Raw genomic sequence first — 144,179 nt, forward strand, 5'->3', positions numbered from 1 at the left:
CTTTGAAGAGATCAACACAATTGACAAACCTCTGTCCAGTCTGACCAAGAAAAAGAGAGAAGATTCAAATTACTTGAATCAAAAACAAAAGAGAGAAAACAACACTAAGATATCACCTCACGCCCGTTAGAATGGCTATAATCACCAAGCCAAGAAACAACAAACACTGGAGAGGATGTGGAGAAACAGGAACCCTCGTACACAGCTGGTGGGAATGCAAACTGGTGCAGCCTCTATGGAGAACGGTATGGAGATTCCTCAAAGAATTAAAAATAGAGATGCCCTATGATCCAGCTATCCCACTACTGGGAATCTATCCAACGAATCTGAAATCAAAAATCCCAAGGGCCTTATGCACCCCTATGTTCATTGCAGCATTATTCACCATAGCAAGAAGTGGAAGCAACCTAAGTGTCCCTCGACTGATGACTGGATCAAGAAAATGTGGTGTATATATACAATGGAATACTACTCAGCCATAAAAAAAGACAAAATCGTCCCATTTGCAACAACATGGATGGGCCTGGAGGGTATTATGTTAAATGAAGGAAGCCAGAAAGAGAAAGACAAACACTGTATGATCTCATTCATATGTGGAATATAAACCAACACATGGACAGAGAAAACTGTATTGTGGTTACCAGGGGCAATGGGGGTGGGGGGTGGGCACAAGGGTTGAAGGGAGACATATATATGGTGATGGACAAACAAACATGTACAACCCAAAATTTCACAATGTTAAAAACTATTAAAACATCAATTAAAAAAAAGACAAAACTGAAGGAAAAAAAAAAAAAGACAGGACAAGATTACCAACCTTACAGAAACAAAAAGGATTATAAACAAATACTATGAATAATAGTACACAAATTAGATAACTTAAATGAAATACACAAATTACTAGAAAAACACAAACTACAAAAATGACTCAAGATAATCTGAATAAACCTATAATAAGTGAAGAGATTGAATCAGTAATCCACAAACTATGCACAAAGAAAAGCCCAGGCATAAATGGTTTCACCGCTGAAATCTACCAAACACTCAAGGAAGAATTAACACCAATTCTTACAAAAAAAAAAAAAAAAGAAGAGGAAGAAACACTTTCCACTACATTTTATGGGGCTAATATTACCCCGATACCAAAGTCAGACAAAGATGTCACAAGAAAGCAAAACTACAGGGGCCAGCCTGGTGGCGTAGAGATTAAGTTTGCACGCTCCACTGTGGCGGCCCAGGGTTCACAGGTTTGGATCCCGGGTATGGACTGATGGACCGCTTGTCAAGCCATGCTATGGCGGTGTCCCATATTAAAAAAAAATAAATAGAGGAAGATGGGCACGGATGTTACCCCAGGGCCAATCGTCCTCTGCAAGAAGAGGAAGATTGGCAACGGATGTTAGCTCAGGGCTAATCTTCCTCACCAAAAAAAAAAAGAAAACAAAACTACAGACTAATATCTCTTACCAACATGGATGTAAAAGTCCTCAACAAAATACTAGCTAACTGAATCTAGCAATATATAAAGAGAATTATACACCATGACCAAGTGGGATTTATCCTAGGGATGCAAAGTTGGTTTAACGTCCAAAAACAATTAATGTAATACATCATACAAATAGAATGAAAAACAAAAAATCACAAGACCAACTCAGCAGATGTAGGAAAAAGCATTTGACAAAATCCAACACGCTTTCATGATTTAAAAAAAACTCAATAAACTAGGAACAGAAGGGAAGTTCCTCAATATAAAGGGCATCTACAAAAAATCTCCAGTTAACATCATACTTAATGGTGACATACTGGATGGTTTCCCTTTAAGATTAGGAACAAGACAATGATTTCCACTCTTGCCATTTCTATTCTAAATTGTAGCCGAGGTTCTAACCAGGGCATTTAGGCAAGAAAAAGAAATAAAAGGCATCTATATCGGAAAGGAGGAGGTAAAACTATCTCTATTTGCATGAAGTGATCCTGTATATAGAAAATCCTAAGGAGTCTACCAAAAAACTATTAGAAGTAATAAATGAGTTCAGCAAGGTTGCAGGATACAAGATCAATATACAAAACCCAATTGAATTTCTATACATTTGCATTGAAAAACCCAAAAGTAAAATTAAGAAAACAATTCCATTCACAATAGTATCCAAAACCAGGAATAAATTAACCAAAGAAATGCAAAACTTATACTCTGAAGTTGATTCTAAATTCATACGGAATTCTAAGGCAACAAGCTACAGCTAACAAAACAATTCTGAAAAAGAAGAATAAATAGTGTAAGACTCATACTTCCCAATTGCAAAAGTTACTACAAAGCAACAGTTGTCAAGACAGTGTGGTACTGGTACAAGGACAAACATACAGATCAATGGAACAGAACTGAAAGACCAGAAATAAACCTATACACCTGTGGTCAACTGATTTTTCACAAGGGTGCCAATGGTGCTGTGACAATTGAATAGCTATATGCAAAAGAATGAAGTTAGACCCTAACCTTATCCCATAAGCAAAAGTTTACTCAAAATGGATCATACACTTCAATTGAAGAGCTAAAACTATAAAACACTTAGAAGAACACACAGGCATAAATCTTCATGACCTTGTATTTGGCAATGGACTCTTAGATCTGACACCAAAAGCAGAAACAACTAAATAAATGAATAAATAAGTTAAACGTCATCATCAAAATTAAGAACTTTTATGCTTCAAAAGACACTATCAAGAAAGTGGAAAGACAATCTAGAATGGGAAAAAATATCTGCAAATCATATATGTAATGAGGAACTTGTATTCGGAACATATATTAAAAAGCTCTTGGGGCCAGCCCGGTGGTGTAGCAGTTAAGTTCGCGCGCTCCACTTTGGCGGCCCAGGGTTCATAGGTTCTGATCCCAGGCACAGACCAACGTACTGCCTATCAAGTCATGCTGTGGCTGCGTCCATATAAAGTAGAGGAAGACGGGCACGGATGTGAGCCCAGGTCCAATCTTCCTCAGCAAGAAGAGAAGGATTGGCAACAGAAGTTAGCTCAGGGCTGATCTTCCCCACCTCCTCCCCCCAAAAAACTTCTTACAATTCAGTAATAAAAAGACAACCCAATATAAAATAGGCAAAGAATCTGAACAGATATTTCTCCAAAGAAGATATACAAATGGCCAATAAGCACATGAAAAGATGCTCAGTATCATTAGTCATAAGGGAAACGCAAATCAAAACCACAATAAGATACCACTTCATACCCACTAGAATGGCTAAAATTAAAAAAGTTAGATAACAAGTGTTAGTGAGAATGTGGAGAAACTGGAACCCTCAAACACTGCCATAGGAATGTAAAATGTTGCAGCCACTTTGGAAAATAGTCTGGCAGTTTCTCAAATAATTAAACATAGAGCTACCATGTAACCCAGCAATTCTACTCCTAGGTATATATCCAACAAATGGAAACATGTCCACACAGAAACTTGTACATGAATGTAACAGCATCACTCATAATAGTCAAAAGGTGGAAACAACCCAAATGTCCAAAGACACACAAACAGATAAACAAAATGTGGTATATCCACACAATGAAACATTATTTGGTCATAAAAAAGAATGAGATACTGACATATGCTACAACATAAATGTACCTTGAAAATATAATGCTAAGTGAAAGAAGCCAGCCAAAAAAAAACCCATATACTATATGATTCTATTCCTAGGAAAGTCAGAATAGGGAAATCTATAGAGACAAAAAAGTAGCTTAGTGGTTGCTTAGGGATGGGGTAAACAGGGTCAGGGGATAAAGGGATGGTAGCTGAAGGGTTCAGGCTTCTTTTTGAGGTGATGAAAATATTCTAAAATTTACTGTGGTGATGGTTACACACATCTGTGAATATATTTTAAAAAACCACTGAATTATAAACTTTAAATGGGTGAATTGTATGGTATGTGAATCATATCTCAATAAAGCTGCCTAAAAAATGTAGTAGCCAGCTCCAAAAAAAAACATCATAGTGAAGAAAGCAGAATGTAGGGTCAGAGAGCAACATCGCTTTTGTTCATCATTAATCCTTCCTGCCCTTAAAGCCATGCCTGCATGTTTGCAAAAAAAAAAAAAAAAAAAAAAAAAGGACTAAATGAAGTAGACGAGTGACAGGAAAAAAGCAGGGTAGGAAACCTGGATTTCACCACATGAAAAGAGCACAATTCTACACTATGCAATGTCACCAAAAATTAGACATAAAAATATCCTCACTTATACCTGGACATACAAACTACTAAAAACTCACTTACCAAATAAATTTCTGAAACATCAAATGAGTCTGTGTAAGGCTTTGTTTGAAGAACTTAACTTGTATTAATTGATTTAATCCACACAACCACCCTATGTGGTACATATATAGCTGATCTTCATTATTTACAAGTTCCATATTTGTGAATTCACCTACTCACTAAAAGTTTTTTGGAATCCCAAATCAGTATTTGCAGCATTCTCATGGTCATTCGCAAACATGAGCAGAGCAGTGAAAAATTTCAGTCTATCAACACACACGTTCCAGTTGAGGTCAAACAAGGTGACACTCTGCCTTACTTCAGCTCTCATACAGAAATGACCAGAGGATAGAGATGGTAGGGAGCAGTGTGGTGTAATGCAAGAAGCTCCAGTTCTTTCGAGTTTAGGAGAGTTTAAGTCATTTTCCCAAGATCAGAAAGCTAACGAATGGAGGACTGTATGAGCCAAGGACACAAAGTGAAGAAATTGATGGTTGAATGAATTAATAGTTAAAAGGCTAAAAAAAGAGATAAAACGAGATCATAAAAAATACTTACACCAAAAGAAGAAAAAATGGAGAAGGGAAACAAAAAACAGATGAGACAGAAAACAAACAGTAAGATGATAGATTTAAATCTAACCATATCAATAATCACATTCAACGTAAATGTTCTAAATGCCCCAATTACAAGGCAGAGATTGTGAAAACAGTGTGGCAGTTCCTCAAAAAGATAAACACGGAATTACCATATGATGTTGCAATTCCACTCATAGGTATATACCCAAAGAAATGAAAGCAGGAATCACACACAGGTATACACCCAAAGCACTGATGTGGCATACAGATGCTTGTCCACCAATGATCATAGCAGCATTATTCACAACAGTCAAAAGGTAAAAATAACCCAAGTGTCCAAACAAAATGTGATAAACACATACAATGGGATATTATTCAACCTTAAAGAGGAATGAAACTCTGATATATGCTAAACATGGATGAAACTAGAAAACATGCTAAGTGAAATAAGCCAGACACAAAATGCCAAATACTATATGACTCCACTCATCTTAGGTACCTAGAATAGGCAAATTCATAAGACAGAAGGTAGGGGAGAAGGGAGAACGGGGAATTATTGTGTAATGGGTATAGAGTTTCTGTTTAGGATGATGAAAAAGTTACAGAAATGAAGAGTCACAATGGTTTCACAATATTGTAAATGTACTTAATGTCACTGAATTCTAAACCTTATAATGGTTAAAATGGCAATTTTTATGTTACATATATTTTGCCACAATAAAAAAAAAAAGGGCAGAGATCATCAAACTATAAAAAAGCAAGACCCAAGTGTATGTTGCCTACAAAAACAAACACTTTAAATATAAAGACACAAACAGGCTAAAAGTAAAAGGATGGAAATAGACCATGCTAGCACTAGTCAAAAGATCTGGCTACATTAATATTGAACAAAGTAGACTTCAGAGCAAAGAATATTACCAGGGATAAAGAGGGCCACTTTATAACGATAAAGGAGTACATTCATCAAGAAGACATAACAATCCTAAGCATTTATGTACCTAATAAAAGAGCTTCAAAATGCAAGGAGCAAAAAACAATGGAACTAAAAGAAGAAACAAACAAATCCAAAAAATTATAATAGGAGATTTCCACACCCCTACCAATAATTGACAGAACAAGGAGACAGAAAATCAGTAAATGTTGTTCAAGTCTTTCATATCCTATCAACAAACGTGATAACATTTATAGAACACTCCACCCAATAACAGCAGCACATATATCTTTTTAAAGTCAAAATGAAACATTTACCAAGACCATATCCTGGGACATACAACAAATCAGATAAGCTTTTAAAAGATTCAAATTATGCAAAGCATGTTCTCTGACAGGGGAACTAAATTAGAAATCAATAACAGAAAAAAAGTCTGGAAAATCCCCCAAATATTTGAAAATTAAATAATACTCTTCTAAATAAGCAATGGGCCAAAGAAGAAGTCAAAGAGGATATCAGGAAATATTTGTTACTGAATGAAAATGAAAACACAACATGTCATTATTTGTGGCATAGAGTTGAAACAGTATCTAGAAGGCTGTTTATGGCACTCAACACCTTTATTAGAGAAAATGCAATGTACCAAAGCAATGACCTAAGTTCCCACCTTAAGAAATAAGGACAAGAAACGCAAGCTAAACACAAAGTGAGCATAAGAAACAAATAAGAGCAGAAGTTGATGAAAAAGAAAACAGAGAAACAACAGAGAAAAATCAATGAAACCAAAAGCTAGTTCTCTGAGATCAGTCTAACCAGACTATTAATGGAACAAAAGAGAAAAGACAAAATTAGTATCAGAAATAAGAGAGGTGACATCACCACATTTTCTATCAATAGTAAAAGGATAATAAGGAATACTATGAACAACTTTTGTCAACACATTTGACTACTCAGATGAAATGGACAAAACCTGTGAAAGTTAAAAATTACAACAGCTCATTCAAAAAGAAATAGATAATCTGAATAGCTCTATATCTACTAAAGAAATTGAATTTGTAGACAAAAACCTTCCCCCAAAACTTCAGGCCCAGAAAGCTTCACTGGTGAATTCTACCAAATATTTAAGCAAGAAATAACACCAATTCTAGACACACCCTTCCAGAAAACTGGGGAGGGTATATACCGCGCAGCTCAATCTGAGGCCAAGGTTACTCAAAAACTAAAACTAGACAAAGACATTTCAAGAACACTACAGACAAATATCCTTTTTGAACATAAATGTAAAAATGTAAATGAAGAAATCTTTAGCAAATTGAATCCAACAGTATATAAAAATAATATACCATGACCAAGTGGGATTTACCCAAGGAATGCAAGGCGAGTTTAACATTTCAAAATCAATGTAATTCATCATATTAAAAAACTTAAAACAGAAACCATGGGATGAATTAAAACTATAAAACATCTCTAAGAAAACACAAGAGAGAATCGTAGTGACCTTGGCTTTGGCAAAGATCGTTAAATACAATACAAAGAGCGGAAATATAAAAAAAAATATATAAAACAGACTTCATTAAAATTAAAAACTTCTGTTCTGTGCACTGGTAAGAAGTAAAAAGGTAAGCCAGAGTAGGAGAAAATACCTGCAAAAGATATATCAACACGTAAGAAACTCTACAATTCAATAAGACAAACTACCCAACTTAAAAATGAGCAAAAGATCTGAATAGACACCTTGCTCGAGAAGATATACAGCACGCAAATGAGCACCTGAAAAGATGGTCAACATCATCTGTCATCAGGCAAATGAAAATTAAAACGACAACGAGATAACACTAGACTAGAACGGCTAAAACTCAAAAAGACTAACCAGACTAAGTGCTGGAGAGGGAGTGGAGCAACTACAGCCTGCACACATGCTGGCGGCAATGTAAAATCGTACAACCACTTTGGAAAACAGCTTGGCAAGTTTTTAACTAATCACACACCTACCACACAATTCAACCATTTCACTCCTGAGTATTTTCTCTAAAGAAATGAAAGCACATGTCCACACAAAGACTTGTACACCAATGTTCACAGAAGTGTTTTGTTTAATAGCCCAAAACTGGAAACAATCCAAATGTTCCTCAATCAGGTGAAGGAACAAACAAAATGTGATACATGCACAACACAGACTACTACTCAAAAATAACAAGAAATGAACTATTGATATATGTAAGAACATGGGCGAATTTCAAAATAATTATTCTGAATGAAAGTAACTGAGCCAGGTAAAACAAAGAGTACATATTATATAATTTCATGTATATAAAATTGTAGAAAATGAAAACTTATCTACAGAGTCAGAAATCAGTGGTTGACTAACGACAGGCAGCACACAGTTGTAGGGAGGAATAACAAAGGGCCAGAAGGAATGTTTTAGAGGTGACGCTCATTATCTTGATTATGGTGACGGTTTCATGGATGTACATATCTCAAAATGTATTAAACTGTACACTTTAAATATGTGCAGTTTGTTGTAGGTCAATAATACCTCAATAAAGCTGCGAGAGGAGGGGGAGAACAGAGAGACGAAAGAAAAATAAATCAGCCTAGGAGGACCAGGATCCAGAGTTCAGAGAGGGCAGTGAAAAAGGAGGTCAAGAAACAATCAAGGAGCATTCCCTAGAACTGAATAACACAAGTCCTCAGCCTCAGAGTCAGCCAAGCACCGATCAAAATAAACTGAAATTTTAAAAGAATCTATACCTAAGTACACAATCATGAACACTTACACTACCGAGGATAAAGATCTTGAAAACATTCAGAAAGAAAAATAGATCAACTACAAAAGAACGAAAGCAGAACATAGAAATTAAGCGCATGGCCTTCCTGATTTTGACAATGGCTCTGCCATGTATTAGCCAAGTGACCCTGAGTACGTTACTTAACCCCTCTGTGCTTCAGTTTTCTCATCTGTAATAGTAATAATAGTAAGGAGTAGTAGTCATGTGGTTGTTATGACAATTTAATAAATTAATCTATAAAGTGCCTAGAACAGTGCCTGGTATGTGTTAAATACTACATAAGTATCAGTTAAATAAATAAATCACATTAACATTCAACTTCTCATCACAGGGCCGGCCCGGTGGTGCAACCAGTTAAGTGCTAGCACTCCGCTGCGGCGGCCCGGGGTTCGCCGGTTTGGACCCCGGGCGGGCACCGACGCACCGCTTGGCAAGCCATGCTGTGGCAGTGTCCCATATAAAGTGGAGGAAGATGGGCAACGATGTTAGCCCAGGGCCAGTCTTCCTTAGCAAAAAGGGGAGGATTGGCAGATGTTAGCTCAGGGCCGGTCTTCCTCACCAAAAAAAAAAAAAACTCATCAAAAATACTGGATGACATAAGTCAAAAGAACAGCACTTTCAAAGATTTGAGGGAAACTAACTTGCAAACTCGAACTTGATGCCTAGCTAATGACCACTCATGTGTACAAGGGTAGAACAGATTCAGAAAACTCACACCCTGCACGGCATTTCTTAAGAATTCAATTGAGAATAAAAACCAAGGAAGGATTTAGGCCAAGAAAGATGATCAGAAAATAGTACCCTCAACTGAAGAAAGGAATTTTTAAAAATCTCAGGAAGCAGCTTTCCAACAAGCCTAAAGAACCAGGTGTGACAGCAACAGAAATAAAGACCTCAAGAAGGAGTCTCCAAGAAGAAAGAGGACTTGATAGAATACCTAATAAAACAGCGAGTTTGGATGTGGAACCGTATAAAGAGGAAAACAGAAAGAGAACACCAAGAAAAAGACAAAAGTAGCACAAGAAAAGAAACAGTATCACAGCATAACTTGAATCTGGAAAGTGACAAGAATTTACAATACTATTTGATTTTTCAGCTTTTAAAACAATCCCATATATAGCCAAAGCCCTGACAATTTAATTTGGGATGCCAACAAGGCAAAAGGACAGCTGGCAAGCTTGGGGTGAAGAGTAAGAGCAGCAGAGGTAGAAAAGCTAATACCTAACCTTAGAAAGTGAGAAGTCAAGGGATACTTTAAATAGAAGACGTAATAAAAAAGACACATTACTCAAAGTTATAAAGCTTACCAAGAGAAGAAATAAAGACAGTGATTTACTATTAGGAATGGGGCAGGGGATGCCGCATAAGTGACGCAATCCTCTTCTATCATAGCTAGAATTCAATAGATAGATCCAAAACCAATAAATCAGGCATAATCATGATATCTAGAGACAGAACCAAAACAGTTAAAAATGGTTATCTCTACAGAGTAGAAATGGGATGAGATGCAAGTCAAGTTTGATGGAAGTTTTAAAAACAAAGGAAACCAGCATTCAGTTTAACACTTTCTCTTTGGGAAAAACACAAGGAATACTGAAACTGCCGTCAAAACCAGGCTTTCGGTTCCTCCTGGATAGGAGCTAAGTAAAAATCAAGATCTCACCAACCTCAGCAAAAGAATGCAGTTCACTGTGACTGATGGGCACTTCCTTCAAAAACGAAGGGGCGAGGGGCATGAAGCGCCGCTGAACCTTCCCAATCCAGAAATTCCAAGCACAAAATCGAACTCGGACGGGATCACGGAACGATAAAGAGAAAACTCAATAATGGCCAGAAGTCGACACATACATTAACAAACAACCAACCAAGTATTTAAGTGCATCCAGGAATTCTGAAAATTTCAACAAGCCTTCTGTCCAGCAGTCGGGGCACCTAGAGAAGGGGGCACTTATGAGACTTCTGTCTCGTCCTAGACGTTTCTAAGATGCTGCTTTCACCGTAGGATCTAAAACAGCAACAACAGTCCTTTCACACCAGGAGAAAACCTTTCGAGCACGGGCAGTAAACAACAGAAAGCTCGCCGCGGGGGGGTTACTTTACAAGGTTGTGAGAGGCTGGGATCAACACGTGCGCCTCGCTCCCCAGCTAACTCAGCGGGCCAGGCGTGTGCAGCCCAACACCTTCGAGCCTGTTCTGAAACCCGAAACGCGCTGCGCCGAGAGGAAACAAAGCCGTGGGCGGGGCCTTCCGGGCCGGAAAAAGCGGGCAGGGAGGAGCAGCCCTCCAGCGAGCACAGACCCCGCTCGGCCCTCGCCCCGCCGAGGCTGCTCTCCCAGGGCCCCGACAACGAGTGTCGGCGACCAACCGCGTGTCGGGCCGCGGCCGCCCGCGGGGCCCACAGAGCAGCGCGGGCCCCGGCGCGGCACCCCGGGGACAGGCGGCGGGTCCCGAGGGCCGCGGCCCAGACGCGCTGGGGCTCCGAGCTTGCCGCCACGCACCTCCTCACCTTCTCTTCCACGCAGTCGACAATGATGGACGGGGACTTGCGGCTGAGCCAGCGAGAGAAAGCCGGGCCTCCCATAGCAGCGGCGCGGCCCTCGACGAACGTAACCAGACAGACAGGCGGGAGCGGCAGCCGCGGCACCGGGACTTCCTCCCACGTGCGCGCCGTGGACGGGAAGTGATGTCACGGCGCCGCCGCCGCAGGGGAAGCCGAGAAGGAGCCTCGCGGCCGGGCTGGTTGTCGGATTCGGGGTTCTACGGCTGACCGGGTGGTGGGGGCTGCGGCTGGCCTCGCTTGCGGCGTTAGCTTTCAGTGGTGCCAGCCCTGAAGCCCGAGGTCGACCTCATGTGAGTCGCGGGGAATCCCGGGCTGCACCGGCGTCTTGCTTCCCCAGCCCTCGGCTTCCACTGGGGCGGGATCCCCGTGCTCCGCAGGCGCCCGGGGAGGTAGGTCTTCCTTGCCGGTTTGATCACCTCCTTTTTCTCACCCATCTCAATTCAGAGTAGAATCAAAGCATCTAAACACACTCATTATTTCTATGTCCTGGTTTCTCCCGGTTTTGTGCCACAGTACATACTTGGACTATGAAAAGGAATATTTTTAGGTATTTTACACGAATGATGGCTGGTTTGCGTAACTCCCTTTAGTTATAAAATGGGATCTAGCCGGCATTTAGCATCTAATTGAACCTTCCAGCTACATTTATGAGTATAAAATAATTGCTGATATCACTCTCCAGCATTTATTTGAGCGCTTACCACATACTAAAGCTTTGGCTAAGTGATTATCTCATTTAATTGTCACGTGAACCTTCTGAGAGTGTTACATATTATCATCTTCATGGAACAGATGAGAAAGCCAAGCTGTAAAGGGGTTAAGTTACTTGCTTATTCATACTGCTGTGTTTCAGTCCAAGTAAAGATCATTTAATGCTCTGTCCTTACACTAACAGGATGCTTTTATCCTTTATTTTCTGATGGCTTCAAATCCTTTTTTTAAGCATATACAAAGAGATCTGGAAGAAGAGAGATTTATGTCCATTTGTTCAAGCCTGGAAGTGTTTCTCCATGGAATCCCCTCTTGGCTTGACAAATCACGCTCAGTCCTAAAGGCTCACCTCAAGAGGCCTTTATGAAAGTATTTCTCCTTGCTACCTGGTGTGCAAATATTTACTGCCCCTTCCTCTGTGGTCTGATGCCACTTTAAACTTCTTTAAACTGTTTAAACTGCTGGTGTGGAAATTAAGAGAAATGGTTAGCCCATGTTTCACTTAAGGACAGCCAGAACTATTCCGGAGTATTATGTCTATTGTGAAGTCCCTCATTTCTTCTGGAAACAGGCCCTCCTCGTCAAGTATTTGGTTCCCCTAGGAGGTGCTGTGTTCTTGTAAGACCACACACAAGGTAGGTGATTGAACAGCTGGGCAAATTGGGCCATTGAGAGTCCTTGCCCAGCATTTTTGAACTGAGAACCACAGGAAGGTGGTAAGGCAGTCCCTCCCAGATAGCTGAAAGCTGAAAGAGAATGGGACTTGCTGCCAGTCCGCAATGAGAGAAGCAGATTTAAGTCCCTGGTTCCAGTGGTTTTTGAGTACAGCTAAATCCCTCTTCCTGCAGTTTGGTTGGTAAACCTATTCTTTAATTCTATGAGCCAGTAAATTCTCCTTTTGTCCCACGCTAGTTTGGGACAAAACAATGGAGGCCAGAAGGCAGTGGGATAGCACATATAAAGTGCTGAAGGAAAAAACTGTTAACTAAGAATTCTATATTCAGGAAAGGTACTGTTCAAAAATGAAGAAAAAATAAAGACTTTGCCAGATAAACAAAAATTGAGAGAATTCATTGCTAGTAGACCTGATTTACAAGAAATACTAAAGAAAGTTCTTCAGGCTGAAAACAAGTGACCCCAGTAAAGGTAATTATACATATTTTTTATCCTTTCTATTCTTAACTGATTTAAAAACCAATTGTATAAAATAATACCACACAACGTATCATGGCTTAAAACGCACAATTTAATATAAGTGTAATATATTTCCTAGTAACAGCCCAAAAGGAGGTGGATGGAAGCAAAGTTGCAATGAGCTAAGGAAATGACTGCAGATGGTAAAATGATAATTATAACAATGCAATGTTGAGTTTGTAATATTAACAGATATAATACATATAACAACAATACCAAAAAAAAAAGGGAAAATGGGAATCAAGCTGCATAGCAGTAAAGGTTCTACATATTACCCAAATTCAGCTAGTACAAATCTAAAGCTGATGAGACGTGTATAGTAAACCCTAGAGCAATTACGTAAAAAAATTCCAAAAAAAAACTAAAAAAAAGATCACTAATGAAATTAAAATGCTACATTAGAAAATACATATAGAAAACAAAAACTAAAATGGCCGATGTAAATCCAACTATATCAGTAACATTAAATGTGAATAGATTGAACAATCAAAAGGGAAAGATTGTTAGATTGGATTTAAAAAAAACATGATCCAACTATATGTTGTCTACAGGAGACACACGAGAGTCACAGAGACAAAAACACTGAAAGTAAATAGATGGGGACAAATATCATGCAAACAGCAACCACAAGAAAGCTGGATTGGCTGGACTAACATCAGACAAAATAGACTTTAAAACAAGAATACTAGAGACAGTGACATTTTATAATGATGAAATGGTCAATAGTTCAAGACGTAACAATTAAAAACATATATGCATCTATTAATGGAGCATTGAAATACATGAAACTTTTAATAGAAATGAAAACAGACAATTCAACAATAGTTGGAGACTTCAATACCCCACTTTCAATAATGTATAGAACAATTAGACAGAAGATCAACAAGGAAATAGACGACTTGAACAACACTACAAACCAACCAGATCTAACAGACTTCTACAGAGCACTCCATCCAACAACAGAATATACATTCTCAAGTACATAGGGAACATTCTCCAGAACAGATCAAATGTTGGGCTATAGAACAAACCCCAATAAATTTAAAAGCAGAAAAATAATACAAAGTATGTTCTCCAACCATAATAAAATAAAATTAGAAATCAATAGTAGGAATAAATCTGGCAAATTCATAAATATGTGGGAATTAAACAACACATTCATGAATAACCAATGAGTCGAAGAAGAAATCTAAAGGGAAATCAGAAAACGCTGGTTCTTTGAAGAGATCAACACAATTGACAAACCTCTGTCCAGTCTGACCAAGAAAAAGAGAGAAGATTCAAATTACTTGAATCAAAAACAAAAGAGAGAAAACAACACTAAGATATCACCTCACGCCCGTTAGAATGGCTATAATCACCAAGCCAAGAAACAACAAACACTGGAGAGGATGTGGAGAAACAGGAACCCTCGTACACAGCTGGTGGGAATGCAAACTGGTGCAGCCTCTATGGAGAACGGTATGGAGATTCCTCAAAGAATTAAAAATAGAGATGCCCTATGATCCAGCTATCCCACTACTGGGAATCTATCCAACGAATCTGAAATCAAAAATCCCAAGGGCCTTATGCACCCCTATGTTCATTGCAGCATTATTCACCATAGCAAGAAGTGGAAGCAACCTAAGTGTCCCTCGACTGATGACTGGATCAAGAAAATGTGGTGTATATATACAATGGAATACTACTCAGCCATAAAAAAAGACAAAATCGTCCCATTTGCAACAACATGGATGGGCCTGGAGGGTATTATGTTAAATGAAGGAAGCCAGAAAGAGAAAGACAAACACTGTATGATCTCATTCATATGTGGAATATAAACCAACACATGGACAGAGAAAACTGTATTGTGGTTACCAGGGGCAATGGGGGTGGGGGGTGGGCACAAGGGTTGAAGGGAGACATATATATGGTGATGGACAAACAAACATGTACAACCCAAAATTTCACAATGTTAAAAACTATTAAAACATCAATTAAAAAAAAGACAAAACTGAAGGAAAAAAAAAAAAAGACAGGACAAGATTACCAACCTTACAGAAACAAAAAGGATTATAAACAAATACTATGAATAATAGTACACAAATTAGATAACTTAAATACACAAATTACTAGAAAAACACAAACTACAAAAATGACTCAAGATAATCTGAATAAACCTATAATAAGTGAAGAGATTGAATCAGTAATCCACAAACTATGCACAAAGAAAAGCCCAGGCATAAATGGTTTCACCGCTGAAATCTACCAAACACTCAAGGAAGAATTAACACCAATTCTTACAAAAAAAAAAAAAAAGAAGAGGAAGAAACACTTTCCACTACATTTTATGGGGCTAATATTACCCCGATACCAAAGTCAGACAAAGATGTCACAAGAAAGCAAAACTACAGGGGCCAGCCTGGTGGCGTAGAGATTAAGTTTGCACGCTCCACTGTGGCGGCCCAGGGTTCACAGGTTTGGATCCCGGGTATGGACTGATGGACCGCTTGTCAAGCCATGCTATGGCGGTGTCCCATATTAAAAAAAAATAAATAGAGGAAGATGGGCACGGATGTTACCCCAGGGCCAATCGTCCTCTGCAAGAAGAGGAAGATTGGCAACGGATGTTAGCTCAGGGCTAATCTTCCTCACCAAAAAAAAAAAGAAAACAAAACTACAGACTAATATCTCTTACCAACATGGATGTAAAAGTCCTCAACAAAATACTAGCTAACTGAATCTAGCAATATATAAAGAGAATTATACACCATGACCAAGTGGGATTTATCCTAGGGATGCAAAGTTGGTTTAACGTCCAAAAACAATTAATGTAATACATCATACAAATAGAATGAAAAACAAAAAATCACAAGACCAACTCAGCAGATGTAGGAAAAAGCATTTGACAAAATCCAACACGCTTTCATGATTTAAAAAAAACTCAATAAACTAGGAACAGAAGGGAAGTTCCTCAATATAAAGGGCATCTACAAAAAATCTCCAGTTAACATCATACTTAATGGTGACATACTGGATGGTTTCCCTTTAAGATTAGGAACAAGACAAAGATTTCCACTCTTGCCATTTCTATTCTAAATTGTAGCCGAGGTTCTAACCAGGGCATTTAGGCAAGAAAAAGAAATAAAAGGCATCTATATCGGAAAGGAGGAGGTAAAACTATCTATATTTGCATGAAGTGATCCTGTATATAGAAAATCCTAAGGAGTCTACCAAAAAACTATTAGAAGTAATAAATGAGTTCAGCAAGGTTGCAGGATACAAGATCAATATACAAAACCCAATTGAATTTCTATACATTTGCATTGAAAAACCCAAAAGTAAAATTAAGAAAACAATTCCATTCACAATAGTATCCAAAACCAGGAATAAATTAACCAAAGAAATGCAAAACTTATACTCTGAAGTTGATTCTAAATTCATACGGAATTCTAAGGCAACAAGCTACAGCTAACAAAACAATTCTGAAAAAGAAGAATAAATAGTGTAAGACTCATACTTCCCAATTGCAAAAGTTACTACAAAGCAACAGTTGTCAAGACAGTGTGGTACTGGTACAAGGACAAACATACAGATCAATGGAACAGAACTGAAAGACCAGAAATAAACCTATACACCTATGGTCAACTGATTTTTCACAAGAGTGCCCATGGTGCTGTGACAATTGAATAGCTATATGCAAAAGAATGAAGTTAGACCCTAACCTTATCCCATAAGCAAAAGTTTACTCAAAATGGATCATACACTTCAATTGAAGAGCTAAAACTATAAAACACTTAGAAGAACACACAGGCATAAATCTTCATGACCTTGTATTTGGCAATGGACTCTTAGATCTGACACCAAAAGCAGAAGCACCTAAATAAATGAATAAATAAGTTAAACTTCATCATCAAAATTAAGGAACATGAGAAATGTAAAGTTCCTGCTTTAAAATTTCATCAGGGGCAAGCAACTAATTCAAATGGAATGCAGTCATCTAAAGGACATCTTTTTAATGAGAAATGCTATTACTAAAGGAGACTTGGGCTGTTTTAAATGATATTTAGCCCAAAGCAACAAGGGAGGTATTTCAGCAGGTGACTGCTTCCATTCCCATCTATAAATTCTTCCCCAGTGACTCAGTGCCCTTGCCTGATCAGTATTTTATGTTGATGACAAATCTCGCACACAACTCACTTATCATTGCTTGAAAAACTTACAAGAAGTGCTACTGTTTAACAAAACTGAAAAAATATATTTTGTCCTTTATGGAAAATAAGGAAGAAAGTATCAGGAAAGGAAAGAATAATTTAGCTCAAGTACTTGGTAAGAAATAGGAATACAAAAACAAATAACCAGAAATTGCTAGTATATGTATCAGCCATCTCAGAAAGAAGAAACAGGCCACTTTATTTCCTTTAAGGCCTGACATTTTTCTCTCTGCCCTTTTCCGACACCCTCCATTGTGTGGTCTCTAAGCAGCCCTACTGTGAGCAGCTGTAGACGCTAATTCGTGGTTCACTGAGGTGTCAATTGAGTCTTAAACCAAGGAAACAACAGCTGCAAAACAATACTTGACTCTGGTGCAAATATTTTCAAAGGTAGACTAAAGTTTCAACTGTTATTTTAGATAAACAAAACCCCAAACCATAACCTTCCATCAAGTCACAAAACAAAAGAACACGCGGCCGGAGTTTAATTCATTGCGTAGCGACATTTCTCATCGTGTTGCCGCTATTTAGACAGGCTTTCACGACTTTACCTTGACAAACGACTTCCTTCACTAGATGAAAAACTAGCTTCCGAAGCGATTTTGTTAGTTGTCTTTGTCCTGAATGTACCGCTGCCAATATTCAAACCTGTGAGAAGCACAAACATGGAGAGGGAGTGTCAGCCACCACGCAGCAACGAGTGAAGAAGAGGGCTCACAATAACTTTGGTGAAACAAATGTCAACAGGAGAAGATGCTGCTCAAGCCACAGAAGGCAGGGAGCTTCTGAGGCAAGGAACATGTTGATAGAACTCTGAAAGGAAGTGGAGCGTTTTCCGGTGATACTTAGAAGCCACAAAAAATAAAAAATAAAATCATTCGAAGAGCTCTATTCCAAATGACCACGATGCACATGTGAGCACATGGGTCTCTACTACAGCACCATGCACTGGATAATTCACCTTGTTATAACACATGGGCAGCAAGGGATCATCAAAATAATGGGTGCTGGGAACCAGGTCTCAGAAATAACTGACACCGCTGGATGACAGTTACCCACCCCACCCACCCTTAAGCCCTCTGCCAAATCCTCTGTTTTTCCATCTCCCAGGAGAGACTGAATCTCCATTGAAAACCATCAAGGCCACTCTTTAACCAGCCTGAAAAAGTTGATGGGGAAGATGCACAATCCACCTCTTTCCTGGAGCCAGGGGAACCAGACTGTTCCCATGATGCTATCAGCGTGCAGGGCAATCCTTGACCTCTGCCCCCTGGGTGACTTCAGCCTTGGATGTTTCTGCTTCAAGTCTGATTCTTAACTGGCAGTCACCTGAGATCACGGATAGAGAGTGCATGGGTGTCTCTGCAAAAGGCATTTGCTGAGTTTCTATCCTGTAACCTGCTTGCCTGCATGTAACCTCTGCAGCCAAGCCATTCTCTTAAGAATGTGTCCGTGCTCAGCCTGAAGAGGGTTTCCATGTGCTTACCAGCATAAGGCCTTTTCAGACATGGAAAGGAAGGCGCAAGGTGGCAGTGGCTTTCCTTAGTGACAGGTCCAGAGGCAGAGACCTAACACATCTGATGCAGAAAGTAACTGAAACATGCACTGCTTCTTCAATAGTCAGATTTGGGGTGGCTCCTGAGTTCAGGGTGCCCATCCTCACCACTACCTGTAACAGCAGTAGCGGGGTACACTAACCACGGGGTACATGGCTTCCGTTTCCCTCCACCCTGCCAGCCTGCCTCCTGCTTCTCTTTGGAGCTCAGAGAAGTCCCCAGGATCAGAGTGAGAGCGAGAGAGTGAGAGTGAGAGTGAAAAGTATTGTGTGACCACACGTAAACTAAACGCCAGAGGCCGTATCTGACCTCAGAGATGGCTGACACCACCAGAAGGACTTCTATGATCCCAACGCAGGAAAATGTGGAATCTTGCAAAGCACATAGTGTAAATTTGAGTGTGGAGTGAGGGAACTGAATCTAGGGGTGCTTGATTATACAACCTATAAAGTATCACTTATGAATAAATTAATAAACAAATACATTAATCATTAGTATATTAATAGTACCAACATTTTTTTGTGTGTGTGAGGAAGATGAGCCCTGAGCTAACATCCATGCTAATCCTCCTCTTTTTGCTGAGGAAAACCGGCTCTGAGCTAACATCTATTGCCAATCCTCCTTCTTTTTCTCCCCCAAAGCCCCAGTAGATAGTTGTATGTCATAGTTGCGCATCCTTCTAGTTACTGTATGTGGGATGCGGCCTCAGCATGGCTGCAGAAGCGGTGCGTCGGTGTGTGCCCGGGATGCGAACCGGGCCGCCAGTAGCGGAGCACACGCACTTAACCACTAAGCCATGAGGCCGGCCCCCAACATTTTTGATATACATCCAAGGGACTACAACTTATGTCAAATTTACTCATCCTTTGAACTTGTCCAATTAACTATCCATATAAAATAAACTTACCAAACATAGATGTGTGGAGTCACCTTCCAACCACGTGTGTCTGCTAACTGGCTGTAAGGCTCTGAGGGAGGTGCTACTCTCTTGTCGCCTCCTTTTGTGAAATGAGGGGGTTGGATAAATACTTTCTAAATCTCTCTGGATTCTAATTCTGTGACTCAAATGTGAAGAAAGTGGTGAAAAGCAAACGGTTAAGGGCTCACGAGTGCTACATCTTTCCAAAGTGATGAAGCCCTCCATCGGGGCAGAGGCCCTGCTTCATACCTCAGCCAACTACAATGTCTCACATTCGCGGAGTTCACATAACACCCAGCACCACCGCGGCCAGCAGTCGCTGAGGGCTGCTCTCTAACAGGCCCTGTGCTGGGCATTTCGCCTGCAGTGGCTCACTGAATCCTCAAAACAACCAAAATAACAGAATTTTGCAGCAACCAATTCTAACACTAATATTATCTAGGAAATAGCTCTCTGAAGACAGACAGCTAAGTCTAATGCACCATATGTCCCTCGAAAAAATGCCTGTCTGATATAGACATCTTTGAGACAATTGGGAAATCTGGATATGGCCTGGGAATTATGTGATGTTAAGAGATCACTGTTCATTCTGATGGGTGAAATTATGGAATGGTGGTTTATGTAAGGATAAGGAAGTGACTAAGGTGTACTTCCTTCTGTATGAATCCATTTATTTTCACAAAGGGAGCTGAAGTGACATACTAAAAAAAGGTGTAATAAAATAAAAACCAATGAAAATAATAAAAATGCAATAAAGTATAGGAAAACAAAGAAAATTACAATTAAAACAAAAATCCTAGATTGAAGGAACTACACTTAAGCTTAAAATTTAGCTTTACTGGGATTTACAGTCTTTTCATTTAAAAAGCCCAAAGTTTTCCAACATTCTGGTGAGGGAAAATAGCCCAGGATGATGTTCCCCATTGATGATTAAGAAACTGGAAGATGTGGGAAAAGAAAGAATTTGGGGTGTCTCCTGTGGTACTTAGTGACAAGTTACTATCATGACATGCCAGGTATAATCCAAGGGCCTGTAAGGACCATCGCCATGCCAGGGCTGGCACATATCCAGGAGAGAAGACTCTTCCAAATTCTTGTTTGTTAAGGACTGAAAAAGTACTGGCTGATTCTGATCCAGTGATAGCTTATTACAAAGCAAACTCCAGAAACTTTCAAAGAATGACCACCCTTCCCTGAGCACAGCACTAGCTGCTGCCTTGGGTCACCTAGACACTGGCTGTGAGTGCTGAATCTGCTCACTTACCTGACAGTTGTGATGCAGAAGCATCTGCCTTTTGGAACCTGTCTTCAGTTTGATTTGTATTATCCTGAAGGGTAGACCACTTCAGCAACTGGTAGGCTTTTGTTTCTACAGATTTAAAAAAAGGCACAGATAACTGGATATCCACATGCAAAAGAATGAAGTTGGACCCTTACCTTATACCATACACAAAATCAACTCAAAAAGGGTTAAAGACTTAAACATAAGACTGAAAACTATTAAATTCCCAGAAGAAAACATAGGAGAAAAGCTTCAGGACATTGGTTTTGGCAACGATTTCTTGGATATGACACCAAAAGCACAGTCAACAAAATTAAAAATAGACACACAGGACTATCTCAAACTTAACTTTTGCATGTCAAAGGAAACAATCAACAGAGTGAAAAGGCAACCTACACAATGGGAGAAAATAACTGAAATCATATATTTGAAAACGGGTTAATATCCAGAATATATAAGGAACTTCTACCACTCGACAACAATAACAAAAATCAAATAACCCGATTAAAAATGGGCAAAGTGCTTGAATAGACATTTCTCCATATACAAATGGTCAATAAGCACATGAAAAGATGCTCAAAATCACTAATCACCAGGGAAACGTAAATCAAAACCACAATGAGATATCACCTCACACCCATCAGGATGGCCACTATCAAAAGAACAGAAAATCAGCGTTGTGGAGGATGTGGACAAATCGGAACTCTTGTGCACTGCTGGTGGGTGTAGCTATTAGGGAAAACAGTATGGAGCTTCCTCAACAAATTAAAAATAGAATTACTATATGATCCAGCAATCCACTCTGGGTATATATCCAAAAGAACTAAAAACAGGATCTCAAAGAGTTATTGGCACACCCTTGGTTCATCACAGCATTTTCCACAATGGCCAAGAGGTGGAAGCAACCCAAATGTCCATCAGTAGTTGAATGGATAAAGAAAATGTGGCATGTACATACAATGGAATATTATGCAGCCTTTAAAAAGAAGGAAATCCTGTCACATACTACAGTGTAGATGAACCCTGAGGACCTTATACTAAGCGAAATAAGCCAGTCACAAGAGGCCAAGTACTGTATGATTCCACTCATATGAAGTAACAAAAGTGGTCAAAATCATAGAAACAGAAAGTGGAAAGGTGGTTATTAAGGGCTGGGAAGAAGGGGGAGGGAGTATTAGTGTTTAGTGGGTATAGTGTTTCAGTATTGCAAGATGAAAAAGTTCTAGAGATCTGTTGCACAACAATGTGAATATACTTAACACTACTGAGCTGCACACTTAAGAACAGTTAAGATGGTAAATTTAAAGTTATGTATTTTTTACCACAATTAAAATAAAAAGTAGAATTTGTCCATGACAATTCAGGTTTCTGCCTGTTGTCCCAGCATAATAATTAATAGAGTTGTCTTTTGTTAATCAAAAGTTTCCTAATTTAGACAATAAATTATATGGTGACGCTACTTAAGAGACATATGAGCCAAATGCAGTGCAATGGCACAGTTTGGCTACTCATCAAAAAACATCAACTGAAAAGATATCTGCTTGGCTCCTGACTGAACACTGATTGGATATATGATATTGCTAAATTGTTATTAACTGCTTTAGGTGTGAAAAAAATACACAGAAATACTGAATTTTCTACTACCTAGAAACAAGTTTCTTGAATTCCTCCTACGATGTTAACACTTTTCAAATGCATGCAAATTAGTTTTTTGAACTGTCCCTTTTTAGAAACTCTGAAAACAAACAAACGAAAAACAATTTAGTTGAACCCAGGTTTCAAGACTCGAAGTCAAGTTGTATGAATGTATTTGAGGTGGCCAAATTCTAGTCATTATTTTGAGTGGGTCTGTGGATAGGTTCAACTCACAGTAAAATGGTTTCTCTCCAGTCCAGGCCTTGCAGAAGCGGCTACAGGAATGAATCAGAAGACACATAACTGACTGCCTTGGTTGGGCAGCTGGTCCTCTGCAGCACGCGCTGCCCTGGCCCTCAGGCTTGCACATTCGAGTGTGGGGTCTCTGGGCTGAGTGAGGGGCGGGAAGGTCAGGAAGGGGAGGCGGCAGCAGGATGAGCTGGGGGACCCACCGCTGAGAAAATCTAACCAGGCTCATCGTAGGGACAGAGAAGAGCATCTGCAGGGAGCAAAGCCAGGTGCCCCAGAGGGGTCAGCAGCAGCCTGGGCACCCACAGGACACCCTTACCCTGCAGGACTGTTAACAGTGTCTGCTGTAAGTTAAAGTGGGGAAGACTGTTGGGAAAAACAATAAATAATGATCACGTAAAGAACCTGAGAGACACAACTTTCCCATTACCTCAAGGCTCAAGGATGCCTGGATGAAAGAGAGGCTGGAGAAATAGAGTTTTAGCACAGACATAACAAAACAGCATCCACGTCCACATCTCCAACATGGCCACAAACAAAAGGACTCCTGCTGTCAGCACCGGAGGCTGGCAATCACTGCTTTCCTGCTTTTGCTGGTTCAATTTAAGAACTTAACCATGAGCCCCTTATTACTGGATTAAAACTACCGTCACACTGACGAATACAAATGTAACTTATCTTGCCCTACTGAGAATCAATCAAGATAAAAATAAGTACTTAAAATGAGCATCATATTTTGAAATATTAAATGCTATATAGTTAAAATATGTACAGATCAGGGACTCAACTCTGAAAATAATAAATCCTAAGGCAACACTTTTTAACATTGCTGGATTGTGATATTAGTTGGGCAAACCTGAACTAGTATTTTGACAAATTTAATAAAGAAAACACCAGATGTCATGCATGCAGAAGGGGAAAGTACTGTTTTGCATAACTTGTGTATATGTGTTGGGTACTGGCCTAGGACAGAAAGTGTTTCTTGCTGTAGATTAGTCCCACTGTCCTAGGACAGCATCATAACACTCTCCTGTCAGTCCTACTACCTATATTACTTCAGATTTGTGGTAAGGTACTTTTGGGAGAGGAGAAGTATCAATAAAATCAAAGAATTCTAAAAAGGTAAGGAATCACTGTAAAAGAGGTAAAAATGTTCTGTTTTGTTTTTATTCTATAAAGATCAACCAAAAAGTTTTTCAGCTTTTAGGATACAAGTCCAGATCATAATGACCATATGCTATTTCTGCACTCAATTATACTGACTTGGTCAAGGAAAAGAGAGCAAAGATAAAAGTTAAAAAAAAAAAAGAATAGGAAAAGAAAAAAAGAGTAGCTTCTTGGTAAACAAAGGCTCCTGGCAGCTGGAAGCTGGAGTTAGGCTTTCCTCTCATCTATTGTTGTGAGGTAAATCATCTGACTCCAGTGAGCTGGCTCTCCTGCTCCTCAGAAAACACGTGCCTTTTATTTTTAGGAGAAGATTTTCGTGAAAAATATAAAGCTAGTAGTTGTGAGTTAATTTCACATTTGGGAGGATTAAGTATTCTGTCCAAATATAGGACAGTACGGATATTATCACTGGTCTGAGTCTAGCAAAGGAGGAATGTGAAGTGAATTCACATTAGCAGCAAGGGACCATTTTATTTTACCACTCTGGAAAAGAAAGGCCATTTCCATGTTCCACACACTTTCCATTCTGGTTTCCTTCTCTTCCTTCCTCTTATTCTTTTTTTTTAATTGAAGTATAATCAACATACAGCATTATATTAGTTTCAGGTATGCAACATAATGATCCAATATTTGTACATATTGTGAAATGATCACCACAGTTAGTTAACATCAGTCACCATACATAGTTACAAAGTTTCTTTTCTTGTGGGTGAGGAATTGTAGGATCTACCCTTCCCTTGCTTCTTGAAGGACTTGGACTCTGTAACTGGCCTTTCCCTTCAAGGCTGCCCTGAGTCTGCTTTCAACCGTACACAGTTTTGGAGGGATGTAGCTTGTCTCTCCAGTCTCGTTCTCCCAGAGCCCACCCCGCTTCCCAGCCATAGCTCCTTACTGGTATTTGATCTTTAAACCTTCTGTAGCCCTTCTCTAAGCGGAAAGTCAGTGAAGCTCACCCGGACAATTTTTATCTGGGACATAGCCGCCCTGACCTAAGTAATAGAGGGTTGGCAAAATCAAGCTGAGGACTGCTGGGCACATGGCCTGCTCCCATCCCCGATGCATGCTTCCTCGTGTGGTTTAAGGGCAAAGTGAAGTTTAAAAGGTGAAAGGATTAAGTGTATTCACTTGGAGGAAGAAACACTAACTGAGGCAGGACCAAGACACCAAACCAGCCAGAGGGGTTGGAGCAGGCGGCAGGTGCTGCTGTCTAACAGGAGGTCTGTGTCGGGCAGCAGATGCTCAGAGCTGTGGTCATTCTCCCATGGCATGTATCACACCCTCAGTCACCCCTGTTTTAGTCAGAAGAGCTGCACAAAACATTTGAAGGACTGGGAAACAACCCAAAAAGGAAAAACAAAATTAAGGTTTGGTTAAAAAATAACAATGAGAGGATAAAGGCTACATAGCCTGCGTAGAAACAAGGGAAGAGGGTTTAAGAACAGAAATTGCATAGATTGGACAGGGCAGGATTATAAATGCAGATGCTCTGGGGCCAAGCAGGTAGCACAGAGAAGTGAGTCTGGCCAGCTGGAGAGCACATGCCTGGCCAGGGGGGACAGCTGTTCTCCGGCTACAGCCAACTGCTGCCAGGTGGGAAAGTGGGCCTAGTCTTGCCAGACTCCTGCCTTTCTTAAAAAAAAAAAATGCAACACTGCACAGGCCAAACAGAACACATTGGAAACCTCGAAACTAGATGGTGGTGAGCAATTTTTTCTGTGTTCCCTAAAAGTGGCACAAGAACACTCGGAGAAAAACTTCAGCCAAGGGATATAAGCTAGATGTTAGCAAAAGCTTCCGTAGTTGACAGAGCTGAGAGACCCGGGAACACACTATCAAGGCAGGCTGCAAGAGCTGTGTGGAGGTTTTTAAGTAGCTGCTTGTATCAAATAGACCAGGCTTCAGACTCTTTGGAGGCAAGAGTCTACGTCTTGCTAGGGGCACTCGAACAATTCAGACCTCCTCCTGGAAAAGCCTAGAGGTCTTGGCCAGGACGCCAACTTCATAAGTCAAGTAGGCAAAGCTACGGGCATGAAGTTTCTGGTAACTCAGGCCCAGGCTCTCCTAGAAGGAAGAAGGATAGTGAAGAATCAAGCAGTTCAAAGCTGCACTGTATTGCCCTGCAGATTTATAGTTACGAAATGAATGAACGAACAAAAGAGCAAAAGTAACAAGTCTAGAGTTCAAATCAGCCTGCTATAGACAAGTGGGGGCTGAGTTCCTCCAGTTCCAAGGAGAAAAGACTTGAGTCTTCTCAACTGCAAGTAAACCCTAAGTCTGCAAATTCGAGGACTAGGTAGCCCCTTAAGGCTTTACTTTCCAGCCTGTGACTGAGAACTCCAGAGAAACGTTTCCGCTCATTAGTCATGTCAAACTCTCAGAAAATTATTGAGAAGTGCGTATAATTAGATAAAACAAATATTTCTAAAGAATACAATTATTGTCAATTAGAATGTTCTGGTACACACAGAAACAAATATATCTGCATGCTCAAGCTTTCAGTTCTGGATCTCTCAGTCAAGCATCTATTATACACTCAAATCTGTGTCAAGATTTAATTTAAAAAGTAGAAAATATTGCAATTTAAAACATAAAATAAAGGAGTCCGGGGGTTAAAATCCATCCTTGGCTATTAATTCCAGACTGATGACACAAAAAGATAAATATGTTTTTCCCTACTTTGTTACATAAGCCAGCCAAACCCAATCATCTATCTTCCTACAAAGTGGTGAAGAATCACTGAGATTGTTTTTTTTTTTTTTTTGGATATGCATTTCGTGTCTAGAAAATGGAAACAGCCAGAGAAGGAAAGCGAAAACATGCTGAATAAAGGGAGATAGGAGAGAGATGATGTTGAGGAGGGAAGAAAGAAAAAGCCTCAACTTCTTATCTTTTATTCTCTTTTATATGCAAATGTACACCTGCTAAAATATTTCTAAATCTAGAAAGAAAAAGAAAAAGAAAATATTTGATGAAAAAGTGCTTTTAACAACTCATTACAAGAACCAGAGAGAGGCAGGGTTCACCAGCCTCTAGGGGTGTCTCCAGGCAGAGAATCTGCCTCTGGCTTGCGCAGAAATCCCTAATGAAAGAAAGAAAAGTTGGGCCCGGAAAAGGAGTAACAAAGGGAGATGCAAACAATACCATCACTACAAATAGAAAAACAACCTTGAACCAACAAAGAACTGGGCATCTTTGAGTAAGGAAGGGGAATTACTATTCCTATAGGAAGTATGTAGAAATTTAAAAATTAAATTTGAAAAGTATTTTCTGTCCACTGAGTTTCCCAGTGCTGTTACTTTTCACATATTTCTACACCCATGCAAATTTTTTTCCACACTGTTACTAGATGTGTTGCTGATGCAGCAAACATTTTTGTAAAATAAAATAAAAATTGTGACATATATTTCTAAAATTAATTCTAAAGATAAATATTATCACTGAAAATCCAGAAGTCATTTGTCTAGTAATCTGCTCAAATGAAAACAAGAAAATATTAGGATATGGGTGCCTTCACAATTCTGAAAATACAGAAAACTCATCTATATTTAGGATTTTTTTCAAAGGCCATAAGTCAATGTGAACCTGAAATACATAGGTTGGATCCATGACGAGAATCACTTTTCATGTCCAGACTTTCTGCAATAAACTCCACTCCCCCAGTGTTGTGGGCCTGTAAATCTATTGCCAAGGTTTCTCTGTGCTCTCAGAGACTGCTGATGTACAGAGAAGAGAAACTCCTACTTCACATGAGTTGCCTGAAGCTGCTTCAGAAAATAAATATTTAGGGGCCAGCCCTATGGCATAGTGGTTAAGTTCGGCATGCTCCGCTTCGGCAGCCTGGGTTCGCAGGCTCGGATCCTGGGTACCAACCTATACAACTTGTCAGCCATGCTGTGGCGGCGACCCACATACAAAATAGAGGAAGACTGGCACAGATGTTAGCCTAGGGCTAGCCTTCCTCAAGCAAAAACAAGAGGAAGATTGGCAACAGATGTTAGCTCAGGGTGAATCTTCCTCAGTTAAAAAAAAAAATTTACATCACATTCTTAATTTCTACGGAGTAATTCAACAATTACACTTGAAAATAAATGTCAGGCTTGTAACTGAACTTTAACGAATGTTCCAAAACTGAACTGAACAGTTCCGCTGGTATTACTTCATATGTAAATTTATAACCATAGTGCCTGCCACTTAACATTGTTCAGCCATGGGAGGGGAATTTTTAACTCTCCAAGTCATGCAATCTTGAACTTTTCAAAGATTGAGTAATCTTGATCAGGAAGCTATATTTTATTGGCATAATTAAATATTTTTAAAAACAATATTTTTAGCAATTTGCATTCAATGATTTATATAATGAGAAGAATCAGAAATAAAGACAATAATATTATCATTAGCATTATAGTAGGGTCAGGAATAATCAATGTATAAGATGAACTAGATGTTAGAAATGTAAAATATGAAGAAATCTCTCTTCACCCCCTACAGTGGGTTGAATGATGTCTCCCCTAAAATTCATGTCCACCCAGAACCTCAGAATGTGACCTTATTTGGAAATAGGTTCTTTGCAGATGTAATTAGTTAAGGATCTCAAGATGAAATCATCCTAGATTTGTGGTGGGCCCTAAATCCAATGACAGGCATCCTGACAGGAAGAGTGGACACAGAGACAGAAAAGAAGGTGATGTGCTGATGGAGGCAGAGACTGAAGTCAAGCTGTCACAAACTGAGAGCCACCAGAAGCTGCAACAGGCAAGGAAGCCTTCTCCCCTAGAGCCTTCAGGAGCACGGCACTGCTGGCCTTTGGTTTAGACTTCTGGCATCCAGAACTGGGAGAGAATACATTTCTGTTGTTTTAAGTTTGTGGTACTTTGTTACAATAGCCCTAGGAAAATAATACACTTCGTGATCCTCGATTTTATTAAAGTATCTGAAGCCCAACCTCTTCTCTCCCCACTTGAGTCTCTTGCATAAAATGAAGGTGTTTCACAACATGACCTACAAAGGCTCTTTCAGCTTTGAGACCCCCTGCTCCATGGTTCTCAAACCTGGGGAGTCACCTGGGGGTGTTATAAAAGACTGATGCCTGAGCCCCACCCCTAGAGGTTCTGATGTAACTGGTCAAGGGTGTGGCTGGGGCATAGGTATCCACCCAGGATTCTACTGTCAACGACCAAGGAGAATTTCTCTAGGCATTTATGAATTAATTTCCTTGAATGCAGGAGCAACCAATCGAAAACACTCTTCAGAAAGGTGCCTTTCATTCTTTACTGACCATGTTAAACAAACACCACCACCCTGTAATGTCATGAGTGAAGACGCTTTGCTGTAGCAGCAAAGGGGAAGCCCCAGCAGCCTGACATCTACCACAGAGACAGGGCCACAGGGACTGCAATGGACAATCCAGCAGCATGAGATGGTTCCCCTGGTTTTGCACAAGTTGGGGCTCCCAGGCTTGGCAGGTAACACGTCTTTCCTGATCCTCGTGCATTTCTGGGACAGGACAGGTGAGACACGTTCTTAGTAAAGTCTCCTTAGTGGAGTGTTACGCCACTGTACTCTGGCGTCCAACGTTGTCACCACAGTCTTCTCTCCCAGGGTAAATCCAGTCACCAATGACAACCTGGCTATTGTATGTTCCCAGCCTTTTCCAATTTGATGTAAAACTCAAGCAATAACGTTTTGAGAAGCACTGCCCAGAACCCCAAGTGGCTGACCTCCCTCACAGCTTCTAAATGGACATACCTTAGTATGACATTGAATATTTCAGCTTGCCAAAGAATATCAGTGAGAAACGGCACTGTCAGGCAACCACTTTCAACACAGCTTGACCGAGAGAATAGGAGTCAAAAGAATGAGAGGCTGAATGGACATTCTTAGAGGCTTAATCCTCTTCAGATAAAAGCTGAGAGCCCTTTTCACACGGAGCTTAAGGAGATGAGTTTTGCCAGGATGGGCACGTGGGGTGGGGAAAGTATTGGTAGAGTGACTGAGTGAAAGAGACAGCGTTCTGGCCTGAATCAACAAGCATTTAAGGAAACTCCTTAATCTTTGGATTCCAACTCGTTTTTATTCATTCGTTTGACAAACTGAGTGCCCACTGTGTTGTGTGCCAGATACCGTGTCAGGTGACGGGTTTCTATGACATTTAGCATAACCTGTGTCACTTGCTAAAACTAAAACTCACTTCACTCTCAGAGGTAAATTCAGTATGAATACAAATAAAATTGCCAACGTGGGAAATTTCACTTGGGGGTATAAGTAGTTCAGATGAGATTTTCCCTCATAATCTAGATAAGCATGGCTTTAATCCTGGTCTAAGTGTTCCAGGGAAGCACTGACCTGAGTATTCTAGTCCTGCACGTGTACTCAGGCTCGCCCCGCTGTATAAAGGGCACACACACCTCCTGGCAAAATCCATACTCGGAAATCCTTGCAAGTGCCCACCTCTCTAGGCCTAACACGAGAGAAAGGAAAGGTATAGCTTCGCTCATCATCACTCGCAAAGCATCCTTGTGGAGCTCATCTTTTGTGATGATATACACTGATGTTTAATTAATCCAGACACCTTGATGCAGTCGCCTCTCTTGTAAAACGAAAGCAGCAGGCTGGTGGAACAGAAGGAGTTCAGGGATTAAATCTTGAAGTTTGAGTTCGATTCAAGATCCAACACACTAGCTATATGGCCTTGAGCAGGACTCAACCTTCCTAAGTTTCTGTTGGACTGACTGTAGAATGGGTCCCTAATGTTTACCCCACAGGAATGTTGTGAGGATCAGAGATGATGAAGACTTAGGAGGGGCAAGGACCCAGTCTTATTCCCAGGACTTAGCCAAAGTAAAGGTGTAATATACATGCAAATGATATACTATCTATTATAGGGAGAAAACCACACATTCATAGATATCAAAATTATTCTTTGATTTCTACCTTAATTCTTCACTGTGAACAACCAGACTAATGAAAGGGGTAGATTGTGTTAACAACAACAGATCATACAGGCTGTGGGAATATTTATTCTGGTTGTGTGTGTGGGTCTGTGTACGGGAGGGTTTCTATGTAAATCTTAGCACAGATTGCAGGAGCTCAACTTATGAAACCAACACTCTGCAAATGATTAACAAAGCAGATGCCTTCAGAGTGACAGCAAACTCTTTAAGGATGAGCCCCTCTGCCAAGGAGACCTATGTTTGGAAGTGATAAGCAAATAAGAAAGGGAAATAAAGAAATGAGAATATTGGCACATTTGACTTCTTTCATATGGAATGAGAATCACAGTCTCTTAGCATTAGAAGGAACGTCAGTTCCAGAAACAAGAATTCCTTCCACAGTGTCCCTCTAGAGAGTAGGTTCCCGCCATGGTTCAAGCACCCAGCACAGAATCTTATACCTGGAAGACACTCAGCTTGGTTTTGCCTCAAAGAAGAGCTAGAAAGTTCTTCCATTACTGAGCTGTGAATTCCTTCCCTGCACCACTCACACACAGAGCCCCCTGAGAGACTCTAAAATTACGCTTGATCAACGTTCTGTCTTGTACGTGGAGGCCTCGCAAATATTTAAAGATAGCTTTTGTACCCTTCTCAGGTTAAACTTCCCCAGGGCCCTCATCATTCAGAGCTTCCCCTCCATTCTGCCCAAACTCCTGGTGCCTGCCTGGGTTCACTTCGGTGTCTTTCTCTACTACATCTCCTCTGAGACGGCTGTAAAGCAAATAGTCACGCAGAAGGACCCACACTAAAGAAGAGCACTTCTGGACTGTCCAAACTCACTACTGGAACATGCTGGTCGTCAATTCGTCAATTCAGGAAGCAGCTTTAACAAGTAACTTTCAATCATAACATCAACTGGGTTTAGTTACACTAAAGTAGCCAAAGCTTCATTATAAAGCAATCTCATCCACAAGGGAGATTCCCACAAAAAGGACTCATGGGAAAACGTTGACGATAATTTTAGGGTATTAAGAATACTGGTGCCCTCATTAGACTCAAGGTTTTAAAAAACATTCTGTGTATATCTGTGTATATTTCCCAAAACATGTTCCACAGAATATTAATTCTGTTGGCTGTTCATAGGAAGGATTCCATTTTCAAATAGAAGATAATTATTTGAAACTTTAAGTTCACACCTTTAAATGGGTCATTTACTGAAAGTCTAAAAGTTTTCAACGTGCTCCCTGCACTGTGCATGTTGCAGAGGGAGAGCGCGATTATGCGGGATTTGGTCAGAGAATGTGTATTCCCTGAAGCATTTTCGGGGTGGAGCCTGCACAGAACACGCTTGGGGAAATGCTGCATCCGCCCATCCACACGGTGAGGCAGCACAGCAGGGGAGGACTGTCGCCTGGGAACCGTGTGCCCTGCAACGCCCTCACCTGTGAGCCTGTAAGAGTTATGGCACACAGGCACTCACAGGCAGAGATGCTGGGCCTTGACCAGTGAGAGCCCCAGGAGCCACTGCACCACGTTGTTGTGATTCTTCTCTAAGGGTTTCTCCACGGGACTAATTAGAAGTTCCAAAAATATCATGCAACTCTCCTCAAGATTCCTTTTTGATGGGGTAAATATCCTTCTGGATTCAAATCATCAATTGAGTTCTTAAGTGGAAATTTCTTGCAGAAACTAATTTAGCGGTACCACTGGGAAGCACTGTCTAGGAGGAATTATGGCAGCACAGGGCTTGGGCGAGTCTTGGTCCCAAGTGGCTACCGCAATTCAGGAGATGGTGTTCAGATGCCTTTCCAAGACTCGTCTCAGGATTATGCTTTCTGTGGCACTGTACCCCCAGCCCCCTGCTTCTTTTCCTCTTTGAGTTTGCTTTGTGAGATTCCTTTTAACTAGATGGCATTGGTTTGAAAAACTGGGGACTGTGGGGCCAGTGCAGAAGATCAATACTATTACTAACATTCACATGAATATTATTATTATAAATCGCAGCTTACATGTATTGAGTGTGTAGTACACGCCTGGCACTTGCACACACACGATCTCATGTAAACTTTAAGACCATCTTGCCAGGTGGTATGTCTGCTTTCCCAGTACAGAGGCTCAGGGAGGTGGAGAAATAGAGCAGGGAGTAAAATGCTGACACTGACGGCCGATGCCAAAGCCCAGGCTCAATTGCAACATCCCCTCAACCCTGAGAACAGCCTCTGGAATATTCCTTTTCTTTGGAATATTCTAGAAGGAATGCAGCCCATAAAACAGGAAAGTCTCAATAAAACTATTATAAAGGGGGAGGCAGAGTCTATCTTTTTTTTTTTTCTTTGTGAGGAAGCTCAGCCCTGAGCTAACATCCCATGCCAATCCTCCTCTTTTTTTTGCTGAGGAAGATTGGCCCTGAGCTAACATCCATGCCCATCTTCCTCTACTTTATATGGGATGCTGCCACAGCATGGCTTGACAAGCAGTGCGTCGGTACACTCCTGGTATCTGAGCCTGAGAACCCTGGGCTACCACAGTGGAGCGCGCGTACTTAACCACTTGCGCCACTGGGCTGGCCCCAGACTCTATCTTAAATCAAACTATATACCTGCTTTACTCTACCAAGGCCAAATCTCCAATAATTATGCCAAAGACACAAAGATTTAATAAAGAGATAATGGTCAAGAACTTAGAGATTAAACTATTACAATGTTATATGTCAATTATATCTCAATTTAAAAAGCTGGGGAAAAAAGAACTTAGAGAGCAAAGTAGTTTCAATCACAGACATGACAACAGCATTAAAGAGTCAAGGCACATGAGGCCCTCAAACATTAATTTCATGGGAAGTCCAGCGGGTGGGGAGCAAAGAAGAAAGAGAGTATGGTGGCGAGGACAGAATGGAAATGCTCAAAGTAAATGGCTTTGAAAGTTTATTTTTATATCTCCCAAGTTATTTTATATGTCTAAAACTTTGGCATGCAACAGGCACAAAGGATTTTTTTCTTTATTTCTTTTTTTTTTTTTTGGTGAGGAAGATTGGCCCTGAGCTAACATCTGTTGCCAATCTTCCTCTTTTTGTTTGAGGAAGATTGTCTCTGAGCTAACATCTTTCTCAATCTTCCTCTATTTTGTATGTAGGATGCCTCCATAGCATGGCTTGATGAGCAGGGTGTAGGTCCGCGCCCAGGATCTGAACCCATGAACCCCGGGCCGCCAAAGCAGAGCGTGCAAACTTAACCACTACGCCACCGGGCTGGCCCCACAAAGCATTTTTTTAAAACTGCCAACTATTAATTGACTGATGGTAGGTTGTTGGAATTAAAATTTCTTTAAAAATCTTAATGGTAAATAGCCCTTATTATTTCTAGGCACATCACACCTCTTTCTACAAGAAAAAAAGAAAGATTTGAAACTCCAGTACTTAACTATCTCTTCTCTTATAAAGAAAGTCTATGAGAAAATAACGTTTGCACTAATTTTGAGGACAGTCATCTGCTCACAGCAGGGAATGACTGGAAAGAATACTGAAAAGAGAAGCAAGAATGGGCAACGAGATCACTTCCTGGTTTCTCTCCAATAAGTCTTTATAATTTTAACTGAAATAAATTCAGAGGTCATTAGATACTTCTGCATTCAAAGATAAATGCAAGAGAAAAGTCTCCAAATGACTTCTTGATTATCTGCAATTTGGGATCATCTACACTTCTACTAACAAAAAAATAAAGAGGGAACGCTACCAGAGTTTTCTCAAAATGAAGAATAAAAATGCAATAAACATATCACTGGGAAAATGTTTAAAAGAAAAGAAAACCTCTGTATTTCGGAATGAAATATTATCTGATGCAGAATATATACAATAATTGCTCTATTATAAACTCTTTTTTCAAAACCAGAGTTCATCACAGAAACATGAGTTTAAAAAATTAATCATCAGGCTATGAATTGTATTGTCATAAAAGAAAGCTATTCTTTTCCGCTTATAAACAACAAAACGACCACATATGCAGATGCATGCCTCAGTACCGCAGTGCAGTGGTGTGGTTACTTGTATAAATATTTAAAGTCAGACCTTTGAATTTATAATGAAGTAGTGTACCACTTTACAAAATAAGATCCTAGTAAATTTAGACGTATGACAAATAGAACTCTGTTCAGAATACTCATTGCTGCTGTTGATATTCTAAAACTAAAAATGTAATGATATTCAGATTCCAGCTAAACAAGCGTAATACATGTGCAGAAATCTTAATAGGTCTTGATGAAACGTTACTGCTAAAATTTTTAAATTATCACATGGGCTTTGTAACTGAGGCACAAGCAAGCTTCTTGTCTGGCATTTTTTTTTTTTCCTGCTCTTATTTTAATGAGACACATTCAATTATCACAGGAAAGAAAAGAGTAAAATCAGAAACAGCTGTAGTTGGCCACACACTGACTGGTGTTCCCCACGGAGACTGACGTTGTCACACAGACGCAGGTGCTGAAAGGCTATGTGATGGGGTGCTCACACGTGTAACTGTGTAACATGATCATGAAGAATTCAATAGGCATGCTTATTTTCCACCTCAGTTTCTGCTAATGTAAGCGCACACATCATGCTCTTACAATTAATCGTCCCCTCCAGCACGTAGTAGTTGAATATACTTGCTCTTAGCAGAGTCCACACACCACTAACCTAGAATGTTCTGATTATAAAACAAGGTTGAATCCTGTGTTTGAAACTCTTAGGCAACCATAACTTTACCTGTGATTGGAATCTTTGCTGCCATGCTCTCTTCCTTGCTCTCGTCTCCGCAGCCACTTGAAACGTCTAAAAATCAAACACAAGATAATAAAAGTGTATTTCAAGGTTATATTTACGGAATAGGCCTTTGCTTTTTTTTTTTTCTTAACTGCCATTCCTTTTATTTTCACTGCTTCCCCACCTCCTTTCTTTGCTTAGTTTATTTCTTGTCTGAAATAGTACTGTTCCTAAAAAGAAACCTATTCTAAAACTAAGGTATCTCTATGTTGCTTTCATGCAAAATGATTTAGCCTGACATCTATCAAATTTGACTGGGGCTTAAAACAAGCGAGCCTCAAATCCTGTGCATGTGTATCAGCTTCTGAATATATCCTGAGCAACTCATAGCTCTCTTGGGAATACATTATAGCGGTTTATTGGCATGTCTTAACAATAACGTTAAAATAATCACAATTTTCGGGCCGGCCCCGTGGCTTAGCGGTTAAGTGCGCGCGCTCCGCTGCTGGCGGCCCGGGTTCGGATTCTGGGCGCGCACCGACGTACCGCTTCTCCGGCCATGCTGAGGCCGCGTCCCACATACAGCAACTAGAAGGATGTGCAGCTATGACAGACAACTATCTACTGGGGCTTTGGGGGGAAAAATAAATAAATAAAATCTTTAAAAAAAAATAATAATCACAATTTCTGGATACTAAAAATTGGTTATTAAGTTTTGGGGGGCATAAACTCTGATTCTTAATCATCTGTTTAAACTTATAAAAGGTTCTATTATAATTAAAAAGAATGTTTACCAATTATGAGTAAATTCTATTAAGTGATATCAAAAACTTCACAGTACTCTATGTGAAGTACTTGATGGACTCATTTTCATAGAATCATCTTCATCTTTGTGGGATGATAATAATTATCTACTGCCAAGTGCTTAGTCCTGTTAAGATTTCAATTTATAAAAACTTATTTTATTGGAAATTCAGCAGGACAGCAGATCTACAATTAGGTTTCCTATTCCTGTTAGACTGAATGAAAACATATATTTATTGGAAGGTGGTATAAAACAAATAACATATTATACATATTAAAATTAGAAGTGTTCTTGAGTCTGCTTTTTTATAGGTACACCTTGAGAAAGGGTGTTTGCGTTGACTCTGAATGCGTTTTTGCTGTGGACAGACCCTTTAACAACAGTTACCTTGTTCCCTTGTAAGAACACTGTTGAGCCATAGAGTGGGTTTCGCTTCCTTTATTCCACTACTGTCATTCAGAATAGATGGCAAGCTGCAAGATGATTCATTACTGTGAACGGCCGAACTATCGTCACACTCTTCTGTAGGGGCTTTTTTCAATAACGCTGCTGCCTACAGTGTTTAAAAGAAATAAAAATAAACTCTAGCCACATTCCCGTTGGTCTCAAAGACCCAGCCTTCAGACATAATTTTAGGTTAAGCTTTACTTTGGATTTAATTTGCTTCCTGACATTTAATTGAAATTAAAATGTCTTCAAGATAAAATAACATCTGATTATTTTGCAGCATAATTTAATTCTTTACAACAACTTACACTTGTAATAATACATTTTTTTGTGGCCTGAATCTTATGTCATGCTGAAGTGTTCTGCTTGTGAAGTACGTATGTGAAATGTGACCACTCTTGTGAACCTGGGCTGGTTTATCCAAGATCGACTCTCTCATTGCATGAATGCTGTTGGTTTGGATTGAGAAAGAGATGTGGAAAAATGTGACCTTGCAGTATCCCCATCCTTCCAGAAATGACCCCTGAACTTCCCTCAAATGAGAAGACTGTAGAAAAACTTGGTGGCTGAGAAGGAGACACTAAGCAAAAAGAGAATTGCCCTTATTTTAAAGCATAATTGTCAATCAAGGATAAACACACTCTGCACTTTGCTGCTAAGTCTGCTGGGGAGCTCAGGAAACTTACTAGCCACACTGCCTATCTGTTTTCAAAGGGCACCAAATTGTCTTACCCATATCGCCTCATGTGTCCTGGGCAGGGAGGTGGGCACAGATTTTATCACAGCCAACTTGAGAGGCAGAGAAAAAGTAAAAATTAACAGGACAGGTAAATACCCATGTCTCTTAATTTCTAGGTCAACACTCTTCCCCCAAGAAATAAAACTATACTGGTAACAAGAGTTAAACAACCAATGATGACATTGTCCCGCTGCCAGAGTGTGTTTCTCTCTCATTTCCTACTTGGAAGTGGTGATTTGCCCAGGCTGCTGGGAGAGGAAATCTCGGTGGTGGTGCTGACCTTTCCCTGGTCTCTGGCAACAGTAGTAAATACAAGGAAATGTCCAACTCAACCTGTAGAATGGACACGAGACTCTACAAGTTAATATGAAGAGCAAAACTGGACAAAGCCTCATAGGTCATCTTTAGTTTGAGAGCGAAGGGGTAACAACAGAATTCTCTAGTGAACAAGGGGGAAGATAATCATCTCTTCTCATGAAGATGCCCTGACAGGAAGAATCACAGAGGCAGAATATGGAAGATCTTGCCTTGTAAGTTTGGCTTTGAACATACAAGGCCACTGCCATCGGCCTTGATATCCCTGCAAGGCTCCTGCCCTCTGCCCTCCCCTGGACCAGCTGGCCACCTGGATCCACGGCCTATCCTAGGGGCCGGAGCAGCTGATTTTAGGGGATTTAAGGAATTCTAGTCTCCTCGGCCGAAGGACTTGGTGTCAAGTTAGCCTTATAGCCAGCACCTGTCTGTGGTCCAGTTCTAGTAACCAGGAGCTCTTCCTCTATTTACATAAAGTAGTCCCTGAATTTTACTCGAGTTGTGACAATTCTCTGTTGGGATGACCTGCACTGTATCCCTGTTTCTGCATACTGGGGTTCAGGTGTAGAGTCCTGCCCTCGAAGCTCAGGCCAGGGCTGGTTCCCATCACTGGCTGCCATAATGCCTCAATCCCAGCTGCCTACATGGACCACTGTACTGCACCTGCTTCCAGAATCTGTCCAGGAAGACAGGTGTGAAGAATAGTGTCACCTCCTTGACCTGCCATCTCTCAGCTGTCAGTGTGCAAGCTGGACCACTGTGGCCTGTCTCATTTCCAGACCTCCACCTCTCCTGCTCTAGTCTGTCTGCTTCCACAGAGAGATAAGCTCCTATTCTGTGTGCCCAATCATCCTGGATCTATGAAAAGCATTTTAGAATATGAACAAAAAGAACTGACCCAAATTCTGAAGTGAAAGTTATAATTTTCTTTTCCTAAAATAATTCAAACATTCTGAGAGAGCCTCAAATATGTATTTCTTCGTCGTATTACCTTATGCAATAGCTGTAACTAATAATTTCTTGGCATGACTTCGTAAGAGCCACTGTTTTAACACATATTTTAAGAATAAAATTGTTAAAGGACTTTCTACACTTTTTACTGTAGAATTTGCAGATAATGGAAACTGTTTTGGATTGTCAATGACTCAGATTACTTGTAACTGGGCCCTCAATGATGACACACAATTTATCTCACTGTTTTGTGCACCTCTTTCATATTAAGACCCTCTTTTGCTTTAGCTGGGTTCCAACTGGGTTTCAAAAGAACACAATAAAATGCTATAATAATCCTGCAAATGTCTTTCTAATAAGTCCTTGTATACTTGATAAGAATACCACCACTGCTACTAGTTCTACACTCTGCCCTCTTTTTTTTTTTTTTACCATGGTGAGGTAAATAAAGTAGTGGGCATACTGCAGGTTTTCACTTATTTCATATATTTTATCCCATTTATCTTCACTACTCAATACTCTTATCTCTAGGATTTCTCTTACTTTTTTGATAGAGATGTTTATAAAAGGACTCATCTTTTAAGATAATCCTAGAGATAATTTCTCAAAGATGAGTCTTTTATTTTATAAGGATTTTGATGGATGGTCAAATTACATGAGAATGGTTGGCTTCACTTTACTGGACCACAGAGCCAAGAAAGAGAGCAGCAGATCTGCCCAATGGGTCATTCATAAGGGAACCCACAATATAAATCCCTAATAAGCAGGTAATAATGATAAGCAGGGACAGAAACAAAAGTCAATCTCAGACAAGGAATGGTTAGAGGTTTCTAGTCAAAAACAACTTCTGCAGAGTCAGGAAAAACATCTGTAATACATTCTCAGGATGTACTGTTTGCAGATGCTTTAGCCAGGCATATTTCTAAGGAAGCCCCCAATTTGAAGGAGCTTGCAGTCTGAAACTGACAACACTAACCCATACCTACAAAGAAACAAAAGCCCAGAGAAGAGGGAACAAGCTGCTTTACACAGCTCATGCTGGGACTGAATGGGCTCTGCAAATTGGAGCTCTCTATCTGAAAAATGCCACCAGACAACACTTTTACCATGGGCCTCCTGATGGTGCTTATGAATACACTATGCTTGGGTCTCAACTTATCTGTTAGCTAATAAAGGCTCTCTTTGATTTCATACATTTGGAGCCCAGGAGGGAGACTGGGGACTGTCTCACTGTTCTCAGCAGTCTGGAGCCTAAGTCAATAGAACAAACTAGTTCCTCACTTTTCTGCCTTCCCAGGAGCCAGGAGAAAAGGCTTAGAAATTCAATGCCAAGGCACACACTATTTGTAGAATGACTGATGGTCATATTTGACATCTTAGAAAGGCAAATCGTCCTATGATTTACACTTAGCAGGACACTTAGAATTACTGGCTCAATTCTACCAGAATTTTTCTCAAAGGTCAGTTACGGTTCCTGCTAGGTCTAGAACCCCAAGAGTCATCTAGGCTGCCTCTTAATTTATATCCAGAAACTTAACTGTGATATTCAAATGCATAAATAGACAGATGAAGATAATAACGGAAAAGACTTTGTGTCCAAAATATCATTAAGAAAAATGAAAGGCAAAAATCAAACTGCTCAAAATATTGCAACAAATTGTACGAATTTATATAAAAACAATTCTTACAAGTCAACAAGAAAAACATTACTAACCTAATAGAAAAATGAGCAAAGGACACGAACTGGCAAATTATAAAAGAAGAACCACAAAGGGCTCACAAATAGGTAGGGGAAAAGTTTGACCTCAATGGTAAATATAAAGGTCAAATGAACAAAAAAATTGGATGTCATTTGCACTTCTCAATTTGGTGCTCAAAAAAAAAAAGGTTGATAGCACCCAGTTTCATAAAGAGCTCAGATTATATATATATATATTTTCCTCCATTCCTTGTGACTTTGATGACCCCTCCAGAGTGAGATCTGGCAGTGCAGAGCAAAAGGCTGAAAGACACGCATTCCCTTCGACCTAACAACTCTACATCTAGGAATTCATTCTAAGGAAATAGCATGGATATTTGTACAAACTGAATTGCTCAGATGTTCTTTGAAATTTTTTTACTACAGGAAAAATTAAAAACAACTTAAATGTTGAACAAGAGGCTGGTTAAAGGGACAGTGGAATAGCCACACAGGGGTCTCTGCACAGCTGTTGGAAATGATGTAGAAGAACATGTGATGGTATGAAAGGAAGTTCACTTGTGACAAGTGGGAAAAAAAGAAGCTATGGACACAAACAGTACAACCCATGTTTGCCAATATATTAAATATTAAAAACCATGCACCACAACGTCAACGGGCAATTTTATTTTCTCCTTTTTGTTTACCTTAATATTCCAAGTTTGGTTTTCTTTTTTTCCTGCTAGTTTTTTAAGAAAAACACATGCTAGCTCCAAAGGAATCTGATTTCTGCGATGGATGGTACAAATACAAACAGAAAGCGAATGTGAAAGCATTTAATAAAATTACATTTCCTTCTGTATGTAAATCAGTGCTGTTAATGCAGAGACAGAAAAGCAGGAGAATTAAAAACCACGGATGTAGACAGCAGATGACAATTTCCCCTAATACACAGATTTAACTGACTTTTTCCTCAAGAACCTTCCTCTTGCACACCAGAAGTAATTTTTCAATGTTTAAAGAGAAATGCAAGCATCATCACCTAAGGTATGTCTAAGTTATAGGAAGGGGATTTTATCTGTGCAGCAATTAAAAGAAAGGGGAAAGTATTCATATGAGCCAGCAAATGAGTATTCAAGAGAGAAGACCAAGAGAACAGTCGATCCTTAGGGAGAGATGAAGGTATTTCTGTGACTAGTCATGTGTCTTTCTGGTATGTGTGGTGGGGGCACTCTATGAGTGCCACCAGTAAGCCACTCTGCTTTCCCTGGAGAAGTTCTCCTCGGTGGAAACAGACATTACTTAGGAGAGAAGGAGTATTAAGGCACTTTGTGTTTTAATGAAGCACCCAACTCATTTTTTTTTCCACATAAAGTAATTATAAATTTTTCTGATTTAAAAGCCTGCAGCTCAATTATGTAATTGCCTAATAGGGTATGCGGATGCTGTGGATCTTATCTGGTCTCAAGGGGACATAATCTGAGTTTCAGCGGCTTTAATGATGTATTTACTCAAGAGACAGGACTGACTCTAGCTGACAGCAAGGGGACCCACAGGTAAACATCATTTACACGTGACTGTTTAATTAGCCATTTACCCAAGAGATCAAAGTAAATATTTCTGAGCTGCATTAGACTCTTAGCCAAGTAATTTTTAGTAGAACTTTCTTAAATTTTGAAAATCTCTTATTTTTAAGATTTTTATCTACAGAGAAATATGTAACTCATGCTATTTACTAAAGGTGTATATTGTTTCAATACAGGGAAACAACCAAAGATACTTGATTTTGCTAATAGTAAAAGCATGACATGTAAATCAAAGCAGTCCTAGAACTCACAAAAGCATTTTGTTCTAAAGTTCGCAAGGCTTGCCCTGCCCACGTCATTTTGGTAACATTGTTCTTTACGGCTGTGCATTTCTTCAGTCACAACCTAACCGTTTCAGAAACTGCCTGCTTACTTCGATTTTTAAGGACAGATTTTGTGATTAATTTATTGGTAATTTTTATGATTGTCACTAAGATGAGATCAGGATGATTTAAAAGGGAACAAAAAACCTACGAGGGGAGGCAGAATAGCACTTGATTCATAAGTTATTAATTGGGCAGCCCCTTCTCATTAATAATGGAGTTATTGGGCCGGCCCCGTGGCTTGGCGGTTGGGTGCGCGCGCTCCGCTGCTGGCGGCCCGGGTTCAGATCCCGGGCGCGCACCGACGCACGGCTTCTCCGGCCATGCTGAGGCCGCGTCCCACATACAGCAACTAGAAGGATGTGCAACTATGACACAACTATCTACTGGGGCTTTGGGGGAAAAAATAAATAAATAAAATTAAAAAAAAAAAACAAAAAACCAAGCAACACTGAGAGATCCTTTAAAAAAAAAATAATGGAGTTATTATTTGAAAAATTATGAGTGGATTGGTTGTCTGGAACTGGGAATATGTTTTCTAATATAAACAACACCTTTTTAAAAGAAGATGACTAGATAGGAAAGGGCAGTGGACCACTGCTTATTTCAGCCTTGACACGGCTGAGATGCGACCTACTCGAGTGAACAAGAATGGAATACAATGTTGTTACAAAATGGTACTAGAGAAAATGGACAACAAAACCGGAAAACAAATCCTTCTTAGGATCTACATTTATTGGGCCAGCCCAGTGGCAGAGTGGTTAAGTTCCCCTGCTCCGCTTCAGCGGCCCAGGGTTCACAAGTTGGGATCCCAGGCGTGGACATATGCATGGCAGGTGCATCAAGCCATCCTGTGGCAGGCATCCTACATATAAAGTAGAGGAAGATGGGCACGGATGTTAGCCCAGGGCCAATCTTCCTCAGTAAAAAGAGGAGGATTGGCAACAGATGTTAGCTCAGGGCTAATCTTCCTGACTTAAAAAAAAAAAGAAAGAAAAAAAAAAAAGATCTACATTTATCAATAGGTGTGGAACAGATCTAAAAAACACAGGTTCTGTTTTTCCTCAAGAACATGGTTCTTTCTCAAAGAACATTCACACAACTGGTATCATACCTCAAACAAAACAAAACTATAGGTTATTTATTGAGTCACAGGAAGTGCAGTGAAATGAAAATATGTGTGGGAAGGATAACACAAGATTACCTCTGAAAAGGGGCAGGGGCTTGAGGAGAAGCGCACAGGGGCTGTATCTCCGTAATAATTTATTTCAGGAGAAAGAAATTGGGGAGGAAGGAGGTTAGAGGAGGGAGAGGAGGAGAAGGAGAAAAGGAGGGGAGAAGAAGAGGAGAGAAAGAGCAGAAGAAGGGAGGGAAGGTGCGTGAAAGGGGGAGAGAGAAAAGCCAAGAGGGAGGGGGAAAAGGAGGAGGGGTAGGAAGATGAGGAGAAGGAAGAGGAGGAGCAGGTCTGAGATAAATAGGGTGCAATGGTAACAACACATGTGAGTCTGGGCTGGTAGGCATGGGATTCCTGGGTTCATTTTATCACTCTCTGTTTGTATGTTTGAAATGCTTAAAAAAGCACTTCTACTCTCTTTTAATCAAAGGGGCAAAGAAAGGGGGGCTTGAGAAGGACTGAAGGTGCTCTGAGAGGCTTGAGGGGTGATGGCCGAGGCTCTGGAGCGCACAGCGACACAGGTGTGTGACTTCAGTGCAGAGATGGCAAGCCGCGCCTCCGGGAGGGGCACATGCAGAATCCTCGAACTTTGCGCACGATAAAAATGAAAAGCATCAAAGCCAGAAAACCCTATATTACATATAAGGATGAGAAAACATACATGAAACTAGACACGTGCACAAGACATTAAATTCAGGAAAGGAAAGGCCACCTCTCTGAGCGTATGGCTTCTCCAGGGAATGACGAGGACCACGACGGGAACGCTCTAAATCTGGCTCCTGGGCTGGAGCCCCTCCTGCCTTCCTTGGGAGTCTGCTCCATGGGTTCCCTGGTCTCTTCAGCAGCTCACGCTCCCCTCTGCGCCAGCTCCTGAGTCAGGCCCCTCCTGCCTTCCTTGGGAGTCTGCTCCATGGGTTCCCTGGTCTCTTCAGCAGCTCACGCTCCCCTCTGCGCCAGCTCCTGAGTCAGGCCCCTCCTGCCTTCCTTGGGAGTCTGCTCCATGGGTTCCCTGGTCTCTTCAGCAGCTCACGCTCCCCTCTGCGCCAGCTCCTGAGTCAGGCCCCTCCTGCCTTCCTTGGGAGTCTGCTCCATGGGTTCCCTGGTCTCTTCAGCAGCTCACGCTCCCCTCTGCGCCAGCTCCTGAGTCAGGCCCCTCGCTGTCTTGTCTGGCCCACAGCAGGGCCCGCTCCTCCCCGTCTCAGTCCCACTCCAAGCAGACAGAACTCCCCAAGGCGCAGCAGAGACCTCATTACAGCCCCGCTCGCAAAGCTCTACCGGCTTTTCAGAATCTACTCAATAAACACCAACTCCTTAGCCTAGGCTGGACCCGGCACAGCAAGGCTCCACTCCCTCGGACCTTCTCGCCCCCAGCCCACACGTCAGCCACGGAAGACGGCTCTGTTTCCCGGGTCTGGATGGAGTGGAGAAAGAAAACCAGGACGCCACAAGAGGCTTCTAAGTTCCTTGGAAAATGCTGGGGTAGATATGCTTAATTAGGTTAGCTCCAAAACCTGAATCAACGTTATGTAAGGAGTTGAGATTCCTACATAAAACACTATGCAAAAGGCCTGAGAGCAGAAAGTTAAAACCAACCATAAAACCTCACTATTATTTAATCTTTTTTCAAATATGTTAACCATTGTTAAAAACATGACTATTTCCTTAAATGAATAATTTGTACATCTTGAAACTTATTAAAAAAAATAAAAATTACTAACCCCTGTCCTTTGGTCCACGTTTGTGACTGGAAAACTTCAGACTTCTTAGCTACCTCTTCTGTGATAGAATTATCACGTTCTTTCAAGGTGGCCATGTGCTGACCCAACTGTGCCCTCAACAAGCCTGAGGCTGACGCTTGTTCAGATCTGTAACACAGAAATAGGAGACACATTAGAAATTTGTAGTATTGGGTTACTTATGAGATTCCCATATTTTCAAAGGCCCCTTAATCAAGTTGGTAGAAGATAGTTCATCCAGAAAAGTCTAGAACCTAATATATTCTGGACTAAGGGAATTTCCAGAGTCTTGGTATTTCTTTTTTAATTTTATTTTGGTTATGATTTCATTGCTAGATGAGCATTCTCAACTTTGGCTGCATACTGGAACTACCTGGGGAGGTTTGCAAAATCCAGGTGCCTAATGCCACCCCTACAGAGTCTAGTAAAATTGGCCTGAGGTGTGGTCCAGCCATTGGGATTTTTTAAGGCTCACAGAGCGATTCTAATGCGCGGCCATGGTTTCAAATCACTGCACAGATAGTCACCCTCCTCTTAAGTGTAGTTAAGAGAAACAGATCACATTTCCATCTCAACAACAGTTGATTCCTGTTATATACTTACTATGAAATTTTTTAAAAATTAAGATATTATTAGGAAAGAGTTAAAGGGAAGCCTATATTGCTGCCTAGACTACGGTATTTAGATACTAAAAGGAACCAGGTTCCCTTAGGGAAATGCCCTGTTCTAGTTCTGGGGCAGGAAATGTACAAGACGAGCCTGGAAAACCTTGTCATACCAGAAAGTACGGAAGCTATCAAAGACCACTGAGTCATGTCAAAAGGCCTCAGAGGCCATCTTGAAAGGGTTCCTGCTGGCCAAGGACGGGACAATTTGAGCACCAAAAAGAACAATGAGTGCAATGGACTTAAACACAGCAAATATATAAAAATCTACAAGTTCATTTAAAAAATAAATAATAAAAAGTTTTAAAAATAATAAAAAATCTTTGGATTCAGCCTCAAAAAGGAAGGAAATCCTGTCACATTCTACAACATGGATGAATCTTAAGGACACTATGCTAAGTACAATAAGCCAGTCACAAAAAGACAAAGACTGCATGATTCCACTTACATAAGACACCTAGAGCAGTCACATTCACAGAAACAGAAAGCAGAATGGTGATGCTAGGTGCTGGGAGAGGGAGAAATGGAGAGCTATTTAATGGATATGAGTTTCAGTTTTGTAAGACGAAAAAGTTCTAGAGATCTGTTGCAGAACAATGTGAATGTACTTAACACTACTGAGCTGTACACTCAAAAATGGTTAAGATGGTAAATTTTATGTCATGTGTGTTTCACCAAAATTAAAAATATAAACAAATAAACAAACCTTTGGAGGCTGCTAGGGAAACAACTTGATATTCTGAAAATTGGTAAGTAAAGGGAGAGAATCAAGCATTTATCCTGCCTTTGTGGTCAAAAAATGCATTTCACAATTAACAAGTAGTTGATGGGAAAAGTTCTTCCAACTAATAAATGCAGAAGAAATTAACAAATTAGAAAAGTCACCATTTTGTAAGTCCAAATTAATGAATGCATCTAGGAAATGATCATAATTTTGTGGAAAATGCATAACAGTAAATTTTATACTGAAGCATCAGTCTATCAATGTTCAAACCCACAGACCAGTCTTCCTAACAACATGACAACCAGACATCACATGCGGCCTGAGGGGGGTGTAATAAGAAGTACAAGCACTGGGGCAGCCTGGTGGCGCAGTAGTTAAGTGCACGCACTCCGCTTTGGTGGCCTGGGGTTCGCAGGTTCGGATCCCGGGCGTGCACCAACGCACCGCTTGTCAAGCCATGCTGTGGCGGCATCCCGTATAAAGTAGAGGAAGATGGGCATGGATGTTAGCTCAAGGCCAATCTTCCTCAGCAAAAAAAAAAAAAGAGGAGGACTGGCATCGGATGTTAGCTCAGCGCTGATCTTCCTCACCAAAAAAAAAAAAAAAAAAACGAAGTACAAGCACCACCTATGACATTGTCTTGCCAAAATAACTGGGCTGGAGTATCATCATGTATCTGGATTGAACCAGCAGTTTACAGGTGATAGCATTTCGATCCTGATACAAACAAAGCAAATGTAAAATGACTTTTTTGAGATAATCAAGACAAACTCACAAGAAATAGGTATCAGATAAAGTAAAGAATCTTGGTAAATGGTAATGTATTACATCCTTATATGTTAGAGATATAAGTATTTGTGAGTATTTATAAGTAAAATATGTTGTCTCTTTTAAACTACTCAAAGAAAAAAGTGTGGATGAGGGAAAGATAAAACAAGACTAGCAAAATGTTGACAACTGGTGGATCTGGGTGAGGGGTACATGGGACTTCATTATGTTATTATAGCGGCTTTTGTGAATGTTTTAAAAATTTAAAAGTAAAAAGTTAAAAAACAGTATACTAATGTCTGCAACTTACTTGGAAATGCATAAAAATAAGAGATTGTGACTGATGGATGGATGGAAATATGAAGAGACACACATATGGGAGTGCAATCAAATGTCAATGGTAGAATCTGGGTGGTGGGTATATGGATGCTCATTACACAGTTCCTTTTACTTTTCTGTATGTTTGGAAATTTTCATAAGAAAATATTTGGAAAAAAAGTAAGTCTAGGTACAATTCAGAACCTTCTTTAATAAATCTTAATTGTTATAATCTTTGCCTGACCTAACTCTAGTTTTTCCCAAGAGTTGAATAAAGTGGGATGGGTCATCGGAATCCTTGAACTTATTTAAAAACTTCCCAGAATGATTCTAAGGTTTCTGGCTGGTTTGGTAGAAAGCCCCTTCAGCAACTTGCCTTTCTTGGTTCTGTCTAGACCTCACCAATGTCATAATGCACCCAATTCCTTTGTTCTGTTTCTATGTAAATGAAGCAACCTTTTTCTACATTTGGTTTCACAAGAGATTTCCCTACCGGGAAAATGCAATCACAGGCTACCAGCAAATTCTAGTCCATTCAGCCGTTTCATTTCTCATAATGAGTAAATCAATTGTGCTTCTGGTCTGAAAAGATGTTTACTTAGGTTGAGTTAAACCTGGAAACAAGTTGAAGTAGGGTGAATTAAGTTAGTTCAAGTAGTTGGGATGGACTGAATTATCAGAGACCGTCTCGCTGGTGACTGATACACGTGACTTCTGCAGAGGCAAAGCCAAGGCAAGAGGCTACTAATGTCCCCACCAACTGTAACCATCCTTTGGGCTCTGGTATGAAAGAACTAGCTAAGGTTTCCTATAATTATTATACATACCTCACAAAAGGACAAAACCCATTAATTGACTTGCATGGGGTCAAATAGCAAATGAGCTATGGAAGGAGGTACAGCATCTAGACTCTGTGACTTCTGAACAGTTAAGCCAACACTTACAGCACAAAACCAGGCTTTCATGCAGATTGATTTCAGGACAAATTGGGTGAGGAGTACAACAGCCATGGCTCTCCTTGCATGGAGTCTTGCCCATGTTTCTACATAAACACACCAAATCAGAAAATTTGCAAAGTGGTACAAAGGATTTTGTGTGTGTGTGTGAGGAAGACCAGCCCTGAGCTAACATCCAATGCCAATCCTCCTCTTTTTTGCTGAGGAAGACTGGCCCTCAGCTAACATCTGTGCCCATCTTCCTCTACTTTATATGGGACACCGCCACAGCATGGCCTGACAAGCGGTGCGCTGGTGTGCACCTGGGATCCGGGCCAGCGAACCCCGGGCTGCCACAGAGGAGCGCGAGCACTTAACCGCTTGTGCCACTGGGCCGGCCCAAGGTACAAAGGATTTAAAGGAGTTTTTTTTTTCTCTTTCGTCTACTTTACATTGGAAAATTTATAACATCAATGCCACAGAGAAAAAACAAAGTTCAATGTCAGCTAAATTATATACTCCTTTAATTAAAAAGATAATAAAAGAATAGATTTTAAACAGTCTATAATTAACTTCATACACTTGGAATGGCTTCCAATCAGAAAACTGCAATTTAAGTAAATGTACCAACATTTCCTAATTACAACTGATTTACAACAGATTGGTAACTTGACCAAAGTTTTAAATGCAGACAAAATAGTAAGTACCCTGAATTTTATTCTGAACATAATAGGCAGAATAAAATAAAGAGGTTTTTACATACTGTAATCCAAATAATATAAAGCTGACTCAATTTTTCAGCATGAGTTTGAGAGCACAATTGGGCAACTGTATCTGAAAGTAGCCACTAACAAGAGACAATTAATTAGTTGCACCTGGAAAAAAAATAAAATAATGAGTACTCTCAATATGGATTTCATATACGATAAAATTACTTAAGTAATCATTTTTATGTTAAAATATGTTTTCCAGAAGGCAATAATGAACAAATTTTTTATCAATTACCCCAAATGACATGAATTATATTTTAATAATTCACGATTGTCTAAAATAACAACTTGGTCTTCCACCTAATAACAGTAAACCTTTCATATGAAGGTCTTTGAACACTTAATCCCTGATATAACAAAAATCAATAATGATGATAGGAACGGTTTTGTTCTTTTTCCTTTTAAGATGCTTCACTTTGTGAGCAGGAATTCAGAAGTCTTCTCACTATCTTTTAGAGTACGCTGTGGGGCAGGTACCCCATTTTGCAGATGAGATTATAGTAAAGAGATAGACCTCGACAGCCATGGTTGGGTCAGGGGCACAAGCAGGGCTGCCGCCACACCAAACACAGTTCTCTTCAACAGGCTTTAAGGAGTTCATAACCCATTAGAGCCTTCCTACTCTGCCTGGCTTAGAATTCTAATGACATCAGTGTCATTAACAATTAAGGAACAAAAGTAGATCATTCTCTCCAAATCTGTGTTTCTGAAATAGTTTATCAAGTTGACCAGTTGACTGCTTTGGTCCAGGGGAGATCTCAAAGCAGATGGGAATATATCACTTAGGGGAGTGTCCAACAATAATTCCTGGGTGCTGAGGGGCACAGAGGGTGGCTAGAGCAAGAAGAGCAGCAAGGAGCCCGATGCCATGATTAAAACTTGTTAGAGGGGCTGGCCTGGTGACCTAGTGGTTGAGTTTGGCGTGCTCCACTTTGGCAGCCCTGCTTCACGGGTTCGGATCCCAGGTGTGAATCCACACCACTCACTCATCAGCCATGCTGTGGCAGTGACCCACATACAAGATAGAGGAGGATTAGCACAGATGTTAGCTCAGGGCTAAACTTCCTCAAGCAAAAAAAGAGGAAGACTGGCAACAGATGTTAGCTCATGGCTAATCTTCTTCAGCAAAAATAAATAAATAAATAAAACTCTTTAGAAAGAATCTGTATTTAAAGACCTGACTGCTTATCTCTCAAAGGTCATATAAACACTTGGCACTTTTTCCAAGGCTAGACAGTGAACCAGTGACAATCAGTGTGCATTAAACAGCACCCCCAGTCACAACACACAATGGGGCATAAAAGGGCAATCCTAATCGTAACAGAACATAACACTGACATTAGTAATCATTCCTGACTTCTTTATCTGGCTTAAAAAAATGATTGTGGTAAAGAAGCAGTCTTGCAGCCTCCAGATATTAATTTTAAAATTTGTGTTGGTCATAAAGAAGGATCATTTCTTAGGGAAAGCTGATTTATACATAACTGTAGACCAACAGTCATGCAAAATGCAACCTTTCATAATGGAAATCAATGCTCTATTATGCATGTTGAGAAACTATACAAATCTCTAGTCTAGTAGATGTAGATATTTTATCTCATCACCCACAATCACAGTTTGGCAGCGTAGGTTGAGAGAGTCACGCAATGAATCATTTAGTCTAACAAGTCAGTTTGCACAGAGAATTATAAATGCATATATGCTTTCTATGCCACATACCACAACTGTGGTTTATGCAAAATAGTATATCAACAGATACAAAAAGCAGTGAGAAAGAAACAGGGGCCTGGTTACAGAGCCTCACAACACATAATCACCAAATGACCTACAGAGTGCAGAAAGACTCCGCCCCAGACAGCTTCTTCCACCGCCTTGTAAAGGAGTATTTAAGACTGCTGTTTTTTATCTTGCATGATAAAACAACAGGAAAGAGGGGGAGCCGGCCCCGTGGGTTAGCAGTTAAGTGCGCGCGCTCCGCTACTGGCGGCCCAGGTTCGGATCCCGGCGCCCACTGACGTACCGCTTGAACGGCCATGCTGAGGCTGCGTACCACATACAGCAACTAGAAGGATGTGCAACTATGAAATACAACTATCTACTGGGGCTTTGGGGAAAAAAAGGAGGAGGATTGGCAATAGATGTTAGCTCAGAGCTGGTCTTCCTCAGCAAAAAGAGGAGGATTGGCATGAATGTTAGCTCAGGGCTGATCTTCCTCACAAAAAAAACAAAGAACAAAAAACAGGAAAAAGGATTTTCTTGCATTGCCCTTTACTGCTTCAGGTTGAAAAGTTACTGACCAGGAAGGTCATTTCCAGCATTTTCCACAGTTTGGAGATCACTAGTACAGATGCAGAAGGTAATGTATACACTTTCAGGACTTGTGAACCTCATCTTGTGCTCTGTTAAATGGAACATATGATTGGCCAAGTCTTCTTGTGCCAAGGTCCTTTTAGAAACCATCATCTTGACTTCTCACGCTTTCGTGGGATTTATGCTGAATTCTACTCTGAAGAAAATCATTAACATAAAACAGCCTATGTGGCACACTGAAGGTAGAGAAAATGATGTTAGATATAAGATAACCAGACCCAAAGCCCCTCTCACTCTCAGCGAAACAAGGTCCTTTCAGGTGGGCTTTCACAGACACTCATCTGCTGACCATGCTCGAGAAATAATTTGTTCTCTGCTAGTAAATAGTGGGGATATATTTTAATAAAAGGAAATATAGTCAGTCCCCAAAATAAAAATCAGAGTTAGGTCACTGGCAACAATTATGCAACATGAATTAGGCACCGACCAGGTACCAACACCGGACAAACCATTACACAAATTACACATATGTAATTCTATGACCTCAATAAGTCGCTCAGATGCCACAAAGCTTCTGGGGCCATGAAAAGAAACCCACACTACCTAAAAGGTGGGTAGAGGGTACAGAACAGATTTCTGATTGACTCAGGAAGGATGTACAAGAATCATGGTTCACATGGCCAACTACCCTGCAAATAATTAACCCCCTATCTCTCTCATCCTAGCTTTATGGCCTTTAAGGGATATCCTTGAAGTGGTGGCTCTCAAACCTGAGGGAGGGTAGTTCCCTTAAGGGCTCATTAAAACCCAGGTGGCTGGGTCTTACCCCCAGATTCCTGATTCAGTGAGGCCTGGGCGGGGAAAACGTGTTCCCAGGTCTTGTTGATGCTGCTGGTCCAGAGACCATACTTGCAGATTGGGGGCCTGTATCTTCTAGATTGGGGGCCTGTATCACCAGCATGACCTTGGAAATTGAGGAATCCATCTGGGGTTTGGACTTGCCAATGACATCCCTCTAGGGTGGTGGCTAGACTAGATTATATCCTGGGTTGTTCACGAAGGTATGCTAATATACCAGATGAAGGCTACCTGTGCTCCCTCCCCCCAAGTAAGCCCTTAAAACATTGTTATGAGTAGGGATTGAGTGGATATATCCAATTAACAATTAGAAACAAATACATTTACAAAGAAGTTAATGGTCAAGTCCATAAAACAGTTAAACTGACAACTACAAGTGTCTATCCCAGTGGTGACCGTGTGGACTAGTGTTTTGTTTTCATTTGGAAGCATCTGGGAACAAGAATGGCCATCCTTCCACAGCAGCAATTTCATCCCAATAATACCTGACTTGCTTTTCATGGCTGCCACCTCCAGGTAAGAGTCTCGGAGGCTGGTGAAGGACAGCTGTTCCACAGGCTTCAAGGTCTTCTTTCAGAATGTCACTGTGATTATAGAGCCTATAAAATAAAACAGGTGCTGCATGAGATGTTTATTTAAGCACAGATGGCCCAGCTTCTAGAATCTACGGAGGTTCTTCGTGGTTTATTGAAATATATCTGTAATATAATCTAGACACAAAAATGCAGCAACTAGACTATCTCTCGACAAAGATGTAAAATGGGGCATTTTGAAAACCTTGTTTGTGTGTATGTGGCAGTTTTAAATCCATCAGTGGAAGTAACTTTTAACCCTTTGAAGACTTTAATGACCTTCAAATCGACAGCTGTGCCATCTCATTCCACATTCCACCTGACTGATAGGAATGCTAGATAATCTTAACGGCAGAAAAGGCTAATTTTCTATTGTCAATCATAACAAAGTTAGATCTCCACAACTCATGTGAAATTTACTTAAATCGTCACTGCTAAGAAATCGAAAACTGCTGGCTGGATATTGGTTACGTCCTCTATTTCTGAACGCAGAAAAATGACTATTATTTCTCCATTCAGATCCCACTGCAATACAATTTTCTTTATTTTTAGTAAGAAGAGGAAGGGAGGGAAAGAGGGATTTAGCCTTCATTATCTATTTCCAGTCTACTGGGGGACTGGTCTAGTCTAACAATTTGGCCACTGTTTTAGGTTAGGTCTGTCACGGTATCATAGTAGCTTCCAAAGAGACTGGTTAGAAACTTCCTTTAAAAACATGTCCATTGGGGGGAAAGCATGATTCTAAAAAGCTATAGGAGAAGATATCAAAGACAAAACAGTATTTCTACTTTAAAGAAGCTGATGACATACGTAGTTGGGAATATTCAACATGTACTCCAAAAAGAAAATGAAGCAACTTGTAAAGCAATGTGTTAATTAGCAACGTCTTACTAACTTGTAGTTAGTACAACAGTGGGTTAAGTTACTGGATCCATTTGATGGCCATGTGCCTAATATCAAAAGGATGAAAGAGATGTGCTCTGTTTGTCTATTAGAGGGCGAGTGACAAGTGTAGGCTCAGGCACCCTGACTCTGAAGCAGGCTTTTATCCTGGGCAGGAAATATAAATGTCGTGTCATGTCCACCCCCCCCACCCCCCCCACCTCTCATTCAAGCCCTATTCTGGACCCTAGGCCACCCTATGGGCACTCCAGTTCCTTGCCGTGTCTCAAGCTCTTGTCTAAACTCTAAGCCTAAGATTCTTAGTCCCTCTGGGCTACATCCTGTGTTGGATCCTTCACCTCTGAGCTCTGCTGCCAAAAACCTTCCATTTTTTGATGGGGTTGTTTTGTTTTTTGTTGTTGAGTTGTATGAGTTCTTTATATATTTCGGAAATTAACCCTCTGTTGGATATATGATTTGCAAATATTTTCTCCTAGTTGGTGGGTTGTTTTTTCATTTTGTTCATGAATGGCCAACAGGCATATGACAAGATGTTCAACATCACTAATTATCAGGGAAATGCAAATCAAAACTACAATGCGATTTCACCTTACATCCATCAGAATGGCTATAATTAACAAGACAAGAAATAACAAATATTGGAGAGGATGTGGAGAAAAGGGAACCCTCATACATAACTGGTGCAAATGCAAACTGGTGCAGCCACTATGGAAAACAGTATGGAGATTTCTTATAAAATTAAAAATAGAAATACCATATGATCCAGATATCCCACTACTGAGTGTTCATCCAAAAACATGAAAGCAACAATTCAAAGAGATTTATGCATCCCTACGTTCATCACAGCAATATTCACAACAGCCAAGACATGGAAGCAACCCAAGTGCCCATCAACGGATGAATGGATAAAGAAGACATGGTATATAGATACAGTGGAATACTACTCAGCCATAAAAAAGACAAAATCATGCCATTTGTGACAAAATAGATGGACCTTGAGGGTATTACACCAGGCAAAATAAGCCAGACAGAGAAAGATAAACACCGTATGATTTCACTCATATGTGGAAGATAAACACGTGGATAAGGAGAACAGATTAGTGGTTACCAGAGAGGAAGGGAGTAGGCGGAAAGTGAAAGGAGTAAAGGGGCACATATGTATGGTCACAGATAAAAACTAGACTATTGGTGGTGAACACAAAGCAATCTATACAGAAACTGATATATGATATTGTATACCTGAAATTTATACAATGTTATATGCCAATATGACCTCAATAAAATAATTTAAAAAATAAATTAAAAAACAAACAAACAAAAAACCTTCCAGACTCCTGGCCTATATGACTTATAGTACCTATAATACTTCTTTTTCCTTTGGCAAAATCTGGGTCCTAATTCTTCCTGGAAGGCTTTATCTCGTCACCACTCAATTCACAAAATAACACCTGCCCTTAAGAAAAGGAAGACAGGCCCATCGGAGGTAAGCCAATTTCAGAGCAGTAAAGGAGAGCACATAATCACTGGGAAGGCAATCAGGAGTTGTGAGGCAGTAGAGAGACAGAGAGCTCCTTGGCATCACAAGGGCTTGACTATGGAGGAGGAACTTCAGCTGGGCAAGATTTAGACAGAAGGGGAGATGACCCTTTAAGCTAAGGGGCGGCACAGGCAAAGATGTGAGGAAATGCCAGGGTAGGAGGGGTGTCGGGACCAGCAAGGACACAAGTCTGGCCAGGTGGGGGTTGCTGTTTGTGGTGATAAGATAGTAATGGGAAATAAAATTCAATATGAAACTCGGGTGAGAAAATAGTAATAAATCTTGCGGATTTCTGAGCTATGGCTGGTTTCTTGAAAGCAGTGTTTTTGAGAGGGTTAGCCTGGCAGCCGTGCACAGATGCAGTTGGTGAGGGGACAGACACGAGACCCAGACCACAGCCAGGAGACTGAACTTGTGCTCTAGATGGCAGGGGAAGAGTGTGTAAGTGGCAGAGCAGTGGTGGGGGTGGCAGAGAGGGAGAACAGTCATTCACGGCTCAGCTGGGGGGAAGTCAACGCCCACAGCTGGTGGGGTGGGCTCGCGAAAAACTGGGGTGTGTGCCTCACTCAAAGGGCCAGTCACTCTCAGCTCCCGCAGCGGAATGTGTCTCAGTGACGTCGATCTTCCTAGTTTTCAAGAGAAGCTGGAAATTCACAATTGCTAGTTTTATTTTTACGTGACATCTCTCAAATTTAAAAATCTGGCAGCTAATTCAAAAGGAGGTTAAATACTATGCTGGACAAACAGAGCTGGTCTGCAGGCTTGGGGTCTCCAGCTTAGACTGCCTCTAGTCTCACCTCCCACCCCAGGTGGTAGACCCTGAGCAAGGACCAGGGCTTGATGTTTCTGCACCTCCTCTGAAATGCTGGTACAATGGCGGAAGTTAGCAGATGCTCACCAATGCTGGGGTACCACAGTGGGGTATAGGCAGGGTGTTCGGGTGGGAGCAGCCTCCCTCCAGGGAGGAGTATTTTATCTCCCCCATTCTTAGGAATGGTGATAAGAGAAAACAGTTTTAGTGGTTTTATTACTGTTTATAAATGCTCTACAGACAATGCACCCTTTGTTGCCAGTATGCCCACCCCCCACCCCACCACGGTATGCCAGTGCTAAATAATACCTGATTGTCCAGTCAGGACAGATGCCAGATAACCTTTGTTCTTTTCCAATCTGATCAATCCAAATATCAGGCTTACTTAGACTAGCTCTTCTCATACTTGTCTAGGAGCTTCTCTGACTACCTCATTCACAGGGATCTTTCTTATCCCTGAATTCCTTTAGCACAATACAGACAACATCCTACATTGTACTGTTCTCTAGTTATGTCATGTCTGTCTAGTCTTCTCAACAAGACCAAAAGCTTGTTGAGAACAACAATTGGACTTCTGAATTTTTATCTTACTTGAAGTTTCATGTCGCACTCAGCACAATACTGAAGACATACTTAACACCACGAGTTGAATGACAGGCCAAGATTTAAACCTAGATTAGAGAAATCCATGACACCTATTTTTACAGTATGTTTTTATATGGTTGCTGTTAGACCAGTCCAGGGCTTCCATGGCGTCCATGGCTTGGCAACGAGCGATCAATAAGACGGCCACAAGTACTGTCTGCACAGAGCTTATGGTCTACTCTCGATTAACTCAGAACCTTCTCTGGCTAAAAGACAAGTTGGTCTGTGCTTAGGGTTTCTAGTAGTTATTTCTCCACGTGATACCTGACTTTAGCTTACAAAATATTCATCAGTCCTTTGCTGAAAAAATCTCTATTAAAGAATTCAAACACTATGGAGCTAAAGATTAAAGACTATGTGTTATAAAAAACACTATCCTAGAATTCAAGACCTCAATTTCTTTCATGTCTTCTATTTGCATTCCCATCAAAATAATTCCAACTGGAGGGGCATCAGTCTGACCAGCCCATGCCCAGTCCTTCCTGGGGAATATGTAGACGGACCTGGCACTAACACACTGGGCCTTACCATCAGTTTGTCTCTGTGAACTCCAGCAAGTGGACAAACGTGATGGATGACAAGTAATCTCTAGAAGCACAAAAAGCACTTTAAAGAGGTATATTTTATTTTACCCAACAGTGCAGGCAGATAATAAATAAATATTTTTGGCCAAATTTAAAGTAATTGCTTTCTAGCTTCATTTTCATCTTTCAGTCACACAGAATTTAAGAGATAATTTAAAAGAAAACAACTCCACTCCAGGCTAATGGGAACACTCAAAGGAAGGTACAATTTTTTTTGGAAGCAAGGAAGAGAGAAAAAGTGCCATGCTTTTCCTTTCAGTACTGCAAACTGAGAATTACTTTTTGGCAAAAATGACCCTGTATGAGGGCTGTAGAAAATAAACTTTTCCTTAACCCCACCAGGTAACTTCCACACATTCCCGTGGGTGTTATATCAGAGTGGACATGTTTCAGTTGCAGCACTAAAGGCATGACTTTCAGGTTTTATTTTCTCTAGGGAACAACAGTCTCAAAATGGTGTGGTAATCACTGCCCATAACTAGTAATGAGTTTACTTCATAATTTACATAATATAATGTTACTTTTAAAAAGTTTTATAAAATACATTTACTGTATTTTTAATGAGACTGAAGAATAATAAAGCACCATAGTTGGTCACATCCAGAACAACGTTTTGGGGAAGGAAATTGTATTGCTAAATGAGCAACGACAAAAAGGCATCATCTGCAGAGGTGGTCTGTAGTTCTGAGTATGGGGTTTAGGAACAGCCCATATACAGAACGGTGGGCAAAGGGCAACACGACCGGCCTTTGCTTCCCATTCCAGTGCCTGCAGAACACTGGCCTGCACACTCAACTTCTTCCTTCTCATGGGTTTGACCCTACCCTCCTTCCAAAACATAAGAAGGTTTTGATCTTTAAACTAAGAACACATGGCCTGGATAGAAAAGATTACTCTTAAAACCATCACTTTGGGGCTGGCCCGGTGGCATAGTAGTTAAGTTGGAGCGCTCTGCTTCAGCAGCCCAGGGTTCTCAGGTTCTGATCCCGGGTACGGACCTACACACCGCTCATCAAGCCATGCTGTGGTGGCATCCCACATACAACATAGAGGAAGACTGGCACAGATGTTAGCTCAGGAACAATCTTCCTCACCAATAAATAAATAAATAAATAAATAAATAAATAAATAAAGTCTTAGTTGCATATTTTATCTCTATTAAAAAAATAAATAAATAAAACCATCACTTGATCATGTTCTGGTTCTGTTTTTCACTTTAATTCCCAAGGAAATTTGTTGATTACAATCAACAACATTTAAAATCCTCCTAAGACCCATGAGAATTGTTAAGTCTAAACAGAAGTAACAGAATGCATTCATGCACCCAACACTCAAAGACCACAACTGCTACAAAATATAACTAACGAACCAAAGCGGGCTGTTGTCAGTCAAACCCTGATATGCTAATTCAATTTGTGTAGCTTACTGGTCATCCTGAAGCAATTTAGCACCTTCACCAATAAGAGAAAACCTCCAGTGACCTCCCACCCACAGGTACACAAATACATCAGAGAACCAGAGAGGTCTGTAGAAGCCCTACCTCCATAAAGATGCAAATTAAGATTTAAACAGTGTAACAATTGGCGAGAGCTAATCCTTTTACAGAGGTGTAAATGGCTATTGAGAACTGAATTCCGGCTGCTAGCTTTTGTTAAGTAGCATTACAGACAAGTTTCACCCAAGAGTAATGCCACCAATTCTGAAGACTATTGATAAAATAGTTTCATAAAGCCAGTGCAATTTGTTTACTCTGATATCAAGTTTCCTGACCATAAATCCAAACATGTAAATATAAACCACATCAAGAATTAGTGCCCTGGGAAAATAAACTGGGAGGAACTATCTCAAGCCTGACACCCAATGGCTGGAACAGCTGTATGTGCGGCCACAGAGAAGTCTGTATACGGGGTTTTGTTTGCCACACAAAACAGTTGTAGAAAGGACAAACACATACATAGTTAAAGAGTATTTTTCTTTTAACGGGCTGTCTTACAAAACCTATGTTTTGGTGGCTCCCTTGGTCCCCATTGTGCAGCCCCCTGGGTGGTCCCTTCCAGGGGGCCACTTGAAGGGAACACAATGCCAAAAATGAGGGAAGGAGGGGACAGCAACACAAAGGCCAACAGAGCGGGGCGGTCTGCAGCGGCAGGCTGCAGCTAGGGGTCAGCAAACAAGGCTCTCTCTCTGGACCCAGGAAACAAGGGCTCCTTCTCCATACCTGGAAACAGCGTGATTAAGCTGACAGCTTGAATTATGGGCTGCATTTTGTAGGGTACGGTCTGCCTGCGTTAAGGTCCTCTTTATTGTAGCAGAGGCCTCACAAGCAAAACCCTTGCCTTTTCCCCCTCTTTGGCTTCAAAACATCATTCTGTTCCATTTTAATTTTCAGAACTACTCCTTCTCCCATATCACCTTTCCTTTTTTTGTTTTTTAAGTTGCTTAATGAGGTGCTGGGAGGCCTGAGAGAATTTATAATAGGGTGTTTCCCTCTACCCTTAAACAGAGATAACCAGCCTGAACCCATAATGAGATTTTAGCAGCCGAGTCATTAGCGATGGCTGCATAAAGGATGGTTCCTTTATGAAACGGATGTGTTCTTTTTTTTTTTTTATTATTTATTTTTTACCCCAAAGCCCCAGTAGATAGTTGCATGTCATAGATGCACATCCCTCTAGTTGCTGTACGTGGGACACGGCCTCAGCATGGCCAGAGAAGCGGTGCGTCGGTGCGCGCCCGGGATCCGAACCCAGGCCACCAGCAGCGGAGCGTGAGCACTTAACCGCCAAGCCACGGGGCTGGCCCTGAAATGGATGTGTTCTTAATTTGCTCTTTGATAGGTCTGTGGATCCCAAACTTAACACCTGAGTTGATAAAAATCCTCTTTGCTGGGAAGGTGAACACTGGAAACATTTACTCTTGCTCCCTGGATTTCCTTTAAATCAGCACAGATGTGTCGCCAGAGGGGTGTTGTCATTAGGGTGCTGGCTGCACCCTCCAATCTGAGGTGCACACAACAGATTTATGGAGCCAGTCACCTAAAGTGACCTGGCTTTAAATATCTGCTGCAAAAAAGAACATGGAGGGTAAATGTCTTATCATACAACTTTATGCCTTTGATAGTGCTCAGGGCAAGCTACCCCAGGAAGCACCACTCTGGTATGCAGATTATTTCGAGCTGAAGACAATAAGGACTCAGAGAACTCAGGAAGAATATTTGAGTTGCCCCTCCCAAACTGCCTAAAGAATTTAAAACAAAAGATCTGTTTCAGGAAGGAGTTATTATCATGACTGCTATAAAGATAATGTAGGATAGAGGTTACAATAGAAAAGGCACCAACAAGCCCATCTTATCGGAAGTTCTGTCTCTCTGGCCACATGCTCTAGATGGCCCTGCGAGGGGTTACCAGACAATCATTTACAAGGGAAGTCTCCATTTGTAAAGGTATCTCCCTCTCTGTATTGGGAAGAGAGGGGATGACCTCATTTCTAGAGACTTATCAATGTAGAAGGTGAGGCCTTAAAACTGCATAATAAACCTTACTCTTGTTTATAGTGCTTTAGTGATAATCTCCTGTAACTGACACCCCCCACCCCCAACATCCTCCTTGTCTTTGCTTGGACATGGTATTTAAGACGAGAATCTCTGCTATTGTGTTGAGAAACGCAGTGTCCCTGCTTTCTCCCATGTATACATGTTATTAAACTTGGTATTATTTTCTCCTGCTAACCTGTCTTGTTATTTGGTCAGCCATAAGAACCTTAAGGAAAAGGGCAGAGGGAGATTCCCCCTCTTCCCCCGACACCTTTCAGAAATGTAATACAATCAGGCCTTGTATTTTGACTAAATTTAAAGAATACTATGAACATAATAAATTTTTTTATTAGACATTATCATAATTGGTTCTATAATTAAACTCTAGAGGGCGCTTTTTGTAAAAGGGCATCTGATATTTTCAGGGTAGAATCATCTTTGCTGGAGCTTAAGGACTAACAGAGGATCATAAAACAAAACACCAGACTTTTGCTGTTACACGGCTCTCCATCTGTCTCCACATGTGTGTATGTGCATGTGCAGGTGTACGTGCGTCTGTAAGAGAAGAGACAAGGAGGACCAGACTGGGCTGGCAAAGATTATGCTACGTGAGGGGATCCAGGGAGAAGGCAAATCAGAAGGCATGATGGGATGGTGGATGGGCTTACTGAGGGCTCAGGCAACGTTCAGACTCTGAAATAAGTTAGTATGTCACTTCTCTGGGATAAGTGAGTCTCCTTAGAAGCCAATTAACTCTGATGAATGGGAATGGGGTCTAGGGCAGTCACCCTCCACTGAGGGAGAGCTCAGACCTGTAGGGCAGGTCCCTCCCTGGGTTCTGACTCATTGTTCATTGTTCGGGGCCCACCTCCATGATGACAATGAGATGGGAGTGGCAGCACCCTGGGAGGGCACCAGCAGGAAGGAGACTGAACACTTGGCTATTAACGATTGCCTCCTGCTATGTGAGTATGGTAGAAATCAAAGACAGAATTACTGACAAAATTGTGCTGGTTTTCATTGCAGCATTATTCACCATAGCCAAGAAGTGGAAGCAACCTAAGTGTCCCTCGACTGACGATTGGATTAAGAAAATGTGGTATATATATACAATGGAATACTACTCAGCCATAAAAAAAGACAAAATCGTCCCATTTGCAACAACATGGATGGGCCTGGAGCGTATTATGTTAAGTGAAATAAGCCAGAAAGAGAAAGACAAACACTGTATGATCTCACTCATATGTGGAATATAAACAAACACATGGACAGAGAAAACTGGACTGTGGTTACCCGGGAAGTGGGGGTGGGGGGTGGGGGGTGGGCACAAGGGGTGAAGGGAGTCATATATGGGGTGAAGGACAAACAAAAATGTACAACCCAAAATCTCACAATGTTAGAAACCATTAAAATATCAATAAAAATGTAAAAAAAAAAAAAAAAAAAAAAAAAAATTGTGCTGGTTTTCTGCTGGCTCCTTCAGAGGGCCAATACTGTATTAAAATGAAGAAGCTGAATCAATTTATTATTCAAATGCTCATTCACCTAAGAAGCTGCTAAAAGGAAGCCAAAAGAAACAAGAAAGTGAATGATAACAAACCATCATTATGAATGAATAAAGGGGATTAACCGGGAGGAAAGGCAGGCGGGATGCAAGCTAGGAAATAATGCCCTCCTGGGTAGACCCTGGGAGCCAGGTGAAAAGGCTTCTCGTCAGTGTGGAAGTTCAGGGGATGTAAGACAAGCACATCCCCAATTCCAGGTAAGTACACCTTTCAAAACAGCAGAAACCAGTTTCAGCTGTGCCCATGATTACAGATGTAATAATGCTCCAAAACAACCATGTCCAGCATACATCCATGTAATATATAACATCTGATCAGCAAGCACCATCAATCCCAGACCCAGCACTGGAAATTCTTTTAGGGATTCAATTATCCTAGAAAGTTGTGCTTTTCAATGTTTAAGGTGGCAGAACACCTGGAATTCTTAGAACTTTCTGTAAAATATCATGAAGTACTGATATACGTCATTTCATCACACAAATTAGGACCATTTTTACTAGCGGACAATGAATATATGTATACAATATAAAAATCAAACCACTAACACAAATACCCATGATGAAAAACCAATCTATCAAACCTAACAGGATCAGCTGATTTCACATTTTTCATTATTATTCATTTGGTACTCTCATTCATTTTCTCTTCCAGTAGGCAAGCTATAGCAGGTAACCAAAGTTTTATTAAAATAATTTTGAGGAAGTTCTCAAAATTACAAAGATTTATTTTCCTAAAAATTGGAAAAGACCACTTGACTCAATAGCAGGAGAATTCTACTGGAATATATCTGAGAATCACTGCACTAAAGAAAACGAATCTAGCATTGTTTTAAGCAGCAGATTCAAACACACTTCCAGTCCACAAAAATGACAAGCAAATTAAAATGAATTTACACTGACAAAGGAAAATAGAAAAAAGTTAGACAACTAGTTGAAGGCCATTAAACACAAGGTGTTCAGAAGTGCTCCTCACATCTCTCTTGTAGGTTAAAGTAATACTGTAAGTCTCCTAACTGGGACTCAAAATAGTGAGATTCAGTACAAAAGCACAAGAAAACATATCAAGGTCTCACTTATTGCTTTTTGAGTTTTTCTTATCTGCTTGGCCTATCTGCACAGATTCCCTCACAAAAGCCCTCACTGAATGGAAGCTTTCCCACTCAGTTATCAAGCTCAAATGTTCCTTATCAAATCCCAGCTTAAAATAAGTTTCGTTTTTCTAGAAGCCTATCACCAATAGCTCAACAACTGCTCTTCAAAAGGTGAGAAATATAAGTTTAAGAGAATAAAAGGGAAGATGAGCCATAAGGAACTGATCAAGTCTAAGATCAAGGTGCTGGCTGGCTTGGTTCCTGGTGAGGGCCCACTTCCTAGCTTGCAGACGGCTGCCTTCTTGTTGTGTCCTCACAGGGCAGAGAGAGGAGGAGAGCTCTCTCAGGTCTCTTCTCATAAGGGCACTAATCCCATCACGAGGGCCTGACCCTCATAACCTCATCTAACCTTAATTACCCACTAAGGGCCCATCTCCAAATACCATCACATTGGGGGTTCAGGCTTCAACATATGAATTCTGCAGGGACACAACTCAGTCCATAAGAACACCGCTGCCACCATCTTGTTCCTGGCCTAAGGATGAGGTCAGCACTGAGGATGACAGAGCAGGGAAACGGAAAGGATCTGGGTCTTTGATGACAAAAGTGAAGGGCAGTATCAACCAATCCCAGGGCCTGCTTTACTCCCGGACTTCCAGAAATAAACAAAAATGTGTTTATTGTTTAAGGCAGTTCGAGACAGTGTTCCCGTTATTTGTAGCCTGGTATATCAAGATAATTAATAGGTAAATGTTCAACAAGGCCAGAAAGCCAAGTTTGAAAAAAGAACTCTGATGGATGGCTTTTCCATAATTCAAATTTACATTTCATTGAAAAGAATTTAAGGGAGGTATCTTAAAATGATGATCCTACCCCTGTCACTCTGCTCCCCTACCATGTCTCCTTTTTATAAATACCAGTAACAGCAGAATCTTTGCTCTTGGTGTGGCTGGGCCAGCACAAAGCAGGATCGAGGGGCTGTTCATGTGCTGGGTGTGGAGGGATAAGAACAAGACCCCTGTAGCCCCTGAATGTGTTCCCCTGGCCTGCAGTGGTGCTATACTCTGCCACATGAGCCACTCCTTCAGCTGGAGTGACCAACAGTTCCCTAGACATGGGCCATGCTGGTCTGTCTCCAGGCCTGTGCTCCAGCCATTCCTCTCTTAAAATCTGGAATGGCTAATCTCCTTTCATCAGCCAAACCAATCACCATGGCTATTCTGGTTTTCTATTGCTTGTAATAGCTAACCTGAATTTAGTGGTGTAAAACAACAATCGACAACTTTTTGTTATGCTCATGGCTTCTGCGGGTCAGGAATTTGGACAGGGCACAGGGCAGGTGGCTTGTCTCTGCTCTGCAATGTCAGGGACCTCAGTCTGAATATCACGGGGTGATGTGGAACACAGGTGACTGGAATTATCTGGAGGCTTCTACACTCACATCTGGAGCCTGGGCTGGACTAAATTCAGGCTCAGCTGGGCCTGCTGACTGCAACACTGACACACGGCCTCTCCCTGAGGCTTGTTTGTTGTTAGCCCCACTTTCTTGGAAACCTGGCCATATTCCAGTCTCTCCTACCTTATTTGAATCTTAAACAACCAAGACTTGACCCCTAGAGTCTCCTCTCCAACTTTTGAAACCATAGGTAAACTTGTTCCACTCAGAATAAACTACTTTTAGATCTCAAATTTGTATTGAAAGAGGTCTAATTTTTCTGCAGCCCTCGTGGAATGTGGCCTGCTGGTTCCCTCCCTAGCAGAGATGCAGGCCTGCTATATTCTCTCATCAGCCTCCCTAGTCTCTCTTTCCCCCTGCCCTCCCTTTCTCCCTCTCCCCAATCGCCTCCTCCCTCCCCTCCCTCTACATCTCTTATTTGGCTCCCGGAGTGCTGGAATAGGGCCTCTTAACACTTCATTGAGACATCTCCCCAAAAATGTTGTAACTCACTTAAACATCAAATGATAAGAGGGATTCTAGGAAAACAGTGGCAGCACAGCCTTTATTTTTAAAAATCTCCCTGAATTCCCTTATATAAATATAAAAAAATGATAGAACAACTAGGAGAGCAAACCAAAAATTCATGCATAATATCTATGACAAAATTATGTGACAAAATATGAGTGAGTGGAACAAACTACTGATAGCAACTAAACCCCCATTATATCTGCAATTGTACAGAAGGAAGTGGAGGGACAGCAAAAGTATGAATGACGTTCCTGAGAATGCAAGAACCTCCACATCGTCAAGCGGTACTCACTGGCAGGCTGAGGTGAGAAGGGCAGCCCATCTGCAAGGGGGCTGCAGGTCCATTTCAAGGGTTAGAACAGAGGGACTGCGGTAGGTGCAGGAGCAATCCGGGCCCTACCACTCCAGAACCTTACCAGTCTAAGTGCCGTTTCAGCAGAGCTCTGCACTGAGGAGAAGCTGCTGGGAGTGAACTCTAAATTGAACTTAACTGGGACAATAACGGCAGAGGAAGAATCTTTCCATTTCAAGTGGAGGAGGGGAAAAGAGCCAAGGGATCTAAGAAAGTAAGAGGCCACATACAAACATTCTGGGAGAACAACAGAAGAGGGAGCTCTGGAGCCATAAAACTAGGAAAGCCAGCCTGGCCCACCTGCCCCGCCTGAGTGCAGGAGAACTCCTCTCACCAGACATAGGCCCAGAAAAGATTCCAGGTCTCTTTATCAGTAAAGCGCAGGTAACGACACCTCCACTGCATAGGGCTGCGGCAGCAGATGAGATAATGTATGTAAAGCAGCTGGCACAGCATCGGGTACACAGTAAGCACTCAAAGATGATCGAAATTATTACCATTATTATAAACATTAGCATATCAAGTTTATATAACAACCTTAAGCCTAACTCTAACAAAAGATTAAAGATTTCAGTTAGGCCACAGTGAAGTGTGGTAAAACACCACTGTCCCACTCCAGAGGACATTTCCCAAGTTGTCCACCCCGGACTCAGCACCCTTCTCCACAGAACAGTACTACCCAGTACATAATTGCTCAATTCTGCCTCTCGCCTTCCCTTTCCCCAGCTGCAGGCTGACCCTTTTCCAGCTGCTCACACATCCTTGCTTCAGAGAGCCTCTTACAGCTCCCTGGTCTACGATTTTCCTTTATGATCAATTTTCCGCCCTGATTATCTTGTTTCTGGAAGGTATCTCAGGTTTTAGGAAAACTTCTGATCACACCCAATTGGATGATGATTTCCTGGTTGAACTCGCAGACTTCTGGAGCCTCGCTGGTGACCTCATGTACTGATGCTAAGCACAAGCTCTACTTACGGTGCATCATACCCAACACTTCTCAGTGAAAAGGGCTAAATAAAACAAACTGTCCATTTTGTCAGGATTCTGATTCTTTGATGCTAGAAATTAAATTTATCAAATTGCTAAGAGTCAGAGTAGGAGAGACAGAAGCCAAGTTCATTTCTGACTTAAAAAAAAAAAAAGAGGTTGGCCATTCCCTTTATATGTCATGTATGTCCCTGCATCTTGACTTCCAGAACCACACTATCAGATTACCATTAACTATCAAATGCCAACATGTGCCAGTCACTGTACCAGGTGCTTTAGCTGAAAAAATCAATCTGATGAAGATAGTAAACTAGAACTTTGAAGTCAAATTTAATTAGTCAAAAGATGATACTGGTCAAAAGGAGATCCAAGACTATAATCACAAAAGGTCATGGCTCTGCCAGTCTTCCTGTGGTCTAGAGCAGGGAAAGAGAAAGAGAACATTCCAAACAAATCACTAAGTTCCTGATTTGTTTCTTGTGATCATCTCTAGTTAAAGAAAGGGAATTAGGGACAGGGCTAGCCTGACAGGAGAAATAAAAGGGAACAGGTTCATATTCTGGATAATTTTTCATAAATGTGTACAAAACATAATATTCTGAAATCGCATATTCTCCATGTCAGCAGACGGTTATGAGTTTGGAAGGCTTTCTAGTAACCACACATAATAAAATAAGAAAGTACTGTGTATAATTTAAAAGGACAAATTGTTAAAAGACTTGGGAGGGCTCATCACAAGGAAAGAAAGATGAAATGGAAGGGGAGAAAACTGTTCCACCAATAGATTTAAAAGGTAAAAGAAAAACTAAATTAGAAATGACTTTGTCAAAGCTATGCATTTCATAACTAAAACTGAAAGTGGCCAAACGATATCTGGTTTCCCCGGCCTTCAGAAAGGAAGCAGCAGCCAAGTGGAAGCGACTATGAGGGAGAAGGGAAGAAGAGACACCAGGTAGGCTTCAGGGTGCTGATACTATTTCTTGACTGGGTGGGGGTTACCAGCTGTGTTCACTCTGTGATAATTAATGGAGCAGTACACTCATGATTTGTTCACTAGTATGTAGGCTATACTTCAATAATAAAATTCATTTTAAAAAGAGCACATGACAAGGACTTCTGCTTCTTGTAAAGGCATCCTAGGTAATGCAGGCCAATCCTTGCACTAAGAACAAAAAAAAGTATAAAAAATATCTCTTTGATAGCTTAGAGAGATAAGGCAGTGATGAATTACAGGATCAAAACCTAGAAAAAAAGGAAATTCAGAGAGATAAGCCTAACATCTGGGGCAATTTTTCTTTGAAGGGCATGTGCCAATTCCAGAAAAGGCAGCTGAGAGTCTGAGAAGCTGAGTGGAGCTCCAGGCAATCCCACAGAGTGGGAGAATAAAAACTGAAGTCCAGGTCTACCAACGAAGGGGAACCTTAATAAATCACCCACACTTTGAACTGGAACTTCAAAGGGCTGCTTCCTGTGGATAACGGTGAAACTGAGTCTGGCCCTCAAAGGGACCAAGGCCTGGCTTCACACTGTCTCAATTCTTCAACCTGGATGAAAGGGACCCAGGATCACTTCTGCCCCAGGCACCTGCCAGAAGCAAATGCAAATCCTCTTTAGAGGAGGAAAACTTCCTTGTCCTCAAATCACTCCCAAAATGCTCCTACACAATATCCATTCAAAAATTGCCAGAGATTTGAGAAAAACAAGACAAGAGTGATTAAAAAGCGAGAGAAAGAAAAGAAAACAGAAGCAGACCCATGGGGAAGAAATGGAGATCCAGTCTCTAAGGTACTTATACTGTCTGGAAAGAAAGTAAAAATATTAATTAACAACAGATTTTGAAAGGTCAGAAACTTATAGATGAAACAAAAATTAGTAAATATATAGGTGATTAGAATCATGTAATTATTAAGCTCGAGCTAACGGAAACATACAGAACCCTACCCAATGAAGAGTGAATATACATGTTTTTGCATTATGGGCATTTATAAAAATTGGCCATTACTATGGCCAATCAACAAAGACCAAAGGACAGATGTTGTTCAGAACACATTCTCTGCCAACAATGTGATAAAATTGGAAATCTATAATGAAAAGAGAATCCTCTTTTCCCCTAATATGTTTAGAAACAACCAAAAATCATTTTACATAATACCTATGTCAAAGAAAAAGATATAATAATTATAAACATTTAGATACTTAAATTAAAATACTTAAAACTGAATGGGAGTGATAGCATTATTTGTCAAAACCAGTGGGGTGCAAGTCAAGCAGTACTTACATGGAAATTTAAAGCCTCAGAAGTATATGTTCTAAAATGGGAAAGATTGAAAATTAGGCATTCAACTCAGTTAGAAAAAAACCACATGGTAAAACCAAGCAAAGTAAAAAGGGAATAATAAAGATAATAACAGAAACAAACGAGATTTTTAAAAAGCAACAGACAGGATGAAATCTGATTATTTGGAGAAATTAATAAAATAGACAAATCTCACGCAGGATTGATTGATGAAAAAAGTTGGGCAGACATAAAATTATGAATGAAAAAGAAACATAATTATTGACACGGTAAAAATTCTAAAATATAGGGTCCAGCCCCGTGCCCTAGTGGTTAAGTTTGGCATGCTCTGCTTTGGCGGCCCAGGTTCAGTTCCCGGGCGTGGACCTACACCACTTGTCGGCAGCCATGCTGTGGTGGTGACCCACACCCAAAATACAGGAAGACTGGCAACAGATGTTAGCTCAGGGATGATCTTCCTCAGAAAAAAAAAAAAAGAAAAAAAGAAAAAAATTGTAAAATATAAAAGCTGCCCACAAATTTGAAAACTTAAAAAAGTATTAAGAAACTAGAAAATTTTTCTAGTACACTCTACATTTTCAAAATTGACTCAAGATGAATGAAAACATCAATATACGTATAAGCATTTAAGAAATGCAAAAAGGAGACAAAAATTGAGAGAATTTTCATCAGTGCACCTGTCTTGCAAGAAATGTTACAAGTCCCTCTGGTTTTAACCTCTGCGAGTGTTCTCGGTATCCCCGACTCCTGCCTTTGCTCTAGGGCACCCACCTCTTCTGACTGAGGCCAGAAGCCTATGGTGAGAAGGGTGGGAAAGGCTGGGGAACCAGGTTCAGGTCGGTCAATGGAGACTTCTTTTAACATCTCCCGTACAGACACTGAGTGACAGTTAATGCCTACTTCGCTGACCATCTGGTCTGAGGACTGCTGCCCTCTTGGAAGCCTGGTTCTGGACTTGTAAAAATTTAAACCAAAATAAAGATAAGGAAAGTCTTAGATTTTTCAGATCAAAGTAGGTGAGCTAACAGGAGAGGCACAGGCAAGACTGGGGCATGAAGTGCCAGGCAGAACAGGAAGGGGATACACTGACAGCCCCACCTGCTGGCACCAGGTTATCTTTTCAAAAGTGTAATGCACAACCTTACTTTGGGAACAAAAGCAATCATCTGTGGGGCAGCAAGAAAAAGCTCAGGGGGCCACTTGCTGAGGGGCAGAGGTCAGGTCCAGGAAAAACAAGAGACAGTGGTGAAGAAAAAAAGCAAGTGAAGCAGACACCTGAAGGCATCATCACATCTGAAGGAACACTGAATCCATAAACATGCTTCCAGCTCCGCTTAGAGTGACTTGCGGGTAAATTCTACAAGAAACACAGTTTTATGCAAGAATTTCAGATGCAAGAACCTCCTTCCCATATTTAACTTTGAAGAGGGGCTAAATTAAAATCACTAGAGGAGATTCACTTCATGTGATCACATTTTTATGACCCTGAGAAACCAAGGCTTTCATTTATTTAGTGTAAAAGGCAGCATTACGTTTTGCTGTCAGCCATACTCCAGGGGGGAAGGAACAAAGCAACTCTGCGAGTACTTTGCTCAGGCTTGAAGAAAGGCACACAGCACTTCCTCAGCTTATTTGAGGCTGGAAGGCACAAAAATCAATACGGACAGAGCAAAAGCTCAAATTGCCACCGCTTAGTTTTCTTTTCTTTTCCTAATTAAATAATCTCATTTGCTTCTGGAGCTTCCTTATTCAACCTAATGAAATATTATCTCTGATATTCCAGTTTTTTAGGCAGTAGAGAGTTACTGGGAACCAGCCCAGGGTATCAGTTAAGAATACAGACTCTGGACCCAGACGGCCGAGCTCAAAGTACACTGAGCCACTTTGTGACTTTGAACATAACTTCTCTGTGTCTCAGTTTTCTCCTTTGTAAAAGGGTAATGATGATAGGAATAAATGGATTATTATAAACAAAGCTCTTCAGAACAGTGCCTGGCACAGAGTGGGTGCTATTGAAGGGTATATCACCATTATGATTGTGATTTGCATGGTAGAGCACAGAAATTAAGAGCATGAATTCTGGCATCCGGCGGTCAGTTCGAACGCTAGCTGCACCTCTAAGGTTATTTAATCCTTCTAAACCTCACTTGAAATACTCCACTTGGCATCTGCAGCACAACTTCTTCTTGGTTCTCTTGATTCTTCCCTGCAGCTTCGCCTCAAACTCCTTTGCTGTTTCCTTCTCATTTTCCTGACCTTGAATGTGGAGCCAGGCCTTGGGCTGCTTTCCTATTCACACTCATTGCCTAATGTTCTTCTCAGGGTCCACGGCTTTAAAGTGCATTTATACTCTGATGATTCAGTAAAGTTGCAGGATACAAAATCAACATACAAAAATCAGTTGCATTTCTATATAACAATCCAAAGAAAACAATCCCATTTACAATAGTATCAAAAAGAATAAAATACTTAGGAATAAATTTAACCAAGGAGGCAAAAGACTTGTACATTAAAAACTACAAAACATAGCTGAAAGAAATTAAAGGAGAGACAGACAAATGGAAAGATATCTCATATTCATGGATTGGAAGATTTAATATTGTTAAAATGTTCACACTATCCAAAGTGAGCTACACATTCAATGCAATCCCTATCAAAATCCCAATGGCATTTTTCACAGAAATAGAAAAACCAATCCTAAAATTCATATGGAACCACAAAGGACTCTGAATAGCCAAAATAACATGGAGAAAATGAACAAAGCTGGAGGAGTCACATCTACTGATTGCAAAACATATTACAAAGCTACAATAATCAAAACAGTATGGTACTGGCATAAACACAGACACACAGACAAATGGAACAGAATAGAAACCCAGAAATAAATCCACATATATATAGTCAACTGATCTTTGACAAAGGCATCAAGGAGGCACAATGGGGAAAAGATAGTCTCTTCAACAAATGGTGCTGTTATTCACGTGCAAAAGAATAAAACTGGACCCTTATCTTACACTATACACAAAAATCAACTCAAAATAGACTTAAAAATCAACTTAAACGTAAGACCTGAAACTGTAAAACTCCTAGAAGAAAACATAGGGGAAAAGCTGCCTGACATTGGTCTTAGCAATGATTTCTTAAATATGACATCAAAAGCACAGGCAACAAAAGCAAAAATAGATAAGTGGGCCTACATCAAACTAGAAAATTTCTACACAGCAAAGGAAACAATCAACAGAGTGAAAAGGCAACCTACAGAATGGGAAAAATATCTGCAAACCATATATCTGATAAGAGGTTAACATCCAAAATACAAAAGGAACTCTAACAACTCAACTGCAAAAAACCAAATAACCTGATTAAAAAATGGAGAAAGGATTTGAATAGATATTTCTCAAAAGACGATATATAAATGGCCAACAGGTATATGAAAAGATGCTTAACATTACTTATCATCGGGGAAATGCAAATCAAAACCACAATGAGATATCACTTCATACTTGTTAGGATGGCCATTATTAAAAAAAAAGGAAAGAAAAGAAAAGAACAAGTATTGTTGAGGATGTGGAAAAACTGGAACCCTGTGCACTATTAGTGGGAGTGTAAAATGTTGCAGCCGCTATGGAAAACAGCATGGAAGTTCCTCAAAAAATTAAAAATAGAACTACCATATGATCCAGCAATCTCACTCTGGGTATTTATCCAAAAGAACTGAAATCAGGATCTCAGAGACATAGCCGCACTCCCATGTTCACTGCAGCATTATTCACTGCAGCATTATAGCCAAGAGGGGGAAACAAACTAAATGTCATCGACAGATGAATGGATAAAGAAAATGTAGTATATACATGCAATGGAATATTATTTAGCCATAAAAAGAAGGAAATCCTGTCAGATGCTACAACATGGATGAACCTTGAGGACATCATGCTACACGAAATAAGTCAGTCACAGAAGGACAAACACTGGTTGGTTCCACTTATATGAGATATCTGAAGTAGTCAAATTCATAGAAGTAGAAAGTAGAATGGCGGTTGCCAGGGGCTGGGGGAAGAGGGAAATGAGGATTTACTGTTCAATGAGTATGACGTTTCAGTCGTTCAAGATGAAAAAGTTCTAGGGATATGGTATACAACAGTGTGCTTACAGTTAACAATATTGTACTGTACATGTAAAAATGTTAACTTTTCAATAAATGGTGCTGGAACGGGATATCCACATGAACAAAAATGAATCTAGACACAGATCTTATACCCTTCACAAAAATTAACTCAAAATGGATCACAGACCTAAATGTAAAATATAAAACTATAAAACTCCTAGAAGATAACATAGGAGAAAGTCTAGATGACTTTGGGTATGGTGATAACTTTTTATTTGTTTATTTATTTTTTATTTTTTTCTGAGGAAGATCAACCCTGAGCTAACATCCACGCTAATCCTCCTCTTTTTGCTGAGGACGACCGGCTCTGCGCTAACGTCTATTGCCAATCCTCCTCCTTTTTTTTTTTTTTTTTCCCCAAAGCCCCAGTAGATAGTTGTATGTTATAGTTGCACATCCTTCTAGTTGCTGTATGTGGGACGCAGCCTCAGCATGGCCAGAGAAGCAGTGCGTCAGTGCACGCCCGGGATCTGAACCCGGGCCGCCAGTAGCGGAGTGCGCGCACTTAACCGCTAAGCCACGGGCCCGGCCCTGGTGATGACTTTTTAGACACAACACTAAAGACATGATCCACGAACAAAATAACTAATAAGCTAGACTTCGTTAAAATTAAAAAACTTATGCTCTGCAAAAGATAACATCAAGAGAATGAGAAGACAAGCCACAGACTGGGAGAAAATATTTGCAAAAGACACATCTGATAAAGGACTTATATCCAAAATATACAAAGAGCTCTTTAAAACTCAACAATAAGAAAACGAATAACCCAATTAAAAAACGGGAAAAGATCTGAACAGACACCTCACCAAAGAAGATATACAGATGGTAAATAAGCATATGAAAAGATACTCAACATCATATGTCATTAGGGAACAGCAAATTAAAACAAGAAGATATCATTACATACCTATTAGAATGGCTAAAATCCAAAAAAACTGACAATAACAAATGCTAACAAGGATTATAGAAACAAGAACTCTCATTCATTGCTGATGGGAATGCAAAATGGTACAGCCACTTTGGGAGACAGTTTGGGAGCCTCTTATAAAACTAAACATAGTCTTACCAAACAATCCAGCAATTGCACTCTTCGGTATTTACCCAAATGAACTGAAAACTTACATCCACACAAAAACCTGCACATGGATGTCTACAGCAGCTTTATTCATAATTGCCAACAATGTGGAAGTCACAAAGATGTCCTCCAGTAGGTGAATGGATAAACTGCAGTACATCAAGACAACATAATATTATTCAGCACTAAAAAGAAATGATCTATCAAGCCGCAAAAAGACATGGAGGAACCTCAAAGGCATATTACTAAGTGAAAGAACCCAATCTGAAAAGGCTACATACTATACGATTTCAAGAATATGACATTCTGGAAAAGCCAAAACTATAAACTGTAAAAGGATCAGTAGTTAGCAGGGGGTGGGGGTGGGGGTATGAATAGGTAGAGCACACAGGATTTTTAGGGCAGTGAAAATACTCTTTATGATACTATAATGATGGATACATGTCATTATACATTGTTCAAACTCATAGAATGTACAATACCAAGGGTGAATTGTAATATAAATTGTGGACTTTGGGTGATTATGATGTGTCAATGCAGGTTCATCAGTTGTAACAAATGTACCACTCTGGTGTAGGATATTGATGATGGGGGAGGCTATGTATGTGTAGGGGCAGGCGGTATATAGGAAATCTCTGTACCTAATTCTTAATTTTATTGTGAACCTAAAACTGTTCCAAAAAATAAAGTCTTAAAAAATGTTAAGAGGATAGATCTCATGTTATGTATTATTTTATTTTATTTTATTTATTTATTTTTCCCCCCCTAAGCCCCAGTAGATAGTTGTATGTCATAGTTGCACATCCTTCTAGTTGCTGTACGTGGGACGCGGCCTCAGCATGGCCGGAGAAGCGGTGCGTCGGTGCGCGCCCGGGATCTGAACCTGGGCCGCCAGCAGCGGAGCGCGCGCACTTAACCGCTAAGCCACGGGGCCGGCCCTGTGTTTTTTTTTAAACACAAAAAATATATGTATATCCAGAATTTGACACTTCTCACTGCTGCCACCCTGGCCCAAGGCACCACCACCTACTCCCTAGATTACTGTAATATTCTCTAAACAGGTCTCCTTGCTCCCACCCTGTCCCCTACAGTTCATTTTCCATTAAGCAGCCAGAGTGGTTCTTCACCTCCCTTGAAGCACAATCCAAAGTTCTTCCTACAGCCTACAAGACCCTTTGTGATGTGGCCCACTGATATTTCTCTCACTCCATCTCCTACCTTCCTCACTCACCTGTTGTGGTCCAGCTGCACTGGCTTCTTTGCTGTTCCTAGAAACACCACGTATGCTGCCACTAGAGGGCCTCTGTACTTGCTGTTCCTGCTGCATGGTATTCTCGTCCTCAAGATATATCCCACTCATCTCCAAGACACTGAAGGAGAGAAATGAAACATAAATTGATAAACAAACAAATATACCAGGGTGAAAATTAAGGTAACAAAGAATAAAGCAGGTTAAATAGACAGAGAAGGCATGGGTACAATTTAATGTGGCTTACTCTCACTCACTTTAGATCTCCTCTCAAATGTCAAATCACCACAGAGACTTTCCCTGAGTATCCTACACTAAATTGCATCTATGCATTCTCTATGCACTTAACCTGCTCGTTCTTTGTCATAATATTTTCACACAGATTGTTTATTGGTTTGTGTTTTCTTCCTCCCCTCCACACGCATGATCATAAATACCATAAGAGCAAGAGTAGTGCCTGGGACAGAGTAGGCACTCAGTAAATATTTAATGTTAAATGAACAAAGTCCTATACTAGCTATCTATAGACTCGTAACAAACTACCCCAAAGCTTTGTAGCTTAAAACAACAACCATTTTGGGGCCGGCCCCGTGGTGTAGTGGTTAAGTGTGCGCTCTCCGCTGCTGGCAGCCTGGGTTTGGATCCCGGGTGGGCACCACGCACCACTTGTCAGGCCATGCTGTGGCGGCATCCCATATAAAGTAGAGGAAGATGGGCATGCATGTTAGCTCAGGGCCAGTCTTCCTCAGCAAAAAGAGGAGGATTGGCATGGATGTTAGCTCAGGGCTGATCTTCCTTACACACACACACACACACACACACACAAAACAATAATAAAAAAAAAAACACCACCATTTTATTCTATCTAATGACTTTGTGGATCAGAAAATCAGTCAGGGCTTGGCTGAGTGGATTCTTCTGTTTTAGGTATTATTGAGAGAGGTTATTCAGTGATATCAGCTGGTGGATGCACTTGGTAGAGGGTCCAAGAAGGCTTCGCCTACATGTCTGGTACTTTGGAGGGGATAGCTGCAAGGATGGGCACAGCTGGGACCACAGTCTAGAGCACCTACACATAATTTCTTTACCACAGCAGTCTCAGAATAGTTAGACTTCTTACATGGTGGTTCAGGGTTCCAAGAACACATGTTCCAGCAAAAAGAGTGGCAACTGCACGGCCTTTTATAACTCAACTTTGGAAGTCATAGAGGATCAATTCTACCATGCTCTATTTGGTTGAAGCAGTCATAAGCCCATCCATATTCAAGGGAAGGGGAGAGAGATCCCATCTTTTAATAAGAGGAGTGTTGAAGAATTTGCAGCCATATTTCAGATTGCTACAACCCCATACCTCACAGTACAGAGCTTTGGGCCTACTAGGTATTCAGGAAACTTTGGTTGACTCAAAATGGAATTACAAAATGGGATTTTCAACTAAGGTACTATAACTAGAAGAGAGAACAGTTTGGTTCTTTAATACAGGGGGTTATAAAAAATAATTAATTTTAAATGGTCTACATAATTTCAAAACCAAAAAACTAAACATCAAACTCAAAACAGACCATCTATGAGGGGCTCACCAATAGACTGGACATAGCTGAGGAAAGAATCAGTGAGCTTGAGGATATGTCAGTACAAATTTCCCAAACTGAAATGCGAAGAGAAGGAAGAATGAAAAAAAAATGGGACAGAACATCCAAGAATTGTAGGATAATTACAAAGGGTGTAACATACAAGTAATGGGAATACCAGAAGGAGGAGAAAGAGAGAAAGGAGCAGAAGGAATATTTGAAGTAATAATGGCTAAGAATTTTCCGAAGTTAACAACATATACCACCAAACTACAGATCCAGGAAGCTCAGAGAACACCAAGTAGGATAATTACCCAAAAAATCTACACCTAGGAATATCACAAAAATCCTTAAAGTATATGCACCTAACAACAGAGCATTGAAATACACAGGCAAAAAGTGATAGAACTGCAAGGAGAAATAGATAAAGCCACTATTATAGTTGAATATTTAGTCACCTCTGTCGGTGACTAACATATCCAGCAGGTAAAAAGCAGCAAGGATATAGCTAAACTGAATAGCACCATTAAATTGGATCTAATCGACATTTATAAGATACTTCATCCAACAACAGCAAAATACACATGGTCACATGGAACGTTTGCTAAGACAAACCACATTCTGGGCCATAAAACACACCTCAACAAAGTTACAAGAACAGAAGTCATAGAAAGTATGTTCTCAGACCACAACAGAATTAAACTGAGATCAATAACAGAAATATAGCTAGGAAATCTCAAAATATTTGGAGATTAAACAACACACTCCTAAACACATGGGTAAAAGAGGAAGTCTCAGAAGAAATTTAAAAATATTTTGAACTGAACGAAAATGAAAATACAACTTATCAAAATTTGTGGGATGCAGTGAAAGCAGTGCTTCCAGGGAAATTTATAGCACTGAATGCACACATTAGAAAAGAAGAAAGCTCTAAAAGTCAATAATCAAAGCTCCCACCTTAGGAAACTAGAAAAGAGAAGAGCAAATTAAATTCAAAGTGAGCAGAAGAAAAGAAGTAATAAAATTTAGAGCAGAAACCAATGAAATTGAAAATAGGCAAACAATAAAGAAAATCAAAAGACAAAAAGCTGGTTCTCTGGGGAAAAACCCAACAAAATGGATAAACCTCTAGCCAGGTTTATTAGTCTGCTCAGGTTGCCATAACAAAATATCACAAATTGGGTGATTTAGACAACAAAAATTTATTTTTTGCAATTCTAGAGGCAGGGAAGTCCAAGATCAAGGTGTCAGCTGATTTGGTTCCTAGTGAGACTTGCAGATGGCCACCTCTCACTGTGTCCTCACATGGCAGAGAAAGAAAGCTCTGGTGTCTCTTCCTCTTCTTTTAAGAGACCAGCCCTATTGGATAACGGCTTCACCCTTATGATCTCATTTAATCTTTATCATCTCCTCATAGGCAATCTCATTTAAAGCTCAGGGTCCTCTTCCAAGTTCACTGGTTGTTGGCAGAATTCAGGTCCTCGTGGCTATAGGACTGAGGCCCTCAGCTCCCACAGGGCACATACCATCGTCTGCCACGTGGCCTTCATCATAAGATGGCAAGTTTGCTTCTTCAGGTGAACAGGAGAGTATCTCAGCTGCTTTGAATCTGATTTCAGTAAGTGCCCAGTCCCTTTTAAAGGTTGATCTGTTTAGGTCTGGCCCACCCCGAACAATTCCTTTTTGATTACCTCAAAGTCAACTGATTTGGGGACTTTCATTATGTTTGCAAAATTCTTTACCTCTGTCACGTAACATAGCCTAATCACAGAAAGGAAATCCTTCAAACTCACAGTCCTGCCCACACGCAAAGTGAGGGGATTATACAGAGTGTACATCAGGGGGCAGGAACCTCAGGGGCCATCTCAGAATTCTGCCCACCAGTGTATACAATTAATCCTGATGAAACTAATGATGTCAGATTAATTCTCCTAAATCAAGTTACTCACCATACCACTCTTCTCTTAAAATAACCTTCAATAGTTCTGGAAAACACAGAGAAGGAACTTTAAATTCTTTACCCTGATATTCAAGGTCTTTCTCAAACATGACCCAGGCAACATTTTAAACCTTTACTCCAACAAGCCCTGCTCAATGAGCCCTTAGTCACACGCTTTGCTCTGCCCTCCCACGCCCTTTGTGTTCTCTGTATCTGCATTCCTTCTTGCACTCTTCCTCTAGACCTCATTCACTCCTTTCCCTCCTCCTTCTTATTCAAGCCTTTACAGCCTTCAAGATGCTGCATCAACACCCCGGGATAAAACCTTTCCTGACCCTTTTGACTCACACTGAGGTTATCTTCATTTGAATTTGTCCTCAAGTACTGTGGTGGATTGCAAAAAGCAACCGTAATCTTCCCATTCCTGTGTGCAATCATTTGCAATGTGACTTTGCCACTCATCCCATCAAGAGGTGGATTATATTTTTTCACCTCTTGACTCTAGGCTGGGTCCTGTGACTTTCTTTAGCCAATGGGACATGAGCAAACCTGACACAAGCAGACACTTTAAAGCATTTGTGCACTGGGGCTTGCCCTCTTGCTGTGCTGGGAACCCTGCTACCACCACCAGGTGACTGAGGTTGGACTACTCTACTGGACGATAAGGGACACCTGGCCAAATAATTCTTGTAGCTCCAAATGACACTGGGCCAACCACCTGGCACCTGAAAAATAATAAATGTCTGGTGTTTTAGGTCATGAAGCTTTGTACCAATGTTTGCAGCAAACTACTCTTTAACAATGAGATTCAAGGTCCTCCTTTTTAACAACATTGCTTTTACTCAGCTTCATTCTAATATGCTTCCTTGTGAGAAATGTGAATTATAGCTTGCAATGAAGGAACTGTGCAGGAAGCACAAGCTGGTCTTCAATTATCTGGAAATATCCATGGGGGTGGGTCATGAACCTTCTCAAAGATGCTTGGCTTTTAAACAGAGAAGCAATCCATATGTCCATCAACAGATGAATGGATAAACAAAATGTGGTATATCCATACACTGGAATATTATTTAGCCTAAAAAGGAATGAAGTTCTGATACCTGCTACAACATGGATGAATCTTGAAAATGTTATGTGAATTGAAACAGACCAAAAGGACAAATATATAAGGGGGACAAAAAAGTTTTGGAAATAGGTAGTGGTGATGGTTGTACAATATCATGAACATAATTAACGTCACTAAATTGTACACTTAAAAATGGAAAATTTTATGTTATATACATTTTAACACAGCATTTAAATATTAATAATATAATATGCCAAAAACTCTTGAATTATACACTTTAAATGGGTGGATTGTATGGTACGTGAATTATATCTCAATAAAGCTGTTAAAAAGTTTTTTTAAATAAAACAAACAAAAAACAAGAGAAAACACCACCAAAAGTCACCCTTGATTTCACTTTTCTCCTCAGATGGAAACTACGCTGCATACTGCACATCTATTTTCCCTTCACTGCCAGGAAGCTTAAGACCAAGTTTTATGTTCAAGGTCAGCAACTCAGCTGGCACATAGATGTGCTCAAACATAGTATCTATCATCATTCTCATCAAATCAGAGGTTCCGCTTTCCTGTTCAGATCCTTCTATGTGTCTTCCTTTGTCCCATCTCTCGATCTTTGTTAACTAAAATTCATTCAAGTGACTTTTCTCCAGGCCCCCAACAGACCCTAAAGTAAACTGAGATAATGAACCTTTGAGGTCATAGTATTAGCTCTGTAAATATGACACTATAGTCTCAGATGAATAATTAACCCTCAGAGCAAGGAGAAGAGCTCATGCTAAAGAGGAAATAAGAGAACGCAGCGCCTCAAAAGCGGTGAGGATGTCAGCAGTTTAACCAGGATCATTTAAACCACCTTCAACCTATTCCTGGGTAGTACTTTTTTTTTTGTTTTGTTTATTTATTTATTTATTTTTTCCCCCAAAGCCCCAGTAGATAGCTGTATGTCATAGATGCAAATCCTTCTAGTTGCTGTATGTGGGACACGGCCTCAGCATGGCCCGAGAAGCGGTGCGTCAGTGTGCGCCTGGGATCCGAACCTGGGCCGCCAGCAGCGGAGTGCGCGCACTTAACCGCTAAGCCACAGGGCCGGCCCCTGGGTAGTACTTTTACCACAGAAAAATCAATGGGCTCAAATTTGGTAACAGACAGAAAACAACCATTGCTGACTGACCTTTCATCCTGGGACCATTCCATTAGGAGAAACTATTCAAAAATTCCCCAAATGCCCATATTTTCTAACAAATTTTGGAAAACTATATCCCAAAATTCTGAGGAACTTGGCTTTAAGATCATAGGAAAAAGTCAGTCATATAGGAGAAGGAGAGAGAGAACATTCTTAATTCTATACACATACCCAACTTTTTTCATCTCAGAAAAAGCCTGAGTCCTGGGTAAGTACGCTAGTCCCCCAGTTAATCCACCAAACTACTTACTTGTCCAATGAATTGCTATAAAAAGAAGCCTACAAATACGAAACCCAAAACAGATACATTCTATCTCTAGTAATAAAGTTTCTGATGATGTAGTATATAATACCTGTACCTCTTTGACGAGAGAAGTATTCTTACTAGAAAAATCCAATGGGGGGCCAGCCCGGGGGCACAAGCGGTTAAGTGCATGCGCTCCGCTGCGGCGGCCCGGGGTTCGCTGGTTTGGATCCCGGGCGCGCACTGACGCACCACTTGTCAAGCCATGCTGTGGCGGCGTCCCATATAAAGTGGAGGAAGATGGCCATGGATGTTAGCCCAGGGCTAGTCTTCCTCAGCAAAAAGAGGAGGATTGGCAGATGTTACCTCAGGGCCGATCTTCCTCACACACACACAAAAAAATCCATTTGGCTTGCCACTCTAATAAATCAAATTTCCCAATGACAGGAACCATGTTGGTTCTTCCATCCACAGTACAAGTACTTTGTACTTGGATGTGCTATTAATAAATATTTCTTGAACATCACTTTAAAGTCAATCAGACTATAAATTAAAATTTTCACCATAAGTAGATAATGAATGGTAAGAGGCAATACATTAAAGGTGCAACGCTGCTCTAAAAGAGAACATATCCCCTCATATACAAGGATGCCCACTTGGCTTTTCACTGTTGCTGGGACTGTTGGAAAGAAAGAGTGATGGCATCACAGTGTAACAGAAAATTCTAGTGGTGGCATGTGGGTTGGGGAGGCAGGCTGTATGGAAGGTCTGCCCCAACGGCCTCCGTGTCATTCCTATGCCCCTAGCCTTGATTTCCTCATTTTTAAAAGGTGAGATCTACCTTAGTTTGTTACGTAGGTTCCTTCCACTCCTAAAAGAGATTTGATGCTATTAGAGTTATTTTTCATTGCAGAATTGGTTTTCAACAGTTTCCATGTTTTCTACACAATTCCACCTAGTACCTCCAATCAATAATAAAAAATTATACATGAGCTTTCATGAGTTGGATATTATAATAAGTGCTCAAAATGTATAACACTGATGTTGTTCCTATTTAACATTAAAGATTCCAGTGTCCTCATATTTACATTCAGAAAAGGAAAGCTGGCTTAGATATACACTTAGAAGAACTTATTAACTCATATTTAATCGTATGACAAAAATGACACCATGACAAGGGATATTAGGATTAAGCAAATTAATTAGATACAAAGTTCCTAGCCTCTAAAGCTGAATTCCTAGTAAGTTTAACCGTTTGTCACCTTCTGTGTTACCACAACTTCAAAATGATTTGTTTTCTTAAAAGGCTGGAGGGTAGGGGTGGGGGGAATGACTTATGAATTAACCAGGGATTGTTTGGATATAATTATAAACTGCAAATCACCATGATTTCAATGATATTCAGACTTTTAAAGCTATTTTATAAAAAAAGAAAAGAAAGCAAATTAGACCTTTGCTAAGAGATTATTTATGAGTAAGGAACTTATACATTCATGACTGAGTGTTCGACAATACATTCCCAGTGGAATGATCTCTAAAAACGTCTATAATTAAAAACAGAATAGTAAAAAAAAATTCAATGGCTTACTCTCTTGTTGGTGAGTTAGTGGAGGATTCCTTTTTTGAACCAGGAGAGCTTAGAGTTTGCAAAATACAATTATGTTTTTCGGTGGATAGGGCACCTCTTTCTTGCTCAGAGTGGATTAATTTTAAGGCCTCTATTCCATCTTCTCCCTCCATCTTGTCACTCGGATCTGGCTGTGGTTCTGGACTCTCTAAAATCAGACCATCTTCACTTACGGCAACTGTGAGGTCACTGCTGCTGCTCAGACTTTCCTCTTCCTGCTGTTGCTGCATTTTCCTGAAGGGCTTCTGTGCCTCGGGGTCCCCGTGAGGAGGATGATCTGGAAGAGGGGATATGAAGAGACTACTGATCACTAAGTGCAGGGAGAAGCGAGGTAAGACGTTCCACCTCACAGAATGGGATTATTCATCAGTTAAAACATGTAGAAACAATACATGATTAATTACAGTATTTAAAAACTCATTAAAAATATTTTATTAAATATATTAAAAATATAACAATGAGTTTAAAAATCAGAGAATTCGCTTGTAAGAATATTTCCACATACATATTTAAGAATTCATTAGAATGGAATTTGTTGGCAAAGTCACCACTGTACTTTGTTTTTTGACAAAAGATAAAATTAGAGAGTACACTTTGTTCTTACATAAGACCACTACCACCCAGAAAAACTAAATACCAACAAAAATCAGCAAACAATCTCAGCCTCTCACCCCACCTGAGAAACCTTCCTGAGCAGAATGCTTCTCTTGAGAACACTTACTTTCAGATGCACAGTATTCTGAGACTGATATCGGAGCGACTGGTAGTCTGGCACTGTCTTCCTTGACTTCAATATGTTCCCGTGTCAGTATTTCTCCCTCTGATGCCCCTGATCTGCTGGAACTGTCACACTTTAAATCAGTGGTTCTGCTTCCTGGACGTAATCTTCCCCGTAACAGGGAATGGAGTTCAGCAGACTTTTTGCTTTCAGATAAATTACTCTTGCCGTGACGTGAGTTGCTTCCTATCTCCAAGCAATGAGTCTGTTCCTCCTCAGACAATGGGCTGGCTGTGACTGGCGTTTTCTCACCAATCTGAAGAGATGTCCTTCCATCTATTTTGTCAGACTTATTTAAGCACTGTGTGCCACTATTAGTGCAGACTACATAGCTGTCTGTCACATCACTGCTCTGGGCTGTCTGTTGCTGTGAACGTGGGTCAAGAATTGTTCTGAAGTTCTTCGTGGGTTGGGGAGATTTCTGCTCTGTACTAACATCTCCAGCGCTTGAGATGGCTGACATCTGGCGGCCCATAAAGATTGTTGCTGGTTGATACAATCCTCTTGACACAGCTGTCCCCAAGTTAATCCCTGCCTGCATTGCAACCTGCAGCACCAAAAGAGACGTGAGTTAAATGTATTGTGTATGAACAATTAGGTTGTTTAGGTTGTTTTCAGAAATGAAATGAGGAAAAGGAAGCATCACCATTGAAATCAACAGCTACCATGTTTATAAAACTCATGGCTTCCTACAAAATGAATGAGCAAAAAACTGGTATAGTCCATACTCTTTAATTTTAAAAACAGTGTTGGTTCACAAAGCAAATATTGTCAAGGAACTATGGAATCTATATTTTTCAAAAAGAAATGCATACATTGCACAACTATGTGAATGTACTTAACGCCACTGAATTGTACACTTAAATGTGGTTAAGATGGTAAATTTTATGTTATGTATATTTTAGCACAAGCAAAAAAAAAAAAGCTGTGAGTTCTAGCCACTTTCCTCAGAGATGCTCAGATTTGATGGAGCTAGGAAGGTACCTGATGGAAAAAAAAAAAAAAGGGAGAGGGAGAGAAAGAGATGCATACAAAGGACTACCAGAGGTTTCAAAACTCTATTTCTGGTAATATGTGTAATATAAAAAACCCTCCAATAATAACATTCAAGATTGCATTATAATATTCTGCATATGTGCAAACAGCCATAATTTCTAGTCAACCTCAAATAACAACAACAGTTTTTCCTGAACATTTTCAAATAATTTTAAATACATTTAAAGCAATTTAAATTTACTGGCACGTCTATCAGGAGAATGAACATTGTCTCTTCCTTGAAAAGAGAGAGGGGAGGGGAGAGGTGGAAAAAGAAACAGAAGCAATTGGTTCAGTGGCTTGATCAAGGACGCACAGTGGGAAGCAGAACTGGAAGTAACAACCCTGAAGCCTTGAGGAATTTAAGTGCTTTTCTTCCAAAGAGACCAAAGCATCTCCACATATACAGTAGCATTTAGTTCACAGAGCCCTACAGAATAGATGGGGAGACATATTTGCACCCCTTTTCTGCATATGGAAAAACTGAGGCCCAAATGTTCAGACAGAAAATGCCATAAACACAGCTGAAACAGAATCAGGTGTTGCTTCTCTTCAAATATACCATCTCTTCTATTCCAAAAAATAAAAGAAACAACTTTGATGTTAAAAACAAATGAACAGAGATGTCAGAGAAAATGGTAGAATAAGAACCTCTCAAAATTCTATGTTTCATAAAAGAAACAGTGACACTGGAAAACATCTTCGACACTGGAAAATAACTTAGAATTCTGGAGATTAACCACAGGCTTGCAGCAATCAGGGGAGCATTTACTCAAGAAAAACAACTGAATCTTGGTAGGAACAGTACACTTTATGGTGCTTTATCTTGTCCTATTCTCATTTCCCCCTCTTCAGGTCTGCGGTAACTTTGAAAATCCACAGCCTGTAACCCAGCAGTCTAACAGCTACTGGAAAGAGTGGAAAAGAGATGGAATTCCTTCAACACCCCATTCTCAGAGAACTGTCATTACGTGACTTATCTGGTGGTTTCCTGGAAGGCTACACTCACAAGACTGTCTTTTTTTGACTTGACTTGAAGCTCACACAGTGCAAAAAGCCTTCTCCTTGGGGGTATTTGTCAAAAATAATCAGAGACAGGGGCCGGCCCAGTGGCGCAGGCGGTTAAGTGCACGCACTCTGCTGCGGCAGCCCGGGGTTCGCCGGTTCGGATCCCCAGCATGCACCGACACACTGCTTGTCGAGCCATGCTGTGGCGGCGTCCCATATAAAGTGGAGGAAGATGAGCACGGATGTTAGCTCAGCGCCAGTCTTCCTCAGAAAAAAGAGGAGGATTGGCATCAGATGTTAGCTCAGGGCTGATCTCCCTCACAAAAAAAAAAAAAAAAAAAAAAAAAAATCAGAGACAATTGTTTAACATCAAAGCTGTATATAAAAGTTGGGCAGTAGATAACAGTTGGGCAAACAACAGGCTAACTAAAAACCTTAAAAGGAAAAGCTGGTTAACAAGATGTCCACAGGGGGCTTTGAAAAGCTCCAACACACTCCTGGAAATCCAGATGGCCACCTGCACGCTCAGGCCTTGGGCATGCTCAGGAAAAGTCCTGAAAAGGGCCTAAGCTCTCACCTCAGGCTTGCCCGGAGGCTCTGTGCAAGCACTTAGTAAAGGTCAAGGTGGAATTGTAAACTGCCTGGATGAGGGCTGAAGGTGTGCCCGAAGACACACTCAAAGCCCCTTGGCAAAGACTGTGAAACTTACTGGTTTTAGGCATTTCAAAAAACTCTGTCTAATCACCAAGACAAAAAACAACAAATGTTGGAGAGGATGTGGAGAAACAGGAACCCTCATACACAGCTGGTGGGAATGCAAATTGGTGCAACCTCTATGGAAAACGGTATGGAGATTCCTCAAAGAATTAAAAATAGAGATGCCCTATGATCCAGCCATCCCACTACTGGGAATCTATCCAACGAACCTGAAATCAACAATCCAAAGAGGCTTATGCACCCCTATGTTCATTGCAGCATTATTCACCATAGCCAAGAAGTGGAAGCAACCTAAGTGTCCCTCGACTGACAATTGGATTAAGAAAATGTGGTATATATATACAATGGAATACTACTCAGCCATAAAAAAAGACAAAATCGTCCCATTTGCAACAACATGGATGGGCCTGGAGCGTAATATGTTAAGTGAAATAAGCCAGAAAGAGAAAGACAAACACTGTATGATCTCACTCATATGTGGAATATAAACCAACACATGGACAGAGAAAACTGGACTGTGGTTACCAGGGGCAGTGGGGGTGGGGGGTGGGCACAAGGGGTGAAGGGAGTCATATATATGGTGATCGACAAACAAAAATGTACAACCCAATATTTCACAATTTTAGAAACCATTAAAACATCAATTAAAAAAAAAAAGAGAGAGAAACCTCCACAGAAAACCCCCAAAATGAAATGGTAGTCAGAAACACAAAGGAAGAGAAACAATGGAAATATAGATTAGGTGGGATTAAGCCCTCATGTATCAATAATCACTCTAAATGTAAATTGATTGCATTCTCCAATCAACAGACACAGAGTGCTGGGGTGGATTAGAAAACAAGACCCAACAATATGCTGCCTCCAGGAAACACATCTCAGCTCTAAAAACAAACAGGCTCAGAATGAAGGGATGGGAGACAATACTCCAGGCAAATGGCAAATAAAAGAAACTAGGTGTTGCCATACTTATACCAGACAAAGCAGACTTCAAGATAAAAAAGACTATGAGAGACAAAGAGGGGCAGTATATAATGATAAAGGGGACTTTCCACCCAGAGGACATAACACTTATAAAGATATATGCACCTAACACAGCAGCACAAAAGAATATAAAGCAACTATTAATAGACCTAAAGGGAGAAATTAACAGCAACACAATAATAACACGGGACCTGAACAACCCACTTACATCCATGGATAGATCATGCAGAGAAAGGCAACAAGTAAATAGTGGAATTAAATGAAACATATGATCAGATGAACTTAATTGATATATATAGGGCATACCCTCCTAAAACAGCAGAATACATGTTCTTCTTAAGTGCACATGGAACATTCTCAAAGATAGACCATATGTTGTGAAACAAGGCAAGCCTGAATAAATTTAAGATTGAAATCATATCAAGCCTCTTTTCTGACCACAATGCTATGACACTAGAAATCAACTACAAGAAAAAAGATGGGGAAGTCACAAATACGTGGAGACTAAAGAACACGTGACTGAAGAACCATTGGATCAATGAACAAATCAAAGGAGAAATCAAAAAATACCTGAAGACAAATGAAAATGAAAAGACAACAAAAGAACTCTTACAGGATGCAGCAAAAGCAGTTCTAAGAAGGAAATTCATAGCAATACAAGCGCACCTCAACAAACAAGAAAAATACCAAATAAGTAACCTTAAACTACACCTAATAGAACCAGAAAATGAAGGACAAATGAAGTCCAAAGTCAGCAGAATGAGGGAAATAATAAAAATTAGAGCAGAAATAAATGAAATAAAGACTAAAAAAACAGTAGAAAGGATCAATGAAACAAAGAGCTGGTTCTTTGAGAAGACTGAAACAAAATTGACAGACCCTTAGCCAGACTCACTAAGAAAAAAAGAGAAAAGGCTCAAAGACATAAAATTAGAAATGAAAGAGGAGAAATTACAACAGATACCACAGAAATCCAAAGACAGTTAGAGAATACACTGAACAACTTACATGCCACCAAACAGGATAACCTAAAAGAAATAGATAAATTCTTAGATTCCTACAACCTCCCAAAACTGAATCAAGAAGAAATAGAGTAAATGAACAGACCAATCACAAGTAAAGAGATCAAAATGCTCATCAAAAACCTCCCAAAAAACAAAAGTCCAGGACCAGATGGCTTCTCTGGAGAATTGTACCAAATATTCAAACAAGATTTAATACCCATGCTTCTCAAACTATTCCAAACAGTTGAAGAAGATGGAACACTTCCTAATTCATTCTATGAGGCCAACATCACCCTGACAGCAAAAGCAGATAAGGATAGCACAAAGAAGGAATATTACAGGCCAATATCACTGATGAACACAGATGCAAAAATCCTCAACTAAATATCAGCAAATCGAACACAGCAATGTATTGAAAGGATCATATACCATGATCAAGTGGAAATTATACCAAGGATGCAGGGATGGTTCAACATCCGCAAATCAATCAATGTGATACACCACATTAACAAAATGAGGAATAAAAGTCACATGATCCTCTCCACAGATGCAGAGAAAGGATTTGACAAGATCCAACATACATTTATGATAATAACTCTCAATAAAATGGGTATAGAAGGAAAGTACCTCAACACAATAAAGGCCATATATCACAAACCCACAGCCAACATCATACTTAATGGTGAAAAACTTAAAGCCATTCCTCTGAGAACAGGAAGAAGACAAAGGTGCCCATTATCGCCACTCCCATTCAACATAGTACTGGAGGTTTTGGCCAGAGCAATTAGGCCGGAAAAAGAAATAAAAGGAATCCAAATTGGAAAGGAAGAAATGAAACTCTTGCTGTTTGCAGATGACATGATTGTAATTACAGAAAACCCTAAAGAATCCATCAGAAAACTATTAGAAATAATCAACAACTACAGCAAAGTTGCAGCATACAAAATCAACTTACCAAATCAGTTGCAATTCTATACTTTAATAATGAACTAACAGATAGAGAACTCAAGAATACAATCCCATTTACAATTGCAACAAAAAGAAAAAAGTGTCTAGGGATAAATTTAACCAAAGAGGTTAAAGACCTATACAATGAAAACTATAAGACATGATTGAAAGAAATCAATGATGACCTGAAGTAATTGGAAGATATTCCATGCACATGGATTGGAAGAATAAACACAGTTAAAATGTCCATATTACCTAAAGTAATCTACAGATTCAATGCAATCCCAATCAGAATCTCAATGACCTTCTTCATAGAAATGGAACACAGAATCCTAAAATATACATGGAATAACAAAAGACCTCGAACAACCAAAGCAATTCTGAGAAGAAAGAACAAAGCTGGAGGCATCACAATCCTAACTTGAAAATATATTACATAGCTACAGTAATCAAAATGGCATAGTACTGGCACAAAAGCAGACTCATAGATCAATGGAACAGAACTGAAAGCCCAGAAAGAAAACCACACATCTGTGGTCAGTTAATCTCTGACAAAGGAGCCAAGATCATACAATGGAGAAAGGAAAGTCTCTTCAATAAATGCTATTGGGAAAACTGGACAGCCACATGCAAAAGAATGAAAGTAGATCATTATCTTCCACCATACACAAAAATTAACTCGAAATGGATAAAAGACTTGAATCTAACACTTGAAACCATAAAACTCCTAGAAGAAAATATACGCAGTACAGTCTTTGACATCGGTCTTAGCAGCACCCTTCCCAATACCATGTCTACTCAGGCAAGGGAAAGAAAATAAAAAATATACAAATGGGACTACATGAGACTAAAAGGCTTCTGCAAGGCAAAAGAAACAATGAACAAAATGAAAAGACAGGGCCAGCCCTATGGCTTAGTGGTTAATTGCGTGCGCTCCGCTACTGGCGGCCCAGGTTCGGATCCTGGACGCGCACAGACGCACCCCTTGTCCGGCCATGCTGAGGCTGCGTCCCACATACAGCAACTAGAAGGATCTGCAATTATGACATACAACCATCAACTAGGACTTTGGGGGAAAAAAAAAGGAGGAGGATTGGCAATAGATGTTAGCTCAGAGCCGGTCTTCCTCAGAAAAAAAAGAGGAGGATTAGCACGGATGTTAGCACAGGGCTGATCTTCCTCACAAAAAAAAAAAATGAAAAGAAAACCCACCAACTGGGAGAAAATATTTGCAAATCACATATCTGACAAGGGATTGATTTCCAAAATATATAAACAACTCATACAACCCAACAAGAAACAAACAGACAATCCAATCTAAAAATGGGCAGAGGATATGAACAGACATTTTTCCAAAGAAGATATAGAGAAGGCCAACAGACACATGAAAAGATGTATAACATCACTAATTATTAGGGATATTCAAATCAAAACTATAATGAGAGATCACCTTACACCTATCAGAATGGCTATAATTCCCAAGACAAAAAATAACAAACGTTGGAGAGGATAAGGAGAAAAGGGCACCCTCACACACTGCTGGTGGGAATGCAAACTGGTGCAGCCACCAGGGAAAACAGTATGGAGATTTCTCAAAAAATTAAAAATAGAAATACCATACTTTTGAGCTATCCCACTACTGGGTATTCACCAAAAGAAATTGAAATCAACAATTCAAAGAGATTTATGCACCCCTGTGTTCACTGAGGCATTATTCACAATAGCCAAGACATGGAAGCAACCCAAGTGCCCTGCTACAGATGAATGGATAAAGAAGATGTGGTATGTATTATATACAATGGAATACAACTCAGCCAGAAACAAAAGACAAGATCGTCCTGTTTGCAACAACCTGGATGGACATGGAGGGTAAGATGTTAAATGAAATAAGCCAGACAAAGACAAATATGCATTATTTCACTCATATGTAGAAGATAAACATACACAGGGATAAAGAGAACAGATTAGTGGTTACCAGAGGGGATGGTGGCTGGGGGTTGAGTGAAAGAGTTAAAGGGGCACATATGCATGGTGATGGATAAAAGTTAGACTACTGTTGGTGAGCACCATGCAGTCTATACAGAAATTCACAAATAATAATGAACACCTGAAATTACACAATGTTAAAACCCTTTATAATTTCAATAAAATAATTAAAAAAGAAAAAAATAATAATTCATCCGTTTTTATGGTTATATAGTATTCCACTGTGGGGAAATACCACACTTTGTGTATCCGTTCACCAGTAGATGGACATTTGGGTTGTTTTCTGTTTTTGTATACTATAAATAGGTTGTTATCTACATGTGTGTACAAGTCTGTGTATAGACCTACGGGTTTATTTCCCTTGGATAGATTCCTAGGGCAGGAATGGCTGGGTAGACTTATGTAATTATTAAAGACACATCCAAGCTATTTTTCACCAGCACTCGATGAGAGTTTCAGTGACTTGAAATCTTCAACAACACTTGCTATAGTCAGTCTTTTTACTTTTAGCCATCCTCAAGTGTGGTGGAATCTCATGATGACTGTCACTTTCATTTCCCCAATGACTCATGTTGTGAAGGAGAAGGCGAGCCACGCACAGACTGGGAGAAAACATCTGCAAAACATATCCCTAGAAAAGGACGTGTATTTATAATATATAAAGAGCTCTTATAACCCAATAGTAAGAAGACAAGCAGCACGTCATGGCTTACCAGGAGACAGCAGATCAGGCCTGTGATGAGCACCAGGATTCCCGGGAGGCAGATGAGGATGAGGGCCCAGAAGGGGAGGTCTGGGGAGACAAATGGTGGGGTAAGCCACCTCCTGTCATCGCCCCAGGGCTCCTGCTGACCCCACTGTGCCTCAACTGTCCTTGACAAGGGTTGGCCAACTTTCCTCATCATCCAAGACCCTGTGCGCATGGTTCTCTTCAATGAGGCACAGCATCAAGATACTCGCCCCCTACCGTGGGCTGGGGCTTCCTGCAGGTTTACCAGGCTTCTCAGTCAAGGTGTCATCTCTGTTGGGAGAATATTCTGGAAGTGAATCAAATGGAGAATGCATGTGAGTGTGGTTCACTCTTTTTAACAGAACTTTTTAGACACAGAAAAATAAAGGGAACAGTCTCATAAACATTCATCATCTAGATTTAACCATGTATATTCCATCCAATTAAAACAATATTTTATCAATGTATAAATTATTAACACTTGCCAACCTTGATTCATCCCATGTTTTCAATGAAATATTAAAGTCAAGTAGACATCATCATGTTTCACCCCATTTTAGTTTCCATCTCTAAAACGTGACCACACATTCCTACAAAATCCAAGACCATTATCACAGAACAAAAGTTTAGTAAATTAAACCAAATTCATAACTCTGGGCACAGAGGATTGAATTTGAGCTGGACTTTCTTATGATGGCCGGGGGGAGAATGGGTCATCACAGTTGGCAAGCCTATGGGATCTCTCTAAATTTGTAAATTCCCACTCAAAAATGTTCTTCCCTGCCTAGAAACACATTCATCCCCTTCTCCTTTATCTATTTGCTTAATATTCATTTTCTAGGATTAACCTACAATGTAATATCCTGCGGGAAGACTTCTCTTATTTCCGCCTGCAAGTATGAGTTTTTTCACATCAATTAATTGATAATTTTCAATTCTCTATTCTTGTTATTGCCAGCTACAACATAAACTCCAGGAGGGTAGGACACACAGCACCCAGTGGGCTTGGGGGGAGGGTGCATGTCCCCCTTCTTGTACCTCTAGCCAGACAACCTCTTAGAGGTGTGCTGTCTGATATGGAGCAGCAACAAGTCTCTTTTTGAATTAAAATTAATTTTAGTTAAATAAAATAAAAATTCTGGTACCTCAGTAATATTAAAACTCAGTAACAATAAAGACCAGTCCCAATACCGTCCTTCGAGCACTCAACAGCAATATGTGGCTATGCACTGGACAGCACAGATATAGAACATTCCACCACTGCAGAAAGTTCTAGCACATTGGTGCTCATCTAGAGCGGGACTTGGCAAACTATAGCCTGTGGATCAGTAACCACATGACCCCCAAACCTGTAAGTCTGTTTCACACACAGCTGGAGGCCCTCACTGACCATCTGGCCCAGTGGTTTTCAGTGCAGAGATGAGGAAACAAAAGTCCAGAGAAGGGAGGTGACTACTATGAGGTCACAGAGCTGTCTAGGAGAAAGTGAGGGCCTCCTATATTACACTGGTGTCCTTTTCTCTCTCTCAACGGTGGGTAAAGACTGGGGGACTATGCCACCTCCTGCCAGCCTGAGAAGGTTCAATGCTCTCTCAGCCCCAGGCATCCAGAGTCCCCAGAAAGGCCTCACTTCCTTTCCCAATGACCAGGGAGCCTTACCATCCCCAAGGACACTCTTCCTGTCCAGGGTCAAGTTCTGCAGCTGGGTACCATTCTGGCTCAGCTGCAGGAATTCCTCATAGATGGCAACTCTGTCCAGTCTCTGTGCCAAGGCGACAAGGTACACAGGGAGTCCACTCCAGTGTGGTTACTGTGGGGGACAGACCTGGAAGGACACAAGGGATGAACAAGGGTGTCTGGAATTCTACCCTGAATCTAGATTCCCTGCTTCTGGGTCCTGTTCAAGAGAACTTTCTGCAATAATGTAAACATTTGCCTGCACTACCAAATACACTCATTATTAGCCCCATGTTGTTATTGAGCACTTAAAATGTGGCTAGTGTGTGTGAGTGAGGAACTGAATTTCCCATGTAATTTCATTTCAAGTAATTAATTTATAAATAAATAACCACAGGGAGAACATTTTTGAAACTTTGGAGTAAGGACTTCTGCAAATGCATAAAAACAATGAGAACACTGGTAAAAATGGTCGAAATCAACTTTTCAGAAGTCTAGAAATTAATCAAAGGCTTGTAAGACTCTGAGGAGGGTTTAGTGAAGACACACGGTGGAATCTTGATAAAGGGAGCAAACTTCGTGGCACTATAACTTGCACTATTCCCATCCTGCTCTCACAATATCCTCCATAACTTTGAAAACCGTCAGTCTCAGAACCATGGTGGCTGAGACAACCCGCAGCACAGCAGCCATAATGGGTGTGGAGCTCTGAAAAGACCTCTCCCCACCCAACTGCAACTAGCTGACCTGCCTGGCAGCTCCCCGAAAACGCCCCATGTTCAGGGCTTGTTGTTACTAGACTCAGAGCTTGCCCAGGGAGGAAAGTCTGTCCCCAGGGCACTTGCTAAAAACAATCAGGGCTAATTGTTTTCTATTGTAGTTGCCTGAGGGAGTGACACCAGGAGAGGCAGGCAAGAGGTGAGCCAACAACTTAGAAGAAAAATTGGGGGAATGAGATGTCCACAGGGGGCTTTGAAAATCTCCAGGGTATTTGCGGGCATCTAGAAGGCCACAAGGGCTCAGGGATGTGGCATGCCCAGGACAGACTTGAGAACGTCTGAATCTCTCACCTCTAGTTGGAGCGGTGGCTTAATATCTGAAAACTTGATTATGTAATACACCATATTAATAGAATAACGGCCAATACCACGTAATCTCGACCATATACATAGAAAAGAATTTCACAAAATACAACACCCTTCATGTCTAAAAAAGAAAACACTCAACAAATTAGGAATAGAAAAAAACTTTCTCAACCTATAAATAGCGTCAATGAAAAACCCACAGCTAACACCATATGCAATGCGGAAAGCCTGAAAATTTCCCCCTAAGACCAGGGACAAGACCATGATGTCTTCCCTCATCTGATATGTTAATCACAGGTACTAGAGTTTCTAATGAGGGCAATTAGGCAAGAAAAAGGAATAAAAGAAACCCAGATTGGAAGGGAAATGGTAAAACTATTTGTTTTGCAGAGGTGAAGATATTGTATATAGAAAAACCTAAAAAATACAGCCCCCCCCCAACACACAATATGTGAATCGTATCCCAAGAGGTGTATAAAAAATTTAAATTGCCCCATGTGGTTAGTGGCTCCACTATTGGAGAGCACAGTTAGACTGCTGATATTTGTTGAAAGTCTCCAAAAGAGGAGGAGGAGGAGGATGCTGGAGGTTGGTGGCCCCAAATGTTAATGCTTTTCTCAACCCCCGAAAACCTATGGAAGGAGGTGGTAGGATTAGCTGACAGGGATGTGGGGGAGAATGGGCACCATGTCAGTGACTTCCAGATCAAGGATGTGTCACGGGAGCTCAGAGCCATCAGCCACCAGCTCAGCCAATGCTTCCAATATCCTCAACCTACATCAAGTCGGTGACCAGGCAGGAGTGGAATATGTCTCACAGCTGGCTGCCTCTGTAGAGCTTGGTGACCTAGAACAAACGCGAGGGAGAATGGGAGAGATGGAGGTCTCCTGGAGACGCAGGGGGCCACTGGAGCCGGTGAAAGATCACAGACCTTGGGGCAAGGGAGACCTGACTTCAAATCCTGGCTCTGCCCCTAACTCATTGTGTGACCTTAGGCACAATACTCCCTTTTCTGAGTTTCAGTTTACCCATGTGAGAAATGGGGAAGGCAGCTAGGACATCACCTCTGGAAACTGAGAGAACCCAGACACGCAGGGAAAGTGAAGGACTGAAACAACCATGTAACAGATGTAAGTCAGATGGAGGAATGAGGGTGCCTTCAGGGCAAGGAGAGATGGGACAGGGGAGAACCCACCTGGTCCTGGGTGTCCCTCAGCAGGGCGGTGTACTCCGAGGATGTGGGCTCCGGGTTGCTGAGGTTCCAGCTGATGCTGGGGAAATGCAGCTGGTGTTCTCTCTGCATGCATAAACTCCAGGGTGCAGAGCCTGGAGCCACCGAGAGGAAGAGCAGACACGTGGAGACTGTCAGCTCCCAGCAGAGAGGCATGGTGGCCCACGGGGTCACGGCGGTGGGTGCAGACAGCGTCCACACCGGTGGCTTCCCCATCCTTCTCAGGCCTGGGGAGAGAGGTACGTGGGGAATCTAGAGAGAGGTCCTGAAACCTCTGGAGTGGGGGCCAGAACAGGAAGGAGGAAATGGGAGGACAGTGGGGAGACTGAGAGAGGGGTGGTCACAAAAGTGGTCATTAGGGGCAAATGCTCAGGGGAGGGTCTTACCTGAGGGAGACCGGTCTGAAACGTGTAGAAGGGGCCCCGGCTGCTCTCCTTGAACAAGGATCCAGCTGGGGAGGAAGGAGGAGGAGGATGAGCAGGAGGGACAGGGATTGGGGGAGGGGCTGGGTGGGATTTAACCCACCAGGAGCTGCTGGAACCAGGGTCTCACCAGGCTCTGCAGGACCCTCTCAGTGGAGTGGAACGTGGCTGAGCCATTGCTCCTGTCTGATGAATACTGGAGGGTGGAGATGGGGAAGGTGACTGTGAGGGTCTTCAGGTTGTGTCCCAAAGCTGCAAGACGAGAGGGAGAGCGATGGCCATCACTGAGAGCTGGCCTGAGACCACACCAGAGTCCTGCACTTATTATCATCTGGCGTCTTCTCTCCCAGGGGCACCACCACCCACCCGTGTGGTCACCCAAGTCAGAACCAGCATATCTGCTCAGCTCCTCCTCCCTCCCAGTAACACCCATTCACCTTGAACACTGGTCCTCACATACACTCCCTCTCCATCCCTGTCCCAGCTCAGGTCTTAACTTCCTTCACCCGGACCAACACCCCAGCAGGCTCACTGGATGCTCTGTCTAAAGGATGTTCTACATGGACCACTAGAAGAATCTTTCTGAAATGAATACCTCACTAGGGCCACCACTGCTCTAGTACCACCCATGGCTCCCTATGGCCTTCAGTGTTTAGTTCAACCTTCTTGACCTGGCACTCAAGGCTCTACTCAATCTGGCTCCTGCTGACCTTTCAGTCTCATTTTATCCATGTACTGCGGGTTAAACTTCATGCTTCACGCAACCCAAATTCGTTTCAATTCTCCGCATATGGCATATTGTTTCTGGTGCAAGCCTTTGCTCATGGAATCCTCTCTGCCAGAAAAACTCTTCATCCTCTACCTGCCTGGGTCTCTCCTGCTCATTCTTGAAGACTCTATTCAGGTGAAACTTTCTCTAGCAAGCTCTTCCTCTGCAAACTATGCCAGTGCCTCTTCCCGAAACCTCCCACACAGTGTTATATTGGTGTGTTAATTTCACAAGGCTAGGGGCTCTCTGAGGGCTGGCCTCAGACTGAATCATTGGTATAATCTTTGTGATCAGCACCATTTCCTCAAAACCAGAATCTCACACTGTGGCTGCCCAGCTCCTGGATCACAACTGGCTGGTGGAGGAGTGGGGCTGGAGAGCTTCTCTTGGGAAGGAAAAGGGGCCCCCAGACACCTGTGGTGGCTTCTGGTGGCACAGGTGATGATGAAGTATGCAGGGACGTGGTGGCCGGCTCGGGAGCTGTGGCGAGGGCTGTCATCAGGGAGGGACAGAGTGGGAGGAGCCCCCAGGCTCACCCGGGCTCCAGCAGTGGCTGTCCCAGGACCACCATTCACAGGTGAAGCATAAATGAGAGTGAGGGGAGGGGTGACTGTGTGAGTAGAGGGATGAGCAAGCCTGTGGATGAGAGGAGCCCAAGAGAGAGAGATAGGTGAACAAGAGAGACTGAACACAGAGGAGAGACACATGGACGGGCAGAACAATGGACAGACATACGGGATACCTGGAAAAGGAGGACCAAGCGCGAGGCTTTAGGAGAATTAAAGTGAAAACCACTTTAATTGGTTTAAATGTGGTGGAGAACACGTCTGTCACTAAGGCTTTCTCACCCTGGGCTGGAACTCTCCACCAGAACACGGGAGAGAGAGAAGGGATGAGTTAGGGCCCTTCCAGGTCCTTCTCTCACCAAGGACAGTGGGTGCAGGAGAACCACTGCTCCCCAACCCCAAATGGGGATGGAACCCAGGAGATGAGGGCCAGGAATACTCACTGGTAGTAGTCAGGGCCACAGCTCCATAGGTGTCAGCTGTGGAGAGAAGGTGAGAGGAGCTGAGCAAGAGCTGGGGTGAACATAAAGGATTAAGGGAGAGGGAGGATGTAGGGAGCTTTGTGGGAAAAGCTTAGGGAAAAGCAGAGGGGAAGAGGGGAGGGGTGTTCAGGGGGGATGAAACGAGATGGAAGGTGGCTGGCCCCAGTCATCACCCCAGAAGACTGCACCCCGACCAGAAGGAGACAGAGATGGATCACAGCTCACTTTAGAGCAATGGAGGCAACACAGAACTATGATAGGGACAGAAAGCACGGCTGTAGCCAAGCCCCTCAACACTGACATAGAGGCTGTCCCCATCCAGGATGAAGGAGCCCAGGTGGGTGACGCCCTGGCTCTCATGGCTCAGCTCCCAGTAGAGTCGCTCTCTGTTCAGCCCGGGACCTGCGGGGGTCAGAGTGGAAGGTACAGACAATGTCCACCCCACTGGCTGCCCAACCTTCTCAAACCTAAGGGAGGTAGAACATGGGGACGTGGAATATTGAGCAGGGGTCCTTCTGAGGGTGGAAAGCGAGAGAGTGGAGGGGGAGGAGGCTGAGGGAGAGGCTGAAGGGGCTGCCCTGATGCCTGGAGGGGCTCTCCTCGGTGTCTCCCGTCTGAGACAACCCCCTCACAAGTAAGGCCTGACTTCCTTTAAGATGTGGAGGGAGGCCTGTGAGTGGCTAAGTGGGGTGAACACACAGACCTGGGTGAGGGGGCGCCTGCAGGTCTGCACGGACAGCAGCGAGGAGCACAGTCAGTGCCCTGTGCCATCTGACAGATCCAAGCAAGAAAGTACCGTTACCTTCTCGCAGTTCTACACTCCAAGGTCTTCTCTTTCTACTTCTTTCCTACTCCACAGCCATCACCCAGGCCTAGGGAACAATCACCTTATTCGTAACCTTCTTCCCAACACCTCCTATCTGCCTCTTAAGTCTTCATTCTTAAGCCTCAAGTCCATTTTAACCCACGTGCTTAGACCAAATGCCAATCACATCACCCATCTGCTCGCACCTCTCCAGTGTCTTCCCACTGGTCTTAGAACAGAGTCCAAAGTCACGCCTGACCTGGTCCAGCCTGTTCCCCTCGCTGGTCTGGCTCACACCCCTCCCCCTGTGTTGACTCGGCTCAGCCATCCCTCTTTCAGGTCATGGACACACCAGGCTCTCTGCTTCAGGGGTGTCCTCCTGCGGGTCCCTCTGCCTGAAACGCTCTCTTGAACACACTCCCACACCCTCACTCCAGTCTAACCCTCCAACCACCTAAATCCAGTCCCAACTCCAGCTCTCAAGCTAAATATCAGTCCTTCTCAAGAGCGCTTCCCTGCCCCCTCAGGTTTAGTCCCCTTGTGCCAAACTCCCAAATCACTCTCATCATGAACTGTCTACAATCCAAATTCCCTAACAGAATATAAATCCCATGGAGGTGGGACAAGGTCTGTTTGGTTCTCCAGGTCCCCACGCATCTGGCCCAGGGCCTGGCTCATCAGATGAGGAACCATCCTGGTCTGAACGCTAAATGTCCTGTGTCCTGGAAAACCCCTCTGTTCTGAATAAATGAGGATGGTGGGTCACCATAAATTGTGCACTCAAAGAATATCTACTGCATGACAAGCACACATTCCCTCAAGAACGTCCCAGGAATGCTAGAATGAAAAAGGCACACAGACATACACACACAATTAGGAGAGGCCAACAATTATATATAAAATTACTTAACAAGATTGTCTTCAACGTGAATCACCAGACTGTTATTTCAGAAAGGATTCAAGAAGCAAAGTTAATTCCCTTTAGAATGTGAGGTGGAGAGGACAATCTTTTTGGAGACTAGTGCCCTACCCTTCTATCTAAAAGGTGTTGCTTAATATTCCTCCAAATGATTTGAAATCTCATAAACAACAACAATATGCTGAAAATAAATCCGGCTGCTGGTCAATTTAACTTTACATTTCTGTTACTAACATAAAGAAGTTCAAATCATATTTTTCTCCAGGTGTCTGTAAGATTTTGAATCTTTGTGGAGCATTTACAGGTCTTTAGAAGTCAAATTGAATAGGTCTGAGGAATGTTGCTGAGCATCCCTGCTAATATTTAATGAGATGTCTTGTAATACTACATATACACGTAAAACATTTATATATTTATATTTATATATGAAATCCTGACTTTTGAGAATTCGGAATGCAGGTAAGTCTATATTTCTTTACTGTTACACATATTTACACTTATTTACATATATATTTGTTTAATGTGTTCTTCTTTGCAAATAACTGTATTTTCTGAATTATTTACACACACAGAGCCTCACAAACCTTACCATCTTTCCCTTGAATATAATCCATCAAACATAAATAATTTTCCTCATGATACCCTCACTCTCAGTGAGTCCTTGTGCTGACAACCTGAGCCCAGGAAAGCCCACTGGCAGGTCTTCTGCACAGCGGAGGCTGCTGGAACCTGTTGGTACGAGGTCCACAGGGTACTCACCTGGTCACACAGAAATCCACGGATCAGCGAGGACAGGTGGACCCTGAGCCTGGTTTCAACTCAAACTTGAGCCCCACAGACACTTTTCTTTTCTAACGGAAAAAAAAAACAAAGACTGCTTTTGAGGCCTTTTACAGGGAGTAATACAGGTGATGGAAGGAAAGCCCACCACACTTACTTTTCTTTTTCGTATTTACTGATTTAACTGTAACTGTTGGCTGAGACTGGATTTTCCCGATTCCTATCCAGTCACCTGCTCCCCAAGATGGGAGAAGCAGCTCCGTGCTGTGTGCACTTGAGTCGCTCAACTCACTTGGCTGGACAGAGACTTTTTGGTGACTCCGGACCCTTTAAACAAGCTTGTCATTTATGGCCCCTGTAAGTGGCTCGCTGACTGGTAAACAATTCCCACACTTCATTCAGGGCTCAGGAGATTTTCAGGCCCTGGAGCAGGTTTCCCAACCTCCGCACCATTGACATCTGGGGCCGGATGATTCTCTGTCGGGCCGTCCTGGGCCCTGGAGGACGCTGAGCAGCATCCCTGCCTCCCCCTCTAGATGCCAGGAGCGCCCCATTAGTAACAACCCAAACACCGCCTCCAGACGCGGATAAGCCCCCTGGGGACAAAATCACACGGAGGACGGTGACGGGGACTCTGAGGAGGGGCCGGCGGCACCCGGAGCCGGGAGGAACAGCAGCCTCGGGCGCCCTGAGCGAACAGCCCGGGGGAAACGGGGCTCCGGGGGGACGGAGGGACGCCGGGCCGTGACGGGGCTGCCCGCGGCCCAGGCCCCTCCCTGGACCGCGACCGGAGCCGGGACCGCCCGCCGCTTACCGCGCGTCGCCCCTTCGGCCGAAAGTCCACGGGAATGCGGTCCGCGCCGAGAAGACTGGACACACCGCGCAGACCTCCCGCTCCATCCACGGCGCCGCCCGCGCTTCCGCTTCCGGTCTCGGGCGGGCGTTCTGGGAGGACGGACGTTTGGGGGCTCCGGGTTGAGGCGGCGGGCGGGCGGGGCGGGGCCGCGCACCCCAGCCTCGGGGGAGGTCTCCCGTGTCTAGAGTGAGTGCGAAGCTGGGCCGCGGGCTGGGTCAGCACCAGGGACAGGGACGGAATCTAGGGGCGGGAACCAGTTCTAGGGGCGGGCTGTGGGCGGGCACAAGGGTGTGAGTGACACCAGGCCCGGGGGTGGGGGGGACAAGGGTGCGGGCGGGGCAATGAGCCGGGACCAGGCTGCGGGCGGAACCAGGCCAGGAGGTTGTCCGCGGAGACCAGTTCCAGGGGCGGGAAGAGGCGGGGGTGGGGCTGGAATAAGTCAGGCCGACTTCACAGTGGGAGGAAATCAGCTCCAGGGGCGGGGCTGGAGGCGATGCTTTCCGTGCACCCTTAGACTGTACAGGTAGCTGGATGTTGAATAGCTTTTCTTCATTCCTTTCCCTAAACCTGGAGTCATTCTATCATGGCCTTTTTTTTAATTCTTTCACTATTTTTTTGTAAAAAGTGATATCTATGACATCATTCATCAAGTAAATAACAAATGGAATGAAACCTATTTCCTTCTCCATCTTTATAATGCAACAATTGTGCTTTTATTTTTTCTGGCACAAAGAATCATCGTAGTAAATTACTCTGGTCTTTTTTATGGGATATAATAAATATTTTTTAAAAGACACTTTTAGATTTTTTTCTTTTTAATTTATAGCCAGATGCATTCTAACAACAAACATAATTTGTAAACATGCTCTTTCCTCCAGCCCATTATTATTTCTGTAATATGTTATTTCATGAATTATCTTACTGGACAGAACATTTAGCAATGTAGAGACAACTTTGGTAATAAGTATATATGAATTGTTTGCTGTTTTGTTTGGTAAGACTGGAATATTGTACTTTAAATATGATGGGATTTTTTTTCATTATTTACCTATTCCATCATCATCCATGATCAGTCTTTTATCATCTCATTCCAGTCATATTAGTCATATTCTGAATGTCTGAATATGCCACATGAAAACATTTAAAAAAAACTTTATTGAGGTATGACTGACATACAAAAAGCTGTACATATTTAATGTATACAACTTAATGTGTTCGGAGATAATATACACCCGTGAAACCATCACTACTCAAGTCCTTAACCTATTCATCACCCCCAAATGTTTCCTCCTGTCCTCTTTAATTTTTTTATTTAACTTCCTTTTTTAAAATACTTTTTTTCTTTTGAGGTAGGAATACTTAACATAAATCTACCCTCCTAGTAAATTTTTAAGTCTACAGTACAGTATTGTGAACTATCGGCCCATGTTGGATGGTAGGTCTCCAGAACTTATTAATCTTGCATAACTTTTGTTGCTCAAACATCTATTGCCAAGAGGCCCTCTTCATCTTTAACTGAAAAATCCCCCCATATTTTTAAAAGCTCAACTCAAACATAAGCTTTCCATGAAGAATTATCTGATTTATCCAAGTAACACTATCTACTCTTGTTGACTCTGCTAACCTCTAACTACCTTTATTTTGGCACTTTTCAAATTGCCCTGCTATTCTTTTTCACATGTACCTCACTATGATTTCTTGGAAAGCAGAGCCTTTATCTTATCAAGTTTGCATGCTCAATTCATTGTTTATGTCTTCTACTAGAGTAATAATAATATAATATGTCCATTCATTTATTGAATCTTTAGTTCTGGTTTTTGCACACCTACTATGTGTAAGGCATAGTGCTCGCCACCTTGGGTGTAAAGATATGAATAGGAGGCATGTGCTAAAGACACCCACACTTACTTCCATCATAATTCCATGTGTGTTATTCTGTGATCAAGATGAGTATACGGTGCTACGGAATCTCTAAGTGTTTGCCTAACACATCATGTGGTTTAAGGGTTGTATTCCCTTGAGAAGAGCTGCTTCAGCAGAACCTAACAATGTGAGTATAAGGAAGCCAGATCAAGGTAACTCCCAACATGGAAACGATGTATTGATTTCCTAAATGAATGTATTGAATGAGTGAATGAAATAATAGAAAATAATGAAGAAATGTGATGCTATTGGTTACTCTCAGATCCTTTACATTTTATTTGGAGACAAAGAAGAGGTGAGAGAAAGTGATTGTGTAATTTTGCCAGTTCATACCTGTCTGATTACATATTTCTCTCTCTGGGCACAATACACAGACAAAGCAGCAGGTAGCTCTCTCTTCCTGAGGGATGTTCCTGAATCCTGGCTGACAGAACGTCCTACACCCAGAGTGGGGAGTTTGAAAGAAGAGAATTATTGATGATACTGAACAATACTATATAATTGGATAATATCTTTTTATTTAATAATATTGAATAATTGATAATATTGTTTAAATTATCTCAAAACTTATCTTAGAGATCACCTATAAGATTTGACATGATTGATGCACCCAGGGAAAGCAAAATAAAATCAAGGTCAATCTGCAGAAAAGAGTTCCCAACACGAAAATACGTACTGATTTAAAAAATTTTCCATCTCAATGACTAGGACACTTGTTTGTTTTATGGAATGGGGCATCTGGCAATAACAAATGTGATTCTGAATATGGTATTCCAGGATTACTTTTTTGAACTATAAGCAGATTTTACCTTAATAAAAAATAATATTTTAATTCATACAATGCATTTATATGAGAATTGTTTGATTAGTACAAATTGTAATTATTGAATTTATTTAGTAATGTATTTAATGTCAGGTAGATTATACACCAAAGACACAGGGACAGGCTTGAATGATATAATATAGCATCTTGAGGGATGGCTTACAAGACTGAGTTCTAAAGGGAAATCTGAAGAAGAGGAAGAATGCAGTTCCTTGGGAGCCAAAAGAATCTTTTTTTATGATGGTGAATTTTTCTACAAGAATGTATAAAGTTGGGATGAAGAGATGGAAATATAAGGAAAATTAATAAAATATTGAAATATTAAAAAAAACCCTCAATGTCAATTCTTTTGATTTTCGTTAAAGAGAATAAAATTTGTTTTCTGGAAGAAAAGCGTATGGCAAAAGACAATTTGAATTGTATCTTTAAATCATCAAAAGTCTAGGTCGTCAGCATCTGTTATATCTTCAGGGCACAATGCATGCAGAGCAATAAATTTGCAAGCACATGAGATTGACACTTTTTCAGCTTAAATGGGAATTCAATCAATTTTTTATCAGCTCATCCTATTAAATTGGTAGCCTCACTGTCCTGCTGTAATGTATAAAGCATTTCAAAATTCCGGAATATCTCTTTAATTACAAGTGTCCTTTCAATATCTCTTGGACAGTAAGAAAAATTATATCAACAAATGAGAATTTTGTTATGAGTTAAATGATTTCACCATTATTTTCATATATGCTCTCTATCTTGTGATGTAGATGATTAATCCAAGATTGACTTGTCTGCAACCTTTTTGAATCGCATGGCCCAGTCTATCAGCTCCTCATGTATGATGAAACCTTGACCACGTGGTTCCTGGGGAACAAACTCCCTTACTTTCACCTGAAGTCCAAGACCTTTAGGAAAATCATATAGTTCAGAATTACATGCTGTGACACAGAGTTTCTTTTCTCATCCAGTGACACGTGAGCTCCAGTGCTTTTTTTAAATTGGGTGTTTCTTAGGAATGGGTGGAGCTAAAAGGGAGACATAATTGGGAAATGAAATGAGCATGGAAATTGAAGGCAGAAAACCCAGATTCGAACTGGTGGGGATACTGAGTTGCCCAGCAATTAGATTTTTTCCCCTCTATATTAGTCATCCTCTGAATAAGTTCAATTTGGGGAGTGTTTACTATTCTGCACGCTTAAGGAAGCAGGCATTCTTGTCTGCCCTCAGAGAGCACATGGTGAGGTTTAAACCATTCCTGAAGATTCCACGTCCAGGGAGTGCTGTGGGGCTAAACCTGAGCTGCACCTTGAGCAATGAGGTTTGCTTTAGGGGTGCTAGGGAGTTTCCTCGAGCTCAAGAAGAGACAAAGAAAGACAGCCTGCTTCTTCCTACCTTTGAACAAAATATTTTATTAAATGAGAGAGAAGAGATGAAAGCTCCTAGTACAGAATCTTCACGCATTAATTGATATAATTTCTATATAAATGTACAACTGATATTTGTATAATACATAACTATATATATGGTTGTATATATACATGAACAAATATATATTCACAACAAATGTGTGTATTTAGATCTGACATGACATTCACTTCCTCATACCTGAAAGCAAGAGTTTCATGACACATTATTCATAGGTTTTGGATTTATATAAGTCTAGGTTCATGTACAAATTCATCTAAGTAGAATTGATAAGGACTTGGGGAATTAAAATATATTTCATAGTATTGGGGTTCTGATCTGTAAAAAGGGGATCAAACTCCTTGCTTCCAAAAGTCATTTTAAATTTCAATGGGGAAATATTTATTTAGCTATCAGTAGCCTTTCTAGAAAAATGCAGGAAGTTCAAATAAATTGTCCTTTCCCCAGAAGCATTTAAGATATCAAGGGATAGGGCCAGAACTAGATTTTGGAAATCCCTGAATTTTTTAATTCCCTGGGATGAATTGTCATTGTTTTCTCTTGAACACTTACCTCTCACAGTGAAAGTTTTTAATCAATTATTTCTAGTTAAAAGAGTTGACACTGTTGCTAATTAGACCCTACAATCATTAGAGGTTTACTTGCAACCTGTAAGAAAGAACAGTAATTCATTATGCACAAGTCACTGCTGATCTGTGACAATGTGACAATCACAATTCGATACCCAAATAAAATAACTCTCGGATCCTAAAAGAACAATAATCAGAATCCTATTTAAGGGAGAATTTTACCTGCTAAGGGAGAAACATGAGCTGGCCTGCATCCATTATGGACCCCTGTTCTGCTTTTATAAAAAGTATTTCATGGAGGGCTCAGGCCACCACATCCACAGCATCATAGATGTAGTAGCTGGATCCAGACAGAGTCGTGTCTAATGTTTCCTTTGGCAGAGACTCCAGGGAGGCATTGAATGGACACTCCAAAAATTTCCACATTCAGTTCCTGCAAATGAGCAGTTGAAATGTTCAAGGCATCATTTGGTAAAGAAAAAGTCTTCTTGGTATTTAGAGGGGCTAACTGTCCATAGAGAGTGTTTAAATCCAGATATGTCAAAGTTCTGGTGTGCAAAGGAAAGACTCCCATGGTAGGTATCGAAAAAGTGGTGACATGGAATAAAAGAAGCATCCCACTGTGGTGTAGTGATCCACACCTTCTGAGTGGTTAAATAATGGTTTCCTGCAATGCTCACATTTATTAATCTACTTGTGTCACCATAAATGATAAACACGTTGGCTGATGAGTCTGTGCTTCTGGCTATGCATGTCCAATCTTTTGAAGTGTACGTCCTCTTGCTCACAGGTATCTTAGTCACAGGCAGGCACCGTTCATAGTCATCTCTCTTCTAAGTTCCCAGAGGAACTGCTCACCTTTTTTATCAACTGATACTAAGATTCCTACCCAGGTCCAGCCAAAATGTGTCAACAATGAGACCATTCTGAAGACTAGAGATGTGTCCTTGTGAGCTATCTGATAGAGAGAGGAAAACTAGTCCTTACCTTTCAGTACAGGATCAAAATCTCCATAGGTTGTCTGAATCAAAAGAGAAAAAGTGTTCCATATTGAGTTCTCTGGAAGAAAAATAAACAGAATTTCAACAAAATTCATATGATCAGTTAGCTAAACTTACATTCTTGGTGCTAACACTGTGAGTATGAAGCAATATTATCTGATGGTAGAAGTGATTGAGGGGAAGCTTGGCGTTGAAGCCAGACTGCCTGGGTTCAAATCCTGACTCTAATGTGACTAGCTTAACGCACTTGAGAAGGTTAAATAACCTCTATCCATCTTAGTTTCTATATCTCTAAAAAGTCCCATAATAACGTTACCTATTCATTGTCTTATATTAGGATTAAATTTGTGACTATTTGTAAAGCATTTGAAGAGTGTAAAGTGGTTTTAAGTACATGTTTACATATAAAATTTTATTAACTATTTGATAAATAACTAGGGTATGATTATTTCAGAATATCTAGCTTCCACTCCTTTGAGAGAATTTGGGCAACCACACTTCCAGAAGCTCCTGTGGTCTGCTTTAGACAGTGATGCTAGCCTCAGGCTACTTCATCCCTCTCTCAGATTCACACACCAAAATAATGAATCCACTATTTCAAGAACTATCTGTGGTAGGTTTTTTCCTTAGGGAGACATGCAAAACCACTTTCTTCTTTTCCACATGAGTGGCCACAGAATTTCACCAAGGAGGAAAACTTCAGTCCCTCCAGATCCATCCCTCCACCACGCTCATATCTGTGGTATTTTGTAGAGCTCCAACAGTGTCCCAATGTGGGCAGAGAATGCTGGTGTCGTTCCTGCAGTGACAGCCACATTCTTGTTCTGTGCCTGGCAGGTGTAATTAGGGATCATCTGACCCCTTCCCGATAACCACCTCAGGGTGCTCACCAAGGTGCTGACATCACTGTGGAAGGAATTGTAGACATGGAAACCCAGAGACAGGGTGGGGAGCAGCTGGGGGCTCCTGTTGATCTCCTCGTTGGCAAAAACAAAGACCAGGACATAATGATAGTTTTTGAAGTTCAACCTGTACCAAGCCATCGTATTAAAAATAAAGATCAAGTCATGCACTTCAGGCATAACTCATGTGGGGAAAAAAAAGAGTAAAGGGTGGCATTTTGACTTAAGCAACTTGTTCATTCCAGAGCAATGGCTGTCTCTTCATGACTTTGGAACCTGGAGCACACGCACAAGATGTTCCCAAAGCCTTGGAAGATCAAGCCCTACAACTCTGGACTCAAAAGAGATAGATCAATATCCTAAAATGAATTAGTGGAAAGAAGAGGCGCAAAGGATGCTTAAGGGGAAAGAACCCATTTGCATGTTTGTTTACAAGTCAAACACTATTTCATACAGTGGCACCAACATGAGGTTGGTCATGGGCATGTGCAGGTATAGTGAGATGAAGCAAAAGTTTATAATCCATTAAAGAAACTAGGTAGGACAGGGAAGTGCATAAGAAAAACTTGAAGGAAGGGCAAGTCGAGTACAGAATGGTATCATCAAAACTTCTGCAATATACCTTTCTAAAACTGCCTGCCTCACAGACTTAGGAAACACATACTACCAGAAGCAGGGAAATTGTACCATAATAAATAAGGAGATAGTCTTAGGGAGAAAATAAAGAGGAAGAAGCAATTTATGACTCTATGTTTTTCTAAAAGAGTAAAAACAATTCAGAGTCCGAGGAGCAGTGTAAACTTGCAGCTTTTCATCTATTTCTTTACAGATTAGAAAACCATCATAAGCAGTGGGCTTTACAGCTTATCTTTGGGTTGATTCCTCTCTTACACATCTAAGTTCAGTCTAACGTTAATTTTCAAACAATTTAATTGACAAGGTACAACATGCAATTCCAGAAGATTGCACAGCAGAACATAGGCTTTTGGTGCTCTAACATTAAAATATTATTTTCATTGGTGAATACAGCTTTAAAAACCAAAATGTTGGGATGCTGTAATTCTGAGTCACACAGAAACACTCAGATTGGATTACAAATAAGACTTGTATTCATTTCCTATTGCTACTCTGAGAAACTACCACAGATTTAGAGGCCTAAAATAACACAAAATTTATTATCTTATACTTTGGGAGGAGAGAAATCTAAAATGAGTCTCACTGGCTAAAATACAGGTGTCAGCAGGAATGCATTCCTTCTGGAGGCTCTAGAGAAGAGTCCATTTCCTTGCATTTTCTAGCTTCTAGAGGCTGCTCACATTCCTAGGTAACATCCTCATATCACTTCAATCTCTGTTTCCATTGTCATAACTCCTTCTCTGACTCTGACTCTTGACTTATTCTTTCACTTGTAAGGACCCTTGTGATTATATTGGACACATCCAGATAATTCAGGATTATCTCCTCATCTCAAGATCCTTGACTTCTTCACACTTGCAAAGTCTCCTTTCTATGTGAGGTAACATATTCACAGATTCGAAGGATTAGGAATTGGTCACCTTTGGGGGCACATTCCACCTACCACAGGACCCAACTACATGCTTTCCAATACTTGAAGCAAAACACAGAAGAGGTTAAAATAGGTAGAAATGATATTCCATTTAAATATGAACCAAAAGAAAGCATGGGTATCCTTGTTAATATCTGATAAAATCCGAGTTCAAAGCAAAAATCATGTGAAATATCAAAGGTGGTGACCATATGTCATATGTGACATATGTGGTGACCATATGTGGTGAAAGGAAGAGAAGATTGAGTACTAACAGTCATTATATATATCCCCCCAAAGTGAAAAAAAGCTATTATTTATAGACCCATGTGCATAAGTACATATATGAACAACCAGATTTGGAGATTTAACATATCCTCTTAGAAATGGTCAAATTAAAGACAAAAAAAATATGCAAAGTTATGGAAGACTTAAGCTTAACAGATATTTACATATAAATGTAAATAAGGCTGGTATATTATGAACCCCAAAGAATATACATACATTTGACCAGACACTGGGCCATCAAGTAAGCCTTTGAACATTGAAATTATACACAATGCATTCTCTGACCACAGTATCATTAGGCTAGCAATTAATAAAAAGATCTAGAAAATTCCATTATATATATATATGTATATATATGTTAAACACTTGATCTTTGATCCAGTACTAGGGATCAAATGTACAACACGACTATAGTTAACACCGCTGTATGATACATATGAATGTTAAGATACTAAATCCTGAGTTCTCATCAAGAGGAAAAAAATATTCTTTTCTTTTTTCGCTTTTTCTGTTTTATTATATTTATATGAGATGATAGATGCTAACTAAATTTATTGTGGTAATCATTTTACCAAATATATAAGTCAAACCATTATGCAGTACACCTTAAATTTATACAGTGATGAGCATCAATAATATCTCAATAAAACTGGAAAAAAAACACATCTTTTTCAGAGAATACACCAAATTATTTTAGACCATAAAGGATACTGAGTAAATGCATTTTGAAGAAAAATAAATATCATCTCAATAAGTAGTTCGTTTTTGAATAATCTATACATTATGATGAGACTTTCTCTTAGTACTAACTTCTAGCCAAGGTATGGTTTGCCCAAAGATTCCCTCCCCTCCCACAATATGGGTCAGGAGCAGGGTGGCTTGTGGATCACTGCAGTAGGATCTTGGTGTTTTTTCCCTACAATTTGCATCCTTTAGGCTTTCAGAAAATAATCACTAATGGAGATTATTCCAAGGCAGGGGAAAATAAAAGATGCTTATTTCTGTCTTCTGTTTGGAAGAAAAATATTCCAGAAGGGAAAAAGAAAGGAAGCCACAAATAATTATTGAAGGAAAAGAAAGGAGCTGATGATTCATAGTTTACGGGAGAATCTCAACACAGCTTTTATATTCAACTTTCATAACTGTCAGAGGGATTCACACACACACAGGAACTTACACGCAAAATGTGACATCTTTGCTTGGACAAGTCACAAAGAAATTTCCATTGCATTTCTGAATCCTGGGTCAATGTATAGAAGGGGGAAAACCCACTGACCACCAAGTTCCCTTCCTTGTAGACACTGGGCCTTATGTAATCAAAGCCGCTCGAATAACTCATCAGGCACATGGAATGTGGAAATTTCCCAAGGAGGGGCAGAAGAAGCAGAAAGAACATCTCAGCTGACTTAACAGTTTGAGGCAAGGCCTCTAGTCAGTGGTGACTGAGGGCGCAGAGATGGAAACAGACCTGCAGTGTAGCCTTCTGCAGGGAAATTTTACTCCTGTGCATGGTACACGTGTCTAAAAGTGCTCTGCCATTCAAGACCATGGAAAGAAGATTTGTTATTAATCAGAACTAGGGCATTTTCAAGAGCAATATATACTGGCTCAGATCTTCCCTCAATGTCACTGTGGGTCAGAGTTGCTTCCGGTGTCCTCTTTCTGTCACTCCCCCAGTCCAGGCCTAACTGCTCACTGCTCTCAGTAAGGAGCTCTGGGGTCCTCCCTGCCCTGGGGCTCTGCACCTGGCACGCTGTGCCCTGGTAAAGACAAAGGTGAAAAATACGTTTGGGCAACATCTTCCACTGAAGGTGCCAGAGATTTCATCAGGGATGGGGGTCAGCAAGGCTCTGGGAACTACCCCATTCTGAGATTGGATTTTTTCTTTCCCAGGCAAACATTCTGTTTCTTGCAATTGACTGAGTGGTGTTGCAACCATCAAAACACAACATCAGAAAGGGCTGGTATTGCAATCGGCAAAAATAGCCCAGCATGATTCCTGTGATACCCAAGGATGAGGTCACTGACCATGCCTTGGGTAAGCCTCAATGGTAATTTACAGCCTATATCACCAACCTCACCCTTAGGTCTATCTGACCAATGTCTGAAGAACTGGTCTCATGCACAGTTCAGGAAATGGATATCCATTATCCAGTTCATATCAGTTTCCCATGAAATGAAGTCTAAATTCACATATATTTACACCTAACCTCTTCCTTAGACCTATGTCCTGTGCTAGGACTCCAGTACTTAGTTACTACATGTTCCAGTACATTCCATTTAAAGTCTGTCTCTCCTAAACCCAAAGTCTCTCTCAACAACTCTTTTGCCATTTCTCTGCTAATCTTCAAGGCAAACATTTGCAAGTGTTGTTAGTATTCAAATATTCCTCTTCCTCAATTCCCATTCTTTTCAACTCACTTCAATCAGGTCTGTCCACGTATGTCACTCAATCTGTTCTCGTCAAGAACATCAGCAGCTTCTACGAGGCCCAATCCAGTGGTCATTCTTTACTCTTTTTTTTTACTTCAGCACGCAGCATCATTTGACCCGGCTGACTGCTCTATCCTTAGGACACTACTTTCTCATAAACTCAAGCTAATTTTGTTTTTGAATATAGTGTTACATTCAGATTATTTTCTCAAACTTATCTAGTGATAGAGGTGTACTGAAGTCTTCTACTACGGTTATAGAGAAACAGATTCTTATTTGTTATTCTGTCATTTTTTCGTTATATATTTGGGTGTAATGTAAATAAGTACATACAGGATTAGGTCTTTTCTTGTGAATTGTTCCTTTTCATGAAGGGGTCTTATTTTTTCATAGCGAAGTATTTCACTACATTAATAAATGATCAAACATTTTTTCTGATAGACCACTCTTCTAAATGCCTTATGAATATTAACTTACAGAGTACTAAATATAAACTTAAGAAGTGTCCAGTACTATCATTCCCACTTCAGATGTGAGAAAACTGGCATGTTACTTGCCTGAGCTCTTTGGCTAGAAAATGGTACAGCCTGAATTTGAGCCCAGACAGTAGACACTCTTAACCACCAGCATATTCCTTGAGTACATTCTATATGTCTAGCACTTTTGGAGACACTGGTGTCTGTAGCATTGAATGAAATTCCACTTTTGCTATTGGAGCGCTTAGGTTCTAATTGGGGAAAGACAGACTAGAGAGAAATCAAGAAAACATGTTATTATAAGTGTCATGTAGAAAATGTAGAAAGCATTTTAAGATAGTTAAGAGGGATTGAGATCTTGCTTATTTGCATAGAATAGGAAGGGATAAACTCTTAGTTAAGGAGCACTTGAACAGATAGCATAACAAGTTGGGACAGTGAGTCATACGAATTTGTGTGACTAAAGCAATATATTCATGCAAAGGTCTGGAAGACAGAGGCCAGTGTGACTGGAGTAGATCAAGTTGGGGACAGTGAGGGAGTGGTAGAAGGTGATGTGGTCAGAGACTTGGTCGGTCCTGATGTTGTTGGGTTTTATGGTTCACTATTAGGTCTTTTCCTTCTGCTATCAATGAGTTGACATATCAGTTGGAATCTCAGCAGGAAACAAAGGACACACTGAGACTAGGATGATTCAAGTAGAGTTTTCATAAAGGGGCTTCTCGGAGTTGCAGACAGGATGTAAGAAGACCACAAAAGGTGGTTGGTACCCAGTGAGATGGTAAGTGTAGGGCTCTACTAACACCCCTAAGCCTGAAGGCGTAAGGATAGTGAAAAATTATCAATTCTAGAAACAAGAGATGAGGTAATGCATTCCAGAAGCTGAAAGGAGGTCAGGGGTAGCATCCAGCCCCAGGTTCTCCTGCAAGAAATAGCCAGGAACAGATGTCACTCTCTTTCATCCTTCTGATTTCATATCTAGGCTCCCCATTGACCAAACCCAGCCAAAAGCCATAAAGCAAGAAAGCCCGCTGACGTAGTTCATCTTCACTAACCTTCCTGGGTACAGCAAGATAGAGAAGGTGGATCTACTGGGGCAAATGGAAGATATTCTGAACTGTGCAGCCCTTTTTTGCCTGAGAATGTACTCTTGTCAATCACCTGGGTGGGAAGTTCATACCCCTGCCCAGGAATCCCATCAGCTACTGTCCTGTCCTAGGTGCAATCCAAGCATTGATATTCCCATGTGTAGTCTAAAATAGTTGCCATTGCAGGTGTTCTTCATGTAAGATGGGTTATGAGGTTCTTGGGAAGAATTGCAAACCATAATTAACCAACAGGTCCTGGTTCCCAGAGGTGGACACTTCTACCAGGAGACAAAGTCAGAGTCCCATTGAACTTTACTACTGCTTATGACGCCAACAGAATGAAAGAAGTCACTATGGCCTCTGGCACAAGTAATTCATCCAGAGGACAAGGGGCTTCTGTTATACAGTGAGGGCAAAGAAGACATTTGGCCTTCAAGTAATCCATTGGGATGTCTTTTGATATTCTTTCCCCAATAATTAAGTGTAGGAGCTCTATCCTGTGAAGGATGTGGTTATCAGGTGTTCAGATGACTCAGGGATGAGGATCTGGATCCTCTCTCCAGGTAAGCCACCCAGACCACCAGAGGTGCATGTCAAGGGTGAGGGGAATCTAAATGGGACAGTAGGAGAAGTGGGATTGTAAGTATCAATTGTAGCATGAATAAAAGGTGCAGTCAAGAGCTGTCTGTAATTTGTCCCACTGATCTTCCTGTTCTAAGTTTCCCCAGTCAAGAAGACCAACCAGAATCCTAGTGCACTGACTGTAAGAAGCAAGTGCATCTGAGTGGCATAAGTGGTGGACCATAATGGAGGCAGTGGTATATTTTCTAGATTCTTATTTCAGGACTAAGTCACTCGCTCTTGTAGCTGCAGAAATTATTCTAAGGGCTCATACTGCCAACCTCTCTGGGAATTTCCTTGGGCCAAAGGAAAGTGCCACACCTAAGATTGTGACCACTCCGAATAGCAGCCCGCTTCCAATCACTGGTTCATGGGGGGAGAGGGGTGGATACAAAGGCCCAATTCCTTTGCCTCAATTTGAGAGACTCCAGAAGGGCCACCTCAGCTCCAGTGCTCCCATTGGGATCAACTGTGGTCTCCATTTTTAACTTATCACAGTTCAATTTCTTCTGCCTAATCTCAGTTCTCTTCTTTAGAGATGGTTACCTCAAGCAAGTAACAAACTTTTTATGCCAAAGTTTCTTCATCTGTATAATGAGAACAATGAGATTGACTACTTCACAGACTTGTATTAAGGATTCAATCAGCTAATATATGTAAAACATTTATGAGACTCCCAGTATATAGGAAACATTATATATTTCATCTTTTATTGTGAATTAATTAAAATCCATTGCAGGATTATACTGAGCAAAATGAGCCACACACAAAAAAGAGTAAATATTGTATGATTCTATTTGTATGAATTCCAAGAACAGTCAAAAAATAATCTGTGGTAGGAAAAATAATCAGAACAGTGGTTGCATCTAACCTCCGATTGTGGAGAAGGGGTGAGGCAGGAGCAAGGATTGACTGAGAAAGGACATGGAGGAACTTTATGGGTTGAGGAGAATGTTCTATATCTTGAAAGGAGTATAGGTTATATAGGTGTATGCATTTGTCAAAATGCATTCAGTTCTACACCTAAGATCTATGCTTTGTGCTATGTGTAACATATGCCTCCATTAAAATCAGATTCATTTTCCTAAGTGAAAGAAGCCAGAGATGAAAAGCCATTTATTGTAAATTCCATTGTACGCCATTTGGGGAAAGGCAAAACTGTAGGGAAGGACAAGAAATCAATGGTTTGTGGGGCAAAGAGTAAGAGAGGGGGATGACTACAAAGGGACAGCACAAAGGAATTTGGGAGTGATGGAACTGTCCTATCAAGACTGTTCATGTGTGTATCATGTTAGATCATGACTGTGTTGACGGATACACAACTCTATGCATTTGCCAAGACCCATAGAACAGTACATCCCAGAGTGGATATTACTGTAGGTTAAAAAAATTAATGCACCAGCTAGTGAAGGGAACATAAAATGGAAAACAAGCTATAACAAATGAATCTAAATGTATTGCAAATGAATAACATAGCCACAATGAAGGCTATGAAAAGGAAACCAAAATTACTTTGGAAACTTATGTTTTACCAGATGCTGTAAGCCTGGATCAAAAGAACTGACCAGAAATCCTGCAGTCTAGTTCATAAAAAATGTTTCTCAGAAGGATATCAGTTAGCAATTCTGAAACTAATTTATGCATACACTAGACATGAACAACTAAGTAAATATATTGTAGATGATGAGAGCCAGTGTATCACAGTCAAAGAAAGATGTTATAAACAAGGAAAGAGAGAAGGCTGGCTCTTATTCCAATCCAACTGAGGTGTTGGATTGGAATAAGAGCTACCATTATCAGTTCATGCTTTTCACGGATGGATGGGTAGATAGATAGATAGATAGATACATAGACAGATAATAGATAGATACATAGATACATAGATAGATAGAGAGATAGATAGTTAATGTATGTATGTAGAGGACAGTATAGATTCATATTTTTCCAAGGCCTGACAGCTCAGAAGGCCTAGAAGAACGATACACCAGTAATAATGAGAATACCTATCAACCACCCAGAAATTGGCTACTAAGATACTATTCTAAAGAAAAAGGAAGGAACCAGGGCTCTCTTGAGGAATACTGGATTCCAGGGCTATGGTAGAGGAAACACAACCTGACCCTGAAATATCTCTGAAGGATATTCTAGTGTAAAATAAAGATTCACAAAAGGAAACCCCCAAAATCTGACTAAAAATCCCCCTTCAGGTCCTTGAATAACACCTAACTTGCGCACGTGCAGGGAACGAATCTAGGAGACTTAGAAGAGAAAAGCCACTGAAAACGGAATATTGTGCAGAAATTTCGGAGATCACACATGTCAGGAGTGGGAGGTTGGCTTTTGGATTCATCTGGAGTGGAATGACCTTGATAAAAGAAAAAAAAGCCCTAGCTTTCAATTATGACCCTAGAAATGTCACAGCCTGAGAGTCAGTGCCACACACTAAGAGTAAGGACTACATCTTGGGAGTCAGTGCAAAACTGAAATATATATGTCCTTTTAGGGTCTAAAACCTAGGCTTCAGAGGCTCAGGGTGATCCATTCGTACTAGAAACCTAATCATTAGAGGAAGGCAACATGATTAAGACCTTCTACGAGGTATTGTTCACAAGATCCAGCACACAATAAAAGCTTAATAGACACGCAGAGCAGCAGGAAAATGCTCTCAATTATGAATATATAAATCAGTAGAAGCAGACCCAGAGACAATCCAGATACCTGAGTTAGCAGACAAGGACTTCAAAATAACTATGAATAAAAGGAAAGAAACATGAACAATTGTAGAAAATGAAAGACAAACTAGAAATCTTTACAGCAACCAAAGAAAAAGGACATGTTTCTTTCAAAAGAGCAATAGTAAGTCTGGAAACTTTTCAAAAGAAACTTTGGAAGCAGAAGACATGAATGACATCTGACAGCTAAAGGGTTGAATGGGAGGGGGGAAAAAAGCTGCCAATTTAAAATTCTCTGACTTAAGTAAAATATTCTTCAAAAATGCAGACAAATTAAAGATATTTTTCAAATGGGGTTTAAAAAAACAAGCTAGAACAATTAAACAGCAGCAGAACTGAAATTCAAGAAACTCTAAAGAGAATTTTCAGGCTGAAGGAAAAGAATTCCACACAAAGACACATAATGTTAGGAATGATCATCAGCAGGAAGGAAATGTATGTAAATATAATGAATATTGACTGAATAAAATAACCCTGTATACTTTTACAACTTTTATGTAAGTTTAAACATTTTCAAAATATAATGCTTTTAAAAACATGTTGAACTGATACCCAAAAAATAGCGATGATGGAAGCACCTCCAAGAAAATCTTCACTCCACCTCGCAAGACTACAGATTATGAAGCCCCAGCAAATGGTGCTCACAATCTGCATCCAACAGCAGATGTGACAGAAGCCCTAGAGAGACATCACCAGTTCCTTCCAAAATTAGAGGCAACCAGACCTCAGATAACAACTGTCATCCACAAACACAAATGCTGGAGTCTGAGCATCAACACCTCCATTCCCCCAAAACTAGAAATTATGGGACTCCAGCAAGCACCCCCTAGTCACTTCCAATTCTAGAAATGACAGCAGTCCCATAAGTAACACCCTTAGCTGCTCCTCAACACTAGACAATGGGAAGGCCCAGCCCAGTGACCCACCCAGTCTATGCCAACAGTACAGACAAGGGCAGACCCGGAAAGTAGACTTCCGATCTCCCCCAACACTAGAAAAAAGTTCTATAAAGACCTCTCCAGAGCCCCCTGACTAAAGATACATGGAATCTCATGCAATTAACCCAATCCTCTCCCTGAATTAGAGACAATGGCCCTCCATGAAGTGACCCCTCCCTGTCACCCCAACACTTGAAAGGTGGGATCCTCGTACAAGCAGTGGTCCTCCAGTCTCCAAGCACCAGATACAACAGGAACCTCAGTCTCATGCCTCCCAGTTATCCCCAAAATAACGAGGGCTCCATCAAATGACGGAAGCTTCAGCAAGTGCTCCCTCATATTCCTGCAAGATTAGAGATGTTGGAAACCCCAAAAACCAACTTACAACCCCCTCTACACCAAGAAGAAAGGAGCCCCAACCAATACCACACCATTTTCACCCAACACAAAGCCCAGCTCGCCTCTTGACTACTAAGACTAGATATGAGTATACCCAGCAAGGAGTAACCCAGTCTCCCCCCAGAAAAGCAATGACCAGAGTCTCACTAGGCAACACACCAGGTTCTCCAGTGTAAGTGTCAAACAGATCCTCAGAAAACTCCCTCTCTTCCCATTATCAAAAGATAAGAGTCTATAGAAGCATCAGCAAGCAGTACTCAACACAAATGAGAGGAGACCACAATGCAAGTCCCTCAAGTCCCTCCCAACAGGAGATGACTGCCCCTGTGGGGAATCCTCCCTAATCCCAAACACAAGGAACATTCTGAGCCCCAGCTGGCAACTCGTCAGCTTCCTCTTGCTGTGTAAATGTCTCTGTCCCCAACTGTAGTGGATAGATAGAACCCCATTCAACCTAAAATCCCCTGCCCTGGGGAATGTTGAGGACCCAGTCTCAGAATAAGAAACACAGTAGTTGTCCTGACAAGCCACCAACAACCCCCAAGCTCCCCTTCTACAGAAGGTGACAGGAGCCCAGGAAACAAACTTTCCCCCAACATTTCCTGCTCCACCAAACCCCTCTTATCTGTTGCACATCCTGCTGACCTTCAGAATAACTTCTACTGCTAAAAGAGTCACTAGGAGCCAAGAAAGGCTGGAGCTGGGGGAGAGGCTGAGAAGGATAGAGAGGGGAGAGGAGTAAGAGTAAAGGGAAAGATGAGACCTTCCATGTTGTCCCAAACACAGCCATGAATTCCAGAGGCCCCAAACAGCTCCAATCAAACCAGGTTCTCAGGGGTGAGCAGGAGCAGAAGAAAAGGAATTCTGGGCTTATGAGGAGAGGGGGCCTGGAGGAAAGGGGGGTGTGTAGGCTAGCAGCCAAGATAGCCACCAATGGTAACTTCCACCTATGTTTATGCCCTGTGCAGCCCCCTCCTACATTCGATTAGCCGTGAATTGTCATGAACACAAGTGGTCAATACAGTGCTGCAGAAATGACAGTGTCTGACATCTGAGGCTACATCATAAACCACACTGAAGCTGCCTCCTTGGTCTCTTAGATTGCTCCCTCTCTAGGGGAAGCCATCCACCATGCCATGAGGATGCTCCAGTAGCCCTGTGGAGAGGTCCACGTGGAGAGGAACCAACTTGCCAGCACCAAGTGCTCACCATTCAGTGAGCCACCTGGGAAGATCTTCCAGCCTCAGCCAAATTTTGAACTTTAATGACTATGTATGCTAACATGTTTAGGAGTGAAGTCTACTGTTGTTTGCAACGTACTTCAAAATGCATTAAACAGAGATGGATTCTTGGGTGATAAATGGATGGAGGTGGCAAAGTAAACATAGTAAATTGTAACTGATGGAATCTAGGTGGTGGACTGTCTTCATTAGGGCTGCTGTAGTAAAGTACCACAGACAGGGTGGCTTAAACAGCAGAAATTTACTTTCTCATAATTCTGGAGGCTGGAAGTCCAAGATCAAGGTGCCTGCAGGATTGGTTTCCCCTAAGTCCTCTCTCTTTGGCTTCCAGATGACCATCGTCTAGCTGCCTCTTCACGTTGTCATCCCTCTGTGCATGCGTGCCCCTGGCGTCTCTTGGTCTGTGTGTCCTAATCTCATTTTATAAGGACACTGGTCAAATTGGATTAGGGTCCACCCTAATGGCCCTATTTTATCTCAGTTACTTTCTTTAAGTCACAAGCTCCAAATAAAGTTACAATAAGAGGTACTAGGGATTTGGGCTTCAACACATGACTGTTGAGGGGACAGAATTCTGTCCATAACGTGACTGTTCACTGCAAAACTCTTTCAAATTATCTCCCTGCCTGAACATTTTTCCTAATAAAGTGGGTGCAGGTGGTGTGCTAAGGCAGGAAAGAAAAAATGAATTGTTAACAAAAAAATCATGTTGGAACCCCCAGTTGTTCTGTGGAATAGGGATTATCATAGATTTAAAGGTACAGATTAAAGCTGTGAAAGTCCTATAAAAAACCAAAGGATAAGTATTTTATATATAATCTCAGAGAAGAGATGGTCTTTTAAAACTATAACAAAACAAGAACCGAAATTAACACGTTTGATTTCCTTTCAAAAAATCTGCATGGCAGCAACAACTAGAGGCAAAAACAAAAAAAGGAAAAGAGGAGGATGTTGGCAACTCATCACAAAAAGCTAATTTTTTAATATTAAGGAACTCTTACCAACCAAAAAAGCCCAAGAATCCGTTGGAGAAATGGACAAATGGCGAAGAACAGTTCACAGAAAATAGAGAATGCTCTCAGTATAAGAGATGATTCTCAACTTCGCCCACCAAAGGAAAGATAAGTAAAACACCAAAATTCTTGTTTTTATTTATCAGATTAGGAACACTTACTGTTTGTTTAATATGTTGATCTATTAGGATGTAGAGAAAGTGACACTCCGACAGCACAGTGAAGACGGGGTGAACTTGAACAACCAGCGAAGCCCGGGACTTGGCGGGGAGAGACGGAAAGAGCCGAACTGTGGCAGTGAAATCGGAGAAAGCCGAAACCAGACGGAGAGAGACGAACCCGAACCACTGAGCCGAGGAGCGGCGGGGACAGGCGGAGGGAGCCGAAACCAGGCGGAGAGAGACGAAGATAAACGGAAAGAGCCGAAGATGTGAAGACACAGCGGAGGCCAGGCGGAAGGGCCCGACGCCTGGTTAGAGGAGCCGAGCCCAGCCGAAAAGCGGCGAGAGGCGGCGGAGAGAGCCGAGCCCCGGGGCCGCGGGGAAGAGCTGTCAGGTCGTGGGCGGTGAAGCGAGAACAGGCGGTTGGCGCCTCAGAAGGAAGCGGAGGCGAGGCCGGCGACGATGAAGGGGACCGCGCTGCATGGGGCCCTGGATGTAAAGTCCGGAGCCTTCCACGCGCACGAGCCGCCCCGAGCGCCCCCACGGAGGGTCGTGGACCCGGTCCCCACTGCCCTCCTCCCCGCTCCTCCGGCCCCGCCGCTGCCCACGGCGCGGGGCGCTCTGGCCGGACAGCGGCGTGTCCTCCGCCCACGACGAGGACGCGCGTGTCCCCGCGGCTGCGTCCTCCGGACGTGATGGCCGCGTGGAGTCTGGCGCCGGTGTCCGCGCGGGGACTGACCCCGGGGGTGCAGCCTCTGACCCGCGCTGAGCCCGCGGACCCAGCCCCTGGGGAAGCCGCTGGGGGGCAGTGACCACGCCGGATGACCGGGGGTCTGGGAAGAGGCCCCCATCCTAGACGGAGGCTGGAATGCGAACTGTGGGCCCCTCCTGACCGTCTCCCCACTTCCAACACAAATGCCAAGACATTGATGTTGGGCCACTGAAGGTGAGAGTGGGACCAGCAAAAGCTGGACCAGAGCAACCCAAATATCCATCATCTGATGAATGTATAAACACAATGTGATCCGTGTTTCTGTACATTGCATGTTCTTCAGCCATAAAGATATGAAGGACACGTGCTAGACCAGGGATGCACCTTGAAGACCTTCTGCGAAGTGAAAGCATCTAGTCAAAGAAGACTACTTATTATATGATTCCATTTACATGGAATGTCAAATACAGGCAAGTAAATTCGTGGTTGTTTAAGGTTGGAGGTGGGAGAAGTGCAGGGGTAATACTCAATTATTTCTATTTGGCTCTTTTTACAATTTCTATCTCTTTATTGATATTCTCTCTGAATTGAGACATCATTCTTTTCATTTTCCTTGGTCCTTTATCCCTACTTTCCTTTAGCCCTTTGAGCATATATAAGAGAGTTGTTTTAAAGTCCTTGTCTCATGAGCCCGATGCCTGGGCTTCCTCAGGAAAAACTTCTGTCAAATTCCTTCTATTCCATATGAACCGGCTATACTTTCCTGTAGCTTCATATCATTTGTAATTTTGTAGTGGTAACTGGACATTTTCTGTATTACAGTGTTGTCGTTGTGAGAATCAGATTCTCCTCGCTCTCCAGGTTTTGCTGTTGTGGCTTTTTATGAGCTGCAGTCATCCTTTTGTTTAGTGACTTTTCAAACTATTTTTACAAAGACTATGTTTTTTGATGTGTGTGGTCACTGAAATCTCTTTTCAGTTATCTTAACAATCAGCAAGTGAACTGACAGAGATGTCTTTAAATGCAAGTATCCAAAAGAACACATTTTAAAAAAAGAAAAAATTAAAATTTCTCCAGTGTTTGCAGCTGGTCCCCTGTAGCTCTACCTTAGACTTCACCCCCTACCTGCATGGAGCCCACAAATCTGCCAGAGGTGCAACCCCAGGTCTTCTCAGGTCTTGTCTGAGCACCCGTCCAATCCTGGGCGTGCACATTGCACTCCAGCTTCCCTGGTAGATGCAGTGGCCCTTCTAAGCTTTCATTCCCCAAAAAACTTCCTCCTCAGATGCCTCCTTTCCCGATTTTTATGTCTGTCTCCTCCCCCAGCCATTGGCGCAGGCATCTACCGGTAGCATAGATCTTTAAGTCTTTCATCAGACAATGACAACACTTGGAAAGTCCCTCCACCCTGAGGGGGAGAAATACCTGTCAACTTCTGTGCTGGTCCCTCAGGGACCCAAAAGACATCACTACCACCCAGTCACAGAATCACCCTATTTGAAGAAGCAGGTTAGTATTTGTCTCCTGGCATGAGGGAGCCGTGCAAGGATTCTGGCTCCCATCTTCACATCCTCCGCTGTCCCAGAGAATGTCAGCGGGTAGGCATTAACCAAAAACACCACAGTGCTTTCTTACCCAAATTCAGCCCCATTTTCCTTCATTAATCACTCGTCTGGATGCTGTAAGTTTTTTATTATATTTCCGATTTCTGAAACACTTGATTCTGTCAAGTTTTGTTCAACTGAATGGTTGCTTCAGTGGAGAGACTGGTTCTGTGAGTACGTTAATTTGCTGATTTTCTTAACGGAACTGGGGAAATGTTTTGATATGTCACTTTGTCCTTTTTCTCAATCTTGTTTATTTTGTTTGGTGGTTGGTTCTCAAAAATTCTTCTTTCATTTTGTAAACTTTCTCTTGCATATGATTTAAGAATCACCATCACGATTTCAAATAATTATGATTTTTAAGTTTATTACATTGAATCAAGTACTTTTGAGGACAACTCCAATATTGTTGGTGAAAACAACTCCTTTAATATTGTTAATGTTCAGATCTGCCTGAGCCAGCTCCCAACCTCAACTTGAGGGTAGGTGATGTAGTCGGTTGAATAATGTCTCCCAAAGATTCAAGTTCACCCAGAACCTTAGAATGTGACCTTATTTGGAAACAGGGTCTTTGCAGATGTGATTAAATATCCGCAGATGAACTCATCCTGGATTTAGGGGGGGCCCTCAATTCAACGACTGGTGTCTTTATAAGAAGAAGAGAGGACACAGAGACGTGGAGGGAAGAAGGTTACGTGAAAAACGTAGGCAGAGATTGGAGATCTGCTGCCACCAGACAGGGAAGCAGGAACCCCCAGGAGCTGGAAGAGGTGAGGGAGGATTCTCTGCTGCTGATAAACTGTGAAGCAATTGTAGGCCTCCCCTTTGTTCTCACTCAAACCATCAAAACCTAATGGTACCTTGTCTTAAAAATTCTGATTGTCACATGGCTCATATGGATGTCCTGAAGATCATGGACCACGCCCGATGCCATCATTTAAATTTCAGGTCTGCAATTATCACATGTGAACACCTTCATTTTTCAATGTAACTCATTGAAATCATGGTCTACATCTACGAATTCGTCAGGAATAATTTAAAGGTATTGGAGCAAAAACCCAACTGACGTTAACCTAAAACAATTTAACAGAATGTACGAGGGAAGAAATGATGCAATGAGGGAAGAAATCAGCTCATGTTAATGAGACTTGAGGAGTAGATTGTGACCAAGCACACAGATGCAGCATACAAATGAGGGGGCAGGTCTTGTCCTGACCATCCCCCTCAGCCACTCTTACTCTGTTCTCCTCCCAGGTGGACTCAGACCCTGTCAGCGGCTCCTACGCTGTGACCTCACTCAGCTCCACTCCTCATAACTCCAGGTCTGGCAGGTAAGAACCCCGTGTATACCCGGATCCTCTTCCTGTCCCATAAAGGGTCCTGTGCCTGGATCCTGTAGGGTCAGAGAGGGCCATTTGACACCCCCTGTCCTAGGACATCGGGGGTTTGGAATATGCAGAGTAGCTCACACTGAGGAATTAGAACTCCCTAGTCCTAGGGAGGAGTCAGCCCCACACCAAGCTGTGGGCTCTGGGAGGGAGCCATCACTGTGTTAAATCCAGAGGCCATTGTCAGGAGGCACAAGGCACAGCTGTCCACCTCCACTCCCTCTCTGCCCTTCTGTTTCTCAGTCACTCTTTGACCCTCTGAAATAGGCTTCCTTGCCCATGACTGCTAAGACTGCTCTATCAAAGCTCTTCAAGAAAGTCCAGAAAATTCCAGATCCTTCCAAAACCACATCAGTCCTTTCCCCTCCTGACCCAGTAAGAGTCCTACCATCTGACTACTGTAACTTGACCCTTTTTTCCACCAAATATTGTTCATCACATATTTGTTGAATAATTACGATGTGCCCGACTCTGTGAGCAAGTGGACAAGTTTCGTTGACTCAGGACCTAGTGTCAAGGCGAAGGCAGCAAGCCTGCTGCCAAGATTCTCTCAGCGCTAAATGCTCCCAGACAGCATTGTCCTTGTTAGGAATCTAAGGTGAACTCTATTTTAAAAAATCACTGAGGTAATTTTAGGTAACAGATAAGGCTGTAACAGGTAGTCTAAGGACTACTTAAATTATATAAAAATGTCTTATATTTGGGTTAGCATTTGGAAAAGAAAAAGGATACAACTTATGTTAGAATGAGATATAAAATCAAGCTTAGTAAAGTAAGACTTTTATGGAATCAAATTAATTTAACGTTAAAAAATAAGCTCTTTACAATAGGTATCCTCTTTTCCTGAGTGCAAGTATTCTAAAAAAATATAACTAAAAACACTAAATGATCCCTTAGGCCAAATTACCTTTAATATAGAAGTGAATAAAAATCATGGTAAGCAGAAATTGCAGTAAACCAGGACAAGTAAAGATCTTCTTTCCTGTCACATGAAACACGATCTCTCACCCACACAACAGTCTACTCTTCACATTTATGTCTCTCAAAAGAGTTTAATGAAGTACAATTATAAAATGACAAAGCATCACAGTCCAGAGCAAGAAGTGGGGTTGACATTAAATGAGGCTAGTGAAACTGGGGGCTGTTCATGGGGAACCACTTCCCCAGAGCCACACTTCTTGGCTTCTTCCACATGACCTTCTCCTATTTTCCATCAGGTCTCAGAACATCCTTCTTGGCTCCTTGCTCTCTCTGCCTCCCTGGCAAACCTGTCTGCCCTCAGGGCCTCAGCCAGTCTCTCCCTTGCTTTTTTCACTTTCTGACTCTGTCTGCGGATGTCTCCATAAGTTACGGGCTGTCTGTAGAGTGGGTAGGGGAGACCGAGACCCACTCCTGGGATCATCTCCGCCCAGTCTGAAGACTGTGTGGCAGTGGGCTTGAGGCTGGGGCTAGAGACCCAGCACCAACACAGCCCAGGGATTGACCTGGACCACCTGGTGCAATTATATTTAAGGTATTTGTGATATCAAAAGTACTTAAAAGTTCTCCTTCACTGCTGCGGGCCTGGAGACCCTGCAGTCTCCTGTATGCACAGATTTGCTGGGGCTTCTGCAAGGTCTCCTCCCGTTGACTGTACCTGACCTCAGTGCCAGGGTGGGAAGTTATCCTTGTAACTGGCCTCTTGAAAATGCAGCTGGTGAGTCTTATAGGAAGTGCAGACCTTTCCCGATGTCTCCGCTTGGTCTTGGCTAAATGGACCTGTCTTTTCTTCTCTGCAGTCTGGGATATCATATTTCTTTTGTGCTTTCCCTTTGAAAACAAAATGAAATGTGAAATTTGAATAAAATGTGGGATGCAGACCTCCAGTCATGGAGAATTTTCTCACCTCATTTGGATCTTCCACCCTCCTGTATCCTGGAAAAATATCTCTCAAACTGCCCTGTGCATCACAATCATCTGGAGGGTTGTTAAAACACAGATTGCTGGACCTCAACCCAAGTAGGCCTGCGGATGGCCAAGAATTTGCACTTCTAAGTGTTCCCGCATGATGCTGATGCTGCTGGCACAGGCACCTCACACTGAGAACTAGATTCTGGGACGCCAAACTGATATGAGTCACGGACAGAAAGGACTATTTTTAGATGCTTGTGTGCCCAGAGCATAGTAATTCAGTGCCTCATCTCTAATGAAATCACGTTCCTCTCAACAATTTGATGCTCACTTCACTTGCACACCCATGTTCCATCTTCAATCAAATATTCTCCTGTACATACGTAAATAGCTCACACATGCCATATTCCCATCACATAGTTCTATCCACTGTAAGTAACCATTTTTCCTCCCCTGACTCTTCCTCTCTCCTCCTACTCCTCCCTGTTAATCTGGTCTCCACCATCGGACTTAACACAATTGATGCTTCTTAGAAGTCAATCCTGCTCTCACATTTGTTACACATCCACACCCTCTTCTAGGCCAGCCCATCAATTTCCCTGGCTTCACATACCATTAATGAACTCGAAATGCCCATAGAATCAGACAGATCTGGCTTGAACCCTGAGACCCAAATACCCATCTGCCCACTCACCACATCAGTGATAACTCGATGACCAGCTTGCAATGAGCAGGTACCAAGTTGATCCAACCAGTTCTCCAAATAATCACCCATATCTCAGGGTCCCCTAATCTCACTTGTTGGTGCTAGTATCCTGTCTACACCTGAGCGTCATTCTGGACACTCTGCCACCCAACACTCGTACATCAATGAACCATCCATCCACCCTCCTAAATCCAGCTAAATATTCTCCCCTTTTGAATAATTCCTGAGCACCTTTCAGATTCCTACAAAATACATTTCCACAGAGTGACCTTTCCTGATCCAGCCATCAAAATTAATGTCACATTTTCTCTGTGTTAATTTTTAAATTTTTTAATTGTATGTGTATTATCATCTATTTCTCTCATAGTGTTTTTCTCACTAAATTGGATACTCCGTGAACTGAAGACTAATGTGGACTGTAATGTGTTACACTGCCGTATTCACACATTGCTTTGCCCTTAGAAGACGCTCAATATATTTATCGAAAGAAATTATTCAAACTCCAAAAGATACTTTCTAAAGTTTTCAAACAAATTCCCTCAACTACAATTATACAAGCATATAATCTCTTTTGTGATATACTGCAATAAATTATCACTACGATTGCAAATCCTTTCTCTCTGTAATCCATTATAAAACTCTAGTCACAATAATCTATTTGAAATGTAAACCTAATCAGTGCACCTTTCCTTTACAATCACTCATTTCTGTCTTCAGATCCTTTTTAAAAGTGAAGTCATAAATCTCACTTCATTCCTATTGTCCTGCCATAATTATTAATATGATCCCTTTCATTCTCCAACATGTCCCAGTTTGGAGGGAAAATTATTTGATCCTCCCATTTATAGAGCACCTATTATAAGCCAAGTTATGTACTAAAACCTATGATCCAGAATTTAACTTAAAAACATGACTGCCTCTGTTTATTTTAATCTTGGTGAGAGGAATGAGTTAATAAAGAGACTAATGAATGTCTAATATAGTGTTAGGTATAATTAGATCCTGTGATAAACAGTAAGGGCTACACAGAGATAGAGAGACAGAGGGAGAGATGGAGGAAGAACGGTAAGGAGGGATAAAGGGGAAGGAAATTATCTACAATTATTTTATTAATTTATTTTTTTGTGAGGAAGATCAGCCCTGAGCTAAGATCCATGCCAATCCTTCTCTCTCTTTTTTTTTTTTTTGCTGAGGAAGACTAGCCCTGTGCCATCATCTGTGCCCATCTTCCTCAACTTTATATGGGACACCGCCACAGCATGGCCTGGCAAGTGGGGCCTTGGTGCGCGCCCGGGATCCAAACCCAGGCCACCAGCAGCAGAGTGCGCAAACTTAACCCCTACACCACGGGCCCGGCCCACCTACAATTATTGATGATGAAGAGGTTAGGGAAGGACTAACTGATGAGGTGATATTTGAGCACAGAACTGAATATTTTTTTTTTTTTTTTTTTTTTTTGGGAGGAGATCAGCCCTGAGCTAACATCCACCAATCCTCCTCCTTTTTTGCTGAGGAAGACGGCCCCGGGCTAACATCGGTGCCTATCTTCCTCCACTTTATATGGGACGCCGCCACAGCATGGCTTACCAAGCAGTGCGTCGGTGCGCGCCCGGGATCCGAACCAGCGAACCCCAGGCCGCCGCAGCGGAGCGCGCGCACCCAACCGCTTGCGCCACGGGGCCGGCCCTGAATATTTTTTAAAAAAGACCAATCACATTGTGGGTAAAAATTTTTCCAGAGAAGGGAACAATGTAAACAGTGCAGAGCCGAATACTACTTCCACTTCCCAGTGATGTTGTTGGGTAAAAACAAAACAAAACAAAGGTCTGGCCTATTATCCCAAGAAAGCTCTCTATACAAATAAGTACAATACCTTGAACATTACTTAACAAACATTGACACCTGGGAAACAACTTTCAATAAGGTATCTTCTTGTAGTAACAGCTACTGCCTGCTCACTTAAAGAGGTTTCACAGAAGGACCAAGTGTATAAATGGACACTCTTGCTGTCCCTATGGATTCCACACTCACCAGAACAGGCTGGCTTGGAAAATAGGCCGATGCAGGTTCCTCCATGGCTGCAGAGTTGTCCTGCTGACCCCACTCCTGATGTGCAGACAGCCCGTGGATTGCTGGAAAATGCAGTGAGTTCTGCCTCTGATTCCCCTTTTATGGAGGGAGTGGATAATCCAATCAGTGGATAATCCAGAGGAGACTTCCTGTCTCTTATCGATGGGATTTGAGCGATTCCTAAAGCTTTATACATAAACAGAGAAATGTGGGGTTATTGACACTGTCAGATACTGTTGGTAGATGAAAAAATTTAATACAGTTGTGTGGGGAGGTGGTATTTGCAGTTTCTATCAACATTTTAATATTTCCTTTGTCTTCCACTATAGATATTTTCTGTAAAAATAGGAATGGAAGTTTATATGTACAAAAATATCCATACAACATATGTTTTAATAGGAAAAAATAGAGAATGTGTAAACATTTATCAATAAAAGAATGTCCAAAATATTTATTAATAAGTCTCTAGAATAGATCACACAGCCATTAAAAATAAATTAGTACTTTGTGCATTTACATCTAAGGTAATTACCAGTAAACTTGTAATTATTTCAACCGTCTTACTCTTTCCCTTCCCTTTGACCTGAATAATTAACGTTCCTTTACTCTCTTTACTTCACTGATGTTGACTTAACTCTTTTATTATTCCGTTATTTTGTCTATAAACTTATTAGTTGAAATCATATAGAAATCTTTGTGTAATTGCACTAATGGCTAAATCCTGAATCTTTAATACAGTCTAATGAGAATAATTACTTTTACCACCTCCCTCAAATGCTAATAACTTAAACACTTTCAATTCTATTTTTAACCTTCCTGACATTTGTATTACTGTTTTCATGCATTTTATTCTACATATATTTTAATCTTCATGAGAGATTTCTAGAATTACTTCACAAAATAAAATTCATTTATATTTATCTATAAATTATCCTTTCCTTTCCTCTTCAGTCCTTCCTCCGTTCCTGGTTTTCTACCTGAGATTATATTCCTTTGGGTGTGATAACTCACTCCAGTATTTTGTCTAATTCAAGGCTGCTGACAATCAAAAGTTTCACTTTAAGTTTTTCTAGGACATCTTTATTTGGGGCACTGTTGCTGCTGGGTGTAGAATTCTGGTTTGACATGAGATTTCTTTTAGCATTTAAAAAATACTGCTCTGTTGATGTCTATCTTATTTTATTTATGGTTAGAAATCACCAGTTGGCCTTTTTCTTGCTTATTTGGCATCTATAGTCCCTAAAATCCTTTACGTTAACTTTGGTTTTTAGACCATAGTTCAGTTCATTAATATTTCCTGTGTAGTCACTCTGCTTAGGGAATGTTGAATTAATTGAATCTGTAGATTGATGTCTTTCATCAACTTGGAACATGCTTGTGTATTTTCACTTCTGATATCAATTCCTCTCCACATTCTCACTACTCCCCTTTTAATCACATCCCATGTGTATTCTAATTCTACCCTGAATTTTCCAATGTCATTGACCCTGTGGTTTTCTTGGAAGATTTGCTCTTGAACAGTCTTCCGTTTTAGTAAACCAGCCTTTTGCTGGAATCAAATCCTTCTTAATTACTTAATTTTTTAATTTCATTTCTAACATAAACACAATATACAGCTTTAATTTTTTAAAAAAGAGATAGCAGAGCAGTTTGACAATAAGGAGAAAATGATTTCCTTTTGATACAATAAAGCTAAAATAGGTAGGAGAAAATTATAAATTGGATCATATTAAGTTATATGAGTAGCCAGTATTCATTGAAATTCAACAGTAAGACAGAGGGAGCATAAAACCTGAGTATCTTGTTCTTTGTACTGATGTGGACTACCTTTTGAAATGATAATATTTAGATTTCTGGGGTTAAATAAAAATGTTGTAAAATCCAGTTTCATCTGTTTGTATTTACTTTCTTTAACATGTGTTCTGGAAAATTGAAATGACATAGGTCACATTGTGATATCTCTGTTGGTCTTGGTTGGATAAAGCCATGATGTGATGGTTAATTTTAGGTGTCAGCTTGACTGGCTGCAGGGGTGCCCAGCTGGACTGTGAAGCATTATTTCTGGGTGTGTCTGTGAGGAGGTTTCTGGAAGAGATTAGCATTTGATTCCATGGTCTACATAAACAAACCCACCCTCACTAGTGTGGGTGGGCATCATCTAATCTGTTGAGGGCTCAATAGAACAAAAAGCAAAGAAAGGCTGAGTCCACTGTCTCTTCCTGACCTGGGATATCCATCTTTTCCTGCACTTGGACATCAGAGGTCCTGGTTGTCAGGCCTTCAGACTTTGACTGAATTATATCACTGGTTTTTCTTGTTCTCCAGCTTGCAGATGGCAGATTGTGGGACTTCTCAACTCCATAACCTTGTGAGCCAATTCCTACAATAAATCTCCACTTCTATATGTTTATATATATTCTATGGTTCTATTTCTCTAGAGAATCCTGACTAATACACATGGATAACAAAGTGCATATTTAGTGCACATGGAGGAAATTTCCCAAGGCATAGGAGGCTCCTCCAACCCCGCGGGAGGAAGCAACTCTTCCCATCCCGGCAACACACATGAGCGCTCACACACACACACACACAAACACAAGTAATTTGAAAATGTGCTCAAGCTCAAACTTTCACTCTCTGCCTTATTGTTCATCACAGCAGTGATTTCTACATGGCATGTTATACATCCTTTGCCATTTATTATCTCTTTCCTCCCACTAAGACTAAATCAAACAGGGGCAGTCGGTCTGTTTAGTTATTTTGTAGATCACAGGTTTCATATCAAAGCTTTGCATGTAGTAAGTGCTCTAAAAATAGAATGACCAAATAGTTTTCCCTCCAAACTGAAACATATCAGGGAATGAAAAGGGTAGTATTAATAATTATGATAAGACAACAGGAGAAATATGTGCTGAAGACAGAAATGGGGGATTTAAAAGTTAAGATGAACTGATCACTTTTGCATTTTAAACAGATCACTGTGACTAGAATCTCATGATTTTATTACGAGGAGAAAGGATTTGGAATCTTAAACTATTCTTGCTAATTTACTGCAGTGTACCACTCTAAAGGTGGTGTCTTTGCATAAGAGTAGTTAAGCGGATGGATTTAAAATATTTCAGGAAGTGAATTTTTAATGTTTCAATTTTATATGTATATAAATATAAAATATATATTGTACACATAATATATGTGAGCCCTTTATGTGTGCAAAGCCATATGTGAACACTATTGTGGGAAAATTTGGAAAATCCATATTGGTCTTGTCTTCATGGAGTATCCAGTTTAGTGAGAAAGAACTAAATCTTGAAAGAAATAGATAATAATGCACATATAACTAAAATAGAAAAAAAAATCAACAAAGAGGAAAAATGGAGTTTTATAAATTGGCTTACTAGAGTAGGAGAGTTCACTGTGTGGAAATGATATTTTGTATGAAATCTGAAAGATGATTAGAAATAATTCAAAAGTGGATAACCTGTAGGTAGATTCAGGAGGGTGGATGGGTAGTTCATTGATATGTGAGTGTGGGGTGCCAGGGTGTCCAGAGTGACACCCAGGGCTAGACGCATTATTAGCACAAACAAGTGAGTTTGGGAACACTGAGAGAGAAGCAAATTATTTTGGGGAAGTGATTTGCTCAACTTGGGACCTGGTCATTGTGAGTTGAGTCATCACTGATGCCGTGAGTGTGCAGGTAGATAAATGGGTCTGGGGGTCAGAGTTAGGTTTCTGCTGATTCTTTGGACATATTTGGCTCATTAGTGGTATTTGAAGCAAGGGAAATGTATGGTGTTGCCCCAGGAGGGTGCAGATGGGCAACAGGTGTCTGAGCAGGGCTGACTTCCGGGAAGGATCAGTCATTGTGGGGTGGTCATAAAGAGAAGCCAAAAAGTGCCTCAGGAAGTTCAGACAGGCAAGAGCAGGACAGTGTAGGGTGGTGGATCCCAAGGACAAATAGGCTTTTAAAATGACGTTGAAGTCCACAAGGTCACATGCTACTGCAGAGCATGTCAGACAAATCATGAAAAGTCCCCAGTGGATTGGTAAGAGACATGGCTTGTGAGGTTAGCAAGAGAAAAATCCACAGAATGGGGATGGGCTTGAGTGTGCACTGTGCAAACAGAGGCATTTGGATATATGTGAACTTTTCACAGCGGATCCCTGGCAGGAGGACAAGAGGAGGGGCATGGGGGGTGAGGACTGTTAGGAATGCTGGATGAGGGATTGGTTTGTAGATGGTAGAGATTTGTGCATATTTGAAACCTGAGGGATGATTGCAGTAGGGAAGTGATGGAAAGTGCAACAAATGTGGAGGGCATAATGTCACTGAAATTGAAGAATGAGATAAAAATCAGAGTGGTTTCCGCAAGAAAGAAATTTCTTTGGATATAGCAACAGAAAACGTGTGATAAATCAATTCCTTATGAGGAATATTTGTAGATCTGATGACTAGAGAGTGAAATAGTTCTTGTTTGATGGTTAACAAGTTATGTGTGAAATATAGAGTAGGTCAGGAGAAAATAGAGATTTATGGAACTTGAGAAATGGAAAGAAATTGACAGAGCATTCAGGAAGCATTAGAGAAATGCATATAGGTCCATTGGTGGCTGTGATTCTCTGTTGGGATCCACAGGCTCCTGGTGCATTCTCTCTTCAGTGCAAGTGTCAACATGGCATGGCAGGTATTTGGAATCATCTGAAGTGGGCGGCTTGCAATGCAGATATAATGGCAATAAGGAGTCTGCGAGTATGGTCAGTGGATGATTGAAATGATGGACTGTGGAATGCAGGATTAATAGAGAGGAGTAGGAGAAGAGAAGCAAGGGGGTTGTGAAGATATGCTTACTGGAGTAATATACTTTCTCGAAGAATGGTTACTTAGAGGGGAGTTCTTTGTGTCAAAAGTGGAAATGTGGAAATTTGTGGTGGGAATATGGTGTTTCTGAGTTACTGATTTGGGAGCAGGAGAATTTTGGGTGAAGATAGGATCAGGGTGTGGAAGTGAATGACTAAGGATGGAATAGTGAATAATTTCATTAGAGATGAGGCCGTAAAGGAGCTGTGGAGTCCTTGGAACTCTGTGTCCCAATAACAGTGGGCTGTGGGGCACTGGCATGTGTGTATTTGACCATGACAGAGAGAGGAGGAGAGGAACATCCTGAAGCAAGATGGCGGAGGGAAGTTGGTCTGGATTTGACACTGGATAATGACCTTGAGCTTTCTGTCCTTGTCTCACATCAGCTTGATGGTGTCACTGAATCCTGTTCTCCACGTGTGGTCCCTGTACCAGCAGCATCAACATCACCTCTTAGAAATGACGATTCTCCGTTTCTTCCCCAGTCCTACTTGGGTTGAGGTCCAGCACTCTGAGTTTTAAAAACCCTCCAATGATTGTGATGCACAGTGCGATTTGAGACACATGTGTTCAGGGAGAGAAGGAGGGTGGAATATCCACATGAGCTGAGAACGTTCTCCGTGGATGGTAGTCTTCATCCTCCATTTTGTTCAAAGTTCACATTTTATTTTGTTCTGAAAGAGAAAGCTCAAAAAATATGCCCAGACTTCATAGTGGAAACAGTAAGACCAAGAAACTAAACCCAATCAGAAAACTAAAGTTCTACGCACCCTGAATCCTAAGTAGCTGCATATTCCAGAGGCCAGTTACTGGACTAACTTCCCATCCTGGCAGTGAGGTCAGATGCAGTCAGTGGGAGGAGACCTTGGAGAAGCCCCAGCAAGTCTGTGGATACAGTAGACTGCAGGGACTCCAGGCCTGCAGCAGTGAAGGAGAACTCTTAAGTTCTTTGGAGTCGCAAATACCTTTGAAACAGTCGCACAGGCTGCTCCATGTGAATCTCTGGACCATGCTGGGGCCGAGGGATCTGCACACCAGCCCTGAGCCCACCAGGGCCACTGTCCATATTGGGCAGAGATGAGTCCAGGAATGGGTCTGGGCCACTCACAGCCCCTCTGCAGGCAACGGGCATCTTCTAGAGATATCAGGAGACAGACACAGAAAGTGAAGAAAAGCATGGGAGAGACTGACTGTGGCCTCAAGGACAGACGAGATTGCCGGGGAGCCAGAGAGAGCAAGGAGCCAAGAAAGGCATCCTGAAAACACAGTGAGGAAGGCAACATCGGTGCTGAAGAAAAGGAGAGTGGTGCCGTTGAGAAATTCCCCATGAGACAGGCTTGACTCTCACAGCATCTCTTTGTAACATCCATCGTGATCTTGACGTTTCATGTTAAACCTCAATTTTTATTTACCATGAGTTTTCTCCTTTTTATATTAAAATTGATAGGATCATTGTAGCTGAGGAATTAGTGTTTTGAACTTAGATTTGTTTTTTCTAGAACTGACACTCAATGAAGAGATGATACCTACTTGAATGAGATTTGTCTTTTAATGTATATTAAACCCGATGCCATAAATGTTTATTATGATTTTGCATCTAATTAGGTTTTTTTTGTTTTTTTTTGTTTTTTGCTGAGAAAGATTCACCGTGAGCTAACATTTGTTGCCAATCTTCCTCTACTTTGTGTGTGGGTCACCGTCACGGCATGGCTGCTAATGAGTACTGTAGGTCCGTGCCAGGTAACTGAACCTGGGCCACCAAAGCAGAACATGCCAAACTAACCACTCGGCCAGGGGCCAGCACTATGAATTTGCATCTAATTACAACATAAAATACATCAATCTTTCTCTTCACTGTCACATGGTAATTCAGACATAGGTGATTTCTATATCATGTATTAAGTATCTCTTATCTGTTACCTGGCAAACTTGTGTAGCTTTGATTTTGGAATCTCCAGAATGAGCACACCCCCTGGGGGCATTATTTTCCCCGTAGAGAACCTTGGCAGCAGACTCATTGCCTTCCTTCCCACACGAGATCCAGAGTCGTGGAAATGGGTTCGCCTTGCACACAGCACAGAGCACATAGGAATTACTCCACAAACATGTGGTAAGTGAATAATTGGTGGCATCATCAGGTCATTCACAGAAGCCAGACTGAGAGAGAGCTTCCTTAGGTCAGGAAGGAGAAGCATTCCTTTATATTTGTGAGGTTTTAATTTGTAACATTGTAATGTGAACAGCAAGTATACTATTTTTATCAAAATTGTGTTCTGAAGGTTTTCAAAAATCTCTAAATCTCAGAGTAGAGAAAAATCAATCTCTGTGACTCTGTTACTTGCTTCAAAGATTGTCAACTCGTATACCATCTGGCTTTGTTTATCCTCACACCAAGACCCCAAGAATTAACCAGCTGAGATGGCTGAGAGCGCATCATTTCAGCTGTAAATATTTCCATTTCTGGTACAGATGAGGGAATTTTGGAACACAAACAAAATAACATGATCACACACAAAAATAAAAATGTCATTCGGATAATCAACTGTCTAGTCAGTATCCAAAGTCTCCCGGTTTTGTCAAGGTTATTTCCTGGTTTTACATTTTATTTGAGTCAGGATCTTAATGAAACCCTTCTTTTGCAATTGGTTGATCTGTTTCTGAAGTCACTTTTAATCTCTTGTTGGTTCATGCATCTTGGGATTTGGGTGGGATATGAGTGTGTGTGTTTGTGTGTCTACACCGAAGTGTGAATTCTTTCATTCCTGGATGGGAGTGCCCTGAAAGGAAGGACCTGGGCTGTGGGAACCAGGATTTCTACTCTGCATCTGGCTGAACTGAAAAGGCCTCCCTGGGTGACACTTGCAGCCTTCAGAAAGGAGGGGGAAGAAGTATCAAGGAATTCAAGACAATGGCCCTTGTCTTACAGGGTGTTTCCAGGGCATGATGTTGTGATGTTGAAAATGCCGGGTGCTAACCCTTTAGGTGCAGGTCGTCGGGTGGGTTCTCGGCATGAGCTCTGAGCAGTGTCTGTTCACCACCCACGTGGGGAGCATTTCAGTATTTTAATTGGTAAGGTTGTGTCTGTGGTGTCTGTGGTGTCTAAGATTGGTGGCATTCCCCTGCTGGACCCACTTCTATACCTGCCCCTCTCCTGCCTCATCTTTCAAAACTCCCAACAGGAAAGTTTCACATCCCTGTAACACAAATCCATATAACCACAGCACAGACTGGGGAAAAGAACACAGCCGTCCCAGGGGCTACGTGCTCTATGCCCTCAGGCCAAGCTGCCCCTTTGGGACAAGTCAGTAACAACACGACTGAGTGTGTAAACTAGTGATTGTCTGAGACCATGGACCTGAGAACCTGATGGGCCCAGATGTCACCCAGGGCAGCAAGGGCTGGTGTGGGTCATTCCGTGGACAGGATTAAGGTCTATTGTCCTGGCAAACCAGAGCTTACCCCTGATCCCTCAGGCCCAGCCGGGGAGGAATGGCCAAGATGTGCCTGACAGAGAGGCTGGGGGCCTTCTAGGGAATTTCTACCCTAAAAGAATCCTACAGTGAAGTGCAGGGATGCTGGAAATCCTAGTTCACAGGGAGCAGTGAGGTTCATAGAACAAAGTCCTGTTGTAGGTTTAAAAGCTGCATCATGAATCTTTCCCTCTAGACATGAACCAAGCGGGAAAAGGACTTCCACGGGCATGGGCCAGGATCCCAGGAGGATTCCAGTCTAGGCGAAGGGTGAACAGGGAGCCCTAGAGGCGGCCTGATGGGGATGTCCTGTCGGCCCTTAGTCCATCTGCACATGGTCTTCCTCTGTCCTTGTCCGTTCCACATGCAAACTTTTATCTTTTTACATTTTTTCCTCATTTAGTGTTGATGCAAATCCAGACACTGATTAGAAAACGGCAAGTTCCAATGTCTGATCAAAGAAACCTCAACAAGAGAAGCAAAAAACATTCCTTCTTCCTGGAAAGCTCTAGAAAGACAGCACCGTCCTGGGGAAGGACATGGTCCTGGTAAGTGCTATTTGAAAGACACCCACATTTCAGTGGTTATTGCTCTGCCTGGGAAAGTCCCTCCAACCTCTACATCCAGGGAGATCTGAGGGGCTGTCTCTGCTCCTGGCCCAGGTGAACCACACTGAAATCCACCCGTCCTCTGAGGAACGGGGACTTGAGGGTTTCATTCAGTAGCCAGGGAGGAGGCTGGCCCTCCTCCCTTCTCCCACATACAATAAGCTGTGACCATACACAAGTTCTTCATTCAAGGAGGAAAGTGAGATTCTGTGTCTCATTTACATGAGCATAAGAAGTGAAAGAACCACACCACAACACCCAGGCTGTGACAGAAACAGGATATAACGTAAGAGTCAAATCTACCATTTACTATTAAAGAAATAATATCACTCCTCCCCAGTGGGTTAACAGTGGCTGGCGTGGAGATGTCAGGGAGTTGGAGGGGGTGGTGCCCTCCCTCTGGGGCTTTAGGGGACACCAGGGAAAGTCTTAGGATGTCCTCGTTCACTCAGGGTGGGAAGACCTGGCCCAGTGCACCCCGAGAGCGCCAGTGTCCCTGCTGGTCAGGAGGAGCTGCACTTGTGGTCTCCAGAGTGTGACGGCTCATCACCAAGGGCATGGTGGCTGAAGAGAAGAAACAGACTATTTTGGGGAACCTCCCTGAGATTCATGGCACAACTCCCTGCTCCCCTGCACTCTGATCCAAACCCTGTACTGAGTGCTCAGTCCATCAACAACACCCCGTTTTTCCCTGATGCAGGAGGCATCATTTAGCATCACCCACTTCAGAGGATGCAACTGAATCCCAGAGAGGAGAGGGGAGCGGCCTGTCCCAGGCCTGCTTAGCAGTGGAGCTGTGATCCAGTCCCATGCTTAGCCCGAAGCTGTACTGAGCCCCTGGATTCAGTCACTCCTGGTCCCAACACTCACTCGGCCCTGAACTGGAGAATGTCTGGTTCCTCTTTCTCCTGAAGAGCCGCATTTTGCTCGCCTTCTGGTGTGCGGGCTCCAGCTGGCAGGAGACCCAGTAGCTACAGGACAGAGTGGACCTGTGAGCTACCAGGAGCCACACCTCAGGTGCCCCTCCCAGAGCCTGCCAGCAGCTGAGTCCCCGTGCCCCATGGGTCACCACGCTACGAGTTCTGTGGCTGATCAGCGAGCCAGGCCACAGGCTCTAGAGCTGGCCATCAGAGAGAGAGTCTGGCCTGCCCTCACCCAACTCCTGTCCCCCTCACCTCTCATGGACACTGATGGGCTCCATGGCCTGGAACCAGGCCCCAAATCGCTCATCAGGCTCCAGGTGATAGGCATTTGCAGCCTGCTGGAGCAGCTGGATCCTCCTGATGAGTTTGAATTTCTGGGAGGAAGGACAGGATGCAGACAGGGCTTGGGTGGGGATCGCTGCCAGGGACTTGTGCGGAGTGAGGATCTGGTCTGGGGTCTGTGCTCACTCGGGACCCCTTCTTCCTTCCCACTCCATTCAGGACTTGCCTGTCCTCACAGTTGGCTTGAATTAGTTCCTCATCCAGGAAGGTGTCCTTGATGCCAGCCCCTCCCGCACCCGCCAACGTGATGGGATGCCCAGCTTTGTGGATCTGACTCTCCCAATAAATGTAAGACCCAAGGGATGAGGCCAGAGAAAGCCTTGCCAGGGGAGGTCTCTGATTTCCACATCCCCACCCTCCCCATAGCTGCTCACGTCACACCATTTCTGGAAGTTGACCCGATTTCCCTGGAAGGGAGACAGCCAATGTCCATCAGAAACAGCCCCCTAAGCCCAGAACCAACCCCCATCCCACCCCTTCTCAGGCTGCAGGAATGTCAGGGCCCAGCAGAGGGCAGACCTTCCACAAAGAGAACTTGACACTGGGCCAGGCTCTGGGCTCCAGGGCAGGAGGGACAGGGGAGCTGAGGCCAGAGACCTTCTGTAGCACACCCTCTCTGATGACAGACGGGGAGACTGAGGCCTCAGGGAGGAAGGGACAGCTGGAACACAGAAGTGCTTCCTCACTTGCAGGGGCTGATGGCACTCCCCCAGGGGCAGGGCCCGAGGGGGAGGCTGAATCCATCTCAGACACAGCCTCCTGCAGCTCTGCAGGCAGGCAGCTATGAGCTTCACCAGCCCAGGTAGACTGGTGGGGGGCTTATGCGGAGCATCTATTCACGCATTGCTAAGATGGGCCTGACTCCCCAACTCCCAGGGGTGGCCATGGGGCTCTCATGAGAGGAGGTTTGCCAGGTACTGAGAGCTCAGGTCCCAGTGCAGGGCTCTCGCCTCCCAAACCTCAGGATCCTGCTCTCTGGCCCCACGTCCGGGCTCACTCACTTCCAGATCATCCTCCATCCCAATGTCCAGCAGCTTCAGGTGATAGAGGAACATGCCCAGGAAGGGGACGACACCCTGTGAAATCAGGGTGGGAGTGGTGAGATGAGTCTCACCTCTCAGGTGCCCCCATGGACCCTCCCCCAAATCCCTTCACCCCAGCCTCCTGCCCACCACAGACTCCCACAGAGAACAGCCTAGGACCCTCAGCGGCCTCCCCCCAGTTGCCCCCTCCAGGACCACCCAACTTCCCCAGTCACCTCCCAGGGGCGGCTTTTGGCAAATCCCAGGGTATGTGGTCCCTGCCCCTCCCCTCCCTAACCCATCCTGGGCCCAGCCCTTCAGGCCTCCTCCTGGTCACTTCCAGGGCAGGCCTTTCAGGCTCTTGGGCTCCTGGAGCTGGGCTGGAGGAGGAGGGACCCCTCTCTTAGGGAGGCCTCCAGCCGTGAGGTGAGTGACCCCTCCTCTGACACCTAGACCCTCCCCCTCAGGCCACCTCACCTGCTGCTGTCTCTCCTGGGCTCCCTGGGGGTCTATCTGCAGGGTGGCCCTCACAGATGACACCTCCTGCAGGGTCAAGGACAGGCTCAGGGAGGCCATGTTCCCTTCTCCATGTCTCCCAGGCCCCTGATCTTGGACCCTGGACATCTGGTGTCTATGGCTGCTCCCATTCCAGGGTGCCCTGATGCTAGATCGCTCCCAGCTCCAACACTCCCTTCTCTGTGCCCTCAGGCCTGCGCAGGCCCCTAAGCCTCTCTCCTCATCAGGAAAGTGTGAGGAGGACTCCCCATGCATCCCAGGGTCCCCTGAGGACTCAGTATCATCTGACTGTCACCAGTGCTGTCCCCTCCCCCCTCAAGGAGGAGGAGCACAAAGCTCCTGCACATTCCTCTCCCCCTTGTACCTCATCACCCCTGTGAGGCCTGCACCACAGATCATCTCCCTCCATTTCCCAAATGAGGAGACCGAGGCCCACAGAGGGGCAGTGACTTGCTCAGGAGCCCACAGAGGAGACCGCTCCCCCTCCCAGCCAGAGGCCCTGGCCCCCGGCCTTCACTCCTCTTCCAGACACACCTCGGACCAATGTCCTGTCCTCTGGACTCTCGGGGTGTGTTGAGGCCCTCGGTCAACCTGAGCCATGGATGGAGAGGCACAAGATGTCTTGGGGTCCCAGGCAAGTGGCTGCTGTGTTTTCTAGCCCCCTGGGATTCTCTGATACCAGGCTGGACCTGAGGCCATGCCAAAGTCCTCAGCTCCCTAGGATCCCCTCAGGATTGTCCCTGTACAGAACTCCTCCTTCACTCACTCAGGAAGGGTACCCCCGTGTGCCACATCTGAGTGACAGTGTAGGAGTTGACCACGGCACTGTGTAATGGTGACATTTGCATCCTTTTTCACTTGGAAACTTCTAATGTCCCTTCTCTTTTCTCAGGTCTCATGTTTGAAGTCTGTGGTCTGAGCCTTTGCACAATCCTTAGGCCCCTCCTGCCAGGGCCTCGATGGAGGCCATTAAGTATCTGTCAGGAAGGTCCATTAAGAATCTGTAGGTTCCTCGATAATTCTCATTGCCATCTGGGGCGTATCCTTGTCGACAAGGCACCGGGGGAGACTCACTGGTTTGTCAGCAGTGACCACTATCGGGCTAGAGTGCACAGTCCCAGAGAGCACACAGTTCTGTCCCAGATCCACCATTTGGCCCAAGGCTGTGCAGCCCCTGTGTCCACAAGGCCTGTGTGACCTCACAGTGCCCATCCCTGGGACAGGCAGAATGTCCTCCCCTGTGAGGTGCAGTGAAGACAGAAGGAGCAGCAGGGGCCTGGCTTCCTGAGGACAGACTGGGCTGCTTTAGGAAGAAAGGAACCCCCACCCACTCCATCCACCCGCCAGCCTGGAGGATGATGAGGGCCAGCTGATGGGTCCACATGGAAGCCAGACACCTGCTCATTCTGCCAGCTCCTCACCTCTTGGAACAGTCCAGGTGACACCACTGTATCCCGTGACCAAGGCTTCCTGCCCCAAACAGTCCCCACCTGCCCCTGCAGCTCACACCCCCCGCTTCCTGTCCAGCTGGACAAGACAGACCGTTATTTCTCGGGGAACCTTAAGTGAAAAAGTTACCAAAGCACATCCTGCCTGGTCCCTCCCCACCTCACCTCCCGTCCTTCCAGTTCTCCAGCCTCCACTCACCTCCTTGAGAAGCTTCCTGCTCTCCTGGTGGCATGTTTCGATGATGTTTTTCAGTATTTGCCAGTTCTTCCTGAGGAGGGAAAAAAGGAAAGAAACACTGTGGAGTGGTTTGAGGGTAAATCCCTTTTGTTTGAAAACCCAGAAGATCCAGACAGCCTGGATGAGCATTTTCACTGTGTCGTCTGAGCCCTGAGGTGTCTGGGACTGGGGAGGGGGCTCTCCTGTTGTCACCTGGGGCCTCCATTCTCTTATTTTCTCAGCAGATGTGTTTTAAACAGTCTTAATTTCACGTGGACAGAGAGTTCTGTTGCTGCAAACACTTGAAAATCTTC

The 144,179-nt window shown here is 41.8% G+C and overlaps 1 protein-coding gene and 3 long non-coding RNA genes across 11 annotated transcripts in view; all 4 read right to left on the reverse strand.

The window, feature by feature from the left end:
* Nucleotides 1-18,413: 18,413 nt before the first annotated feature.
* On the reverse strand, nucleotides 18,414-85,781 carry LOC131402792 (centrosomal protein kizuna-like). Its single transcript, XM_058537336.1, has 9 exons — nucleotides 85,755-85,781; nucleotides 84,461-85,064; nucleotides 83,913-84,016; nucleotides 76,204-76,230; nucleotides 37,666-37,890; nucleotides 36,874-37,039; nucleotides 35,685-35,750; nucleotides 20,949-21,053; nucleotides 18,414-18,538 (listed from the first exon to the last, which is right to left on the reverse strand). Exons 1-9 carry the CDS (start codon nucleotides 85,779-85,781, stop codon nucleotides 18,447-18,449), a joined length of 1,416 nt encoding a protein of 471 aa, XP_058393319.1. The 3' UTR covers nucleotides 18,414-18,446.
* On the reverse strand, nucleotides 45,449-76,148 carry LOC131402788 (uncharacterized). The gene is made up of 3 exons (XR_009218965.1): nucleotides 76,092-76,148; nucleotides 53,266-53,379; nucleotides 45,449-45,561 (listed from the first exon to the last, which is right to left on the reverse strand). It is a non-coding gene; the product is annotated as an uncharacterized LOC131402788 (long non-coding RNA).
* An 11,191-nt stretch (nucleotides 85,782-96,972) lies between the features above and the next one.
* LOC131402794 (uncharacterized) lies at nucleotides 96,973-108,765 on the reverse strand. Of its 8 annotated transcripts, none has more exons than XR_009218977.1 (10): nucleotides 108,240-108,765; nucleotides 107,475-107,685; nucleotides 107,236-107,331; nucleotides 106,144-106,283; nucleotides 104,775-104,878; nucleotides 101,642-101,733; nucleotides 99,120-99,155; nucleotides 98,525-98,746; nucleotides 97,445-97,593; nucleotides 97,118-97,146 (listed from the first exon to the last, which is right to left on the reverse strand). It is a non-coding gene; the product is annotated as an uncharacterized LOC131402794 (long non-coding RNA). The 8 variants fall into 8 exon arrangements; XR_009218972.1 differs by having other exon boundaries at nucleotides 106,144-106,650; XR_009218976.1 differs by having other exon boundaries at nucleotides 106,564-107,331.
* Nucleotides 108,766-142,733: 33,968 nt separating this feature from the next.
* Nucleotides 142,734-144,179, reverse strand: part of LOC131402795 (uncharacterized) — a 1,744-nt gene continuing 298 nt past the window's right edge. Inside the window, exons 2-3 of the long non-coding RNA XR_009218978.1 lie at nucleotides 143,848-143,917; nucleotides 142,734-142,791 (exon numbers count right to left, since the gene is read on the reverse strand). This is a non-coding gene — a long non-coding RNA (uncharacterized LOC131402795). The remainder of the gene's footprint in view (nucleotides 142,792-143,847; nucleotides 143,918-144,179) is intronic.

This window comes from Diceros bicornis, unplaced genomic scaffold, assembly GCF_020826845.1.
Source record: "Diceros bicornis minor isolate mBicDic1 unplaced genomic scaffold, mDicBic1.mat.cur scaffold_267_ctg1, whole genome shotgun sequence".
Taxonomy (NCBI): Eukaryota; Metazoa; Chordata; class Mammalia; order Perissodactyla; family Rhinocerotidae; genus Diceros; species Diceros bicornis.

Excerpts from the sequence above, each read along its gene's own strand:
- LOC131402792 (XM_058537336.1), bottom strand. The coding sequence starts at position 85,781 with ATGTTCATTCTCCTGATAGACGTGCCA. Across the intron at positions 85,065-85,754 it reads TTCTCCTGATAGACGTGCCA|GTTGCAATGCAGGCAGGGAT; the intron begins GTAAATTTAAAT and ends TTGGTGCTGCAG. Across the intron at positions 18,539-20,948 it reads TTCTGCATCACAACTGTCAG|GTGACTGCCAGTTAAGAATC; the intron begins GTAAGTGAGCAG and ends CCGTGATCTCAG.